Raw genomic sequence first — 144,179 nt, 5'->3', positions numbered from 1 at the left:
CTTGAAGCCCTTTCACGTGACTTTAGAAACGGACTCCCGTGGGAGTTGTTGTATGCTGATGATTTGGTGTTGATTGCAGAGAATGAAAGGGAGGCGGAGGAAAGGTTTAGGAAGTGGAGAGATGGTATGGGGCAAAAGGGTTTAAGGGTAAATGCAGATAAAACAAAAGTGATGATATCTAGGGTTGGTGGCGGTACTGTCAAAGACGAGGGAGAGTGCCCATGTGCAGTTTGCCACAAGGGCGTGGGAAGTAATTCCATCTTGTGCGGTGTGTGTGATAAATGGGTGCATAAGAGATGTAGTGGTATCAGAGGTAGACTGCGAGATAATGCTGATTTTATGTGTACGGCGTGCCGGGGTGAGCAGGTGGAGATCGTCAGACGTGAAAGAATTGAACTTGCTGGTGAATCTCTTGAGTGTGTGGAAGAGTTTTGTTATTTAGGAGACATGTTGTGTGCTGGAGGTGGGGCTGGAGGTAGCTCTGTGGCTAGGGTGAGAAGTGGTTGGAAGAAGTTCAGGGAGCTCTTGCCTCTCCTGACATTGAGGGGGCTCTCCCTACGTGCTAAGGGGTCTTTGTATGCAGCGTGTGTTAGGAGTGTAATGCTGTATGGCAGTGAGACCTGGGCAGTGAAGGAGGAAGACATTCGCCGGCTCAGACGTACAGAAATGACAATGATTAGGTGGATGTGCAGTGTGTCCCTGCGTCCAAGGCCTGGAGGGGCTGGGTTTACAATGGAAGAGTTGAGAGGTAGGATGGGACTGGAGTGTATTGGTGTTGTGATGAGGAGAGGTAGATTGAGGTGGTTTGGACATGTGGAGAGGATGGGGGATGATAGTTGGGTGAGGAAGGTGAGAAGTGTTAATATTGGGGGTGGGGTTATGAGGGGTAGACCGAGAAAGACATGGGATGAGGTCATTAAGTGTGACCTTAGGGTTAAGGGACTGAACAGGGAGGCTGCAATGGATCGTGCAGCATGGAGAGCCGCCATTAGGTGACCAAGGCCGACACATGCAAGCATGTTGGAGCCTTTAAAAACGAAAACGAAAACGAAAACGAAAACGAATAAGAAAATGTTTTGGAAGGAGGTGAAAAGGGTGCGAAAGGGAGAGTCTGGGAAGGAAGAACGAGTAAAAGCAGAGGATGGAAGGATGTTAATTGAGATGGATGCAGTAAGGAAGAGATGGGCAGAGTATTTTGAAAGATTATTAAATGTAGAGGAGGAAAGGGTGGCTGAGATTGTGGCGGATGGAAGGGTGAAAGGAATAAATGTGTTGGGAGAGTTGAATGATTCTTTGATCACGAAGGAGGAAGTGGAGAAGGCAGTAAAGGAGATGAAAACAGGGAAAGCTGCAGGTATGGATGGGTGTGCTGTGGAATGCCTGAAGGGTGGTGGAGTGACTATTGTTGACTGGTTAGTAAGATTGTTGAATGTGTGCTTTGAGAAAGGTATGGTGCCAATTGACTGGGGAAGTGCTTGCGTGGTCCCGTTGTATAAAGGCAAGGGTGATAAGTATGAATGTACTAGCTTTAGGGGTATAAGTCTGTTGAGTGTTGTAGGTAAGGTGTATGGTAGAGTGTTAATTATGAGAGTTAGAGAGGGTACAGAGGGAGTGATTAGTGATGAGCAGTGTGGCTTTAGGAGAGGGAGGGGATGCGTTGATCAGGTGTTTGCTGTGAGACAAGTGTGTGAAAAGTATTTAGCGAAAGGCAAGGATGTGTTTTGGGCATTTATGGATTTAGAGAAAGCTTATGATAGAATTGATAGGGAGGCTTTGTGGACTGTTTTAAGATTGTATGGACTTGATGGTAGGTTACTAAAAGGGGTGAAAAGTTTTTATGTAAATAGTAGAGCATGTGTAAGAGTGGGAAATGCTGTGAGTGATTGGTTTCCCGTGAGAGTGGGGCTGCGACAGGGATGTGTGATGTCGCCTTGGTTGTTTAATATTTACATGGATGGTGTTGTAAGGGAGGTGAATGCAAGAGTTTTAGGTGGTCTGAGTCTGGTAAATGTTGATGGTGGAGATTGGAATCTGAAGCAGCTGCTGTTTGCAGATGATACTGCACTGATGACTGATTCAGAGGAGAGATTGAGACAGTTGGTAGAGGAGTTTGGAAGGGTCTGTGAAAGGAGGAATTTGAAAGTAAATGAGAATAAGAGTAAAGTGATGAAGTGTACGAGGTTGATAGATGGTAGGGGGATGAATATAGTTTTGAATGGTGAGTTGCTTGAGGAGGTAGATTGTTTTAAATATCTAGGGTCACATGTTGCTGTGGATGGAAGAATAGATGCAGAAGTGAAGTTTAGAATAAATGAAGTAGGAAAGGTGCTGGGAGGAATGAAAAAAGTGTTTAAATGTCGTTCGCTTAGAATGGATGTAAAGAGAAGGCTGTATGAGGGAGTTGTGGTACCGACTGCATTATATGGGGCTGAAACATGGAATATGGGTGTAGCAGAGAGGAAAAGTTTGAATGTAATGGAGATGAGGTGTCTGAGGAGTATGTGTGGAGTGACGCGTATGGATCGGGTGCGAAATGATGAAGTGCGAAGGAGAACTGGAGTTGTTCAGGAGATGGCTGGTAGAGTTGAGCAGAGGGTGTTGCGATGGTTTGGGCATATGGAGAGAATGGATAATGAGCGATTGGTGAAAAAGATAACTAGATCTGATGTGAGAGGTGTAAGACTGAGAGGAAGACCACGAATAGGATGGATGGACAGTGTGAAGAGAGCGCTGGATGCGAGAGGGATGTCTGTTGAGCAAGGAAGAGTGGCTGTGCGTGACAGAAATAAATGGAGAGAAATTGTGAATAAATAAGTGATGACGCAGCCCTGAGGGGATATTCTCCCGCATTTGGTCTGATCAGCTAGTCAGGTCAGGTTTGGGTAAGGGGATGGGTATGTTATGATGTGGCAGGGGTAAACCAGTTCTGCTGTCGGGCCCTGCTGCGGATGTCACTGATTGCATTGCGCAGTTGACCCTTGTGCGGTGTGGTGCGGTGAGGATCTGTCCGTTCTCCCCTTTGGGGCTAAGATGTGAATGAATGTGTTTGAATGGATGAGTAAATGGAGAGTGTGTCGTCCTGTCTCGGCTACCTCCCTTTCCTTGGGGGAAGCAGCCTAGGTATATATATATATATATATATATATATATATATATATATATATATATATATATATATATATACATAAAGTTTGTTTTATACCATTTAATATCCTTTCGTACCATTTAATATCCTTTCGTATGTCTCTGAGGCAAACTATACAGATTCTAGAACATCATAAATAGCATAGGTAGCATAGGCAGCAAGACAGAGCTAAAGTGTCATGTACAATATTAATCACTTAGACTACGTGGTACGAAATCACCTTTGAAAAAGTCCTACATTTATCCCTTTATGGTACACCGCCGAGGTGGCCGAGTGATTGGTGTTGCTAGTTATGAAGCTAGGATCCGAGAGGCCAGGGATCTAATACTGCTGCAGGCAGCTGGCATTACTTGACTCGGGTGTCCATCCACCTTTTGCTGGTTGACAGGTAAAATGCGTTGTGACCTGGATGATGCAGTGGCTTTTTATCGCAGGACAGAGGATGAATTACCCACCACAAGCATAAAGACTTAAATTACGGAGAAGAGCAACACAGTTATGTGACTCATGGCGTCTGCCCTCAGCTTTACCTTTATTTTCAACCTTTCCAGAACGGAGCCAATCTTTGCTGGTTACATTCTATTTGTATGACTATCTGGCAGGTGTATGTGAAACGTATTTATAAAAAAATACAAAATATTTTGTGTGGATGGTAAGTTTTTTTTTTTTTTTTTTCCTAAGGTATCAGGGTGCTTGAACAATATATATAAGTGAAAATCTGATCCATTTATTGGACATGCTGTTGATAGTTCTCCCAGTTTCGTATTGTCTCTGTCCTTGTTTTCTGAATCATACCTCATCCCATCCATAGGTGGGAAAAAAATCAGAATAATGATGATGATGATGATGATGATGATGTAAAAATATCCTGAAAAAAAGTATAGGCCTACGCTATAAGGCACCACAACAGTGTCACATGGTCACACTTTGCTAGATATTGAGCATAAGAATATTAAGACCGTTAGATTTCTTTTTTATTTCTTCTTCTTCTTCTTCATCTTTTTTTTTTTTTTTTTCTCTCTGTTCATAATTTTTACACTTCTTTAGCTTGACTGTAATAATTTGGTGGAACAGATTCCAACTACACCTGAACAAAAATGAAAACCATAAAGCCGCATAATTAAAACTGGCCGTGCACAGGTATGGACAAGCCTCTAGATTTTGCGATCAGTTTCTGAAACATGTGATGAATGTACAAGCAGGTAGGCGACGATGGCCAGCTCTAAGCGGACCAGCTTTGTCAGCGACAGGAAGTGAGTTTCGACACTAAAAGTCATTTCTATATAGAGGTATTCCAGTGCAGCATTCCATCCAAGAATCATGGCCCTGGCTTAATAGTCTTTGGAGCCTTAGCATTTCGCGCGAGCAAGGTCGTAAGTTTAGTGCTTTTCATATTTTCTGCACTTGATGACCTTTGACAGGTTACCTGCCGGATATAGGTCATGTACATACACAGCACACTTGTAGTATTCATTAACGCCTATAAGCATGCAAAGTTTCATTTGATTCCATCCACCCACTGTGGAGCTAGGGAACTTGAAATTCACAGAATGGCCCACCAGAGTACAACTTCTAAGTGGCGCTGCCAGTGACTGGATGTGACTTGCGACACTAAATGTCCTTTATGTATGGAGGTACTCCAGTGCAACATTCCACGGTTTCCACCCACATCATGGTCCTGGCTTAATAATTTTCAGAGCCTTAGCATTTCGCACAACCATTATCTTGATTTTAGCTATTTTCACCGCGTTCGCATTTGATAACCTTTGACTCCTGACCTGGCCAATGTAGCACATTGGTGTGCCGTAGAAAGTTGTTGTACTAGTCAATGTCTATAAGTATGCACACTTTCATTCAGTTCCATCCAGCTGCTGGGGAACTAGGGGGACATTTTTGAAAACTGGTACTGGTTGCTAGAGACGCTGAGGTCAATCTTCGCAGGGTTGCCACTCGAAAACTAGAGAGAGGGGAAAATGGATGGTACACTTCTGATAGGGAATGACCTCCAGATTACGCCTAAAGAAGTCACAGCTGTTTACGCCCATCCGTAATGCACGTACAGTTCATAACATGAAAAGGACGAAAAAAGTGGGTTTTCGGCCGTTGCTAGGCAAAGAGTACTTGCCTAACAACCAAAACCTTGCTGACACATCTAGGTCATAGATTGGTCATTGTGTCCAAGTTTGGTCGGAATCGTTTACTTCTGAAGAGTAGAAGTGCCTGCCACAATTAAACGAGAAAAAGAATGAATACAAGAAAGAAAACACGATTAACGGGCAGTATGGTGCAAGTAAATAATATATTTGACCTTTGTGCATCGTTACAGACTACGTTGTGTAAAGTGGGATGCAACTCATTATATCTGACAGTTAAAGGTGGTTCATAATGATGTTCAAATGTTAATGGTTTGCTTGCACCTTTAAACTCTCAGTATTAATAATGCAGATATGTCATTTCATATAAGAAAAAGTCAGTGCACATAATCTTGTTAGTAATAATTATTTTATATATAGCTATCATGAAACGAAGGCATTCGGGGGTCGAATGTTAATCTCCCCCCAAATTATGTTGTTGGATGAGTTACAAACTAAATTTGAAGAAAATTTGCAAAACTCTACAGAATTCAATCACCTCGTTTCGCAAAAAGCCAATCCATAATAAAAAATGTAAATAATTATTTTAGCAGGGGGGAAAATCACACACGCCGGTACTTTCTCGAAAATTAAAATACTGATAGTTTGCCCTAGAAAATGAGGAAAGACTCAGGGAAAGTCAACACTGGTAAGCCGAGGAAATGCGAGTAAGCTAAAGTGTGCAATTAATCAAGGGAATGGGTAAAAAGTGGTGGGAGAGAGACGGGTGATTACGGTGCGGGATGAAGACATGACGAGAATAAATGGTCGGGGAGGAACTTGGTGAAACTCTGGCAGTGACGAGGAGAAGCGAAAGAAGAGGACGATGGAATTATTTATTATATATTACAATAGAAAAACAGGCGGACAGACAGATAGATACATGGTGAGAAAGAGATGGATCGATAGATAGTTAGACAGAGAAATAGGATGGATAGATGGACAGACGGAAAAAGATTGACTGATTGACTGACTGATTGACACATTGACCGATTGACAGATAGCTACAAAAGGCTTGACAGAGAATGGTAACTACTGACATTGCCACTTACAGAAGCATGACCGGAAATCCTCTTTCTTGATGCTGTTCAAGACGCACCGTGGTTACTCGTTTCGGACTGGGTGTCTTCAGTCGTGTCAAAAATATTTCAGTGCATCATGAGCTTTAACTGGAAGAACAAGAAGCTTTAACTGGGGGAACAACAAGAAGTCAGGTCAGTAATGTGGATAAAGACTTATGGAATTTCTCTCTTGTCCAAATGTTGGTGTTAGCAAGTGCTGCATGGCTGCGTGCGTTCTTGTGAAGCAGCCACCTTCCAGTCCACTTCTTATGTCGTTTTGGTTCCGCTGAATCATGCCAGCAGTTCAGAACTCCCAGACAGAAAACGACATCGGCAGTCATAGATTTGAGATGCAGTTCCTCGTGCACAGTTCCTTCCATGTCAAAAAATGCGAACAGCATGACCTTCACTTCCAATCTTTACTGAGGAATTCTTTTGTCTCAATGACGTTCATGCCATGCACCGGGTTTTCTGTTGTTTACCCTGGGCCATATCTGTAAGACCCATTTAATCACGGATAAAAAAGCTGGGTCTAGAACATATTGGTCAATCAGGCTAGAGACAGAAATAACACTATACTCCGTTTAATCGTCTGTGAGGCTAAGACATCATCCCGACCACTGCACGAACTGACACGTTGTATTTTGTTAGATGGTGCAGTCAAAGAAACAACCATCTTCCCGGTTCCGTCTGAAGAAAATTTACAAATGGCGAAATGCATTGAAAACCATGTCTCTGCTATTGTGTGTTTCGAAGGGTCCATTTTTTTCTGCTATGTATTCGTCACACTTTGGGAAGATACTTGTGTCTTTACGTACATAATATTTAGTTGAGTAGCTGATGTATGACAAGCAACGGAGCGAGGCAATGGCCACATATTGATGAGACCAGCATCAGAACATTCCCATACCTCGTATATTTGGATTTGTTTGTGTGTGTGTGTGTGTGTGTGTGTGTGTGTGTGTGTGTGTGTGTGTGTGTGTGTGTGTGTGTGTGTGTGTGTGTGTGTGTGTGTGTGTGTGTGTGTGTGTGTGTGAAACTGCAAAATAAAAGATGGCTTGGTTGCTGAAATGCAGCATCAGCAAAGTGAAACACTGGTACGTGGGAAGCTGGAGAAGTGGGAACCTTGGACCTTGAAAATCATTAAATTTTTGCCATAGATTTATCATTAATGGAGAACTGGGAAGCAAGAGCTGGCCTGGATACTTAGATACGGCATCCACAATATTTTGCTGTGTCATGAGGACTGGCTGGTATAAGCTGGAGGAAAGGGGTGTAGGACCTAGAACACTGAAAATCACTAGACTTTGTCATAACTATACAACTGTCCTTTGTGTCAACTTGAGTAAATGACTGGGGCTTGGTTACCGGGATGTGGTGCTCACGAACTGTGATGCATTGGAAGGCCTGGTAGAGGGGAGAAAGCTCGAAACCTAAAAACTGATAGGCTTCACTCCTGTCACTGACCTGCTTTGTGCATAAGCTCGCACAAAAAGTAACCTGGTCACTAAGCTACTGCATCTTCATACTTGGTGCATCATTTGCATTGGCAAAGGAGTGGGCAGGAGATCTAGAATTTTTACAAGTAATGGGCTTTGCCTTTAGCACAGATTCTTTTATATGAACAAATTTCAAGCAAGAAGTGACCCAGTTACTGAAATGCAACATCCACAAACCCTCGTAGGGAATGAATAAGACCAGGAAATGAAGTGGCCGAGAACTTTGAAATTTGATAGACTTTGTCTGCTACCGTATGCCTCATGCTACATATCTACATGGGCCTGGTTATTATGATATACATTGTTCACAAGCAGCGATGCTTTGGGGTATTTTTTTCACATAAGATGAACAGAGGAAGGGAAAACACATTTAATATAGAAAAGAAAATCCGTGCACCATAGTACAAGTGTCCTCCATTCATAAAAAATTCGTGACCGTTTGACTTGAACTGCTGTGGGTTGAAGTTTTGGTGGAACTAATCTGAGGAAGCGATTTCCAAAGAGAAGCCGTTCAACGAATTACGGGGTTTTGAAAGGCAGAAGATCTGCAATATGACAGTGTGACGACCAAGTCATGGACGCTACCAGATGCCCGTAAAGGGCAGGGGAAGGCATCTAGAGGTGGCACAGTGGATGCAACCATCTGAACATCTGCCGTAAAAGTATGTCTATAACTAGAGGGGTAGTCACTGGAGCGCATCACTCCGACAAGGGCAACGTAGTATCCAAACCGCTCTTCATACTGGGTTAGATTTTCTCACCACTGATTAGGGTTTTGCAAAAAGAGTTTTCCGGATCCAGAATCTGTAATAAGATCCGGATCAGTCCCAAAAGTTAAACATTTGTTCCCTGGGACATGGGCTATATACCCACCAAATTTGGTCAAAAGCTCTCTTTTAGTTTTTGAGCAATGCTGCTAATAGTCAAACAAACATATAAACAAACAGGGGTGAAAACACACCTTATTGGAGAGAATAATGTAAGTAGACAACATTCATTTTCAATTGTATGGAAGGTAGTTCATGGTAAGTGCTGGGTTATTAATTATTCTTATTCTCTCCGACAAGGAGAGTATGTTTTCACCCCTGTTTGTTTGTTTATTTGTTAGCAGGATTACTCAAAAACTAAAAGAGAGATTTGGGCCAAGTTTGGTGGGTAGATAGCCCATGTCCAAGGGAACGATCAGTTAACTTTTGGGACCGATCCGGATCGTATTACAGATTTTGGATCCGGAAAACAATTGAAGTGAAACCCTAATCAGTGATAAGAATACCTAACCCATTATGAAGAGTGGGTTGGAAATTACTATGCCCTTGTCGGAGAGCTGCACTCCACTGAGTATCTTTCTAGTAGCTTTGTTCTGAAATTTGTCCAGTTGTTTTAGTGCAACTCCTCACATCCACTCCACAAGACTAGGCAATATTGAAGCTGAGAGTGCACATGATGGATGTAGGACCTCACACATTATGGATGTAAGACCTTGAAAATTGATAAATTTTTTCATACCATTTGCTTACTGTGTGTGCAAAGTTGCACAAACAAAAGTGATCTGGTCGTGGCCACTGGGCTGCAGCGTCCATAGACTTTGATGAAGAGTAATGGAACCTGTGTTATGCATCCATAACTGGACTTTTTTTTTTTTTTTTTTTTTTTAGCGTAAGTGGGCCACTCCCACAATATGAATAGAGATTCTCAGTTGCATGAAATTTGATGAGCCTTAATTATGAAAATGAGTCTGTTTGGCTGAAGAGAAATGTGAGGTAGAACCAAGACTCTTTGGTTACTAATAAAAACGATCAACCAATCTTGCTGCACCTGACCATCAACTCAGCTGAAAGGGGTTAGAAATCTTCGTCAGGTTACAGCGTTCTGTAAACCATGATATCCCTCTGTGCACTGGTCGATACAATAACAATAATTTAACTGCTGCACAGAGTTCCTCACGATCTTCGCTGTCTTTCGCCTTCCAATTTTCCTCTTTATTTTTTCCTATTTGTTTTTTCTTTCCTCCTCCTGAGCGGGTCGAGGTTGTAAAGAAACCGAAGAGGCCAGAAACGCCGAGTTCTCCAGTAGCTCACGTCGCGCCGAATTCTCCCAACAGCCCCGGAACCGAAAAAAATCCTGTGAATCTTGAAGTCTCGCTGCAACATTTTTAAACAGAGCAACAAACCCGCTTCTTGCCCGCTACATTTTTTTTGTCTGTTTTGTTTTTCTTTCTTCCAGTGCCTACCTTTCTATTCTTTTCTTTCTTTTTCTGTCTATCTCGCTTTCCTTTCTCCATTCCGCCATTTTTCATTTTTTTTCTCTCTTTTCTTCCATTTTTCTTTCGTCCATCCCTTCCTCGCCGGCATTAAAATTAATATCATTTTCTTCTTCTTCTCCTTCTTCTTCTTCTTCTCCTCTTTCTTCTTTACTACACCTCCTCTCTTCTTTATCTTCTGCTTCTTGTTCTTCTTCTTCTTCTTCTCATCATAATCATAATCATCATCACCATCCTTCTATTTCTCCTCCTTCTCTCCACTTCTTCTTTTTCTTCATCCTCCTCCTCTCCCTCTACATTTTCCTGACCTTCATTTCTTTCCTTTCTTGTCCTTTCCTTTCCTTCTCTTGCTAGTCTTTCTCCCAGTCTTTTCTCCTCTCATCTTTTTTCTCGACCCTCTTCTCATATCGTCCTTGTCTTCTTTCAGTTTGTTCATTGTTTTCCATCTTTTTTCCTTCAGTCATCTTCCTCCTACTATTAAATTTATTTCCATTTCCTCCTTTTTCCTCCCTCAGTTTTGTCCCTATCTTTCTCTCTGTTTTCCCGTCTTCTTATTGCTTCCCTTCTCTCTTATCCTTTATTTCTTCCTCTTTCTATATATTCTTTCTCCTCCCCTGTCCCTCCTTTCTTGTTTCACACCCCTTCTACAACTGCCTTCTTTTCTTCTTTTTTCTCCCTCATGGTTATCCTATTCCCCCTGTTTTTCTTCACTCCACCCTTCCTCATTCCTCCCTCCCTCTTCCTCATTTCTTATGCATTCGTCATATATATTTCGACTCTCTCACTTCCTACGCTGTCTCCCTCCTTACCTCTTGTTCTCTGTGTCTTGCTAGAGTTGAGCTGACTGTGGAAAGGGTAATGGTGGCAATTTGAACACTCAGGCTTCTATGACTCCCTCTCGCCTGAATAAACTCATTTGATGTTAGCTGAAAGAGAACGTTGGACTAACTACGGCCACGAAAGAGTTAATGGTGACAATATTAACTTTCTCAGGCTCCTGTTACTCTCTCTTAGCTGAATAACGTCGTTTGGTGATTGCTGAATTAGAATACTAGAGTTGTCCCGACCATGAGAGAGTTTAATGGAAGATTTATACCCAAATATTGAAAATGTGTTTCCTAGGTATATAAGCATTACTATTTGGTCTGTGTTCTCTCTGGGCAAAAAGAATCCCTAGTGCCTCCTCGTAGCCGATTTATTTATCTCCTCTTGTATGACGTTTATATATTTTTAATGCTGACGTAGATAGCATGAATAACATACAAGCACAAATGAATGTGCCGTATGAGAAAATAAAATGGGTAAGAAAGAGGTGCTGTGAATCATCGTAAACTAACGAAGATACAGGTTTTCTTCCCGTCGGCCTTTGATCCACCGTAAATACCGGTCTAGGAAATCTCAAAGTGTATTTACCCTCAGCGAAAGACGTCAAGCACGGGTGGTAGAAAGCCGTCTACACCCCACGAGAACCTGGCCTTTGGAGTCGTGTTATGGTTAGCTTAGGAGGTTTTCTAGCACCCCGTCCTTGCCAGTTTCTTTCTCTGCGTCGTAATACAGGTTGCCTTTGCAGATTTCGTAACGCCTTTCCCTGGGCAATTTAGTCTCTATATTACACCTCAGTATCCTCTTGCGTGTTATTGATGTAGTCTGTGTCGATAAAGTGATACAGACAGTAGTAGAGAAAATGCTGATGAGTTATATGAAAAAAAAAAAAAAAAAATCGCTAAGAAGAGAAAGCTACGAAGCCTACAACGTAACTTTTAATACAGCTCTACACCTGATGCTTTAATGTTGTTTTGTGTGTTATTTATGCAGTCTGTGTCGATGTGAAGGTGATAACATACACGAGGGTAATGAACTGTTCTATGCAAAATAAATCACTAAAGAAAATCTGTTAGCCAGCCACCCACACCCACGAAACTACACAAAACCTTGCATTCGTATTCTCAGGTTCATATCCTCGACGGTAAAGGAAAGTCCCTAACACCACTTCTTTACCGATTAATTTTTTGATATGGCTGGTTAAATCCGTTTGTACGTTATTTAGGCAGAGTAAGTCGGTATTAAACGATTAAAGTAAAATATAAAAGGACGGCAAGGTGTAAAAATCAAAATAAATCGCTTAAGAAGAGGTGTTAGGGAGCTTCCGTAACCGACGAGAATACAGGCCCTAGATATTAACCAGGCTCCCCAGCACCTTTTTCGTAGCGACTGATTTTGAATGTTACACCTCAGTATTCTATTTTGTGCTACCTATATTGTGAGTGTCGACATAAACAGCACAAGTAATACACACACACACACACACACAAGAAAACTAACGCGCAAAAAATAAACTGGTAAGGAAGAGGTGTTACAGATTCCTACGAAAATGCTGCCTCTTGATTGCTTTCCTTAATACCACATTGCCGTGCTTAACACCTTCACTTCAGCGATTTGTTTTTAGTTTATCGTTGCTATTTCCGGACTGTTTTATTCAGCCTGGGAGAAACTTTTACAACTTTTGTGCTAATTGGCGTTCCTAAATGAAGAAAGTCATATAATAAGCATTTTAAATAAACTACAATACTACGTCTTTGTAATGTAAGTATGAACACCTTCACGAAGATTAGGTGTTTTTTCGGATTATTTTTTGTTGTCTTGAGGTGTTTTTTGAGTACCGTTAATGGAGACACATCAGATTAGAGGCGTTATTATCTCCCTCTCTAATTCCCTCACTGTTACAGGTCCTGTTTAACTTAACTTTTGACTTCGCTTTTATTGAAGTTAACCTATTTTTAACTTCCCTTTTATTTAACTTCACTTTTATTTAACTAAACCTTTTGTTAACTACACTTTCATTTAAATTAACCTTTTTTAACTTAACCTTTATTTAACTTTACTTTTTTTAACTTAACCTTTATTTACCTTAACTTTTATTTAACTTCACTTCTGTTTAACTTCACTTTTAACTTCGCTTTTATTTAACTTAACTTTTATTTAACAACCTTTTCTTAACTTAGCCTTTATTTAACTTAACCATTATTTAACTTAACCATTAATCAACTTTATTTTTATTTAACTTAACCTTTACCTAACCTTTATTAACTTAACCTTTACCTAACCTTTATTTAACTTAACCTTTACTTACCCTTTATTTAACCTAACTTTAACTTAACCTTTACTTACCCTTTATCTAACTTAACTTTTATTTACAAGATCTTTTGTTGGTCACTCAATTAACCCTTCCAATGTGCTGACGAATTTTCTGTGTTATTTTGCTGTGTCCAAATGAAATTATTTTGTACAGGGAACATTTTTCGAACAAGAGGGGATGCATAAAGGTTTCATTTACCCCATCACTACAAGAGGCCTCCCCAAACCTGAATAAAGCAGACCAGACGAGGACCAAATAAAAAATATATTATTACAGGGAAGATGCTGAAAAGAAAACTATGCCATCGTCCTGAAGGGATTACTTGCCATTGTGGGGTTGAAGAGGCTTTGTTGCTGATTGGGTTGTATTCTATATGGCTTTGCAGATTTCGTAACAGCTTTCCCTTTGTGACTTATTTTGAGCTTTGCATCTTTTACCTTCGTGGATGTTATTGATGCAAAGTGTGTTTATATGAAAGCGATTTAAATAATATGCCAGAGAATACTGTCATGTAGAAATAGATTGTTATGGAAGAGATGCAATGAAGCCTCCTTTAGCATTTAGAATTCGGCTTATACTGTAGACTCACTGTAAATATCAGTCGCACACACACACACACACACACACACACACACACACGGACAGTAGCATTCTTGTCGGGTAAGGAAGTTCCATAACATCCTTACTGTTTTATTTCTGTGTCAAGTTACATTACTACACAGTATTTTCCTTAATTACTCTTGCAAGCTGTTTAGTTATAATTAATGTGTAAATAATGTAAAATAATACCAGAAGACTTTATTTCAGTTGTAGTGGAGATCGCTTGAAGATGAGAGATTAATGAAGGATTTATCTGACCCGTTTACAAGCATCTGTCCTGTGATGAGGAGAATTGTCTGGAGATAGTAAAATAATAATAATAATAATAATAATAATAATAATAATAATAATAATAATAATAACAATAATAATAATAATAATCCATCCATCTATCAATCATCTAATAATAATAATAATAATAATAATAATAATAATAACACACGTCAGTAAATTCAAGAGATTAAGTAGTGGTAAAGGATAAAAGCAAGGTAAGAGAGAGGCGAATAAGATGGAAGTAAAGGAATTAAGGAGGGGAGGAACGATAAGAGGAAGGAGACTGAAAAGAAACTGGAAAATGTGCACAGGAAAAGGAGGAGATGCATAAAAATTACAAAATCACAAAGAGAAAGACGATGATAGTGTGAGGGGAGAGTGAATTTATGAAGGAGATATAAAAATGCAATGAGAACGAAGGAAATTTAATTACAACAGTTAGGGAGATGAAAGCAAATTAAGTAATATGAGAGAGAGAGAGAGAGAGAGAGAGAGAGAGAGAGAGAGAGAGAGAGCAAATGACAGAAAAAGAGCAGTGAGAGAAAGGAAGAAGGGACGGGAGGTAGGAACCTGAGAAATTGTGTGTGTGTGTGTGTGTGTGTGTGTGTGTGTGTGTGTGTGTGTGTGTGTGTGTGTGTGAAGGGGTAAGACACATGCCAGAAAGAAAGGAAAAGATTAAGGAAGGAAGGAAATGGAGAGAGGAAGAAAAATACGAGAGGAAGAGAGGAGAGTCGGGACAGGTGACTCGGTAATGAACTCTCGACAAAGGACGCCAGTTTATTGGTTCCCTGCCAGCCATTCACACACACACACACACACACACACACACACACACACACACACACACACACACACACACACAGGCATGCACATGCATACACAGATACACTCATTTGCATACAGAGCATCCACACACATTTACACAATCACTAACACGTATAGAAATGCAAACACAAATAAATACACGCCTGTGCGCTTTTTTTCATAATTAAAAAAAGAGCAAAAAACTGACAGCCAGAAAAGGCTTTGTTGCCTTATATATATATATATATATATATATATATATATATATATATATATATATATATATATATATATATATATATATATATATATATATATAGTGTGGGCAAACCCTCTCTCCAGCCAGTATCTGAACGTAACACCTGGTGAATGGGGTTGGGGGAGGGGATGCTGAAGGAAATTGGCCTTTATTCCAAATTTTGTAAGGCTTCAGATGCCTAAAAATTCGTAGCCGAATAGACAGACAGACAGGCAGATGACAATGTGCCCCTGTACTGTCTGCAACAGAAGTCTTGCCTCTTCTGCTTTTCTCTCGAAGGGCCTCGAAAAGTACTCATGTGAATCCGAAACAGGCGACACCAGTGACACTGATCTGTGGTGAGATAATGTCATCAGTGTCGGCTGCTGCAGATGGATGAGGCTGAATGTCGAAGTTCATGAAAATAGCTAGCGGGGAAGGCGACAGGACCTTGAGCTCGACTGCACGTGCAAATTTTACTCGTTGAGGACTGGAAAGGGTCGCTTGTGTTCCCAGTTGACTTATTACTGCACGATGCTTTCATGCATGAATACATACATACGCACATACGTACATACATACGCACGTACTTACGTACAAACATACCAACTGAGATCTTGGTTCATGAAGACAGTTTTATAATGCGGAATCCTTTTTTTTTTTTTTTTTTTTTTTTTAACTAAAGAGAATGAACCTTACAGTACAATATGCATATTTTATCTGTCTTGATATTACAGAGCCGCGACTTGTTCAGATGGATGGATTATACCAATAGACTGAATCTTAATTAACTGCGAAAACATAAATGTTTTGTTCAGCCTTTTCCGGATGTAATTTTTCAGTATTATTTTGATGTAACACATGTAATAATAAGAGCTCATAGTTAATAATTTTTGATAAGGAGTCAGGTTTCGATGATGCATTATGTTAGTTGAGTAAAGAGAGCATTGGTTGGTAAACATTCGTATGTATGCGATTTTTATTCCCACTGTTACTCACCTTTACCCTCTTATCCTCCATTTTGTCTCCGTATTCCTACCATGCCACACCATCTCCGTCATCGCCCACTCTTTCTGAGCTTTCTTCTAAATCTTTTCCTTTTTTCTGTGATTTACTTCACTTAGTCTTTTAAGTTACGATTTTTCTGTTTCATTTGTCTTGCCCTTGTCTGTTCATTCATTTCACGCAGCGTGTCTCTCCTTGTTCACCAGGCTTCATTTGCCATCGCACTTTTGCTGTATCTTTGAGTCTTGCTCTTCGGTTATCTGTACATATTGTTTTCATGTGTCCGACTTCGGGCATAGACATGATTGTCAGTTCTCTGAAGCACAGCAGTTTTCTTAAGTGATATACACCTTTTTATGTCGGCAGTTAGGCATTAATACCCACCTTCTATAATGAATACATGCTAGGGCTGTCTTAATCAGGAATGGTGCAGTGGTATAACTGGGATGTATTTCATGAAATATCTCCGAATCTTGTGTAAGATCAATGAAGTCCGTAAAAAAAAAAAAAAAAAAAAAAAAAATCAGACTGTTCACTGTCCCCCAGACTGCGATCGAACTCAGATCTTTGTAGACAGGCTATCACTTACTACTTGATAACTACCTACCCCAGTTATTCCTTCTTCCTTTACCCTCCCTTATGGTTTTGGCTCCCTTCCTTCCTCAGTGCTTTTTATTCCCTTTCTTTGTGATCTAGTGGTAGAAAATTTAAGCAGCCGGTAACAGCCCTGCCATGAGTGTAATGGTTTCAATCACCAGGAGGTGAATGGAAGGGTTTCTGTCATGTAAATATGCTGCCATAGGGGTAGGTCGCTGTACTACCCTAAATGATGTGGATTACTGTAACCTAGCCTCAGGGTTCTATGTTTTGAAGGGATTAGAAAGGATTTATTATTGCTAATTTCTTCCTTATATTCATTTTAGTTCCAGCTGTGCACATCCTATTTTCTTTTCTTTGTGTTTTCCTCTTCTTTTATTCCAAACAAGTGGTGCCAGGCACAACAAACCTTGCCCAACAGCAGTTGTTTTATTGTTGATAAATACTGAATCAATACTGCCATTTGGTGTCAGTACGGTACACAATTAAAGTACAAGGTAATGGCTCAAATGTTTTAAAGTTACGCCCACTGAAAATCCGTGATCTTGCTTTTGACCTTTCAAGGTCACTCGAGGTCAAAGGTCATAATGCCAATTAAAAACCCATATGAGACTTCGTATATCTTGATAACAGCAACTATCTATCTTCAACGAGTTTCGAGTTATAGCCCCCTGAATATCCATGACCTTGAGTTTGACTTTTCAAGGTCACTTATGGTCAAAGGTCATGATACCCATAAAAACCTTTTATGGGACTTCCTATATGTTGATAATAATAAATATCTCTCTATCTTCAACCAGTTTCGAATTATAGCCCCTTGAATATCCGTAACCTTGAGTTTGACCTTTCAAAGTCACTCAAGGTCAAACATTTTGGTGCCAAATGAAATGCCATATTAAGAGTTCCTGTATGTTCGTAGTAGTAAATATCTCTATTTTCAACCAGTTTAAAATTATAGCCCTCTGAAAATCTGTGACCTTGATTTTGTCATTTACCTCCAAAATTTAATCACTTTCTTTTGGGACCAATGCCCACATATCCTGAAAGTTTTATGCAGTTTTATTCAGCCGATTTTCCGTAATGTGGCTAACAAAGAAACAAAAAAAAAAAAAAAAAACGACCAAGAACAATACCTCGCGGACTCCATTCGGGCGAGGTAATTATCTCCCCTTCTCTCTTTCTTTTGCCTGAACTTTCTTTTTTATTTAATCTCCTATCCTTCCTCAGCTTGATTTATTGTTGGTTAATCCTTTTTCTGGCACTGCAGTAGGACGGTGATATGCATACTCATCTTGATGCATAAGGCCCATGTCTAGAATTCAAACCCAGGCCACGGCGGACATTTAAAGTGCGTGTTGATATATTGTCCTTTCATAATTATGACTGTATGTAGTAGCACCCTCTTGGTTTTGTTTTTACTAGCCGCGATAGTGAAGCTGGTATTGTTTTCTGTTTGGTTGTGTGTGTGTGTGTGTGTGTGTGTGTGTGTGTGTGTGTGTGTGTGTGTGTGTGTGCGTTAGCACGATAGCTTCGCAACGGCTCAAGATATCATCACGATATTTTACAGGTGTGTAGTAGGGAAAAAAAACCATCACGAGTTCCAAATCGGTGAAAGTAGGTCAAGGAATGTTTGTCTGTTACCACGATAACTTCGCAATTGCTCAAGATATCATCACAAAATTTTACAGATATGTACTGGGATTGAAAATCTCCTACGAGTATTGTTTTCAGTTTGTCTGTCTGTCTGTCTGTCTGTCTGTCTGTCTGTTACCAGGATAACTTCGCAACCGCTCAAGATATCATCAAAAAATTTTACAGGTGTGTAGTAGGGATGAAAATCTACGAGTTCGAGATTGGTGAAAATATGTCAGGTTCTGTGTGTATGTTATAACTATAACTTCACAATTGATCAAAATATCATCACAAAATTTTACAGGTGTGTAGTAGGGATGAAAATCTCTTTCGAGCTGGAAATTGATGATGGTAGGTCAAGTCAATGTCATATTTCGAGCCAGGCTAGATATGTATCGGCTTGTGGCTGGTGTGATTCCCCTCCTGGGGGGCCTCTATTTTTTTTTTTTTTTTTCAATGACAGAAATAGGCTTTGATATAAATAAGCATATCTAATACAGCACTTCCAGTGGCATCACTCTTCCTAGAAACACCCCTTCACTATTCTTATTTTAATTCGCCAGCACTGGGAAAAGTTTAATTCTGGCTATCACTCCCCCTCCGAGGAGAAGATCGCATTCTCAGTAGAGCTTATATTCACTAATACATATATAGATGCTGACACAGTCCTCTACCTATCCATTCTAAGAAAGGTAAGCTTTCCCCGTTATTCCGATATCTTTCTGTATTCTTTTATCTTCAAAATGTTTTATCCACCTTATGGAGAGATATCAGGTTGTGAAGAAGTGAACAGAGGTTTTCCAGCTTCATCACTACAAGTGGTTCCTCCAAAATTAACAAATAAATAAAAGTATAGAGGTAGCAGGAATAGTACGCCATCAGAGTGAATACCTCAAATCACGAAGAGGAAGGCAAGTCTTTAAAAAAAAAAAAAAAAAAAAGTATAGAGGCACGTGACGAGGGAAGAGTGTTTTTGGATTCAGTACGTTTTTGTTGGCTGTTCTTGCCACTGGGATGCAGGTTAACCAAGTCTTATAGCCGTAGTCATCCTAAAAATCCCTTTCAATATAACCGGAGGCTCGCTTCCCCTGTCACACTACACAACAGTGACATGTTTCGCCTGTGTTCTTTTTACTACTAGACAGAGTTAATCAACTTATCAGCGACTTTTCGAACAATAGCATTTGATAATCTCTGAACTACCAACCGTCCTTTTGCCAGTTGGGCAAAACATTATAATGGTAACATAAATATGTCAACAAAATATGTCATCCAATTCTATGAGTTAGCCACTTCATACTTACTGTATATTTTATTGTTGCCGCTTCCAAATGATCTTAATTAACCTTTAGAAAATCTCTTAGATGAAGGGATTAGAGGCAGTTTCCATGAAACTTCTCCTGTACAGAAGAGCTCCCAAAGCTTGATAAAGTAATCAGGTGACAGGAAAAAAAAAAATACGTTTCCTCTGTGCAAGATCTCCCTACATCTAAATGAAATAGATGGTAGATAGAATATAAAAAAGACATTTTAGTGGAGGGGAGGTCCTTACCTCCTTTCACGTCCTCCCTCTCTCTGCCACCGCCTCTTGTCTCCGTCATCCAAAAATCCCAGTTTCTCTCCCATCGCTCACACCTCTATGTTTATCTCTCGACTCTCCCATTCCTGCCCTTACTGGCCTCACCTGTATGCATGATGTGGGGAAAGGACACAGTGATGACGCTAATTGTAAGTCAAGTGAGTAACGCTAGATTAAGACTATTGTGCTGTTTATGTGGTCCAACTGAATTATAAACCACACTTGCATTCATGACATAGGTTGCTGCTGAAACCCCCCTGCTTTCAGATTTATACTTACTTTGACTGTACTCAGCGATGGTATTTGCATGAAGTTTAGTAACTGAAACATAAGAAACATATTTCATAAACATGTTTCCATAAACACCTTTGATCTTTTGATGTTCCACTATATATTTTTTTCTGTCATTCCTTATATGGCCAGCTGCAGGACAAGACCTCTTCCACAATGGCACTGGTAGTCAGAATTAACCTTTCCCCATGCTGACCAAGCACAAATCGAGAAGTGTCTATGGAAAGTGGTGCATGTGACACTGTAGAGTACGTGTTGGATTGGCTGTGTGTGTGTGTGTGTGTGTGTGTGTGTGTGTGTGTGTGTGTGAATCGAGGTGGTGCCATCATATGATAGCGTATGAACGAACGTACTACCACCACGTATTTAAATGAACCCCTTCAACAACATGACGTACCGTATTTTGTGATTCACTCTTGCTCTCTCAATAACTGTTTGGTTCATTCTGGGATATGACCTTAATCACTGCTAGAGATGTTTCCTGTGTTAAATAAAACTGTATGGAGGTAGCCAGAGTTAACTAGATGTCTGGGCTTCAATCAAAGGAGTGCATTATAGGTAGTACAGAAGAATTCGTAGCATCTCTTCCTTAGTGATTTATTTTCCGTAATAAACGCAAACATTACCTTGTATGACATTAATATCGCTTTAATATCGTTATAGTTTTCATCCATAATATATCTGAGAGTACTGAGGTGTAATGTGGGGAAGAAACTGAGAAAGAAAATGTGTGACAAAATTTCCAAAGCCACTCCTAACACGGCCCAAGGTGTACTAGAAAAGACGACGCTTTCGTTACCCCTGACACACCTTGGCTCTTCTTTAATTAGTTCGTAAATTAAAGACATTAAAGTCGGAAGTAATTGCCTTTCCTCGAGCATTGGGAAAGAAACAAAAATGATAACAACTCTTTCGTCCTTTAATGGTCCCTGCCTCATATCATGCCCTCGTCTCTCCCTTTTCCCATATTTCTGTCCATACCTCCCTCTCTCTGCCCGTCTCTTTCCCGCTTCCTCCTCTCGTTTCCCTTCTCCCCCTCTCCCTCTTCTTCTCCTTCTCCTCCATGCTTTCACTCTTCTTCATTCCCCTCCTCTCTCTCTCTCTCTCTCTCTCTCTCTCTCTCTCTCTCTCTCTCTCTCTCTCCTCTCACTCCCTCAACTTTTCCTCCTTTTCTCTCTACTTCTTCTTCTCTCACCAACCCGTTTTACAAAGCTGGAAATACCTTGAAGCACAAATTACCAATAGCAGTAAATCAAAACCAGAGGAAGGTTATATCTCAAGATATTTACACCAACAAGAGGCCCACTAATATTAGCAACCTGAGTGCGTACTAACGATGAGGCCGAGGTGGCTAAAAATCTTTCTTTGCGTCGGTATTTACAGTAAAAAAAAAAAAAATCATGGATAGCTTCTTCTTTCATAGTGTGTGTGTGTGTGTGTGTGTGTGTGTGTGTGTGTGTGTTTGAAGGCGGCATAATTCGTAACATCAAGATTTGTGCAACAGACATGCTACGTGTGATCAATTAACATCAGATCAACAAACATCTGGGCCCGATGAAATGTACTAGTGAGTAGGAGTCTTAAACACACCAAAGATCAAACCACATAACTACATTTTTACTCCTTCAGCCCTAACACGCACTGTTAATATCTTATCTGCTGACCATTTTTACTTGGGATCAACTTTTTAAACTGGATGGATTAGACAAAGCCATTATTAACCCCTTTATGACATGAAATCCTCCCAAATTGACAAATTCGTCTGAATATAGCAAGTATCAGCTACAAAAAAGTGTCACCACATTCAAGGAGTCAGCATATCACTAAGGAATGGCCCTATATATCATGATTAGTAACTAGCAAATGCATCTCCAGTATTCAAAATTGTACTAAAAGTCACTCAAACAAAGATTGAAAATCCACAGAGATTTGGACTCAGACTTAGGAGATGGAATAAATACTGACACATACAAATTAGAGGTATATATTATCAAAGTGCATAATAATATGGTAACTGATAATTACTTCATAATAACCCGGTCAAGGTGTAATGGTGGTAACTGTTGCAAAATTATTGGAAAATGTTTCCAGACAAATGAAGCAACACATTTCTCGTCAGCGGGGTAAACACAGAGAACAAACTATTTGAGAATGTCAAAATCGCGATGATAATAACGCTTGAAAGTCGCTTAGATAACTAAGTGGCTTCTAATCGCATTTCAGCATTTTTAAAAATCTGACTAACTATTTTCCCCTCACCTATATCGCAGAGAAAAAAAAAAAACGAACACAACGTCGTAATGGACACATATACTGTATATACATATATTTATATATAAAATATATATATTTATTCATTTATATATATGATATAGGTTTTCATTAATCCCTACCAATGAAATTTCCGTAATTTTTTTTTAATGATGCATGGTGGTTCTTCTCAAATTTCCTGCCGACTAAGGGGACTTATGGTTGGTAGACCTTCTTACTTCACTGCTGTTACCATCGTCTCACACAAAAGAAGTCGTAGTCTGTAACAAACAACCTCCTTAAGAGCATTAGCTCTTTTGCTGTTTGCTTTCTTGGGATTCCTTGGTATGCTCCTATGTACTCCCTGTTCTTCTCATCCCTCTCCCTCCCTCCCTCCCTCCTTCCCTCCCTCTGCTTCCTCACCCTCTCCCTCTCAGCGCCCCGGCCCCAGCCAAGTCAGCACGGGACTCCTGCAGAAGGCAATAACAATAACAGTATCGCTAATGATCCGGGTAGGGAAGGAGAGGTGGAGGAGGAAGGAAGAAAGGAAGAGGAGAGAAGGGATGAGCCAAGGAATCGGAGTGAGGAAGAAGGAAATGGAGAGAAGAGGGATGGGGATGAAAGATGAGGAACAGGGGTTGAGGGAAGGTAGATGTGAAGGAACGACAGAGAGGAGGGGTGTGAGGAAATGAAGTGGAGGAGGAAGGAAGAATGAATGGGTAGAGAAGGGATGAAGGAAGGAAGAGGAGGGTAGAGATGAGGAAGGAAAAGGAAAGGAAGGAGGTGGAAGAAAAAGAAAGTAAGAAAGGTTAGATGGCAGTAAACGTGTGTGTGTATGTGTGTGTGTGTGTGTGTGTGTGTGTGTGTGTGTGTGTGTGTGTGTGTGTGTGTGAGAGAGAGAGAGAGAGAGAGAGAGAGAGAGAGAGAGAGAGAGAGAGAGAGAGAGAGAGATTAGCTAGAAAAAAACAGAGAAAAAGATTAGAATAACTTGAAGAAAGAAGCAAGGCAGGAAGGTAACGGAGGTGCAAAGAGGCAAAGGGGGTGGGCGTGGGGGGATCAGGAGGAGGAATGGGGGCTTAGTAGTGTAATATCGTGTACTCTCTCGTTACGGCTCGTACATAAAGTACACTTCCTTGGCTCATGCTCCCAGGGCCAGGGGAAGACGGGAGGGGGGGTCAGCAGTAAAGGTTAATTGATGCAGGGTTGGAGATGTTTGGTTATGATACCTTTGAGGGATTACGTTATTGATTATGCTTGTGTGTGTGTGTGTGTGTGTGTGTGTGTGTGTGTGTGTGTGTGTGTGTGTGTGTGTGTGTGTGTGTTAACAAAATGGAAAAGTTTTCATCTGATTTTAACCAGTTTTGGTGAAAGGACTGAGGGTTAATCAATGACCAGGGCTGTTGTTTTTACGAGCGAGGGCTAAGTCCGCGCGAGTCTCTCGCCAAGTAGTGGCATTTTCTCACATATGAGCGGCCCGTCCCAGCCCGACCGTAACGCTTTTAAGAAGCTTACGTCTCAGCAACCACAGGGCAGATCACTGCGTGGTTTGCACCATATGATAGCCAAATTCTTTAAGATTTGTTTTTGACAGGTTTCATCACACCCAGGCGGTGTACGTGGCACGTGACACGCGCCAAGTGCAGTATATCGAAATTCTTCAAAAGAGGGCCACAGGCCAGACAGTTTGTCGTAAAGGCATGAAACTTAGTAGGTAGATAGCCACCAATATACTGTAGGCATCCCCGGGGTGTAAGGAGATATTTCAGTGCATTCAGATTTTAATCTGATCTGGATTAAATTTAGTCCATTAGTTGGGGATCACCCAAATGGATGACTTTTTTTTGTGTGTAAGAAATCAAAGGTCAAGGTCACATGGCAAAGTCAGCTGAAATTTTTATCCTAAGTAGACTAATCTTTTGTGAAAGAGTACCATACAGAATTAAAAAAAAAAAAAAAGTTAAAGGTTGGGCATGAATTAATTAAATCGGTTTTTGGAGTTATCTCGTTTGTCAAGGTCACAGAGCAATATCAGATATTCGGCTGTTAAAATATACCCTGATTGACCTATGCAGCTGAGATGTATGGGGCGAGTAGGGTGTGTTTGATTCGAAGCTGCTGAATGGCCGCCGATGACGTAAATCGAAAGCTCTTCTTATTTTAACACATATATATTTATATTTTAAACCTGCCTGCAATATAAGCAACCAGTTTAAATATGGATTAATTTCCGAAGGAAAAGAGGTCAAAATTTGCTTAAAAAGTTTACTGTTGTCAAAGAAAATTAAAGTTGATTATAAAGTAATATAACACGATTAATGACGTTTGAAGTTAATTATCCACACACGGTGTACACCTACGTCCGCAAGTTGCACTGCATCTACCCACAGAGTACTGTACACCTACGTCCGTATCTTGCATTGTAATATGGCCCACGGTGTACATCTACGTCCAGATGTTGCACTACAATACATGCCCGCATTTACTTCAATGACATCATCGGCGGCCAATCAGCAGCCGCGAATCAAACACACCCTATTTGCCCCATACATCTAAGGTGCACAGGTCAATCAAATAAACATTTTTTTTTTCTTTTTTTTTTTTTTTTTAGTGGCCAAGGCCTGTGATCTCGTCGACATTAGTTTTCTAACACCTCTTCTTTAGCAGTTTATTTTGCGTACATCTTACTATCCTTGTGATGTTTGTGCCTTTTTAACGTCGACACATTATAGGTAACTGCATAAATAACTTATCGATAAATATTGACGTAACATTCAGAAATAAACTAATAAGGAATAATGGTGAGGTAAACTCCTTAATCTCCGCAGATCATGAGGTTTTTATGCACTTTTTCCTTACAGTTTAGCTCTGCATGTGTCACGCTACTACTCACTTCTGCACCATTTATCCAGTCTGTGTACATATCAAAATGATATAAAATAGTATCATAAACTAGCTCATTAGCAGGTAGCTTACAATATATATGGTTAAGGATGAAATGCTTCAAAGCCTCCTGTGTTGATAAGAGTATAAACCCAAGCGCCAGGGATCGTACTTGGCTTGGCGATTTACACCTCAGTATTTTCTGTTATACTATTAATGTCTTTTAAATACAGACATAGACTGTGTAAATAACCTACCAGTAGATAATAACATTTCACGTCCCGAAAGAAGATGGAGCACTGACAGAGCGCAACACCCACGCCGACCAACTAAAATAGTAACCAAGAGGACTCGTATCTACCTCGTAACAGACTGGTTGAACTTCAAGTAAAAGGTAAAGGTAGGGCCAGACTCCGTGAGGAGCTTGGCTGCAGTACTCATCTTCATAACTTAGGCCTTTGAGCTCTGGTGGATAATCAAGACACTATCCTGGAATATAAGGCTACTGTATCTTCCAGGAATATTACTTCCCTTTGGTATTACACTGGGTACTACTTTCACCTACAAACCCACAAGAGGGGGATGGACACTTTGAGCCAGTTCTATGCTCCAAGATTCCAACCCTGGTGGGAGACTTTCATGCAACCATAACTAAATATTCAAGATGTGGAAGTGGTTTTGTCCCGTCAGGTAAAAACACAATGACTGAAGTGGGGATGTTTCTATAGTGTGTCGTTGAGACTAGAGGGAGGGGCATTGAACACGGTGAAGTCCTAAATTTATGTTAAGACTACATGTAAGTATAGCCATGAGCAAAATTTCTCCGACACTCACCTACCGACTGTGGCCATGGAATGCGTTACCTAGACTATTTCTGTGTGCTAACAATATGAAATGAGTGATTAAAAGGTGAGAAACGGAAGGATACTCTTTGTCATTTGGAAAGGAATGAGAAATATGGAAGGCAGGGCATAATACTGACAGAAAAAAATCGGAGAAGTTTTGCATATGGTTGTACTTTGTTCTCACACATGTAGCCACCACCAAGCACTTCCCAACCACACCGGAATGAATATTAAAGTGACAAAATACCTCAGCAAAGCATTCTCTAACAATAGTAAACATTTATGGACACTTTTATTTTTTTGGTTATGATCCTTTATATACACTTCCCCAAGTCCCTTTTCCTCTCATATTCAGAAAGATATTATATAGCCGTATTTTCTATTATAAAAAACGCCAGTAATTAAGAGCGCTGATTAATGAGATAATGGGTTGACTGGGACACACGGGTGATTAGCACAGCGGGTAGGCCATTAGCTTAATGAGAATATATAAATCTGCGGCATCAGTTTATTGACATTACCCGGATAATTAGCAGAGCCGCCGCATAAATTTACTGAGACCTACTGGGTTGTCAATGGCAGTGTCTCTCAGGCAACACATATGTATTTACTCAGGCGAATACAGCTTCCCCACACACGTAAGTAGTACACACTTTGTCATCACTATACAGTTTTCTACGTAATCTTACATCCCGTTTTGTAGAGAATCATACCTAATAAATTAATTATGTATATTCTAGCCCTATAAGCCTGTCCTTAGCCCTGGATTTGAATTATAAGTTACCCAGCAACCCACCCACCCACCCACCTACCAGTCGACCTGCCCAGCAACCCACCCACCCACCCACCTACCAGTCGACCTGCCCAGCAACCCACCCACCCACCCACCTACCAGTCGACCTGCCCAACAAGTTGCACCAACCCACCAATTCACCCATCCACCCACCCACTCACCCAGTACAGTGTGATTGGCAGAGAAGCGCTAAGGTAAATTAGTCTTTCAGGGACGATAGAAAGGTACTGTCCATGGGAAGTAACTAGTCAGCATAAACCTTTGCGTCACCCTGTGTATGGCATAAAATCACCGAGTTGGATTGTCTTTCAGCAAAGGAAGGAATGTACTGAGCGTGGAGGTCAGGTACTCAGCACAAACTTGTTGCATTTCCAGCAGCAGGTTGATATGCATAGTCTCTTTGCACTAAGCTCTTACCCAGTGGGAGGCGCCAAAACTAGTAACGTCATTCCCCTTGGCTCTCTCTTTTCCCCCAATTCCCACACGCAAACAGCCACAGCATTTATATATATATATATATATATATATATATATATATATATATATATATATATATATATATATATATATATATATATATATATATATTTATATATATATATATTTTTATTTATATACTATATATATATATATATATATATATATATATATATATGGGTCAAGGATTGTGTGGGTAAAGTTGAAAGTTGAAATACAAATGTGGGCGATTGTGTGTGTGTATGCGCCAACGCAAGATCGTGCTAGCAGAGTGAGAGAAGAGTTCTGGACAAATGTGGAAGTGTGCATGGAAAAATTTGGAGGGAATGAGAGAGCGTTTTTGATCGGTGATATGAATGGTAAAGTAGGAAATGTGAAGGTGGATGGAATAGTTGGTGAGTGGGGTGTGCCTGCTGCGATAGATGAGAATGGCAGTGCGTTAGTGGACATTTGTGCTGGGAGTGGGTTGGTGATAGCCAATACCCTCTTCAGGCATAAAATGATCCACAGGTATACATGGCGAGTGATGAGAAGGGTGGGTGGTGAACTGAAGGAAAGGAAGGCAATGATTGATTATGTGTGTGTGGATGAAAGGATACGAAGATGTGTAATGGATGCAAGAGCTTATAGAGGCTGGGGGAGTGGACTTTCTGACCACTACTTGGTGGTGGCCAGAATTAGGATGCAAGTAAGATGGAGGAATAGAAGAAGGGAAAGACGAGAGGAAGGAGTAGTTGCAAGGAGAGTGGAAAGGTTAAAAGAGGATGAGAAAAAGGCTGAGTATAAGATGGAAGTGGAGGAACGATTGGGCAAATATGAATTGGAGCAGATGAGGGACGTGGAAGGTGTGTGCAGGATATTTACAGAAGAAATAAGTGCAGCATGTGATGTTGTGTGTGGGAGGAAGAGAAGACGGAGGGGGGTGCAAGGAATAGCATGGTGGACTGAAAAGGTGAGACAGGCTGTGGCACAAAAGAAGAAAGCATACAATGAATGGATGAGAAGTAGGGGCGTGGAAGAAGTTGAGAGGCGGAAGAGAGAGTTATATGTAGAAAGAAAGAGAGAGGTGAAAAGATTAGTAAGAGAGAGTAAGAAGAGAGTAGATGAGGAATTTGGAAGGAATTTGATTGTAAAGTGGAGGGACTGTAAGAAGATGTTCTGGAAAGAGGTGAATAGAGTAAGACAGGGTGGAAGTGAGGTTAGCAGGGGAGTGAAAGATAAAAATGGTAGATTACTAGAGGAGAAGGGAGGAAAAGTGAGCAGAGGGAGAGAACACTTTAAGGAATTGTTGAACATAGAGGATGGAAGTAATGCGAGTATAAGTGGCTGAGGAATGGCTGGGAGAAGGAGGGAGGTGAGAAGACAGGAAGAAATCAGCAGGATAAAAGTTGTGGAAGCAATGAAGAAAGTCAAAATGGGGAAAGCCCCAGGAATTGATGGAGTGTGTGGTGAAATGCTGAAGCATGGGGGAGAGATAGAATGGATGTGGAAGATGTGCAGATTGGCCTGGGAGGAAGGTAGAGTCCCGGAGGATTGGAAGTCAGGTATAATTATTCCCTTGTACAAAGGAAAAGGGGAAAAAGAAGTGTGTGGTAATCATAGGGGAATTTGTCTTCTTAGTATAATAGGAAAAGTGTATGGTAGGATACTTATTGACAGAGTTAGAGAAAGAACAGAGAAATTAGTTGGAGAAGAACAGGGAGGCTTTAGGAAGGGAAGAGGTTGTGTAGATCAGATATTCATTCTTAGATCTTTAGTGGAAAAGTTTCTAGAAAAAGGAAAGAAGTTGTATGCGGTTTTCATGGATTTGGAGAAAGCATATGACAGGGTGAATAGACAAGGATTGTGGAAAGTATTAAGAATATATGGAGTAGATGGAAAGTTGTTGAATGCTGTGAAGAGTATGTATGATGGTGCTAAGGCTGCAGTGCGTGTGGATGGTGAACTAAGTGAATTTTTCTCTTTGGAGGTTGGGTTGAAACAGGGATGTGTCATGTCTCCATGGTTGTTCAATCTGTTCATGGATGGGGTAATAAAAGAGGTACAAGGTAGGGTAGTGGATGTTGGAGTGGCCCTGGTGAGAAAGGATAGTGTTTGGAAACTCCCTGTACTGTTGTTTGCAGATGATACTGTGTTGTTGAGTGAAGACGAAGGGGAGCTGCAAGGCTTGGTGGATGAGTTTGGGAGAGTGTGCAAGAAACGGAATCTAAAGGTGAATGTAGGGTAGAGTAAAGTGATGGTCTTTGAGAGAGGTGAAGTCAGTGAATGTACAGCGAGGTTGGATGGTGAAGAATTGGAAAATGTGAGTACGTTTAAGTACTTGGGTAGTGTGATGAGTAAGGATGGAGGTTTGGAGGGTGAAGTGCTTGAAAGGGTACAGCAGAGACGAAAAGTTGCTGGTTCTTTGAAAGCAGTGATAAGAAACAGGGAAGTGAGCATGGAAGTGAAAAAGTTACTACATGACAGTATTGTGATACCAACTCTAACGTATGGAAGTGAAGCTTGGACATTGTTGGAAGGACACAAGTCAAGAGTGAGAGCAGTGGAAATGAGTTATTTAAGAGGAGCCTGTGGAGTCACATGGAGAGACAGGCTGACGAATGAGGATATAAAGGAGCGTTGTGGTGTGGATGTGGATGTGATAGGAAGTGTTATGAGGAACACACTGAGGTGGTTTGGCCATGTGGAGAGGATGGAGGGTGAAAGACTGACGAAGAGAGTGTATGTGAGTGAGGTGGAGGGGGAAGCGGCCGGGCGAGGCCGAGGATGAGATGAAGGGAGGGGGTGGAGAGGTATATGAGAGAGGGGTGTGTGAAGGGGGCGCAGGGCAGTGAAATGGCGGGGGACAGGACGACGTGGAGGCGATTTGTTTGTGGCCACCCCAAACGGGATTGAAGCGTCTGGCAATAGATAGATAGAATATATATATATATATATATATATATATATATATATATATATATATATATATATATATATATATATATATATATATACTGTGTGTGTGTGTGTGCTGTATATATATATATATATATATATATATATATATATATATAGATAGATAGATAGATAGATAGATAGATATATATATATTTATATATATATATATATATATATATTGTGTGTGTATATATATATATATATATATATATATATATATATATATATATATATATATATATATATATATATATATATATATATATATATATATATAACTCGTTCGTCATTTATATCCAAGAACAGTATATAATAGTCAGTACAAAATATTCTCTCTGTAAAACATTTAGTCTCAGAAACACTACACTCGTACAATCAGACAGTTGAAGTCATCTATTATTCTGAATGTTCGAGCTCTTTCTTTCAGCAAATCTTTTATTTTTTCTGAATAGTAAAGTAGAAATATTTCCACCCGAACAAAACAAGAAATTACGTCGTCCCCAATATTGCGCGAAATTAGAACTAGTCAACAAAAAGTGCGCGCTCATAAGACGGGATTGGAACCTGACAGAGGATACGAAGACACGATATTAAATGGTCGAGTCGCCCTCCCCCTGCAGGTTCTCGTAATTCAGGGGAGGGCGTTTACGAGATGCAGTGGCGTGGGGAAGTACTTTGGCTGTTGGTGACGTGGTACGATAGATGTACAGTACCTGGCTGTATGTGGTGCAGGTGCAGTACAGTTCCTGGAAAAGATGCTCAGTTGAAGTTACAAATCCGTGATACAGATGTGCAATATTCCTTCTAATACTTCACCGCTTTTGCTTATCACACTTCTCTGTTGATTGATATTCCTAAACAGGAAGAGGCTTAATTTGTTTCTCTGCCTGTAAATGATGCTTCTGTATATGGTTCGTCAAGGAGGAAAGTGATGGACACGCCGTAAGTGTGAAATAGATGCACTGGAATGCTCGTAGTTGGCGATGTTTTATCCCAGACCGTACACTGGATAGCGCATTGTGTAGGACATGACAGCAATTATGAGCTTCTGTAAGTTATTGTTTATTAAGCTGGCCTGAGACAACCTCTTAACAATGGTCAGACTATAGCGTTACTTTAAGCATTCCATCTTTATCTATAAAGACGAATAGTTTAAGAGTCTGTACCAGGAAGTTCTGACTCCAACTGCACCTTGATTCCATCCCTGTTAGCATGATGGTGTATCCTTATTATATTCTAGCTGCCTTGAGACCATTGTAAAATTTAAGATTTTTTTTTTCAGGGTTCAAGAAAATAATGAAAGTTACACCTAACCTCCCTAGTCCGAAAACTGTATCCTGATCTAAATAAAATCGTCTAAACATTTCAAGAGTAAGCCAGTAAAATCAATCATGTTCTGCGCGTTAAGTGGATGTATAAGCCTTTGTGGTGCATGTGTGGGAAAATGGATTAGGTGACGTCCTAAGGGATGCCAAGACTGATGCTACCTCGGTCTTGCGCCAACATGGAATAAATAGGCCCTGGTTCTGGACATTCATGAGATAGATAGACCCAGCCTCGGCACCCTCGCAAGACAGGTAGCTGCAAGGTAGATCTCTCGTGTTCACAATAGAGATAGATGTAGTGGAACCTCGAGTGCCCGTCCTCACAAAATGGATATGTGTAAGAAGTTATACCTCTCGCACTAACACGGTGAACAGATAAAAACTAGACTTCCCATATTTACGAGATTGATAGATGTAAGCTAGATCTCTTACGTTCACAAGATAGATAGACTTAACCCAAATTCATCTATCTACGTTCACAGTACTGCAAAATACCTAGATGTAAACCAGATTCCCTCACAGTGATTGGATAGATGTATGCCAGGCCTCTTAAGTTCACAAGATAAATAGTCAGCCCATCCTCAACTTCCTGTGTTCACAAGATTGATAGATATGACCTAGAATCTCTAATTTTCTCAAGACAGAAATAACCCTGACTTCCTAACACTCATAAATTGGTAAATATTATGTATGCCTCTCACGTTCAAAGTATACATAAAGTCTAGTCTCCCTCTTGCTCATAACTGGATAAGCAGACGCAAAGCAGACTCCCTCGCGTGCAGAGAATGAATAGATGTATCGATAGAAAAGATAGAGAAAATGGCCACGTTAATGAAATGACAGGTGTAAAGTCGACCTCTCACGTTTTCAGGACTGATAAATGTAAGCTAGATTCACGTTTGCAAGATTGATAGATGTAAGACAGATTTCCTCATTCACAAGACAGATAGATTTGAGATGTTAAGAATGAAATCTAAAAAAAAAAAAAAAAAAAGATCCCATGGTCACACGAGTGATAATTACAACTATTTCATGGTTTAACAATGCAAATAGATATAATCCCCACTTACATGCTCAGAGTCGTTATACGAATAGAGAGACAGGTAAATATAACCTGGAACTGCTGCATTGTCCAGGTGGGAAGATGTAGCACATAATGGTCACACGATGGAGAGAAATAACTTAGGTTTCCAGGGTTTGCAAGGTAGACAGATATATAACCATTAATAAGATGGAGAGAGGCAAATGTGCTGTCAGTTTACAAACCAAAACTCCACATTCCTCCCTACACCTGGCATTGGCAAGGCTCTGTCTGCCGTAAGGGAACATCGATTCACTACACGGGCAGGCCCTGCAAGGGTGCTTGCTTGATGGGTCTGTACGCCAAGACAGACAGGGCTTGCTCAACAGCACTCACACCCCAGAGTGTGCACAAGATATATAAATAGGCTGAGAGAGAGAGAGAGAGAGAGAGAGAGAGAGAGAGAGACCAATTTATACATACATACATTTATATATGCACCATAGTTAAGTAGAGAGAGAGAGAGAGAGAGAGAGAGAGAGAGAAATCTAACTCAGCTTATCCATGTACAAAAGGAAAAGAGACAGACTTGCTGCTTTCGCTAGAGCAACGTTTCTTAACCTGGGGCGCTAGCACCCCAGGGGGTGCTGAAGTAAATTTTAGGGGGTGCTAGAAAATGCAACATATACGAGCATACCCAGGTCTGACGATGTAATTGGTTAGGTAAAACCCCATCATTAAGCGGGGTGTCGTATATCGGGGTACTTTTAACATGTAAAGTAATGGGAAGCGTTTACCAGCCTTGGGTTTCCCCCCCAGTCAAGTCCAAAATTTACCAAATAAGCCCAAAAAGAAGTTTAAAGCCAATCTAAATGGTCTAACAGCTGTAAAAAAAGCTAACCTAAGCCTAACACCTGTAAATAACTCACTGAAACCAACAAATAAAGTATGAAAATCGTCAAATATAATCTGGAAAAAATCAAGTTTAGTAAAATGTACCCCAAAATGACAATGTTCATCCCACCTATGGCTAAAACATAGTAATGTTAGTCTAAAAACTGTTTATAACTTAACCTAAACACACAATTTTAATCTAAAATATCATCAAAATCGGTAAAAAAAAAAAAAAAAAAAAACTTCATTAAACCAGGGTTTGGTCATCTTTAGGCAGGGTATGGTGGTATTTCTATTCCCATCGTCAAGCCGGGGTATCGCATCTAGGGGTATCATATATCAAGATATTACTGTGTTGGTTTTGCTTAGCATTGGCATCATTGATATTTTATTTTTGGAGAATGTATAAATTAAACTGTCAAGGAGTACTTCACTTTACTTTACTTTATCCTTGTAGTAGTAATGTAGTAAGAGTAGCAGTGTAGCAACTGTAGTCCCAGTAACCAGATGTAAGGGGGTGCTGGACTGTACTGTACAACCATACCGCAGGGGGTACTGAGGTCGGAAAAGGTTTAGAAACGCTGCTCTAGAGAGATAGAGAGATATGGATGAAGTTAGTCAAACAGATAGTCAGATACATAGATTGACGGATATATTGACAGATACCAATAGGCTGACAGACCAGTAAAATATTTGACTGATTGGTTGATAGAAAATAAATTTAAATATATACAGTAGATATAGAAATACAGATAAATATATAGATAGAAAGTCAGATAGACAGATAGACAGATAGCCAGATAGACAGATAGAAAGATGGATGGATGGATGGATATGTTAGACAGAGAGAGAGATGGATGGGTTTATGGATGTATGTTAGAAGGATAGATAGATAGATAGATAGAAAACAGACAGATAAATAGAGAGAAAGATGGAGACAGACAGACAGACAGATAAACTGATAGATAACCAGTCCCCGGACTTCTCAGTTTCACAAGACATATAAAACCTTACAACATTCAAAAGCTGGGTAGATTAAAACAAACCTTCACATAGAAAAACGAATATAGATAAGTATGTAGATAAATAAAGAGACTGAAATATATAGGTAGATGGATAACGTGAGAGAGATTGAGAGTTATCTTCAGCCTGAGCAGTCACAATATATTCGAATATACTGTATAAGCGTTTTTTTTCTCTCTCTCTCTCTCTCTCTCTCTCTCTCTCTCTCTCTCTCTCTCTCTCTCAGTCTACAGTATAAATATATATATATATATATATTTGGATAACATGATCACGAGGGGAGCGGTATGCAGCAGTGACTTTTAAGCTCTATTCTTATGTTCCGTCCACACTAAGGGTCATGGCCCGTGCTTTGTTTCACTTGAAGTTGCTCATCTTGGGTTTTCGTGCGAATGGAGGGTTTGTGCCGTGCACTTCTTAGTCAAGCGGTTTTAGGCAAGTTATATAAGGCAACCCGGGGTACTTATTGGTACTTATCTTTATCTCTAGGTCAAATTTTCGGCATGATGCAGTACCTTATGCATTGAAAGTTGAAAAAAATATTTTGGATTAAAAAGCAATAAAAAACACTACGAAAGACAAAGAGACACTTCGGTAACTGAGTGTTACGATACCCTACTTGACTGACCTGTGCAGCTGAGACGTATGGAGTGAGTAGGGTGTGTTTGTTTCGCAGCTCCTGATTGGCCGCCGATGATGTAAATCTACAGCTTTTCTTATTTTAACACATATATATTTATGTTTCTAAACTGTCTGCAATATAAGCAGCCAGTTTAACCCACGGCGTCCCGTCGACGTGAATTAACGTCCACACGTTTTGTCACTGCCAATCCTGTCGACGTACATAAACGCAAATCAATTGCAAGGTCCCTAATTTGCACAATTTTCAATTTTTGCGAGTGATTTTTGGTACGTATACAAGGGACACCTTCCTCTACAAGATGCCAGGCAGGGACAATGCCTTACCTAGCATGACCTCCTCCCTCCCCTGCACACCATTGTCTCAGCAATTCACCTGTTATCAGTAACCTGGCCAGTAAAGCCACGTCAAGCCACGGTACGAAATTCAGGGCTGGAGCGGTTCCTCAATCAATGAAAATGTGGAGGACAAACTTTACATAGCTTTAGAGGAAGAAACAATCGGAAATGATGATCAGGTAATGTGGCAAAAAATGGTCAGGTATGGTGATGAGTTAGTGAGTGAAACAATGCTTATAATGCCTATATTACTGTTTGAAAACCAATATACTCTTGTACTACATATAAATTCGTACCAAGTAAATAAATAAATAAATACCGTTAATGCGTGGTGTGAAATAGTTACCCTCCCGTAGAACTCGTTTCCTTTGTTGCCAACCTGTTAGAAAACCCAGGCAGGTAAGGAGGTACTGTTACCTGGATCGAGTATTTTAAACCTCAGGTGAGCGATTTCTCTATGAATTTTCGATGTTTCTCGCCAAAAGCGGAGGTTTGAGCAAAACAAAATTTTCTCCAAAAATGGTCAGGAATGGGGGGAGTCAGTGGTGGAAAAGTGGTCAGCATGGGGCGGGTTAAATATGGAATAATTTCCGAAGCTAAAGAGGTCAAAATTAACTTAAAAAGTCTACTGTTATCAAAGAAAATTTAAAATGATTATAAAGTTTTATATAATGATGTGACGTTTGAAAAAAATTATCCACCCAGGGTGCAGTAGTGTACACCCACATCCACATGTTGCATTGCATCCACCCACTGTGTATACCAACGTCCGCATGTCGCACTGTAATATCCACCCACGGTGTATGCCTGCATTCTCATGTTGCACTGTAATACTTGCCTGCATTACATCAATGACATCATCGGCGGCCAATCAGCTGCCACAAATCATACACACCCTACTTGCCCCATACATCTTAGGTGTACATTTCAATCAAATAGACTATAGTCGCACGGGCGACTCTGAGGCTGTTATTATCGTGCCCTGGCAACCTACCTCTAAACAGTGTGTATGATTTCGTGTATACTATGAGACACATGTGATTCGTGTATAATATATTCGTGTATAATAATATTCGTGTATAATATATACGTACATAATAACATGATTTGTGTATAATATGATACGAAATCGGACTCACTTTTGAATGGTAGGTTGCCAGGGTACGATAATAACAACCTCAGAGTTGTGCCCCGCGATTATAGTCGCGTACAAGGACTGAATAGGGGTATGGGCCAGCACAGTTATTAAACAATAATAATGTTAATTTGTGTGTGAAGAACTCAAACCCTACAGTAATTATCCATTTGTAACATACAGATTAACATGAATAGAGTACATCAGTTGTTAATAGTTTTTTTTTTTTCCTGTTCACAGGCTTGGAAAATGGCAGAAGATTGTTTGTTCTGTGGTGAAAGTTTGAAGCAGGGTTCCACCCGTGCCCTTTCTAGAGGACTTCAACCCATTACTGAGAAAAGTTTAGAATGTGGAGATGGGCTACATAGTTAGCTCACAGACTGTTCCTCAATTGTTGTGCATACAGACTGTTGGAAGGACTATACCCATTCAGGATCGAAATAAAAACCTTCCAGCACAAAGAAACCAACATCAGAAACACCTAGTCTCCGTTCTGCCATGCGAGAATTTGATTTCAAGACTGGCTATGTCTTCTGCGTGGAGGGAGCCAGCACAAGGATTGGAAAGAACAAAGTTATGGAGAGAAATTTATGAAGCTAGAACCATTGAAATGAGAGACAAAATGATTACCCGAGCTCTTCAAAGAAAGGATGAGTGGAGTGAGGTTGTTCTAGCCTTGGCAATAAGTGTCACTGATTTTGTAGCAGCTGAAGCAATGTACCACAACAAATGCTACTCATGATACTTTTCTGACAAGATCTCTGATAAAAGTCAAGGGCGTCCAGAGGATGAAGAAAAGCAGTATTCGTTCAATGTGTATGAGAATAATGAATATCAATTTTCTATTGCCGGCTTGAAGAAAGAATGAATGAAGAAGGCAACGAGGCATACAGCAGGAAACAATTGATAGAAAAACTACTGGCAGTCTCTGGAGACAATGTCACCATTAATGAGTTACCAGGGAAGAGTGGAATGGCGAGTTTCAGAGACACTGCTCAGAAGATCCTTTATAACAAGTGGTACACAGATAAAGTGTCTGACACAAGGACAGCAAGAAAACGGTTATAGTTGAGACAGCAGCCGCAATTGTCCGAGAGGATGTCAGGTCATACATCTTCATTGGTGATACCTATCCAGCAGCGAATTCTTCGGAAGAAAGCTGGTAAGATGGTCTCAGAAATGCTGAAATGCGTCATTGATGATGTCACTCAACCACGCAAGGGAAGAAACAAAAACTGAAACTGAAAGTCAGCAGCTATCCAGCATGCTATCATGGCAGCAAGCCACCCAAGATCCTTTGTGTCACCAATCCTGTTGAGTGTTGCAGTGTACATGCATCGTAAATATAGCCATAAGGATCTCATCAATATGCTGCATCATACTGGATTAGCAGAGCGCTGTGCTGAAGCACTCCAATACGAAAATTTCCTTCTCCTGACCATATCAACTCCTGACAACACATTGATAGAGGGATTCATGCAATTTGCATTCGACAGTGCTGATTTCAACACCAACACCCTTGATGGTCATCACACATTTCACGCAAAGAGGGGCATTAAGTGTGTCACCCTTACCATGAACATTGGAAGGAACACACCAAGGAAGGAACACTGGAAGGAACACTGGATGGGAAATGTACTTGCAGATGTCACTGTCACTTCTGGAGACGCACCCATCATGACATACAAAATGCCAGAAACACTTGGACTGCGATGAATCACAGTCAGAAGCCTGTCTCTGTGTCCTGAGGAAGCATCTTGATCCTTCATGAAGCCCATGAAGCTGGACTCTTTGTGGATGGCAGGCTGTGCCATGGAAATATTACCAAGGCCATCATGCTATGCATAATTCAGGACTGTATGCAGTAAGTTCTGTTGATGCACTTCCATTCATAAACCTTGACCCAACAAAACAAATGCCATCTATTGTATACAGCTCTGATGTTTGTTGCAGATGAGTGCAAGAATAACAAAGCCTGGGGTGTTGTGACATATTTTGATCAACCGTTGTATCAAACAGCTTCAGAAATCATCGCTGCAACATCAGAAGACCTCTGAAATGTCATAGTGAAGCTCGGCGGTTTCCATCTGTTGATGTCCTTCATGGATGCAGTTGGCAATATCATGGCTGAGAGTGGACTTTAGCAACTGTGGAGCACCGTGTACGCCCCTTCATCTGTATCACACATGGTAACAGGCTACGCATACTCTCGAGCACTCAGAGCGCACTTCTAACTCAAGAAGCATTAGCAACTACTCTTCTGAAGACCTCAAATATACTTGATGACACTTGCAATAAGAGTCTTCGTCAATTTTATGCAAGTCTTCTGGGAGGTTATGATCTTGAAGAAGCCTTCTCCTCAGAAGATATTGCAAAAGTGTTTCATCACATACAACAAATCTGCAATCAAATGAAGGATAGCAACCGGACAGGTAAGCTGTGGATTCAGTACTTCGAGCTTGTGCAGATCATGAGACTGTTTGTCCGTGCACAGCAAACAGGTGACTGGCATCTTCATCTCTACACCGTCAAACAGATGCTTCCCTACTTGCATGTTACAGGACATCTTGCCTATGCCAAACCTGCTCACCTGTACAGTCGTCAGCATAAATTCACTGCAAGTCTACTACTATAGTGTGATGCGAGTCCTTTTGTCTGGCAACAGTGTAAAGGGACGAGTTGCCACATAGACTTTTATTCACTTTAACCACGTGTTTTTCAAAAGTGGTACTAGAGACTGCCTAGAGTACAATTTTCTGTATACCATAATTGATTAGTGTAAAGAACTGCAAGAGTGGACAGTGTTATGGAACGACGTATGAGCGTAATACTCAGGTATTCATTATAATCGTGTCTAAGCTCCCTTCCCCTCTCTCCCCCTTACTCCTCCTGATATTCCCCCCACCCCTCCCTCTCCCTCCTGTCCCCCACTCACTTTCATGCTTCTCCACTCTCTCCTCTCCCCACCCTCTCTACCTTCATTCATTTATCCACGGCACTAACCTGATTGGCGCATCGCAATTCTCTCTTGACTGTTTTCTAAACCAAGTCTGCCATATTCCCAGTTGCTTGCAGTACTACCAACTATATCCAAGGTTTATTATCAGTATTCCTTCCTGTTCTAGTCCCATTCTTACCCTCCTCGTCTCCTTCCCACTCCTCTCCAGTTGTCTTTCTGTTCTCCACCCTTTGTCACTACCAACAGCCGGGAGATACAGGAACATTGAGGTCTCGTTCTTGTGATGTATTCCTTGCTAGTATTTGTTTGAGTGAGCCTGGAAGTCTGTGCCTATTATATCAGTAGGCGAAATTAAACCAACATTTGTGCCCACTCCTCCTACTTCTCGCCCTCTCTCTTCCCTAGGAAAATGTTCCCATTCTCCTCATACTGTTCACTGAATCACGAAGCAGTATCAGAAACACTAAAGTTTCGAACTGCTGCATCATGTTTGGAATAACGAGTGGGAGAAAGAGACTGTTGCATGGCATGAAACTCTCGAATATTGGGGAGCAAAAAGGTTACAGGAATAGACAAGAAATAGAGAAGAGTGCGGTTTACTACGCAGATTAGAGTTGTGGGTGATATAAGGTAGACAGAGCGGAGAGAGAGAGAGGAGTGGAGATGAAGGATAGCGGGAGAGGGAAGGAGGAGGGGAGGGTGGGGAGGGACAAGGGATGGATACGAGGAAGAGGACGGAAGTTTCACCATTCGACAGCATTCATCTGTCGTCTTTTGCACATTATTACACTAATCAGATATAAAGAATATTGTATTCTGGGTGATTTATAGTACTAATTTTTGCAAACACGTCCTTAAAGCGTATAAAAGGCTGTGTGGCAACTAGTTCCCATACACCGTTGCCAGACCAAACGATCCACATCACACGAGCAGGCTTGCAGCGAATTTGTGCTGACGACTGTACATGCAGCAGATGGAAGAGCTTAACCCATTGGTCCAACACTTGTTGGTGGAGTCTGACTATCTTATAATCCGCCGCTCAGACAAACACTGGGGTGGAATGTGGTCTGACACGACCATGGAACAGGTATTGATGAGGGCCATGAAAACATCTGGAAGGCTTACTGGAGGAAGAGGGACATCTGACAGCACCCATGCTTGGTGGATAAAAGCACTACCTTTGACAGTTGCACTGTGCAACAGCCTTGAAGACTTTGCAGGCGTTGTTCATGAAACATCAGAACATCACAAGGAGCTTCGACCCTCAAGACAAACCGAAGACAATGATGACATGGACTGCTTCATCCAATGGTTAACTTCTCATTCACCTTTTAAAGCCAGGTCTGCCAACATGCTGGTCAGTTTGTCTGCAGGGGTGATCGCTGATGATCCTGTCAACTACGACAATGCACTCAGAGTGATGACTGGTTCCCAAGAGGGCATGATCGGCAAAACCTTTGCTGAAGTGAAACTGCAACACAAAATCAGAGTCCAATCCCTTGCCTCCATGAAAAGCTCAGTGAAGTTTTGAGGGAAAGAAGTGGTTCTTCAAAGACAACAGATGCTGAATTATATCCTCTCAGTTCTGGACTTCTTCAAAGACAACAGATGCTGAATTATATCCTTTCAGTTCTGGACTCAGAATCAGATTTAGCAACATCCATGAAGCATGAGCTTGTGCCCTGGCCACCATCTCTGTTTGATGGCAATTCATTGAGATGACCATCAAAAGCTGTATTAGCATCATTTCTGTTGTCACTTCTTCCACCTGGGCCTCCTGACATGCCTCAAGATCCACTTTACGTCACTGATGGAGGTCACCTTCTTCAAAGTGCTGTATGGCCGTGCCAAGAGACGTGTGCAGAGATGTAAGACATACGTGAGACATGTTCTCACTCACTGTGGAACGGCCGCAACTGTGGTATTTTATGGTTATGCTGGCCTCCTCTCCACAAGGTCAGAGGAGCAGAGGAGATGATCAGAAAAACGCATGACTGCTGACACTGACGTAGCTGGTCATATCAAAGCTACTGTTTGCCAGGCTGATTTCCTTGGGAATCCATACAACAAGAAAGGACTCATAAAACTCTCAGTGCATGCCTTCAAGCTGCAGGCACTGATATGAAACAAGCAGTCAGCAGTGCAGATACTCTGTGTCCACAGGCCTCCATCACACGACAGAGGGTCGGCCAGTGGTAGTCATAGGAACTGACACTGACCTCGTGATGCTCGTGGCCAGAGCACCTTCTGACTGCAACATCTGTCAGGTCAATCCTGGGCACAGCAAAGCCCCACAGAAAGTATTCAGTGTGCCTGCCATCCAGCAAGCTCTTGGAAACGTGAAAGACAACTTACTGTTTCTTCATGCTGTAACCAGCAGCAACATGACATCAGCACTGTACCAGCAAGGAAAAACGAAAGGCTACAAAGTACTGAAATCAAATGACCACCTGGCACAGACTGTGACAAATCTTCAACATCCCAGAAGCAGATGCCCACTAACCTCTCACCTCTAATCCCAGTGAACCAGCAGCCCTGACACTTTTCATCACCCCTTCCTCCTCCTCACTTCCCACCCTGCTACAGCCCAGGGACTTTCATCCACCTGGGCAAGATACCGTGTAACATTGATGTGGTGTACCTGGTTATGTCTACCCTGTGTGTGCTTGGTTCAACTGATATGTTACCTGATAGAAGCTATAGGCACAGAGACGGTATTAATTATCTGGCTCGATACATAATATACACTCAATACTCATATTTTGGCTAAATCTGACATCTCGCCATACTGGATGGTTATTTGTAATGACACGTTAACACTAAAATATGATGCTAACGTTGAAGATGTGCCGTGAAAAGGATGTAGAACCATTGCACTATACTATTGGCACTGAGTCTTGTGAAATAAGCTTCAAAAGGAAGATACTGTGGGCCAAGTTATTGTGAAACAACTGTATTATCCCCAGTCCAACTAATTTCACCTCCCACCCCCTCTATCCCCATTCCCACTACCATCCGTTCCCCCACCCCCACACCCATTCCACCCTCTACCAACCTCATGGAAACCAGAGACACCTGGAGGATACCTAGATTCTTTTTGCTCTCAACTATCATTAATCTTCCCCTTTTTGCAGCTTATGTCACGTAGCTCAGTGGCAGAAAAAGACAATAATCCAGCTCAACATCCTTCCGTAGCACTTCCTAGTGACTAGCACCATCGCCTAGTGCCAGTCTAACACTAGCCACATCACGCCACGTCACTTAGTTATCGAGCCACACGAGCTTGAATGAACGTGTGTTTAGTGCACTTAACGATTTGTTGCAAGTTGAACAATGAAGTGTCTTGAAGAGCTACTTATTTGCGTGAAATTTTGCTCCAAATTGGGGAAAACTTTTACGAAGACTTTTCAGATGTTGCAACAGGCTTATGAAGAAGATATATGAGACTTACGCAATGTCACAAGTGGTTCCGCTGGTTTTAATTGGGAAGAACATTCACCGAAGGTGATCCCAAATCTGGACTGCCTTCCACTTCAAGAGATAACGATCACGTTGAGAAAGTGCGTGCTGTGATCCGTGAAAATCTTCACCTAACTGCCCGTGAAGTTTCTGAATAAGTAGGCATCCTTTGAAGTTCGTGTCACACTGTTTTAACCGAAAAACTGAAGATGCATCGTGTTGCCGCTTAATCTGTGCTGCGTCTGCTGACAGATGTGTAAAAAGAAAACCGTGTCGCAGTCAGTCAGGAGCTGCTTGATTGTTCGAATACTGATGCAGACTTTCTGAAAAATTTCATAACAGGCGATGAAATGAGGGTGTACGGCTACAATGTCGAACAAAAAGGCAGTCATTCCAGTGGGCTGGAAAATCTTCACCGCGACCAAATAATGCACGTCAGATTTGCTCAATTGTGAAGGTGATGTTGATCGTCTTTTTTATTGGCAGGGGATCGTTCATCGTGAGCTTGTTCCACGTGTCAGACAGACAATAAAGAGTTTTACTTGGACGTCCTGAAGCGTTTGAGTGAGTCAGCGCCAAGGAAGAGGCCTGAGGCCTGGACAAACAAAGTCTGGATGCTGTGCTATGACTCTGCACCTCCTCACTTGTCGCTTCTCATCCGTGACTTTTTGGCGAAGCACGAGACGACTGTCATCATCCAGCCGTCTTACTCTCCGGATTTAACACCTGCAGACTTTTTTTTTTTTTTTCTTCCCAGAGTTGAAATCCACCCTGAAAGTCACCGATGTCTGACGATAGAAGAGATAGAAGAAAATCTCTCCAAGGGCATTAAACACACGTTCACCCAAGAGCGTGTACCTCGATGACTAAGTGATGTGACGTAATGCGGCTAATGTTAGACTAAAGAGCAGAGTCGCCACTACACAGCGCTCCTGTCGCGATCATGCCAAGCCAGCTACTGGGTGCTCTATCTAAAAAGTTCTATTTCTTTTTAGACGCATTTACGATATATAAGCACAAACATAGCTAGATTATTAGATAGATAATAGTATGCGTGGATAGGGAGATAGGGAGATATAGCTAGAATTATTATTAAATTGACAGATGAAGACAAAAAAATGCTCACGATCAGAAACACTGGAAATGGATAGATATTTAGATATTACCCAGCTTCTGGTCGTACTGTCCATGGGTGCAGGGACTTTATATCACCCCTTCCTAAGCAATTTATTTTGCCTACTACACCTTAATATTTTTCTGTATGTTGTGAATAGCCTCTCATCCCTTACAAATTTGCATCATGCAATTGTAGACGGATAAAGATATACGTAAACCGACAGACAGACAAACAGACAGATAGATGAATAGATAGGTTGATAGATGAATAAATAGATAGATAGATAGATGGGTGGATAGATAGATAGGGAGATGCTTCCAACTTCTTCAGTTCACAAGACACCTCACCACTTCTGATGGTACCACCAACAGCAGCTCTCGAGCCAGACACCAAACAGACTCAACTCGCCGATTGCACAGCTGGTCATTCATCAAGTTGGTTATGAATTTACGAGGACAATCCCTAGGTGTGTGTGAGGAGGAAGAGGGGTATATGTGCGTGTGTGTGTGTGTGTGTGTGTGTGTGTGTGTGTGTGTGTGTGTGTGTGTGTGTGTGTGTGTGTGTGTGTGTGTGTGTGTGTGTGTGTTGGGGAGAGGATGGAGTGTGGGGCTCGTGGTGTGTGCCTGTGTGTGGGGGGGGTGGGGGGGTGGGAGGGTGGACGAGTGATGGGAGGGTGTATGGCGGGGAGGGGGTGGAGGGCTGCAGACGCAACTATCACCACGGTCTCTTCGTTGTCGTGCAGAGAGGATGAGAACAAAGTGGCCAAGTTGGTAGGAGTTGATATTGAGTGGCCTGCAGAGAGAGGGTGCGAGGAGTGTACTGGCGTAGTGGGAGGTGCGAGGCAGATATAGATATTAATACACGTTGCACCCGCACAGGCACCGCGGGGACTTGCAATATGTTGTGTTTACAGTTTGTTGGGATGCGTGTGTGGAGATTCTGTTGCTCCCATCCCATCCCCGCCACCTTCCTGCCCCCAATTAGTTAGAGTACCCTACCAAATTCATACACTTGCTGTTTACCGCTGAGGGTTCTATTCGTCACTCGTCTTCATTCGGGATGCCTCTTGTAGTCTCGGCTTTGTCTCAACAGCTCACATTTCACAATAAATCAACTTTGTTTTCCAGGTACTTTTGTCATATCTCGCCCTTTGTTGCCCATCACCTTTCTCCTGCCTCTCCCTTCCTGACTCACATCCTTCCTTCATTACAGTACTCTCTCTCCTGACCCACATTCTTTCATTTCTCACACCTTGAATTCTTCACATATTTCAGTCTGACTTCCTTTCGTCCTTACTCCCCTCATCCCGTACTACTTTTTTCACACAGATCATATCCTCTGCATTCATTCTTCCATCCTGATATCCTTTCGTCCTCGCACCTTCCTCACTTCACGTCTTTCCCTCGTCTCTTAGCTTTTGTATTCGCTCCTCACGTCCACACCTTACATCCTTCATTCTTTTAACTCGCCTTCTCAGATATCATCTGTGTTCACAGTCATCACTCCTGACATCTCTCCATCTTCACACACATCCCCTCTCACCCCCTCCTCACTTCATGTCCTTTTATCTCAGTTTTTGTCCGTCACATCCCTCACACATCACAACCCTGTCAGTACTCACATCCTTCTCATATACAATACAGTAATCATTCTATCCACGCACCTCCTCAGCCCTCACTTACCCATATGTTCAACCTTCAGTCCTCATACCCTTTTCCATTCACACACCCTCTCCCCTCTTACTTACTCACATTCTTGCATTCTCATATGCACACCCTTTCATCATTGCTCCCTTCTCACCCCATGCCAATTATACTCTCATCTTCCATCCAAACTCTTTACCAGTGCCTTCCATCAACGCACAGTCTCACCGCCCATACTTTCACCTTTTCACACTTGCATCCTTCTCACCTACACCATCTCACCTTCCACCTTCCCATACTCTCACCTTTTCATCCGAACACCCTTTTCTATCCACGAGTCTTGACACTTTCCACTTCTTCATATTCTCAGCCTTCGGTGTTCTCACACTTCCTTCCTCTTGCTCTTCTCACCTAAGCCACACACTCTTTTCACCTTAACCCTTACAGCCACGCACCCTTTACACCTCCCGCCCTGACAACCACACACTCCTTTCAATTCCCACCCTCATAGCCACCTACAAGGTTCTCCCATCCTTTACAGCCATGCACCATTGCACCCTTTTCAACTCCCACCCTTACGGCAACACACCCTTTTCACCTCCCAGCCTCCGCACCTCCCACACCCTCCCACATCACAGCCCAGACCACCCCTTACGGGACATCACCGGAGACTCTTGGAAAATAATTCACGCAAACACATTTTATTTTCTTTTTTTAACTCTGCCGACGTCGTACCGAGGAGCTTTGAGGAAGTTTCGGTCCCCATAACTTTTGCCCTGGATCGCTAACACCTCGGGCTGAGAGTTGCTAAAGTGCTACTAGACTCGCTAAATTGCCGCCAGACTCGCTAAAGTAACTGCTTGAGTGTTGCACTTTTAGCTGGTGGGGTGCAAGGGTGTGGGAGGGTGTTCGTTGTGTTAACAGGGCTGTATCAACACTTTCACTAGGAGGAAGTCCTTTATAGTTTATTTTTGCTATTCCGAAACTGTAATGCTCAAGAGCGATTTTTTAAAAACTGGAGAGGTTAGTTATAGCCCTGATTAACCCCTTACTAACCTCCGCCAGATCTTTCTGAAGTTGAATAAATTGTCTGAGGGTGAGAGAAAAAAAAAAAAGGGGGGCACTCAAGGAGCGTATATCTCCACCAAAGTAGAACTGACCCCCACTTTTTTCACCTTGACTTTTGATCTTTTTTTCTTCATATATTAAATTACCTGCATACCTGGTGTTCCTTCATCAATATAACAAATTTGGTGCAATTCCACCCAACAGTTTTCCCTAATGTTGCTGATAGAGGCAGACCGACAAACAAATAAACCTCAAAACATCCTCCTTGGTGGGTGCAATAAAGTAAACTGTCATGGTATTGCAGGAATTAATGCTTTGTAGTTTAGATAAGTATAATTTGTTTGCGTTCGGTTTACGGTACAAACACTTTGCTGGGTTTTATAGTGATCATTATCGTTATTTTCTCATGCTCACTTCTCTCTTCCTAATGACTTATTCAGATTTAGATGAGTTCATGACCATTATCTAAATATTAATGTCAAGCTGTGTATGTGAGTATCTGTCTGTGCATTTTTACGTTTCTTTCACGAGAACGGTAATAGAAATCGACCTAATCATTTCTGAATTATGTGGAGATAAGTCCAGGGAGTGTCAGAAAAATGCCAAACAAAAGTTTTGGCTATCGAGCGCGACGCGATGGCACGAAATTGTCCAATTTTGCGTCACACGAAAATATGAGAAAGTTATGTTTTCGATTTTTTGGTCAGAATTGGTCATCGTGGGCTCAAAAACAGTATGGAATCGAAGATAATGGTATTTGCAATTTTTTGTGATGGAAAGGCTATTAGTTAGTCCCGTAAATTTCTGTGGGTGAGCACTGGTATCTAATAAGCTAAGAATCGTTCTGGTTATCACTGGTGTAAAAATTTTTTCCTTACTAAACACCACAGTAGGTTTCCTGTAGCTCGTTTTTTTACTTCTTGCGATTTTCCTGCTTATCTTCTTACATTTTTCATGGGCTTCACTATTTTACTCTTCCTCCAAATTTGTTTCTTTCCACCTGAACCCTTTGAATCGACCTCTCCGTCTTAAGACGGTCTCGAGAGCTCGAGTGTTTCTCGGAAACTTATGAATGAGGGACGGACTGCTCCTTAGAGGACACTGCTACCACCAGGGCTACCACCACCACGACTATGAGCGCCACTACTACTACTACCACCACTAGAGTTGCAGTAAATGGATGACGGGCTTGGCTAAGTAGATTACTACCGCTACTTAACCCTTTTCAGGAACCACATTATATCTATAGATATTTTGCTTTAATAATGTCGTACCTCAGTGACACTACTGGTATGCTGCTGCCTAACAGCCACTGTTGTTAGATCAAGCAGGTCTATCCTAATGTTAGTACAGTCATTTTATGTATTCCTACATTTCTACTTTGACAACCAGACATACAACCAGTTGTTCTGCGGTGGCTGTGAATGCACGTGTGGGAAATTTTAAATAACATTAAAAATGGATGTATGTAATTAATGATTTTCAAGGGAAGTTGAACTGAGAGGGATGCCACCCAGATAAAAATAAATGGAGAAATATACGAGAAAAGTGAAAAAGAAATGCAAAGACACGGAGCAAGGAAGCAGACATAGGGAAGCGGGAAAACCGGGATGAAATAATTGTTGGGGAGGTGGAACGAATCTCACCAGAAATAAATAAGCTAAGGCAGTTAGTTAATTCAGTTGCTGCCACAGAGAGACGGGGATTTACACACATTTTATACTCACCTTCAGCCCTCCTTCATTTTAATATATCTTATTTTCATTATTTCAGTGCTTTTCTTCCAGGTCAGACGACAATAATATTCTCTCTCTCTCTCTCTCTCTCTCTCTCTCTCATCATCATCATCATCATACCCAACACTCCTCATCCTCCCACCTTTACGTAACGGTGTCGGTTCAGATCCCCAACTCTCCTTTAATGTTGTCTCTTATACATCCGGCTCCTCACATTAATAGACACACACACACACACACACACACACACACACACACACACACACACACACGCACACACACACTTTCCTCAGCCTCCTATCATACATAAATCCTTCAAACACACACACACACACACACGCACACTTTCCTCTGCCTCCCTTCATACAAAAATCCTTCACACACACACACACACACACACACACACACACACACACACACACACACACACACACACACACACACTTTCCTCTGCCTCCCTTCATACAAAAATCCTTCACACACACACACACACACACACACACCCTTCCCGTAATATATATAACGTTAACAGCAACCTAAACTGCTGCATTTCCTGTCATCCACGAGCCAGTCACAATTCCCTTACTCAGAATTGGCGACACCATCCTAGTATCAGTGTAGAAAATCCTCATTATATTATTTTAGTGATGTGTTTCAATATAAATGATACTGTAAACCTGGTAAACTTGAAATACTGCTTTATGAATATCAACTAAATTTTTGTTGGTGCATTTCTTTAATATATTTTTATTTTGACCTTTTAAGTAGTGAGAAAAGTCTAGTATTTTATTCCACCTAATTCCAAGGGATTTTATTCAGGTCTGTGTGAGTCATAGGAGCATAAGGATTAATAGCGGTTTACTATAATATACAATAGACATAATGGGAAAAATAACATCTATAATGACGACTTTAACGAGAATTGACTGTGCTAAGAATTTCTGCTAATCCCGGATGTGCGTGGGACGGTTGATAAAAACGAAACGTAAAAAAAAAAAATGTTACCCCATTCGATACGCAGAGGCCCGAAGCTAGAGCGCCATTTAAGGCTTTGTGACCAGCCTACTTCCCTTGATGGTAGTACATAGTCAGAGCTTGGCCACCACACGTACGAGTATGCAAGGCCGCCAGTCTAATATGGGCGTGGTTCAATAGTGTGAGTAGGCACAGAAAAAGAATGCTAGAAGTGGAGGAAGAAGTAGGCAATACTAAATCAAGTGAGTGAATGATGGTCGCCACCACCTGCCATTAAAAAGAATACTGATCTAGGTTTTTTTTTAGTGATGGGGCGGGGGCGATATGCATTGGTGGGCGAATGCTTTGGTTTTTGTTTTTTAATATTTCCTCTTGGTCTCCGGACGAATGTATGAAACTTAAGAATGATCTGTTGTAGTGAAGGAGTTAATAAGGCAATATCTATCTCCTCCAGCCTGAAAGTCTCCCGTAAGCTGAATAGAATTACCTGGGGATACCAAGAACAAACTCAAGATTTCATCACCTGCTTCAGAGAACTGTATGTCCGCCATGGATGGATATAAAGTGACTGTGATGTGATAAATGTGAATTAACCCTTCCTCTCTCTCTCTCTCTCTCTCTCTCTCTCTCTCTCTCTCTCTCTCTCTCTCTCTCACACACACACACACACAGCTGTCATGTGTCGCAGCGTGGAACATTACAATTAATCGGTCCCTCACACTTTATTACTTTATGACTGTAATTTTCGCCTTCCTCGACATGGCGTGACATCAAGACCTGTGTTCTGGCAAAGTTAGGAGGTTCGCGTATAACTTCTACCCATGGAGCCTTAACCCCATTTCAAGAATTATTATTTTTTATATGTAAGGGATTTTATTAACCTCTAAGACACTTTCCGAAATACTGACTTTGGATGTTCCCCTCATTAATCACATCAGTACGAGACCGTTTTCCTAACTGAATAAGATTCCTTAAAAGTATAAACAAAAAAAATTAACGAAAAAGATGACATCGTATTCGAGGGTTAATATGCTATTCTGTCTATAGTCAGACTCCTTAATCCCGTAACGGGTGGCCACGAACAAATCGCCTCCATGTCGCCCTGTCTCTGTCCCCTGCCATTTCGCTGCCCTTTCCCCAACTTACACCTCCCTCTCTCATATACCTCTATACTCCATTCCTCTATCTCATCCTCGGTCCCCCCTTTCCTTTCCCTTTCTCCATCTCACTCACATACACTCTCCTAGTTAGTTTCTCACTCTCCATCCTCTCCACATGGCTGAGGGCGCCTTAATCCACTCACTCAATGTACGGCTACTCCAGGGTGACTCTACACTGAGTGACAAGCCAAATCATTTAAGGCGCTGGCTGGTGACCATATAACTAACCGATGTGTGTTCCCTACATGTCAACAAGTGGGTTGGCGGAGGGTTAGTGCCTCTCCCCGTAAAACAACTAACTAACCAGCTAAACTAACTAACACATGATAATCGTTTGCATGTTGTTATTGTACACTATGTCTCTTTTAAACCCTCCAAACTGAGGACGTTTTTGTGCTACTTCTTGCTCCTTCCAGGCGACCTCACTCATCTTACGAGACTTTACGAACTGAAGGTGTTTGCAGTAGCTTCCATTCACCTTTTCACTACGATGGAGGTGTCCTAAGATGAAGTAAAAGCTAAGTCGTTAGGCTAAAAAAAAAAAAAATCGATACTTGACTGAAAGGGTTAGTGATTATTCATTTGTACATTATTAAGGCCGTGAATTAAGTGGCGTCATTTTTAGTCCATTGCCTTTACACCCAGACTTTTTTTTTTTTTTTTTGTCCGATATAACCTTTCGCACGGAAGGGGTTACTAAGGCTGCCCAGTCCCTCCAGTCCGCATATTACCATCTGGAGGCAACAAAAACAAAACAGTCTCTGAAAAAATGTTAACTGCTATTTAGATTTACGTTATCCCGCAAACCGCCTAACCCCTCTCATGGTCAGGACAACTCTTGTATTCCATCCAGCAAACACCAGACGATTTTACTCAGCTGAGAGTGAGTCATGGGAGCGTCAGAGTGTTCAGAGGCTTGATAAATATAGAAGCTACAGGAGTCCTTGTAAAACTGAAGCGAAAATACACGTTTCATCCTCCCACTCCCGCTGACGGGTGAGGTCCGGTATTGGAAACAGTTAATTAACACTCTTGGCTTCCATGTCTGTCTTCTAAATGAAATCGTTTGGCGTTAGCAGCAGAATACTAGACCTGTTCCGAACTTCAGGGTGTTAATGGTACCAGTTTTATCAGTCTCAGGCTTCTATGACTCACTCCCAGCTAATTTTTTTTTTTTTTTTTTATAAATAACAGAACGGAGGAAGGAAAAACAAATGGGTAAAAAAAAAAATAATCCATATACCAGATTACTGGTGTCCTCTGTTCATAAAATATCTGTAACAGTTAGACTTGAACAGTTGTGGGTTGAAATTTGGAGGAAAACAACTCTTGGGAAGCGAGTTCCAGAGAGATGCAGTTCGGGGAATGAAAGAATTCTGATAGGCAGAAGTTCTGCAATATGGTTGAGTGACATTCCAGTCATGAGCGCTACCAGATGCCCGTGTAGCACGAGGGAAGGCATGGAGAGGTGGTACCATGGACGCAACTTCGTCTGAGCATTTGCCAAAAAAATATCTGTAAAATAATGCAAGGGAGGCATCATTCCTTCTTACTTGCAGGGGAGGTAGTTTATATGTAATGGCAGGGTTGTTAATGATTCTAACAGCTTTATTCTGAATTTTGTCTGGTTGTCTTAATGCAACCTCTCCACAACCATTCTACAAGGGTGAGCAATATTCAAGCTGAGAGCGCACATGACTCCTATAAATTATAGCTAACTGCTCATCGTCGAAGAAGTTACGGACTCTGTACAATAATCAAAGTTTCTTTGAGGCGGTTTTAGCAAGTGATCTGACATGAGAGGTCCAGCTGAGGGCACTGTTAAGTGAGACACCAAGAATTTCAATACTTTTGGAGATGGGAATATTAGTAGCACTGAAGGTAATGTACGAATTTGGCAATATCTGTCTATTAGTAAACTGTATATATTTAGTTTTACTATCATTAAAAGAGACAAGGTTGTTTTGTCCCCATTCATTGATTGTAGATAGATCTTGATTTATGGAGATGGCTGTACTGAGTTGAGAGGTAGAGATATTAGACTTTGTGAATGGATATCTGAGTGTGAATGAACTATGTAGTGTTGAGTCATCTGCATATGAGTGAATGGGATTGTGAGTGACAGATAAGAGATCATTAATATGAACCAGAAATAGGGTTGGCGCCAGAACTGATCCCTGCGGCACGCTGGCGTTAATTGAGTGGAAATTCGAATATACATCATCTACTTTTACTCTTATTTTCCTGTCACTAAGATAAGAAGAAATCAAAGGAACAAAAGACGTTAGTCCATAGCAAGGGAGTTTGGACAGCAGGGAACGGTGCCATACTCTGTCGAAAGCTTTAGAGATATCAAGAGCTACTGCATGAGTTTCTCCAGAAAGATCAATTTATTGATGGATGGTATGAGTTAAGAGATTGAGTATGTCAATGGTGGATCTTTCGTGGCGAAAACCGTATTGTCTATCACTAATTAAGTTGTTGGATTCAAGATGTTTAACAATATGCTTATTAATTAAAGTTTCAAATACCTTACCAAGAGAAGATGTGACAGCTATTGGTCTGTAATTGGAGGGGTCAGACGAACTTCCTTTCTTCGGAACTGGGTGGATATTGGCTTCTTTCCATGAATTTGGGAATAAAGAAGTATGTATGCATAGTCTGAATAATTTAGCTAGGACAGAGGCAAGTTCAGGGGAACACTTTTTCAAAACAATTGGCGGAATTCCATCTGGGCCTGGAGCTTTGTTGGTAGGTAAATTGTCTAGGATGGATTTTACGTATCTTGTCTGTATTTTAAGTGGGGCAATTTCGGGAGAATCAAGTTCCAGTACTGAGACATTCTGGCTGGTATCATCTATGGTAGAGTTTCTGGCAAAGGTACTAGCAAAGATATCTGCTTTCCCACGTGGGTCATTTGTAATATTGCCATCTGAAGATTTTAGTGGGGGAATGGAAGATGACTTGTTAAAGTTATTATTGAAAGAATTAAGAGTTGACCAGAATATTGTATCGTCATTAGGGTTGTTAAGTAGTTTTGATGCTTGCTTTTGAAGAAAGTTTGATTTAGATAGATTTAATACAGCTTTTGCATGATTTCTAGCAATTTTAAATTGGGAGAGTGATTCAGATGTTTTTTTATTTTAAGTAAGAGTTACATGCTAATGACTTTTGGGCTGTTGCTCTGGCACAATTGCCATCAAACCATTTTGGAGAGTTTGATCTTTTAGTGAATTGTTGACTTGGTATGAATAAATCCATACCAGCTAGTATTAAGTCGCAAATGTGGGACTGGGTAGAATTGGGATCACTAGAGAAGAAAGACTGCCATGGAACATCAGCAAGATAATTTCTAAATCCATCCCAGTCTGCCCTGTCAAAGTGCCATCGGGTCACCCTGAGAGGTTCAGAGTGGGGAGGTGTAGGAGGGTTAACTAATGAGGCTTTGATGAGATTGTGGTCAGAGGATCCAAGTGGTTTGACATCAACTGTGAAAAAGAGTACTAGAGTTGCCCCACACTTGAGAGGGTTAGGTTGCTGCCGTATATCCCTCGTAAGATAAAGCTCTGCAACGGACCGAAACCAAGCGCTCTTAATTTTACGGAGTTTCTATTCTTTATCGTCTTTATCGTCACCATTGCCATCGTCATTCATCCTGCCATCATCGTCACGCCCTCATCACTAGTCACAACACCAGCAGCAGCATTCAGCATCATCACTATCATCACCAATCATCACCATTACCATCATCATTCACTATTCCTCCAACATGTTCACCATTCATCACCATCATCGTCATCACTCAGCACTGTCACATGGTCATTATCATCACCATTCATCACCAGCCTCACCATTCATTCATGCATGCATTCTCTATTGACACCATCATCATCATTCATCATTATCATCATTCTTCACCACAATCTTCATCACTATCACCATCATTAAGCACCATCACTATCATTAGTCATCACCATCACCATCATTCAACATCATCACCATCATCTAGGTCCACCAACATTCATCAACATCATCATTCATCTCTGTCATAATAACCATCACCTCCATAATCATCATCACCATCACTAGCTCATTATCATGTTCTCAGCCACCATCACCATTACCATCATCATTCATCATTCACCACCTCCATCATTCATTACATCCCCATCATGATCAACAACATTCATCACTATAGTTATATCCATTATTCATCATCATTACCATTAAAAACCCCTATCACCACTCCTCACCATCAATGTCTTCACTACCAGCATCATTATCACTGATCATTATTATCATCACCATATATACTCAATTTATCTCCATCACCATCATCAGTCAGCTCCACCACAAACGTCATCACCATCATTTATTAACATCACCATCATAATCAACATCACTATCATTATCACCGTCACCATCATTATCAACATCACCATCACTATCAACATCACCATCATTATCACCATCACCATCATTATCAACATCACCCTCATTATCACCATCAACATTACCATCACAGGCACAATCATCATTACCATCATCATCATCATTCATCACAGTCACTAACATCATCATCATCATCATCATCATCATCACCTAATATCTCACTGCAACAAATATCTGCAACTCTCCTTCCCCTTCACAATCCCAGATCTTCCCTTGTCCTTTCTCCCTGTCTCACGTCCGTTCACAAATTTTTCCCACCTCTCTCTCTCTCTCTCTCTCTCTCTCTCTCTCTCTCTCTCTCTCTCTCTCTCTCGCCGCAGCGTAAACACAGGAGCCGGCAGCAGCGCCTCATAAATCACAACAATAATGGCGGCGAGATCCTGCCCGCGCCGAGAAAACTAATTTTGCGAATTTAAGACGAAGGGCGTTTGATTGATTAAGTGTGGGGCCGTGCGGAGATAAAGTGCGGTGGTGGTGGTGGTGTGGAGGGAGTGTGGTAGGACGGTGTGTTTGTGGTGGTAGGGTAAGGTGGCTTGGAAAGAGGGGAGGGAAGAGTGTGGTAGCTGTGGTAGGATGTTGTGCTTTTGATGGTATTTATGCTAAGTTGAAGTGCTTGGAATGGTAGTAGTAGTAGTGGTAGTGTTTGGTTGAGAAGGGGGAGGTAAGGATGTGGTAGGATGGTGTTTTTGTTGTGGTAGTGATGGATGTGGTTAGTTGTTGTGGCTGGAAAAATAGTAGTGAATGGCGGAAGGCGTGAAGGTTGTGGAAGAATTGTGCTTGTGGCTGCAGTTGTGAAGCCTATGATGCGTTTACGGTGACAGTGGTTGTGGTTTGGAGAAAGGAAGATGAGGGAGAAATAGTGAGGTAGTTGCAATAGCTGTGGCTGTGATGGTAACTGTAGTAAGATGATCTGACGGTGACTAGAGATGTGAGGAGTGTAAGAGGAATGGTGTGGTAGCTACAAGGAGTGACAAGGATAAGTAGAAGTAGTACATCAAAGATGCTTATAGCGATACCGAGATGACATGAATAAAGTTATCCGGTACGTGTTACTGCTCTAACAGTGAGAGAAAAGTGAAGATGATGGCCCTCTCAAACCACCTCTTCCACCAGCAGTTCGGGCAAAAAGCCGAAAACATACCTAACGGGGGGGAAAACTAGACTATGAAATTTTACAGGCAGTTAGAAAACATTCAATATACCAATTAAGCCTCACAAAACTTTATCTGACCGTTTCGTGAACTGATCTATCATGGAACTGTTAGCTACCACTGCTGGTAACCGATTCCAGGTATTGCAGATTTTGTACGTGAACAAATCATCTATTGCAATGGTTCTCAACCAGGGGGCGCCCCTAGGAGCAGTTTCCAGGGGGGGGGGGTTCGAGGACGTAAAGGAAGGGTAATTATTGGCCTGAATAAGTCTATGTCTATCACGAAGAAGCTTTAATTCATATTCATTCCTTATTTTATCTCTGCCTCAATCTCTGAATCATGTTTGTGTTTATACCAATGTAAAATAGGTTTCTTTCTCCTCTGTCTGTCACCGGGCCACCTATCTTTTCCATTTCTTCTTTGCTCTAGCTGTTCCACTGCAAGATGAAGATTTCAAGAAGTCTGATACCAAAGGGCAGACCAGATACAAGTTTTTCAGTGTTATGAATATAAAAGTTGTCATCAGAGTTTGTTTCCCCCTCCCTTTCATTACTCAGGTCTAGTCCTCCGTTGTCTTTTATTTACTTAAATTTTCATAACTACAACAGCTTTAAGTGCCAGTCGCCGGCCACGTCAGCACATGACAAACCCGTTTCTCACGTTTACGCCTTTCTTTATTCAATTATGTTTAATTATATGAAGCAAATATTAAATGATGCTTCTGTATTTTTTTAAGTATTTGCTATTTGGTTCGTCTTTCGTAATGAGGAAGAAGTCTGTCAAATGTAAGGAGATTGCAGACAAGCATGTCTTGGTTTTGACTGATATTAATGGTTGTGGAATAAAATTTGTAGACACGGGATTGTACTTATCGCAGCTTCGTAGTGGTGGTGCTAATAAACATGAATGTGGTTGTGTTTTTGACCATGTGGTGTGGTGGTATGTATGAACATGTGATGTGATGGCGTTTTTTCCCTATGGTGTGGTGGACTATGTGGTGTGGTGATGTCTTCAACACTGTGTATAGTGATGGTTGTAACCACGAGTTGCGGTGGCTTTTTGACCATGTGATGTGTTGATGTTTATGACCATGTTGTGTGATGGTGCTTATGGCCATAATGATACTGGTGTTTCTGGCCATATGATATTGGTGTTTATGGCCATGTGGTGTAGTATTGATTATGACCACGTAGGACAGCTGGTATTTATGACTACGTGAAGTGATGATGTCTGTGACCCTGTGTTACTGTTTATTTTCATATAGTGGGGTGCTGATCGTGACAGTATAGTTTTAACGGTGTTTATGACCTCGATGAAAGCTGTTGGTTCCGCTGTTGTCTCCTGGCACTTCCAAGTGCTTGGTACTTCTCGCGGCTTCCATACAGTGAAAGAGGATCCTCTGCTGACCCGTATTTGGAAAAAAAAAAAAAAGCCAACGGCCATACCACGTTGAGTACACCACTTCCCGTCCGATTAGCGAAGTTAAGCAACGTTGGGTCTGGTTAGTACTTGGATGTGTGACCGCCTGGGAACACCAGATGCTGTTGGCATCCCTACGTCAAGTGGGGTTGGTGGAGGATTAGTGCCCCTCCCTGTAAAACAATTAACTCTAAGCCCTTGGCCACCCCGTTTGGGATACATGGCGTCTGGCAATGAATGAATGAATGAATGACAACGTAGTACCGTGTTGATGTCCATATGGTGTGTTGGTGCTCATGCTCATGTGGTGTGGTGGTTAAGACAATGTGGTGAAGTGGTATTTATGACGATGTGGTGTGGTGTGGTGATGTTTATGACCATAAGGTATGGTGGTGTGTAAAACTGTGTGGTACGATATGTATCTTATATCTATATCTATATCTGTCTATCGATCTATCGATCTATCTACTAGTATATACGGTAACCGAAGAAGTTAAAAAGGAATCAGATATAGAATGGAGGGAAGGGGGCGAGGGCATGAATATCAGCTAATGATGGGGGGTCGCGACCCTAAAAGGCTTGAAAACCACTGATCTAATGTATCCTGGTGGAAACGCTTCAAGTTGAGCTTTCATCCGTAGTTCCTCACCTAATTAGTATTTAAGCTCATTATGTGTTGGAAGTCTGTTTTAAAATCCATGAAAGATTCTGAAAGATTCAATTGGCAATCCGTGCAAACGCATTGTAGACTTTTCTGGAATCCCAAGTGCCTGATGGATAGGATCATTTTAGCAGCCTGAGCCTAGAGTCTCTCAAGCTTTGCGATATCCTTCTTCAGGTTGAGCGCTCAAAACTGCAAAGCATAATCTATATACAGCAGCACAAGAGTATTGTCTCCTTATATCTGTGCCTAAACTGCCTCTTTATATAATGTAACCTTGAAGCCTCTGTGCTGTTTTCTCTAATTCAGTGCACTGTTCTGAGGACTGGAGGTCCTACCGATTACCACACCTAGGACTTGCACCAAGTCAGTACTTGGGTTTCACATCTTAACAAAATGTAGTTGGTTCCTGCAGGAAAAATGTGCATTACCTTACACTTGTCCGGGTTCAATGCCATTTGACACCATTCAGATCACTCCCTGTTTTAACAAAGCCTCTGCGTTCTTCTGGTATCTTGAGTGATTAAATTTTATTTCCTAGCTTCGTGTCTCCTGAAAATTTTGCATTGAGTCTGGCGATACTCTTATCTACATCTCTGAATGATAAATAATATCGAAATAAAACTGAACTTTGAGGCACTCCGCTTGTCACCAATGCCCAGACAGAGGTTTTCTCATTGGTCACTGCTCTCTGGCGCCTGTTGGTCGGCTACTTCTGTGTTCATCAACTGGTTCATCGGCTACGATTTTGTCCATGAACCATCGATGAGGCAAAGTAATATGTTAACTTAGAAAATGATGTTAATTTGGTGGTAGTGGTGGTGTGGTCTTGAGAAGTCAAGTGAGCGTGAGGAAGGGAAGGTGTGATAGTTGTACGGTGTGATTGTGGTGGTAGTGGTTGTTGCTGACAGAGAAGGGAGGGGTAGTTGTGGGGATAACGGTTGAGACTGGAGGAGAGGGGTATGGTAGGATGATGTGATTGCGGTAGTAGCGGTGATGGTGAGCATTTTGTGATGTGATAGTCTCATTGATGAGATGGTGTTAACTGTTCGAGTATTTGTGATTTTCTGTAGGGAATGGAGAGATGAAGTAAAATGGAGGTGACTGGAACGTAGTTGGTTAGTCGTAATGATGGGAGGATGGTGATTGTGTCTGTTTATAATGCACAGTACATATTGGAAAAGATGAATAGAGCGAGAAGGACTGTGCTTGATGATAAAGTGGCAGCAGCTGAGAGGTGGGGAAGGTGGTTGACTGAGAATTTTCAACAGAATAAGAAAATGTTTTGGAAGGAGGTTAAAAAGGTGCAAACGGGAGCGTCTGAGAAGGAAGAGTGAGTAAAAGCAGAGGATGGAAGAATGTTAAGTGAGATGGATGCAGTAAGGAAGAGATTGGCAGAGTATTTTGAAAGATTGTTAAATGTAAAGGAGGAAAGGGAGGCTGTTTGCGGATGATACTGCACTGGTGGCTGATTCGGAGGAGAGATTGAGACAGTTGGTAGAGGAGTTTGGAAGGGTGTGTAAAAAGAGGAAATTGAGAGTAAATGAGACTAAGAGTGATGCGATGAAGTGTACGAGGTTGGTAGATGGTAGGTGGATGAATATAGTTTTGAATTGCGAGTTGCTTGAGGAGGTAGAGTATTTTTTTTGTATTTAGGGTCACATGTTGCTGTGGATGGAAGAAAGATGTAGAAATTAAGTTTTGAATGAATGAAGTAGGAAAGGTGCTGGGAGGAATGAAAAAAATTTTCAGATATCATTTGCTTAGAATGGATGTAAAGAGAAGGCTGTATGAGGGTATAGTGATACCAACTGCATTATATGGAGCTGAAACATGGAATATGGATGTAGCAAAGAGAAAAAGTTTGAATGTAATGGAGATGAGGTATCTGACGAGTATGTGTGGAGTGACGCATATAGATCGAGTGAGAAATGATGAAGTGAGAAGGAGAACTGGAGTTACGAGGGAGATGGTTGATCGAGTTGAGCAGAGAGTGTTGCGATGGTCTGAGCATATGGAGAGAATGGATGATGAGCGACTTGTGAAAAAGATAACTGGATCGGATGTGAGAGGTGTAAGGCTGAGAGGAAGACCACGAATAGAATGGATGGACAGTGTGAAGAGAGCATTGGATAGAAGAGGGATGTCTGTTGAGCAAGGAAGAGTGGCTTCACGTGGTAGGAATGACTGGAGAGAAATTGTGAATGAATAAATGGTGACACGTCCCCAAGGGAATTTTCTCTCGCATTTGGTCTGATCAGCTGATCAGGTCTGGTGCAGGTAAGGGGATGGATCCATTATGATGTGGCAGGGGTAAACCAGCCATGCTGTCGGGCCCTGCTGCGGATGTCGCCGATTGCATAGCGCAATTGACTTTCGTGCTGTGTGGTGCAGTAAGTATCTGTTTCTTCTCCCCTTGTGGCTAAGATACGAATAAATGTGTGTGTTTGGATGAGTTAATAGGAAGCGTGTCGTCCTGTTTCAGCTACCTCCCTTTCTTTGAGAAAAGCAGCCTAGGTATATAGATAAATAAATAGATATAGAAATATTGGATGGAGAAATAGAACGAAGTTTTTGGTGATTAAGATGTGGTGTCTTCAGTGATGGAGTGTGTGTGTGTGTTTGTGTGTGTGTGTGTGTGTGTGTGTGTTCCTGCTGGTGATAAAAGTCGCAGTGACAGCAAGCTGTTAACACTCAGGTTCCTATTGCTCACTCGTAGCTAAATGAAATCTTCTGACATCAACGTGAAAAAGTACTAGAGTTATCTCTACTATAATAAGATTAATGGTATCGGTATTAACACTCAGTTTTCTCAGTTTCCTAAGACTCACTATCCCCTGAATAAAATCGCTTGATGTTAGCTGGAATAAAATACTAAATTTATCCCGAACATGAGAAATCTAAAGAGTCAGAGTGATAACAGCAACATGGTAACAGTAGTAGTTTTGACACAAAATTTGTTATACTGCTCGGGGAAATTAGAACTTCACCGCCAGCAGCGGCAGATCCCTGTAATAGCGAAGAAATCCAAGCATGTGTCTCGCCCTTTTCTCTCCTAACAGCGGCAACTGCTCCACTTCAGTGTCAAGAGAACACGAACAACGTGCTGAGACTGAGACTTTTGAAGCTCTTAGCCGCAAACACTAAGGGAACGAAGGGAACGGCCCCTCGACGTTGTTAGATACACTCCACCATCCAGCGCCAGGAGAACTTATCACTCTACAACCGTAGGAACACATATAGCCTTATTCACCTAGAGCTGCTGGAAGAGCCACTCAACGCTCCAACGAGGTTCGTCCTTATACTCATCCTCGTTTTTCTTGCCCTCATCGACTTCCGCGTTCGTCATCCTAGTTTTCGTCATCATTCTCCTTCAAGGACCCATCTTTGTCGTCAGGAGAATCCTCATCGTCCAAGCCTCTGACCTCTTTACCTGATCTGTGTGATAAGAACGATTATCTCAGACTTTGATGTAGAAGTAGGGCCTCCCACCGTAGAGACAGACATAGTGTGTTCTACAAACCATAACTACCATTGAACAACCACTGCAGGGAAGAAACGATCTTAACGCTTTGACTGTGGTTATTTTCCTTTAGCTCCATAAAATTGTCACGAAAATGGTAATTAAAAAAAGAAAAAAGAGTTCGTTATTCTTGGCCGGAGCACGCATCATGATAGACTTGACAGTCAGAGTGTCACAGGTATCTCTTGAGCATAGTGAAATCATCTAGTAACCAAAATGAAATACTGAGGTGGTCATTCGCAGGCAAGGAGCTAAGCTACTCTAGAAAGAGCAGTCATCCTTTTAAGTACAGTATAGAATCAATATAGATGGTCTACATTATTATTCTCCGCTATGATTAAGTCTACGATTAAAGTAGATTCATGAATTTCATTATCCTTGCTTCAGTAGCTTGCGCACTGCCTTTCCATCGACCTAGTTGTAGTCCTAACATTTTACTTGCACTACAGTAAGTGATAGAAAAGAGGGTAGCGAAGAAAAGTCGGGTGTGAGGTGCTTGTGTTCAATTGGCTTCGAAATCTACTGTCAGTGGTGAAAGGAAAGATATTTTTGTCGTGTGTAGTCGTGTACTTTACCGATATGATCATCTGTGAGTGATTGTGACTGAGCGTTAGTGGCGATAAAATAGAGGTAAAGGTGCAGTTAGTGTTAGTAATGAAATCAGATGTAGCAGCTATCACACACACACACACACACACACACACACACACACACACACACACACACACAGGGGTCATTATAATAAGTGGGGATGTGAAGGCTGGAGAGAGTCTTAGTGCTCTTGACTGCTTTGCTAGAACTCTTCATATATGCAGCCCTGAGTGACCATGGGTAGACTCTGTTAGGACAGTCTGTCAGGATAAGGTTGAAAGGGTTTTGTTTTAGCCCATAAGATTTCACACATGCAAGATCACACACTCCCTCGTGCCATTGACCTTATCAGGACGAAATACAAACACCTAGGGTTTGCTGGAGTGGAAAACTGGAATTGTCCTGACCAATGGGAGATTATTGGTACCAGTATTTACATTCTCTAGCCTCTTCGACTTACTCCTAACTGAATAAAACTGCTCGGTGTTAGCTGGGTAGAATACTAAAGCTGTCCCTATCATTAGAGGGTTTATTCATGGTGTCTTTCATATTTACACGCACATATCTCACACTCTACCGCACGAGTGTATTAATTATGCACATACATATATACATAAAGATTCACTAAGACAAACACAAACACGCTTTGCCTCTCACTCACACCCACATGAGCCGACACTGGCTTTGAAGATTAATGATGGCAAGGAAGAGAGAGAGAGAGAGAGAGAGAGAGACGAATGTGGAAGGAGAGAGGAAGAGGAACATTAGGAGGAAGGAAAAGCACGATTTTTCCTTGGTCATTTTTACTTTCTCAGATTAACTCCGCTTGGTTTACATGTCTGAAGGAACGGAAGCTTGGAGGAGAGCCAGTCACTTTTACTCTGATACCGTTTAGTCTGATGCTGCAGTCTGTAAAGGGAAATCTGTCTTGGTATATACAGTCTTCTTGTAGTGGTTGCGAATCGTGGCAGTTCTTTTGAAATGATTAAGTGAATTTAGCACAGACTCATTCATAGCTTTGTTTGGCAGTAACCTTTCCCTGACCATCACACCAGTAGTTCACGGTTCCAGCTAACGCCGGATGATTTTTAGCCGAGAGTGGGTCATGTGAGCTTGAGCATTAATCTGCAATATATATATATATATATATATATATATATATATATATATATATATATATATATATATATATATATATATATATTGCAGTTAAAACCCGAAATTAGTCAGAACTGGTTTAAACAAGTAAGAACCAGAAGTTCACGATTGTTGTACTTAACAGCTAATATTACCTAGGCAGAACTAGTTGCACCAAAGGAGGCTGAGTAAAACAAGAAATGAAGGACTGGAGTGATTTTATACCTAGTTTTATCTAAACACTTCAGTCAAACTAGTTTCAACAACTGCTCTATCTGAGAGAACTAGGTGTTCTGGTATTTACCTGCCAGACACCTCAGTGAAAACTAGGTGCTATAAATTATGTTTATCTTATCCACATGACATTAGCGGTATCTTGATCGTATATTTAATCCACTTCGGTGTAGTGTGAAAAACGTGTCATGCCTATTAAGGTACTTGACCTACGTGTCATGTGGGGTTGGTGGAGGATTAGTGCCCCTCCCTGTAAAACAATTAACTCTAAGCCCTTGGCCACCCTGTCTGGGATACATGGCGTCTGGCAATGAATGAATGAATGAATGAAACGACCTGCATTCGGGTCATGTTTGGTTCATATGGTTTGGTCATATGGTTGGCCGACTCAGTCACTCAGTCACCGTGGTTGTTGTGTGAGGTGGCTTGTTCGCCGCCAGTTGGTTGATCTTGAGGTGTCAGGAGGATAACATTATGCTACTGACTCTAGTGCCGGGATACTCAACAATATGGCAACCTCCAGCTCATCTGACCACCCTGCTGAACCGGGAACAGAAACTGGATGGAAGAAGAAGTTTTTACAAACCATACTGAAGTGGGACAAAAGCAAAGCATCACACTACAACATACTTACTCAAGACAAGTATGCTTCACATCTCCAGGAGGTGAAAGACGTTAACACTGCTGAGAAGAAAACTACTCTACAGTACAGAAGACTAAAGCGGTTTGATGTTATTGAAATTGGTGGTGTTCAGAAACTGATTGCTCAAAGTAACAAAGATGAAGTTCGTTGCTACTTGCCTGCTCCTGAGATATTTGAGGTAATTAAAACATCTCATTTAACTATCGGTCAAGGTGGTCGAGACAGACTGAAATGTGAAATTGCTAGAAAATATGCAAATGTTACAGCTGATATGATTATGCTCTTCTTGTCCATGTGTAAAGTGTGCCAAAGAAAGAAAAAAAAGAAAAAAGGATTGGTTTCCAAACCTATCTTACATTCCGAGCTAAACAGTCAGTGTCAAGTGCACCTAATAGACATGCAGACACTACCAGATGGAAAGTATAAGTTCATAATGGTTGATTTGATTAATCTATTACGCCCGAAGCCGACAAACCTAGTACAGTGCCATGCGGCCATATGTGAGGTGAGTACAGGGGAATTCTTGCCACGCAGGACACGCTGTCGAGCTATAACAAATTAACACCCATCAAAGTGTGGATGACGCATGAGAATAACATCTAGGTTGTCATCTTCCAACAAATGTTTACAAGTGTCCACTAATGTGAGTCCGTGTGGTATTAAATCAGAGACAAGTGGACACTGCATGCAATAATGGTCAAGGGTGTTGGCACTGGGTGCGTCACACAGCTTGCAGGAGAAATGAGGTGCGTTGCCAGCCCCAGCCACCTGCCACACAGGTCGGTAGCCCAGTCTGAGGCGGGCACACACCACGTTATGTTGACGAACCATAAGACCACTGTGACAAAATCTATAGGGATGAGAGAGAAAGTGGTCATAATGTTGGATGGATGCACTGTGAGCCCTCTCAGCATTTCTACAGTGAAGAATAGGGGAGCAGGCTGCTCTGCGTATTATCTGCTTGTAGCAAATGAGAGAGGCATTAGTAGCATCCACAGCAGGCGGATCCAGTCCACAGGCAGTCCTTGCGAGGAAGTCAGCGGTGTTGTTGGCTGTGAGACCAATATGAGAGGGAATCCACAGAAAGTGCACCACCAGCGAACGATCGGGGGCAGTGGCCAATTGACGGAGTATCTGTGTAACGAGGTGTTGATATGCAGGCTTGGGAGAGGAGAGGGCATGGAGGGCCAGCTGTGAGTCACAGATGATCAAGCCGCTATTGTTCATCCATATTAATGAAGTAACTGCATCCAGGAGTCCATGTAGTTCCCAATACGTAGAGCTCAATGAGGTTGGCAGTCGACAGCCCAACCAGCCCCCTTGAGGTGGGTCCAGACTTGGGGAAAATAGAGCACAGCCAGCACTGCCATCCTCCTGCAGGGAGCCATCAGTGCAGATATGGTGGGCCGTAGGGAGGGAAGATGACAGGCTGGCGATGGCCTCCAAAGCTAGCTGTTTCTGAAGCTGAGGTAGGTCAGTCTTTGAGGCCGGAGTATATGAGATAGCAGGCACAGAGGTCTGCCAAGGTGGAACGCCAAAGTCCACCTCCTCAGCAAGCACTGGTACGTTGATGTTTAGCCGTTGGATGTTTGAACAAACAGTATTAACTAGTGTGCGGCCACCACTGCGAAGCAGAGGCCTTGGTGCAGTGGGATCAAGGGATGTCTGAATGATGTGAAAGTAGTGGGGAGAAAGGTGAGGATAATGCAGGCACTTGACGCTGAAGTATGTAACCATGGAGTATATTCTCTTAACAAATGGTGGAAGGTTGAGTTCCAGTTGCATGTTGACAATTCTGGTTGAGCCAGGGCAGCCCAGGATGAGTCTCATTAATGCGTTTTGGAACTTCTCAAGAGGTTGTAAGGCTGTTCTGGAAAGTTGATAAAGAGCAGGGGAGAGATAATCAACAACTGATCGAATGAACACTATGTATATGGTTTGTGCTACAGGAATAGACACCCCGGCAGCATAATTAGTGAGCCACTTGAGAGGTTTAGGCGCCACTGTAGCCAGGTCAGCAGATCCTGAACAATCGGATGCACGTGTTGTCTTGCAGGAATGGAGGGAGAAATTCATACAGGCGCCCCCAGATAAAGGTACTGTGTGCACAGAGGGATAACACAATCCCCGACAGAGAATATAGGCAGTGTTCTTGCTGGACGGGAAGTGAAGATTCTACTCTTTTCTGGAGATATAATGAGTCTGTATTTGGAAGCCGACTCGTGAAACAAGTGAAGGAAACGTTGTAGATCTGCAAGGGAATTTGAATGAATGCAGATGTCATCAGCGTAGCAAGTAATCGTGGTTCCAGGGATGTCAGGAAGGAGGGTGAGGAGACGATGTATGAGGTGTATGAGCATATTAAACAAAAAAGGACTAAGGGCACCACCTTGTGGAGTACCAAGCTCGAAATCCTTAGCAGTGTTGTATGCGCCCTTAAAAAGAACACAAGAGGACCTATTAGGAAGGTAACCACGTATCCATGACAGCAGGTTTCCCTTAACTCCAAAATCCACTAGCTGGTCAAGGATGATGTCTCTGTTGGCGACATCAAATGCACTCTTTAAATTAATGAAGGCCACTACACTGTTGGGGGATAGGAGGGTGTATAGCTCCATGAGGCAGTGATTTGTCCCTCACTGTGGTAAAAAGCCGTACAGTCGGGGCGGGAGCTTGTCCTGCAGCCTAAACAAGAGTCTTGTAAGATGGATGCGTTCCAGTACTTTAATGAAGCAGGTGAGGGAAACAGGTCGGAATTTATCAGTGCTAGGTTTAGGAATAGGCATGATTGTACTGTGGGTCCAGGCTTGTGGCACGTATCCCAGACGGATGCAAAGGTTGAACAGATAGAGAAGGGGATTACCAGGAACTTTCAGGAGGACACAGAGGACAGAAAAAGTGATGCCATCATCACCTGGCCCCGTTACCATACCCCTGGCTAGGGCCCGTCGCAATTCATCATCAGTTATAGCCACACCATCCTCATCGTCTGTCCTCAGTAAAGCGGCAGTGAGGTGGAGTGCACGAAAGTTTTTCTGGGTGGAGAGCAGGTCCTGTATGTGTGCAGAAAGGGCGCAAGCCCGTGACTGTGCAGACCAGGCATCTACAAGATCCTGTGCGTACTGTGGTGGAGGACACTAGGGGACTTCTTCTTGACAACCTTGTTGACAAGACGCCACATGGAACCAACAGTCGTTTGATGGTTGATGCTATCGGTAAGTTTATGCCACGAATAGGTATAAACGCAGTGCTGGAGAGCAACTAGATCATCCCTCGACAATCGATACTGATGGAGACTCTTGAGGGAAGGTTGTCTTTGAAAGGCAAAACCATCTTCCACCGTCTTCCTCTCTGCCTGAGCGATGTGATTACCCAGTGTCCAGGTGTAGGCATCATGATGGCGCGTAATGTGTGGCCTGCTGACATAATGGGTATAGAAGTCATGAGTGGAGCTGACAAGTGATGAATACAACTTTTCGGGACAATAAAGGTCGAACGTGGGAAGAAGGTTGGTCATATAGGAGTTGTATGTAGGGCAGTACTTTGGTGGGATTGCAATGCGAGTGCGTCTGTGTACAGAAGGTGTAGCAAGAAGGGAATAATGAAGCCTGTGAGCAATGTGATCAGAGAAGAGTGCAGGGATAGATGAACACCTGACCTGGTATGCCACGAGGCCGGATGTAAGGATGTGATCTAGTGTGCCTTCTCGAGAGTGTGTGGCCCCACCGGTGTCCCAGTGGGTGAGCTGATTACGATGAATATACTCAAGAAGTTTAGTCCCGTTACGGTTAACAGTGGCAGAAAGGTCCCCCAGAGTAGGGTGTCGGGCATTATAATCCCCCATGTATATCATGCCACGGATGGTGGGAGCTGGGAGAGCAGCTGTATTCAACCTGCCTGGCACAGAGTACACGTTGCACAACTGAATTATGCCGCTTCCAATGGTGACCTCAAGAAGCTGGAAGATTGTCTCGTCATCTACAGAGCTTTGGAGGAAACGGTGCTGGATGGAGGAGTGGACATACGTGACAAGTCCATTCCTAACTCGATGGACGTAAGAAACATAACCACTGATAGTGGGTGCCTCTACCCCGGGTAGCCCACGACCAACAAAGGATTCCTGAATGAAAATGATATCCGGGTGGTGACTGTATACATATCCTTTGAGTGCATTAAGTATAGACTGGTTAGTAACACCACAGGCGTTCCAAGAGATGACATGCAGTTGGGCCATGCTAACCAGGCCATCAGTGTGGGCTTCTGCTGCATCAAATCGTGCTGTAAGTGAGCTAATCCGAGTCCTGAGAGTGGCAACAGCATCGCGAAGTTCAGTGACTGCAGCTGAGTCCAAACCGACAGTGGAGGCAGGGGGAACGGCAGCAAGGAGTGGTGGTGGTGGTGACGCTAGTGGAGCCCCACCCTTAGCAACGGGGGCAGGGTTAGCCCAGAGCCAAGTGCAACCATGCTAAACGTTAACCCTTTCTTCATGACATCGGGGACATTTTCAGTGCAAGGTGTCTGGAGGTGGCGGGTTGGGTTGCATCGATACTGTATCAGAAGCAGGTGGAGGGGGTCAGTGAGGACAGGTCCGAGAGTTGTGTTGGCCAGAGCCCCATGCACACCGTTCTGGTGCAGAGCAATACCGGGAGATGTGACCAATGCCCCAGCATCGAAAGCACCACGGTTGCTCGTCCTTCATCTTGCGAAACTCACAAGATGGGAGGCAGGGAAGGAAGCTGAAGGTGACAATTGGTGGTGCCGGGTGAGGAAGGCTCCAGGTGACTACCAGCCGGTTGATAGAAGTGCCATTCCGGTGGAAACGTCGGGCTGAGTAGATACCTGGCAGCTCCTTGGCCAAGTTGGGATCAATGCAGACAGGATAACGTGTAAGGTGGTAAGTAGGAAACTTGCAGGGCCTCTCAGGTGAGTCTTGAATTTCCAAAGAAAGGGATAGGAACTCTCCTTTAGTTACATTATCTACAATGTCCCAAGTTCATAATGGTATACCAAGACCATTTAACAAAATTTGTAATACTTCATGCATTGCAGTGTCAACGGCCGAAGTTGCATATCACCTTGTTGACATCTTTTTAATGTTTGGAGCACCATGTATTTTGCACAGTGATAACGGGAGAGAATTTGTGAACACTGTCATAACGTCCTTAGCTTCTTTGTGGCCAGAGTTGAAAATTGTGCATGGAAAACCAAGACATAGTCAGAGTCAAGGGTCTGTGGAAAGGGCAAATCAAGATATTGAAAATAGAGTGGGTGGATGAAAAACAATATTATAATGAAGTGGTTCGAAGGCCTATGCTTTGTTCAATTTATGTAGAACAGAGCCAGGCATTCTGGTATAAATCAAAGCCCATACAAAGCAATGTTTGGTGTTGAAGCAAGGGTTGGCCTGGCAACAACATGTCTTCCATTAGAATTATCTAAAAACTTACATAGTGAGGAGGATCTAGAGATCATTGCAAACGTGCATAAGGAAACCGAAGTGGAACTATTGATGATTTGCAGAGTACAGGTGAATTTAACATAAACATAATATCTGAGAGTAAATCTGAAGTAATCTCGTGTTGTGTGTGTGAAAGAAACAAGTGGAGTTCATTCCTGTGCAAAATGTGGGTCTAATATCCATGTAGTATGTGGGACAAATCGAGAGTGGCGAGGAGGGCTTCGGTTCAGAAGTAATGCGTCCTGCCTGTAATACTGAAGCACGAATATCCCATGTTCGGCAAGTAGCATGCAGTAGTTTGGAGAAGCAGGCAAAAAGAATGAAAACAGTATCTGATGCCTCTCACCCTCCATCAGGTATTGGGCAAAATATAACAGTACCAGTTCCAGAAGCTGACAGGGGAAAAGGAAATCTTCAAAATATTATTGCAGTTGTTATAAGTAGAAGTGAGGATGGAATGTATAAATTAGGAACTAAAGACGGTGCTCTCATGAAATTGTACAGTCGGTCTGAATTTGATACCTGTAAGCAGTCATTCTTGACCTTGACTGATGTCCCTGAAGGCAAAGAAATATCGTTAAGAAATGCTGCTGCTTTGTCAAGCGTGGGAACAGGTCAAGGTTTCTTTAGATGTCATTGTACAAAACATTGTGCAACCAGCATATGCCAGTGCAAGAAATGTAAATTATTAATTCAGAATTATCACAACAGTATGCCATGCAAAAATAAATAATGCAGTTTCTTTATTTTTTCCCAATATTTTTTAACTACATAATATTTTTACTTAGCATGAATCATTGCAGTGGAACTTTAAGGTATTAGTATAGTGAAGGTGTAATTATCGGCTTTAATAAAGTAAAGAATCCTGGCAGTGTATATTATTTTTACGTATGTTATTAAAGGTTTGCAAAATATAAATATCTTTGTCTATTTTTACCTCTATTCACTGTGGTGTTTTGTTACATCTAGTTTCGTCATACAAAGCTGTTGCTGAAACTAGTTTTGATTAAAACGTTCATTTAAAACTAGCTTTAACCTTTTCAATCTTGACATTTCGGGTTTTCCCCAACATCCTTAGGTGCAACTACTTGTACACTAGTAAATTGGTTTTGACTAGTTTAAACCATTTCTGACTAATTTCGGGTTTTAATTACATTACAGTATATATATATATATCTATCTATCTATATATCTATATCTATCTATCTATCTATATAGGGTGTCCCGGGAGGTAAGTCAAAAACAATGGGAAATGATAGAGGAGCGAATTCTAAGGAAAAAATGTTATATGAACATGTGTCCAAATCTCAACCGTTACGGAGCTACAGTTACTGATGACCCTCATCTGTCATTTCTCAAAGTTTTTTACTTACCTCCCGGGACACCCTGTATATATATTGTTACATAGCCTATGATTTCATCATCCTTTGTGTAATTCTAACGTACACTATGCTGCATGTTTGATCACGAGCGTGTTCTACCTCACTCCCCCCTTCTACCCTTATAGTAGAGTAAGTCGTTCTTTCTGTTGTTCAGAGCAGGATTGTCAACTCTTTGTCCCCTATGGCTTCATTTGCGCGTCCTTCTTACAAGTTGTATCAAGCTCTGCCGGCCCCTATATAATGAGCTCAGTCTCTGCATTAATTGCCACTTAGATCTACTCCTCATTTTGCTCACGTCTCTGTCCTCCCCTGTACAGTTATTATTGTGAGTGCTCAGGAAGTCTCCAGCCATCTAGCAGCTGTGTAATTTGAGTATAAGTGTTATTACATTTTTTCCTTGTACTGTTTAGCATGAGGTGTTGATTCGTAGGCCTAGTGAGGTTTTTGTGATTCATGTGTTTTTATGTCAGTCATTTTTGATAATATTTTGTATCTGTAATAATATATCTTGCATCAACTGAGCATTATCTGGTTTTCTCATTTTATCAGGGCTGACTTAGATAAATTTACACTTGCTAATTTCGTGTTAATAGAGGCTGTTGCAGTTACCCATATATTTAACCTGTTTTTTGCCATTACATTATCTTTATGAGTCCTGAATGTTTAGTTGTTAGTTTAAGCATTAAACTTTAACTTATAATTTTACTTAACTCTTTTGTTTTGAACCTGGAACTTTGCGGGACAGTTTTCTCTGTTCCGTAACATAAATTTGGCGACCTCTTATCAGGATATTCAGGATATTATCATAAGGATATTGCTTGATATTTTGTGACTGTGATTTATTCATGATGTCTACTATTACTACGCTTGATGAAGCCAAAGATTTTTTGTCAAATGTGCAAACAGTGTGTGATGTAGAAAACAGAACAAAGAATGAACTTAAGCTTTTTGCTCAACAACTGGGAATTGTTGTTCGCTCTCAACATTCTAAAGATCAAATTGTCGACATGATTAATGAAAGCTTGTTTAATGTAACTCCTCCAAATGAGCAAATGCAGATTGAATTAGCTAAGTTACAGCTAGCCCTGCAGGAGGCTCGGGCTAAGGAGGCTGAATTTCAGGCAAATGCTCGTATTCAGGAGACACAGGTTCAGGCACAAATTGAACTTGCTAGGATTCAGGCAGACCATGAGTATCGCATGAAACAAGGTGGAACTGGATCATCTAGCTCTGATGATTTTGATGTGGCTAAAAATGTTAAACTTGTCCCTCCTTTTAATGAGTCTGATTTAACAAAGTATTTTCAGTTGTTTGAGAGGGTAGCTACAGGTTTTAATTGGCCCAAAAAGTATTGGCCAGTACTCCTTCAAACTGTTCTCACCGGTAAAGCTCAAGTAACTTATGCATCTTTGCCTCAGGATCAATCTGATAATTATGATGTAGTTAAGAGCTTGATTCTTAAGGCCTATGAGCTTGTTCCTGAAGCCTATAGAGTAAAATTTAGGACAACTTACAAGCAAGATAAGCAATCCCATGTTGAGTATGCAAAAATCAAAGAAGATCTGTTAGAGCAGTGGTTAAATTCTAAGAATGTGGATTCTGATTTTGGTAAATTTAAGCAGATGATTTTGCTGGAGGACTTCAAAAGGTGTATTAATAATGATGTAAGCCTATATCTCGATGAGAGAAGAATAGATAATTTGTCTGATGCTGCAGTTTTAGCTGATGAATATGTTCTCACTCACAAGAGATATTCTAAAGAAAAAAGGAAAGCTGAGAGTAAGTACGTTGCCTCTACTCAGAGTACAGGTAACAGGAAAGAGAATAAAGATGATGTTTCTCAGGAAGTAAATACCAGCTTCACCTCTAGATTTCAGAAAAGTAAATGTACTTATTGTAGTAAGCTTGGTCATACTACGGAGAAAAGTTTCAGGAGACAGCGTGATGTGAACAAAAAGGAGTCTTTAAATATTCAGTCAATTGGTCTAGTGTCCACCCTTGAGAGTTCCCAGAATTCTTTAACTGAGTTAACTGAACCTGCTTTGAGGGGTAAATTAAATTCTCATGATGAAGCTCCTCTTTTGAGCAGTAACGTGGGTGACACTCTCAAGAGTTCATGTGCTAATTTCCTGTCTGATGGTTTTGTTAGTCCTCTGGACAGTAATGACAGGAAATCAGTTAAAATATATCGTGATACAGGTGCTTGCCAATCCCTTATGCTGACCAGTGTTCTAGGCTCTAATGTTAATTCCTCTGATGAAACTGTAATCTTACAAGGTGTAGGGAATAATTACTTCTCTGTCCCTCTGTGCAGAGTGAATTTAGAGTCTGGTTTTGTTAATGGTTCCGTTATGGTTGGGTTGGTTGAGACACTCCCAATGTCAAGTGTAACTTTCTTACTTGGAAATGATATTGGTGGAAGTCAAGTGTGTCCAGCTCCTCAGTTGTCTAGTGAGCCACTGGCTGCGACCCAGGATTGTGATGTCCCTGATGTGTTCTCTGCATGTGCTGTCACTAGGGCTAAGTCTAAAGTTACTGGTGACTTTGAGGATAATGATGATGATGATGTTATCCTAGCTGACACTTTTCTTGCTAATTTGGACCACTCACCAGATGAGGCAGTACCCCGTAGTGTTGATAATTTGTCTCGTCAAGAGTTGGTTGAGTTGCAGGTTGCTGACCCTGAGTTGAAAGGTCTAGCTAACTCTGCTTGCAGTGAGGAAGAGTCAGCCGGTGCTTCTACTTATTATATAAAGTCAGGAGTACTTATGAGGAAGTGGAGGCCCCCAACAGCATCAGCCGACTGTGAATGGGAGGTTGTACATCAAGTTGTCATCCCTCGTGTTTGTAGGCAGGATATCATTAGAGTGGCTCATGATTCCAGTTTGGCAGGACACCTTGGAGTGAGGAAGACTGTGGCCCACATTTTGAAACACTTCTACTGGCCAGGTATCTTCAGGGATGTTTCCTGGTATTGTAAGTCTTGTCACACCTGTCAAGTTGTGGGGAAGAGTAATCAGACAGAAAAGGTTGCACCTCTAGTTCCCATTTCTTCTTTTGAGGTGCCATTCACCCGTGTGTTGGTGGATACTGTGGGCCCTCTTCCTAAGACTTCTTCAGGATTTTCTTATGTGTTGACCCTGATTGATATGGCTACTCGTTATCCTGAAGTCATTCCACTTAGAATATCTCGGCAAAGAACGTGGTTAAGGAAATGCTAGGGTTCTTCACCAAGTTTCGTCTGCCCAAGGAGGTACAGTCAGACCGGGGAAGTAATTTCATGTCAAATGTTTTCAAGCAGTCTCTGAAAGAGTTGGGCATCACCCAGATCACGTCTTCAGCTTACCATCCCCAGGCCTAAGGAGCATTGGAGAGATATCATCAAACACTCAAATCGATGCTCAAGAAATACTGTTTGGAACATCAGAAAGACTGGAATAAAGGTCTTCCATTCGTTGTATTTGTCGCAAGAGAATCTCCAAATGAATCACTGGGCTTGTCACCCTTTGAACTACTTTTTGGCCATTAAGTAAGAGGACCCCTTAAGCTACTCAAGGAATGCTGGCTGTCGAAGGAAGATGGCGTCAACCTGCTGGAGTATGTGATGAAGTTCAAAGAACGGCTGTCCACTGCTTTACAGCTGGCGAGAGAGAATTTAGGAGCTGCTCAGGAGAAGATGAAGACTTGCTATGATAAGAAGTCCGGGTTACGCCACTTTCAGCCAGGAAGATCAGGTTTTGATTCTGCTACCAGTGCATGGGCAACCTCTTCAAGCCAAGTTTAGTGGTCCTTATTTCGTGGAGAAGAAACTCAGTGATGTCAACTATGTCATCGCCACACCAGATCGTAGAAAGAACAAGCAACTTTGTCACATCAACATGCTAAAGTTATATCACAGGCGGGACGAAAATAACCCAGTCTGCACTGTAGCTGTTCCACCCGAGTCTGCAAGTGAAGTTCTCCCATGCAGCATGAGCCTGAGTGGTAGTTTGGGGAAGAATCCTCATATCATGAATGATCTCCAGACTAAGCTTTCTCATCTAGCTCCCGAGGAAAGGCAGGAGTTTTCGGCATTACTGCAGGAGTACCCGCAAGTGTTCCGTGCTACTCCAGGAAAAACCACTGTGTTGATGCATGATGTCGATGTTGGAGACGCAAAGCCAATTAAACTGCCTCCTTACCGTGTGAACCCAGTGAAAGTTCCCTTCATCCAGAAGGAGCTTGACTACCTGTTGGACCACAAGATGATTGAGCCCTGTCAGAGCGAGTGGAGTTCTCCTGTCACTCTAGTCCCTAAGCCGGGTGGGTCACAGCGGCTTTGCATCGACTTCAGACGTGTTAATCAGATAACCAAAACAGACACTTACCCTCTCCCTCGCGTGGAAGATTGCATAGACAAGATCGGAAAGGCTAGGTACATAAATAAGTTTGATTTGTTAAAGGGATACTGGCAAGTACCTATGACTGAACGTGCTAGGGAGATCTCATGTTTTGTAACACTAGGAAAGACTTTTGCATGTTCTGTAATGCCATATGGTATGAAGAATGCAGCAGCCACGTTTCAGAAGCTCATGAATGTTGTAACAGAGGGTTTGGCAGGGTGTGTTGTTCATATTGATGATGTATTAATCATCAGTGACAACTGGAAAGATCACCTATGCCATGTCAGTAAATTCCTTGAGCGTTTGGTTCAGGCTAATCTCGTAGCTAATTTATCAAAGTGTGAGTTTGGTCAAGCTAAAGTTCAGTACCTTGGGTACGTAATTGGTGATGGACATGTTGCACCACCAGGAGCTAAGATTCAGGTTATAAGTGATCTTCCCAGAACTAAAAGTAGGAAAGAGCTACAAAGATTTTTGGGAATGGTATGTTATTACAGAAGATTTGTTCTTAACTTTTCAATTCTTGTATCACCACTTACAGACCTACTGAAAAAGGGAGTTAAATTTGTCTGGACCGATAACTGTGAATCCTCTTTCAGCAAACTTAAAGCTATCCTATTAAGTCAGCCAGTGCTCGCTACTCCAAATTTTGCTAAGCCTCTTAAGATGGCTGTTGACGCAAGTGATACAGGAGCTGGGGCTGTTTTGCTGCAAGAGGATGATCAGGGTATTAAACACCCTGTATCTTATTACAGTAAGAAGTTCACTCCACCTCAAAAGAACTACTCAACTATTGAGAAAGAGCTTTTGGGCTTGATTTTGGGTTTACAGCATTTTTCATTATATCTGTGTTCTGGTTTTGACCCGATAGTCATTTATACCGATCATAACCCACTGAAATTCCTTAGTAAGTTTAAAGATAAAAATCAGAGATTGACAAGATGGAGTCTACTTTTTCAGGAGTATTCTATAGACGTACAACATGTCAAGGGGAAAGAAAATGTTATTGCAGGTTACTTATCTAGACTTTAGACAGATTGTTTTAGAGTAATAAGAAAGTTCCTTTGTAAATTTCTTTTTTCTTTGTGGGGAGGTGTTACATAGCCTATGATCTCATCATCCTTTGTGTAATTCTAACGTACAGTATGCTGCATGTTTGATCACGAGCGTGTTCTACCTCACTCCCCCCTTCTACCCTTATAGTAGAGTAAGTCGTTCTTTCTGTTGTTCAGAGCAGGATTGTCAACTCTTTGTCCCGAATGGTTTCATTCGCGCGTCCTTCTTACAAGTTGTATCAAACTCTGCCTGCCCCAATATAATAAGCTCAGTCTCTCCATTAATTGCCACTTAGATCTACTCCTCATTTTGCTCACATCTCTGTCCTCCCCTGTACAGTTGTTATTATTGTGAGTGCTCAGAAAGTCTCCAGCCATCTAGCAGCTATGTAATTTGAGTATAAGTGTTATTACATTTTTTCCTTGTACTGTTTAGCATGAGGTGTTGATTCGTAGGCCTAGTGAGGTTTTTGTGATTCAGGTGTTTTTATGTCAGTCATTTTTTATAATATTTTGTATCTGTAATAATATATTTTGCATTAACTGAGCATTATCTGGTTTTCTCATTTTATCAGGGCTGACTTAGATAAATTTACACTTGCTAATTTCGTGTTAATAGAGGCTATTGCAGTTACCCATCTATTTAACCTGTTTTTTGCCATTACATTATCTTTATGAGTCCTGAATGTTTAGTTGTTAGTTTGAGCATTAAACTTTAACTTATAATTTTACCTAACTCTTTTGTTTTGAACCTGGATCTTTGTGGGACAGTTTTCTCTGTTTCGTAACAATATATATATATATATATATATATATATATATATATATATATATATATATATATATATATATATATATATATATATATATATATCTGTCCGTTCTCCCCTTTCGGGCTAAGATGCGAATGAATGTGTTTGAATGAATGAGTAAATGGAGAGTGAGTCGTCCTGTCTCGGCTACCTCCCTTTCCTTGGGGGAAGCAGCCTAGGTATATATATATATATATATATATATATATATATATATATATATATATATATATATATATATATATATATTTTGTTACATAGCCTATGATTTCATCATCCTTTGTATAATTCTAACGTACAGTATCCTGCATGTTTGATCACGATTCGCCTCGTGGCTTCCATAGTGACCCAGCTTCCGTGTTCTACCTCACTCCCCCTTCTCCTCCCTTATAGTAGAGTAAGTCGTTCTTTCTATTGTTCAGAGCAGGAGTGTCAACTCTTTGTCCCCTATGGCTTCATTTGCGCGTTCTTCTTACAAGTTGTATCAAGCTCTGCCAGCTCCTATGTAATGAGCTCATTCTCTGCATTAATTGCCACTTAGATCTTCTCCTCATTTTGTTCACATCTCTGTCCTCCCCTGTACAGTTGTTATTATTTTGTGAGTGCTCAGGAAGTCTCCAACCATCTGGCTGCTGCGTAATTTGAGTGTGTGTGTTGTTGCCTTTTTTTTCTTGTACTGTATAGCATAAGGTGTTGATTCGTGGGCCTGGTGAGGATTTTGTGATTCATGTGGAGTTTTTGATGTCAGCCATTGTTAATAATATTTTGTATCTGTAATAATATATCTTGCATTAACTGAGCATTATCCGGTTTTCTCATTTTATTAGGGCTGACTTAGATAAATTTACTCTTGCTAATTTCGTGTTAATACAGGCTACTGCAGTTAACCATATATTTAACCTGTTTTTTGCCATTACATTATCCTTATGAGTCCTGAATGTTTAGTTGTTAGTTTGAGCATTAAACTTTAACTTGTAATTTTACCTAACTCTTTTGTTTTGAACCTGGAACTTTGCAGGACAGTAATGATTTTAGTATTCTCACATGAAGTGTTCATTATCTTCTCTCTGTTCCATAACATAAATTTGACGACCTCTTATCAGGATATTCAGGATATTATCATAAGGATATTGCTTGATATTTTGTGACTGTGATTTATTCATGATGTCTACTATTACTACGCTTGATGAAGCCAAAGATTTTTTGTCAAATGTGCAAACAGTGTGTGATGTAGAAAGCAGAACAAAGTTTGAACTTAAGCTTGTTGCTCAACAATTGGGAATTGCTGTTCACTCTCATCATTCTAAAGATCAAATTGTTGACATGATTAATAAAAGCTTGTTTAATGTAACTCCTCCAGATGAGCAAACGCAGATTGAAATGGCTAAGTTACAGCTAGCCCTGCAGGAGGCTCGTGCTAAGGAGGCTGAGTTTCAGGCTCGTGCTAAGGAGGCTGAGTTTCAGGCAAATGCTAAGGAGGCTGAGTCTCAGGCTCGTATTCAGGAGGCACAGGCATAGACTCAGGCACAAAATGAACTAGCTAGGATTCAGGCAGACCATGAGTATCGCATGAAACAAGGTGGAACTGGATCATCTAGCTCTGATGATTTTGATGTGGCTAAAAATGTTAAACTTGTCCCTCCTTTTAATGAATCTGATTTAACAAAGTATTTTCAGTTGTTTGAGAGGGTAGCTACAGGTTTTAATTGGCCCAGAAAGTATTGGCCAGTACCCCTTCAAACTGTTCTCACCGGTAAAGCTCAAGTAACTTATGCATCTTTGCTTCAGGATCAATCTGATAATTATGATGTAGTTAAGAGCTTGATTCTTAAGGCCTATGAGCTTGTTCCTGAAGCCTATAGAGTAAAATTTAGGACAACTTATAAGCAAGATAAGCAATCCCATGTTGAGTATGCAAAAACAAAGAAGATCTGTTAGAGCAGTGGTTAAATTCTGAGAAAGTAAATTCTGATATTGATAAATTTAAGCAGATGATCTTGCTGGAGGACTTCAAAAGGTGTATTAATAAAGATGTAAGCCTATATCTTGATGAGAAAAGAATAGATAATTTGCCTGATGCTGCAGTTTTAGCTGATGAATATGTTCTCACTCACAAGAGATATTCTAAAGAAAAAAGGAAAGCTGAGAGTAAGTACGTTGCCTCTACTCAGAGTACAGGTAACAGGAAAGAGAATAAAGATGATGTTTTTCAGGAAGTAAATACCAGCTTCACCTCTAGACCTCAGAAAAGTAAATGTACTTATTGTAGTAAGCTTGGTCATACTACAGAGAAATGTTTCAGGAGACAGCATGATGTGAACAAAAAGGAGTCTTTAAATATTCAGTCAATTGGTCTAGTGTCCACCCTTGAGAGTTCCCAGAATTCTTTAACCGAGTTAACTGAACCTGCTTTGAGGGGTAAATTAAATTCTCATGATGGAGCTCCTCTTTTGAGCAGTAACATGGGTGACACTCTCAAGAGTTCATGTGCTAATTTCCTGTCTGATGGTTTTGTCAGTCCTCCGGACAGTAATGACAGGAAATCAGTTAAAATATATCGTGATACAGGTGCTTGCCAATCCCTTATGCTGACCAGTGTTCTAGGCTCTAATGTTAATTCCTCTGATGAAACTGTAATCTTACAAGGTGTAGGGAATAATTACTTCTCTGTCCCTCTGTGCAGAGTGAATTTAGAGTCTGGTTTTGTTAATGGTTCCGTTATGGTTGGGTTGGTTGAGACACTCCCAATGTCAGGTGTAACTTTCTTACTTGGAAATGATATTGGTGGAAGTCAGGTGTGTCCAGATCCTCAGTTGTCTAGTGAACCAGTGACTGCGACCCAGGATTGTGATATCCCTGATGTGTTCTCTGTGTGTGCTGTCACTAGGGCTAAGTCTAAAGTTACTGGTGACTTAGAGGATAATGATGATGATGATGTTATCCTAGCTGACACTTTTCTTGCTAATTTGGACCACTCACCAGATGAGGCAGTACCCCGTAGTGTTGATAATTTGTCTCGTCAAGAGTTGGTTGAGTTGCAGGTTGCTGACCCTGAGTTGAAAGGTCTAGCTAACTCTGCTTGCAGTGAGGAAGAGTCAGCCGGTGCTTCTACTTGTTATTTTTTAAAGTCAGGAGTTCTTATGAGGAAGTGGAGGCCCCCAACAGCATCAGCCGACTGTGAATGGGAGGTTGTACATCAAGTTGTCATCCCTCGTGTTTGTAGGCAGGATATCATTAGAGTCGCTCATGATTCCAGTTTGGCAGAACACCTTGGAGTGAGGAAGACTGTGGCCCACATTTTGAAACACTTCTACTGGCCAGGTATCTTCAGGGATGTTTCCTGGTATTGTAAGTCTTGTCACAACTGTCAAGTTGTGGCGAAGAGTAATCAGACAGAAAAGGTTGCACCTCTAGTTCCCATTCCTTCTTTTGAGGCGCCATTCACCCTTGTGTTGGTGGATATTGTGGGCCCTCTTCCTAAGACTTCTTCAGGATTTTCTTATGTGTTCACCCTGATTGATATGGCTACTCGTTATCCTGAAGCCATTCCACTTAGAAATATCTCGGCAAAGAACGTGGTTAAGGAAATGCTAGGGTTCTTCACCAAGTTTCGTCTGCCCAAGGAGGTACAGTCAGACCGGGGAAGTAATTTCATGTCAAATGTTTTCAAGCAGTCTCTGAAAGAGTTGGGCATCACCCAGATCACGTCTTCAGCTTACCATCCCCAGACCTAAGGAGCATTGGAGAGATATCATCAAACACTCAAATCGATGCTCAAGAAATACTGTTTGGAACATCAGAAAGACTGGGATAAAGGTCTTCCATTCGTTGTATTTGCCGCAAGAGAATCTCCAAATGAATCACTGGGCTTCTCACCCTTTGAACTACTTTTTGGCCATTAAGTAAGAGGACCCCTTAAGCTACTCAAGGAATACTGGCTGTCGAAGGAAGATGGCGTCAACCTGCTGGAGTATGTGATGAAGTTCAAAGAACGGCTGTCCACTGCTTTACAGCTGGCGAGAGAGAATTTAGGAGCTGCTCAGGAGAAGATGAAGACTTGCTATGATAAGAAGTCCGGGTTACGCCACTTTCAGCCAGGAAGATCAGGTTTTGATTCTGCTACCAGTGCATGGGCAACCTCTTCAAGCCAAGTTTAGTGGTCCTTATTTCGTGGAGAAGAAACTCAGTGATGTCAACTATGTCATCGCCACACCAGATCGTAGAAAGAACAAGCAACTTTGTCACATCAACATGCTAAAGTTATATCACAGGCGGGACGAAAAAAAACCTAGTCTGCACTGTAGCTGTTCCACCCGAGTCTGCAAGTGAAGTTCTCCCATGCAGCATGAGCCTGAGTGGTAGTTTGGGGAAGAATCCTCATATCATGAATGATCTCCAGACTAAGCTTTCTCATCTAGCTCCCGAGGAAAGGCGGGAGTTTTCGGCATTACTGCAGGAGTACCCGCAAGTGTTCCGTGCTACTCCAGGAAAAACCACTGTGTTGATGCATGATGTCGATGTTGGAGACGCAAAGCCAATTAAACTGCCTCCTTACCGTGTGAACCCAGTGAAAGTTCCCTTCATCCAGAAGGAGCTTGACTACCTGTTGGACCACAAGATGATTGAGCCCTGTCAGAGCGAGTGGAGTTCTCCTGTCACTCTAGTCCCTAAGCCGGGTGGGTCACAGCGGCTTTGCATCGACTTCAGACGTGTTAATCAGATAACCAAAACAGACACTTACCCTCTCCCTCGCGTGGAAGATTGCATAGACAAGATCGGAAAGGCTAGGTACATAAATAAGTTTGATTTGTTAAAGGGATACTGGCAAGTACCTATGACTGAACGTGCTAGGGAGATCTCATGTTTTGTAACACTAGGAAAGACTTTTGCATGTTCTGTAATGCCATATGGTATGAAGAATGCACCAGCCACATTTCAGAAGCTCATGAATGTTGTAACAGAGGGTTTGGCAGGGTGTGTTGTTCATATTGATGATGTATTAATCATCAGTGACAACTGGAAAGATCACCTATGCCATGTCAGTAAATTCCTTGAGCGTTTGGTTCAGGCTAATCTCGTAGCTAATTTATCAAAGTGTGAGTTTGGTCAAGCTAAAGTTCAGTACCTTGGGTACGTAATTGGTGATGGACATGTTGCACCACCAGGAGCTAAGATTCAGGTTATAAGTGATCTTCCCAGAACTAAAAGTAGGAAAGAGCTACAAAGATTTTTGGGAATGGTATGTTATTACAGAAGATTTGTTCTTAACTTTTCAATTCTTGTATCACCACTTACAGACCTACTGAAAAAGGGAGTTAAATTTGTCTGGACCGATAACTGTGAATCCTCTTTCAGCAAACTTAAAGCTATCCTATTAAGTCAGCCAGTGCTCGCTACTCCAAATTTTGCTAAGCCTCTTAAGATGGCTGTTGATGCAAGTGATACAGGAGCTGGGGCTGTTTTGCTGCAAGAGGATGATCAGGGTATTGAACACCCTGAATCTTATTACAGTAAGAAGTTCATTCCACCTCAAAAGAACTACTCAACTATTGAGAAAGAGCTTTTGGGCTTGATTTTGGGTTTACAGCATTTTTCATTATATTTGTGTTCTGGTTTTGACCCCATAGTCATTTATACCGATCATAACCCACTGAAATTCTTTAGTAAGTTTAAAGATAAAAATCAGAGATTGACAAGATGGAGTCTACTTTTTCAGGAGTATTCAATAGACGTACAACATGTCAAGGGGAAAGAAAATGTTATTGCAGGTTACTTATCTAGACTTTAGACAGATTGTTTTAGAGTAATAAGAAAGTGCCTTTGTAAATTTCTTTTTTCTTTGTGGGGAGGTGTTACATAGCCTATGATTTCATCATCCTTTGTGTAATTCTAACGTACAGTATGCTGCATGTTTGATCACGAGCGTGTTCTACCTCACTCCCCCCTTCTACCCTTATAGTAGAGTAAGTCGTTCTTTCTGTTGTTCAGAGCAGGATTGTCAACTCTTTGTCCCGTATGGTTTCATTTGCGCGTCCTTCTTACAAGTTGTATCAAACTCTGCCTGCCCCAATATAATATGCTCAGTCTCTCCATTAATTGCCACTTAGATCTACTCCTCATTTTGCTCACATCTCTGTCCTCCCCTGTACAGTTGTTATTATTGTGAGTGCTCAGAAAGTCTCCAGCCATCTAGCAGCTATGTAATTTGAGTATAAGTGTTATTACATTTTTTCCTTGTACTGTTTAGCATGAGGTGTTGATTCGTAGGCCTAGTGAAGTTTTTGTGATTCAGGTGTTTTTATGTCAGTCATTTTTTATAATATTTTGTATCTGTAATAATATATCTTGCATTAACTGAGCATTATCTGGTTTTCTCATTTTATCAGGGCTGACTTAGATAAATTTACACTTGCTAATTTCGTGTTAATAGAGGCTATTGCAGTTACCCAGCTATTTAACCTGTTTTTTGCCATTACATTATCTTTATGAGTCCTGAATGTTTAGTTGTTAGTTTCAGCATTAAACTTTAACTTATAATTTTACCTAACCCTTTTGTTTTGATCCTGGAACTTTGTGGGACAGTTTTCTCTGTTTCGTCACAATATATATATATATATATATATATATATATATATATATATATATATATATATATATATATATATATATATATATATATATTGTTACATAGCCTATGATTTCATCATCCTTTGTATAATTCTAACGTACAGTATCCTGCATGTTTGATCACGATTCGCCTCGTGGCTTCCATAGTGACCCAGCTTCCGTGTTCTACCTCACTCCCCCTTCTCCTCCCTTATAGTAGAGTAAGTCGTTCTTTCTGTTGTTCAGAGCAGGAGTGTCAACTCTTTGTCCCCTATGGCTTCATTTGCGCGTTCTTCTTACAAGTTGTATCAAGCTCTGCCAGCTCCTATGTAATGAGCTCAGTCTCTGCATTAATTGACACTTAGATCTACTCCTCATTTTGTTCACATCTCTGTCCTCCCCTGTACAGTTGTTATTATTTTTGTGAGTGCTCAGGAAGTCTCCAACCATCTGGCTGCTGCGTAATTTGAGTGTGTGCGTTGTTGCCTTTTTTTTCTTGTACTGTATAGCGTAAGGTGTTGATTCGTGGGCCTGGTGAGGTTTTTGTGATTCATGTGGAGTTTTTGATGTCAGCCATTGTTAATAATATTTTGTATCTGTAATAATATATCTTGCATTAACTGAGCATTATCCGGTTTTCTCATTTTATTAGGGCTGACTTAGATAAATTTACTCTTGCTAATTTCGTGTTAATACAGGCTACTGCAGTTAACCATATATTTAACCTGTTTTTTGCCATTACATTATCCTTATGAGTCCTGAATGTTTAGTTGTTAGTTTGAGCATTAAACTTTAACTTGTAATTTTACCTAACTCTTTTGTTTTGAACCTGGAACTTTGCGGGACAGTAATGATTTTAGTATTCTCACATGAAGTGTTCATTATCTTCTCTCTGTTCCGTAACATAAATTTGACGACCTCTTATCAGGATATTCAGGATATTATCATAAGGATATTGCTTGATATTTTGTGACTGTGATTTATTCATGATGTCTACTATTACTACGCTTGATGAAGCCAAAGATTTTTTGTCAAATGTGCAAACAGTGTGTGATGTAGAAAGCAGAACAAAGATTGAACTTAAGCTTGTTGCTTAACAATTGGGAATTGCTGTTCACTCTCATCATTCTAAAGATCAAATTGTTGACATGATTAATAAAAGCTTGTTTAATGTAACTCCTCCAGATGAGCAAACGCAGATTGAAATGGCTAAGTTACAGCTAGCCCTGCAGGAGGCTCGTGCTAAGGAGGCAGAGTTTCAGGCTCGTGCTAAGGAGGCTGAGTTTCAGGCTCGTGCTAAGGAGGCTGAGTTTCAGGCAAATGCTAAGGAGGCTGAGTCTCAGGCTCGTATTCAGGAGGCACAGGCATAGACTCAGGCACAAATTGAACTAGCTAGGATTCAGGCAGACCATGAGTATCGCATGAAACAAGGTGGAACTGGATCATCTAGCTCTGATGATTTTGATGTGGCTAAAAATGTTAAACTTGTCCCTCCTTTTAATGAATCTGATTTAACAAAGTATTTTCAGTTGTTTGAGAGGGTAGCTACAGGTTTTAATTGGCCCAGAAAGTATTGGCCAGCACTCCTTCAAACTGTTCTCACCGGTAAAGCTCAAGTAACTTATGCATCTTTGCCTCAGGATCAATCTGATAATTATGATGTAGTTAAGAGCTTGATTCTTAAGGCCTATGAGCTTGTTCCTGAAGCCTATAGAGTAAAATTTAGGACAACTTATAAGCAAGATAAGCAATCCCATGTTGAGTATGCAAAAACAAAGAAGATCTGTTAGAGCAGTGGTTAAATTCTGAGAAAGTAAATTCTGATTTTGATAAATTTAAGCAGATGATATTGCTGGAGGACTTCAAAAGGTGTATTAATAAAGATGTAAGCCTATATCTTGATGAGAAAAGAATAGATAATTTGCCTGATGCTGCAGTTTTAGCTGATGAATATGTTCTCACTCACAAGAGATATTCTAAAGAAAAAATGAAAGCTGAGAGTAAGTACGTTGCCTCTACTCAGAGTACAGGTAACAGGAAAGAGAATAAAGATGATGTTTTTCAGGAAGTAAATACCAGCTTCACCTCTAGACTTCAGAAAAGTAAATGTACTTATTGTAGTAAGCTTGGTCATACTACGGAGAAATGTTTCAGGAGACAGCGTGATGTGAACAAAAAGGAGTCTTTAAATATTCAGTCAATTGGTCTAGTGTCCACCCTTGAGAGTTCCCAGAATTCTTTAACCGAGTTAACTGAACCTGCTTTGAGGGGTAAATTAAATTCTCATGAAGAAGCTCCTCTTTTGAGCAGTAACGTGGGTGACACTCTCAAGAGTTCATGTGCTAATTTCCTGTCTGATGGTTTTGTCAGTCCTCCGGACAGTAATGACAGGAAATCAGTTAAAAATATCGTGATACAGGTGCTTGCCAATCCATTATGCTGACCAGTGTTCTAGGCTCTAAAGTTAATTCCTCTGATGAAACTGTAATCTTACAAGGTGTAGGGAATAATTACTTCTCTGTCCCTCTGTGCAGAGTGAATTTAGAGTCTGGTTTTGTTAATGGTTCCGTTATGGTTGGGTTGGTTGAGACACTCCCAATGTCAGGTGTAACTTTCTTACTTGGAAATGATATTGGTGGAAGTCAGGTGTGTCCAGGTCCTCAGTTGTCTAGTGAACCAGTGACTGCGACCCAGGATTGTGATATCCCTGATGTGTTCTCTGTGTGTGCTGTCACTAGGGCTAAGTCTAAAGTTACTGGTGACTTAGAGGATAATGATGATGATAATGTTATCCTAGCTGACACTTTTCTTGCTAATTTGGACCACTCACCAGATGCGGCAGTACCCCGTAGTGTTGATAATTTGTCTCGTCAAGAGTTGGTTGAGTTGCAGGTTGCTGACCCTGAGTTGAAAGGTCTAGCTAACTCTGCTTGCAGTGAGGAAGAGTCAGCTGGTGCTTCTACTTGTTATTATATAAAGTCAGGAGTACTTATGAGGAAGTGGAGACCCCCAACAGTATCAGCCGACTGTGAATGGGAGGTTGTACATCAAGTTGTCATCCCTCGTGTTTGTAGGCAGGATATCATTAGAGTGGCTCATGATTCCAGTTTGGCAGGACACCTTGGAGTGAGGAAGACTGTGGCACGCATTTTGAAACACTTCTACTGGCCAGGTATCTTCAGAGATGTTTCCTGGTATTGTAAGTCTTGTCACACCTGTCAAGTTGTGGGGAAGTGTAATCAGACCAAAAAGGTTGCACCTCTAGTTCCCATTCCTCCTTTTGAGACGCCATTCACCCGTGTGTTGGTGGATATTGTGGGCCCTCTTCCTAAGACTTCTTCAGGATTTTCTTATGTGTTGACCCTGATTAATATGGCTACTCGTTATCCTGAAGCCATTCCACTTAGAAACATCTCAGCAAAGAACGTTGTTATGGAAATGCTAGGGTTCTTCACAAAGTTTGGTCTGCCCAAGGAGGTACAGTCAGACCGGGGAAGTAATTTCATGTCAAATGTTTTCAAGCAGTCTCTGAAAGAGTTGGGCATCACCCAGATCACGTCTTCAGCTTACCATCCCCAGACCCAAGGAGCGTTGGAGAGATATCATCAAACACTCAAATCGATGCTCAAGAAATACTGTTTGGAACATCAGAAAGACTGGGATAAAGGTCTTCCATTCGTTGTATTTGCCGCAAGAGAATCTCCAAATGAATCACTGGGCTTCTCACCCTTTGAACTACTGTTTGGCCATGAAGTAAGAGGACCCCTTAAGCTACTCAAGGAATGCTGGCTGTGGGAGGAAGATGACGTCAACCTGTTGGAGTATGTGATGAAGTTCAAAGAACGGCTGTCCACTGCTTTACAGCTGGCGAGAGAGAATTTAGGAGCTGCTCAGGAGAAGATGAAGACTTGGTATGATAAGAAGTCCAGGTTACGCCACTTTCAGCCAGGAGATCAGGTTTTGATTCTGCTACCGGTGCATGGGCAACCTCTTCAAGCCAAGTTTAGTGGTCCTTATTTCGTGAAGAAGAAACTCAGTGATGTCAACTATGTCATCGCCACACCAGATCGTAGAAAGAACAAGCAACTTTGTCACATCAACATGCTAAAGTTATATCACAGGCGGGACGAAAATAACCCAGTCTGCACTGTAGCTGTTCCACCCGAGTCTGCAAGTGAAGTTCTCCCATGCAGTATGAGCCTGAGTGATAGTTTGGGGAAGAATCCTCATATCATGAATGATCTCCAGACTAAGTTTTCTCGTCTAGCTCCCGAGGAAAGGCGGGAGTTTTCGGCATTACTGCAGGAGTACCCGCAAGTGTTTCGTGCCACTCCAGGAAGAACCACTGTGTTGATGCATGATGTCGATGTTGGAGACGCAAAGCCAATTAAACTGCCTCCTTACCGTGTGAACCCAGTGAAAGTTCCTCTCATCCAGAAGGAGCTCTGCTACCTGTTGGACCATAAGATGATTGAGCCCTGTCAGAGCGAGTGGAGTTCTCCTGTCACTCTAGTCCCTAAGCCAGGTGGGTCACAGCGGCTTTGCATCGACTACAGACGTGTTAATCAGATAACTAAAACAGACACTTACCCTCTCCCTCGCGTGGAAGATTGCATAGACAAGATAGAAAAGGCTAGGTACATAAGTAAGTTTGATTTGTTAAAGGGATACTGGCAAGTACCTATGACTGAACGTGCTAGGGAGATTTCATGTTTTGTAACACTAGGAAAGACTTTTGCATGTTCTGTAATGCCATATGGTATGAAGAATGCAGCAGCCACATTTCAGAAGCTCATGAATGTTGTAACAGAGGGTTTGGCAGGGTGTGTTGTTTATATTGATGATGTATTAATCTTCACTGACAACTGGAAAGATCACCTATGCCATGTCAGTAAATTTCTTGAGCGTTTGGTTCAGGCTAATCTTGTAGCTAATTTATCAAAGTGTGAGTTTGGTCAAGCTAAAGTTCAGTACCTTGGGTACGTAATTGGTGATGGACATGTTGCACCACCAGCAGCTAAGGTTCAGGTTATAAGTGATCTTCCCAGACCTAAAAGTAGGAAAGAGCTACAAAGGTTTTTGGGAATGGTAGGTTATTACAGGAGATTTGTTCTTAACTTTTCAATTCTTGTATCACCACTTACAGACCTACTGAATAAGGGAGTTAAATTTGTCTGGACCGATAACTGTGAATCCTCTTTCAGCAAACTTAAAGCTATCCTATTAAGTCAGCCAGTGCTCGCCACTCCAAATTTTGCTAAGCCTTTTAAGATGGCTGTTGACGCAAGTGATACAGGAGCTGGGGCTGTTTTGCTGCAAGAGGATGATCAGGGTATTGAACACCCTGTATCTTATTACAGTAAGAAGTTCACTCCACCTCAAAAGAACTACTCAACTATTGAGAAAGAGCTTTTGGCCTTGATTTTAGGTTTACAGCATTTTTCATTTTATTTGTGTCCTGGTTTTGACCCCATAGTCATTTATACCTATCATAACCCACTGAAATTCCTTAGTAAGTTTAAAGATAAAAATCAGAGATTGACAAGATGGAGTCTACTTTTTCAGGAGTATTCATTAGACATAGAACATGTCAAGGGGAAAGAAAATGTTATTGCAGATTGCTTATCTAGACTTTAGACAGATTGTTTTAAAGTAATAAGAAATTTCCTTTGTATATATATATATTTTTTTTTGTGGGGAGGTGTTACATAGCCTATGATTTCATCATCTTTTGTATAATTCTAACGTACAGTATGCTGCATGTTTGATCACGATTCGCCTCGTGGCTTCCATTGTGACCAAGCTTCCGTGTTCTACCTCACTCCCCCTTCTCCTCCCTTATAGTAGAGTAAGTAGTTCTTTCTGTTGTTCAGAGCAGGAGTGTCAACTCTTTGTCCCCTATGGCTTCATTTGCACGTCCTTCTTCCAAGTTGTATCAAGCTCTGCCGGCCCCTATATAATGAGCTCAGTCTCTGCATTAATTGCCACTTAGATCTACTCCTCATTTTGTTCACATCTCTGTCCTCCCCTGTACAGTTGTTATTATTTTTGTGAGTGCTCAGGAAGTCTCCAAATTTCTGGCTGCTGTGTAATTTGAGTGTGGGTGTTGTTGCCTTTTTTTTCTTGTACTGTATAGCATAAGGTGTTGATTCGTGGGCCTGGTGAGGTTTTTGTGATTCATGTGGAGTTTTTGATGTCAGCCATTGTTAATAATATTTTGTATCTGTTATAATATATCTGGCATTAACTGAGCATTATCCGGTTTTCTCATTTTATCAGGGCTGACTTAGATAAATTTACTCTTGCTAATTTCGTGTTAATAGAGGCTATTGCACTTAACCATATATTCAACCTGTTTTTTGCCATTACATTATCCTTATGAGTCCTGAATGTTTAGTTGTTAGTTTGAGCATTAAACTTTAACTTGTAATTTTACCTAACTCTTTTGTTTTGAACCTGGAACTTTGCGGGACAGTAGTGATTTTAGTATTCTCACTTGAAGTGTTCATTATCTCTCTCTGTTCCGTAACAATATATATATATATATATATATATATATATATATATATATATATATATATATATATATATATATATATATTGCCAGACGCCTTAATCCCCTAAGGGGTGGCCACAAACAAATAGCCTCCATGTCGCCCTGTCACCCGCCATTAAACTGCCCTGCTCCCAGCTCACACCCCCCTCTCTCATATACCTAACTCTCCACTCCATCCCTCCATCTCATCCTTGGCCTCCCCCTCTCTCTCCCCCTCTCCACCTCGCTCACATACACCCTCCTCGTTAGTCTCTTATTCTCCATCCTCTCCACATTGCCAAACCACCTCAGCGTGTTTCTCCTCACGTTCGTATCACATCCACATCCACACCACAACGATCCTTCACTTCCTCATTTGTCAGTCTGTCTCTCCATGTGACTCCACATGCTCCTCTTAAATAACTCATTTCCACAGCTCCCACTCTTGGCTTCTGTCCCTCCAACAAGGTCCAAGCTTCACTTCGACACGTTAGAGTTGGTTTCACAATACTGTTATGTAGTAAATTTTTCACTTCCATGCACACTTCCCTGTTTCTTATAACTGCTTTCAAGGACCCAGCAACCTTTTTTCCTTGTTGTACCCTTTCAAGCACTTCACCCTCTAAATTTCCATTCTTACTCATCACACTACCCAAGTACTTAAATGCACTAACATTTTCCATTTCCTCCTCATCCACCCTCAATGTACATTCACTGACTTCACCTCTTTCGAAGATCATACCTTTACTCTTCACTACATTCACCTTTAGATTCCGTTTCTTACATACTCTCCCGAACTCATCCACCAAGCCTTGCAGCTCCCCCTCGTCTTCACCTAACAACACAGTATCATCTGCTAACAACAGTACAGGGAGTTTCCAAACATTGCCCTCTCTCATTAGGGCCGCTTCAACATCCACTGCCCTACCGTGGTTCCGTTTTATAACCTCATCCATATACAGACTGAACAACCATGGAGACATGACACATCCCTTTTTTAATCCAATCTTTAAATAGAAAAGTTCACTCAATTCACTATCCACATGCACTGCAGCCTTAGCACCCTCATACATACTCCTCATGGCATTCACCAACTTCCCATCTACTCCGTATATTCTTAATACTTTCCCCAATCCTTGTCTATCCACCCTGTCATGTGCTTTCTCCAAATCCATGAAGGCCGCATACAACTTCTTTCCCTTCTCTAGAAACTTTTCCACTAAAGATCTGAGAACGAATATCTGATTTACACAACCTCTTCCCCTCCTAAAATCTCCCTGTTCTTCTCCAACTAATTCCTCTGTTATTTCCCTCAGTCAATAAGTAGCCTATCCTACCGTATACTTTTCCTATTACACTAAGAAGACAAATGCCCCTATGATTATCACACACACACACACACACACACACACACACATATATATATATATATATATATATATATATATATATATATATATATATATTATGTGTGTGTGTGTTTGTGGCGGCCAGCTTCTGCACGCGTGGTAGGCTGGCAGGTTTACTACACACGGTCGAGCCATGTTTTGTGGTCTGAAGGAAACATTTCCTCAGAGCAGAGGAAATCATTATCTTTCTCTAGAGAAGTGACCAGCACCGACCCAGTGCTTAACGCACGGGTATTAGTGTGTAAGATTTTTGAAGAGAAGAATGAGAAATGCGTGTGAAAATTGTGTTTCTGGCCATGAAATTAGCCTGTTATTGCAGACCTACGGGCCGTAAAAACAGAGAACGTAGGTGGAGACAAACCAAAAAATTTTGGACGATTATATCTAAAGCACGTAATGATGATGGAACATGTCTGACCCACTGTATATGTATCGCTGCTTTTTATTCACTGTAATGTTAGATTCAGGTTGATCCCATCGAGCTACTACAGGTTTTCTCTAAATGACCATTAATATACAGTGGCTTGTTAACACCTTTATGAACTCAGCTGTAGTAATACATATTTAACATTGTCCGCGTTATTTCTTGCTAATTTTTTCTTTGCTGAAGTTTCTGTTATCATTATTAGATGCGTTTGTATAGCTGCGAACAACCATTTCGCTCCCTTTATTAATTCATTTCTTTATATATTCATTATTAGTCGAAGAATTATGAAACTAGCACAATATGTTATGAAAAACTGCGTTGGGCTCTATAAATTGTATCACTGAACATCGAACGCCATTGCTCATTGTCCCGTTACTTACAGTTATGAAGTGTATCCATATCAGTGTCCGCAGCTGTACTTCTCACGACTTTCACCAACCCTTTGGTTGCTATACCAACTCTTTATTTTACTCCGGGCAACGAAATACGATTCCACTGAGCTCTGACAAATACACTCCCCCAAGATGGTAAACCTCTATCTCCATTAACCTGTTCTGACTGGAAATTAAAACACTACTTTATTCCATATCAGGCAGTACAGTTAATATCAGCTCAGAGGAACCCATCATCCCCCTCCCCATAAAAAAAAAGACAAAAGTTATCCACTTTAAATTAATTCATTTAACCTCATAGTCTCATACTCTCTTCTGTTTTATTCCAGTTAACGTCAATAGATTTTATTCAGCCAAGAATGAGTCATAGGAATCTAAATGCTGGTACCCGTAGCATGCTGTAGGTCGGTATAAATTTTCTGATCCAGCTGACACTAAATGATTTTACTCAGCTATGAATGGGTGTATGAGCCTAAGGGTGATAATACTTTATTCCAGCTCACTCCACTTAATATGTTAAGCTCCAAGGAACTGACTAAACCAAAGAGCTACCTAGTCTCCGCATAAATCCAATTAAAGCTTTGTTCTAATTGACGTCAGTAGGCTTTATTTTGCTCAGAGAACCCAGCGCAATTTCAGAGTGAACCCCTTCAACACGTAAGCGTCTTCTTCACATCATGTTCTTATTTCCAACTACTTTATTGACCTTATAAGATCATCCTGGGATTTATAAAAGATAACAAGACTAAAACAAATAAGTATGTCACCGTAGTGAAGGGGTTTAGACGGCCTCTGATTTTTTTTTTCTTGTTATTAGTTTAAGAAGCCTACCCACCCCCTTTCCTCAGCCCTGCATCCTGGCTAGTGCCTGAGGGGGATCGCACGCCCCCCCCCCCATAAATTTCCATCAGATTAATCCCGGGTTTAGCGTTTAGTCTGGCAAGATTGATTAGGCAGGCCCGTTGCAGTGCTGTTTCCGCCACATTCTCGTCGGTTAAGGATGCTCCCTAACACCTTTTCCTAAGCGATTTATTTTGCTTATTACACCTTACTGTCCTATTTTATGTTATATAAATCCTTCCAATGTCGCCATTCCGTGCAAAAATAACGTACAGAAGAATATTAACCAGCCATATCCAAAAATAAATCGCTAAGGATGAGGTGCTATTGAGCCTCCTTACTCGACGGGAAGACGGACCTAACACTCGTATTCTCGTCAGCTTAAGAGGCTTTCAAACACCTCTAACTTGGCAATTTATCTTGAATATTTGTTGCCATTTATCTCTTTAGTATTGATATCGAGTGCGTAATTATCATACAAGACACAATTATCGTGCAATGTGCTGATACAAACTGATAAGGAAGATATGCTGGGGTGTCTCCATAACCAACAGAAATAAGGTTCAAAAAGGAGTATTTTAGGCTATTTTCTTATGAATATTACACCTTGATATTCTCTTTTCTCTTCATTCTTCAATTTTAGTGTCGGTGTAATTTGGTCCATAAACGTTATTTGCAAGCTAAATCGCCAAGGAAGTGATGCCGTGTTGTTTCCCATGCCATATTCAATTACGTTATCAAACTGAGGTCAAACTAGGGCGTGTTAGGATGCAGGCGAAGATAAAACTTGAAAGAATAACACTCGATTCCATAAGGCCACTCTCAGGGCATCTGTTTCTCACTGTCACTTTCATTATTTATGGCATCAAGAAAAGGAAGGCATAGAACGTAGCCCAGTGAACCGAAATGCTTAAACTCTAATTTTTATCCCAGCCTACACGACCGGATGGTATGCGTCAGAGTATGTCCAGTTCCAGCCTCACTGTGACAGGGGCCTAATAAAGGAGAGGGAAGAAACAAAATAGGAAAATACCACAACTAAAAGTGTAAACAGGAGGATGAGAAGACTAACTGTGAAAATGAAGAGGAGAAGAAAAAGACAAACATAACTGGAATTAAGGAAAGGAGAAAAGGGACTAACAGGCTTGGAATAAAGAGCAAAAGTTAGAAGATGAGACTAATAAAAGATGAAAGACCAAGAAAATAGAGGGAAAATTTTAACAAAGTGAACTAAAGAGGAAAAGTAAGAAAACACGAATATAAAGAGAGATAACAAGAAAAACTGAAAAAAAAGTGAAATTGTTGTTGTGATAATCGAGTGTCCCCGGACTCTCTGGCCGAGCAGACTCATCAACCACAGCAAGCAATCGTTTCTGCAGGGCCGTCCCGTGCAGTGAAAAGATGTTCCCTTGCAGTCGACAGCGCCTCGCCACAGCAAGGTGCCAGGAAGGATGTGGAGGTTTGGTTCCTGGACTGACCCGACATTTACGCCTCTCCATCCAGTTAAGAGGGGCGCCATAGCAAGCTTCACATCACTCCATTATTTAGTTATATGGTTACCAGCCAACACTGTAGATAGCTTCCTAGGTTACAGGAAGCCATTAGGCTTGTCTGTCAGTGTAGCACCTGAAGTGGAAAAAAGGGTAATAAAAGTGACAGGAAGGGTGGGAGAAATAGGAAGAGATGAGGGCAGACACAGGAAAATAGTGATAAATATTAAGGAAAGATTAGGCAGCATTACATCAAGTGAGTGGATGATGAGCAAGGATTGGCGACCATATCTACCACTGGCAAGAAATAAAGGACTGTAATGGGAGTGGAAAGAGGAAAAGTAAGAAGAGAACTACAGAAGTAAAGAGAAGACCAGTAAAACACCCTAATAGTCCAAAGGCAGAGCAGTAAGACGAAGAAATTTATAAAAGTGGAAAGGCGAATGGCGAGAAAGCATAGCAGAGGTGAAATATGAAAAACTAAAATAAGGATAAAAATCGAAAGAGGAAAAATAGAACCAAATATATTGCTAGACTCAGTTAGTCATTTGTCATGTGTTACCCCTTCACTACCAGTGATCCCCCAAAGCTGAATATAATCATCTGGCTTAGAAAAAATAAAGAAGAAAGAGCAGCATCACTGGTAGATATTTTTTTTTTTACACGTTTGGACCGAAAATTTTATTTTTATAATATTCTTGCTACCCACAAACGTTTATGCTCAGTTTAGGGAAAAAAAAAATCTTACCCAAAAGGATAAATGAAGGTCATATCTAATCATAATCCTCCAGTCGAAATCTCCTCTGCGCCAAATATCATCGCTGGAGATAAGACGAAAAAAAAAAAAATGCATCGCGTGAATTTGTTAAAATAGTTTATTATTGTGACTGACTCTTGGTGAAAAGTTTGCTTTAATTCGTCAACCTTAAGTCCGCAGAGATTTTCGTTAGTTCATAGTTTATTTCCCACACTCAGTGGTATAGTAAGACAACACTAAGGCTCTGTATCCTCTCTGTAACACTTCTTCGTGATTAACACCATATTCCAGTGTCAATCTCGTATTACTACTCAGCACTGAAAAGTAAGGGCTGGCAATTTTAGACCAAGTGGAAGAGAACAGAAGGATAAATTGTGAAAATTAAGGGATGACAATTTTAGGTCAAGTGGACAGAGAACAGAAGGATAAATTTGTGAATGCTCTGAGCTAGGAAAATAATGAATCTATAGATTTGTCCCTATTATTACGAGGTCTGCCTCCTTTAAAATGAATAAAGGTATTTGGTGGTAGAAGAAATATATAAGGAAATCATCATTATAAAATGCTTGATGAAGCATGCTGTTTGTACAGTACGTTATTCTCTGTTCCTGGACTAAATCATGTTTTGTGCGTGTGTGTGTGTGTGTGTGTGTGTGTGTGTGTGTGTGTGTGTGTGTGTGTGTGCTCTGGGTTTCTGCAGAGCATGTTACAGCCGTCTAACACCAGCAGAAATAAAATGCAAAGCACGTAATTTGCAGCTAAATTATAAACAGGCTGGTGGTGGAGAGCGGAGGCCTTCCATCACTGCCACCCGGACACTCCATCTGTTAGGCCAGACAAAAATGGCAACATGAAAACTCAGAATATAACTCGAGATTCCGTGTCCCCGCTTAACACTGTGAGCCCTGGAAATTTACTGCTGGCCCCAGCTAGGCAAGGAGAGTCCCACCCCTTCCCCTCACCCGTCTCCCCCCTCATTGCCTCCATGATTCTTGCCCACCATGACCCTTTCTCTTGCCCTTTCTCTGACCTTTCCGTGCCTTTTGCCTATGCTCTGAAAATCTGCTCTTTCATTTTTTTATTCTCCTTTTCTTTCCTTTCTGTCCCCTCACCTTCCTTTCATTTCGCTTTTTTGCTTCAAGTCTTGTCCACCATGACGAAACCCCCTACTCATGATCTTCCCCTGAACCCTTCTTCCCCCCACCTCCCTCCTTACCTGCCCTGTGTCTTGTCCATCTTATCATAACCTCTTGCCAATACCTTACTTTTGTTCCCTTGCTCTTTATTTGTCTTCTGAACTTCCCCTTGTACCCTCCTCACTTTCCTTTCAGTCTTCTTCCTTGCTTCCATACTTCCTTCCCACCCTGACTTCTTCTCTTGTGCTTTCCCTGACACTTTCCCAATCCCATACCTGACCACTCAGCTTTCCTTTGCTTGTTCACCCCGTCACTTCCACTAGCTTACCCACTCACATTCTCTTGTTTACTTTCTCGCTTTTTATCTCTCTTTCCTAACCGTTCCTTCTTTGTCTCTGCTTCTTGCCCAACTTGACCCCTTAACTCGCCCCGACCCTTCATTTGTCCACTAAACTTTCACTCTTATTCTCTTTCACCTTCCCCGCCCTCCTCTCCACTCACCGTCACTTTCGTCTTGCCCCTCACCTTCCCCCGACTATCCCTCCCCATGCCTAATTTCCTGTTTAATCTCACCCCTTCTCACGGTCATTCCTTTAACCTTTCCCTGCCCATTACCTAACTTCTGAATTCTTCCTTTTCACGTTTACTTCTCCTCCTTCCATTACCATTCACTTTCGCTTCACTGTTCCTGTTCATCATCAGTCTCTCTCTCTCTCTCTCTCTCTCTCTCTCCCTCTCTCTCTCTCCAATATATATATATATATATATATATATATATATATATATATATATATATATATATATATATATATATATATGTATATATATATTCAAGCAAGTCTCTTGCCTTGCTCTTCTGCAATTCCACTCATTACTAATAACCTACAACTTCATCAGTTTTGATGAAGTCAACTCGGGCAGTTCCTCAGAAAATGAAAGGGTAATGACGATTGTGCCTCATCACTCCAGCTCAGAAAGCCTCTTCTAATGTGAATAAAGACATCATGGAACTGAAGGGGTTAAGTACCATCAGTAACATTTCTTTCTCCTCTCCCGTCTCGCTCAACCGCCCCTTTATAAAACAGGTTTTGAAGCATGAAAAGCCCATTTTTTATATATGTATATATATGGACGTGCTAGCGCGAGGGATGTTACGGCTAAACTTCCAATATTACCTTGCAGTCCTCACTGGGCCATATCACAACAGAAAAGATTTTTCTGGGCTGTCCCTGCCCCTGTGTTGGATACAGACATCTGGCAGAAATGTATGGTGATCTCCCTTGGGAGATGAGGAGGACAACACTTTGTCCGGTTCGTGCTTGTTACCTCCGCCAACGAGGATGGAGGAGGTTATGTTTTCACATATTTGTGTCTATTTGTTTGTCCACACGATATTTTCAAAAATTCCCAATGAATTTCAATGAAATTTTGTGGAGGTGGCCATGGGCCAAGAAAGAACTGATTAAATTTGGGGGCGGATCTGGATCCGGTGTATCCCACATACTATCTCCAAAAATTCTCAATGAATTTCAATACAATTTTGTAGAAGAATGACCCATGAGTCAAGGAATAACTGTTTAAATTTCGAGGCGGATCCTGATCCTACAGTATGTATTTCACACTATCTCCACGGATCCGGATCCTTTTTAATAGCAATAGCGGAGGTATGAGCCCTCAGAATGCTTTCTGATTCATTCTGTACACTCCCTCCGTTGAGACAAGAGCATCGCTCTTTTCTCCTAACAAGTATTCTTATCGCCTGTAACCTGCACAATCATGTGCTTCGTCTGCCATTGCTGGTGCAGCGTCAGCTCCTAAGGTCAGCTCTCCTGGAGCCTCCTTCCGCATCTCCTGTTTGTACCTAGTGTTCTCATCTGCAGCTGTGTGCATGTGTGTTTTTAGTGCTGTTGTTTCTCTTTCGGGAGTGCAGAGCTCCTTTCCTCCCTAGTGATTGTTTTCTCCTGCCAGCTGCTATTAAATCCAGTTTTCTTCCTTACTTCCCTGTGCGGGACATTGGGCGGCATCTCACTATGCCAGGTTAGTATTACAGGCAGGCTTTCTCCTCCCTGTTTCCTCCCCCTCCGTCTTCCATTTCCCTCGTGTCTCAAGGCAGAGGGAGTTCTTCCTCACTATGTCTCTGGCTGAAGGAGACTTGTGGAGTGGGGAGAGATCTCCTACAACTCCTTCCTGTATCTCCTCTCGCCTGCTTGCCCTTCTCTTCCTCCTCCCGTCCCCTCCCTTACAGGAGGGTTGGGGGGGGGTTCCAAACTTACCTGACTATAAGCGTTCTATTTTATGAAGGCAGTTTGGGTGGGACCGCCTAAGACCTCACACCACTAGCTCTGTTGCCACATGACCGCCGCCGCACACGTGTAATTACGCCTGCTTACCTCTCTCTCCCTCTCTCTTTCTCTCCTATTTTAAGTTAGTAACTACTTATAAATGAATTTTAAATACTCTGTATAGATGTAATTTTAAATGAACCTATAGTCTAGTATAAATTCCTTAAGACTTGTCAGCGTTGCTTTTGCATCGTTGTCAAGTGGAGTGATGAGAGATAGCCTTGTGTGTGCAGTTCATACTCGGTCAGTCTCCCGGCTTGGAAGCTTGCCCATCAAAATTCAAAACAAGAGAAAAAAATAAAGAATATAAAATTAGAAGTAGTTAATATAAATATGAGAGAGAGAGAGAAAGAGAGAATGGGGGGAGAGAAGCACGTGTGTGGCGGCGATGTGGCACAGAACTAGCGGTGTGAGGTCTTAGGAGGCCCCACTTAAACTGCCTTCATAAAATAGAAAGCCTATAGCACTCATGATGCCCAGATCACGTCCTGTTCTCACACCCCACCTCCAATCTTCCACTGCATGCCTTCACCCAGACGGCTCACCTGTGCGTTCTCAAACAGCAGGCATACCCTACGCCTAACCCTGAAGTTCATGATGTGCGATCTCTGGTCTCCACCATTCTCTTTTTATGGTTTAGAAATATTTAAAAATATCGATTTAGTTACTGAAAGAGGCCAGTGGGCATCCACGGCCAGCTTCATAGACAGCTGCTTAAATCTCTGCGTGGATAGTATCCCTTTTGTGGCTATGACAGCTCTCCCACGATCCTGTAATGACTCACACTCGAATGAAACAGGTGAGTCACCCCCTTACACCTCCACAGGCCTTTGTCCATCCACTCTGCCGCAAAACTCGCTCTTCCACCCCATCCCCCTCCGAGCCAAGCAAAGGGGCAGACTAGACAGATTGACTACCCTTAACAAAAGTGTTAGGTTCAGGCTCCCCACACTCCTGCCATTTAACTCTTTGGGGTAAAGTGGGACTGAGTGGGCCTTAACTTTCAGGATCTCACTTCTCCTCATATCCTCCCCCCCCCCTTCTTCGGCGAGGATTAGGACAGTGTGATCAGTTATATCATGTACTTATGTCAAATGTACCATTGGTCATGTCTCATGTATAAGATGCCCCAGGGGTCTAATAAAGTGTACCGCCCCCCGGGTGACCTCTTACCTGGCTTGTGCTCAGCCATATGTTGTAGTGTGAATAAAAGAAAAAGGATTGATGCGCAATATTCATGAAACATTAAAACACCACAGAACAAAGGCCACTGAAATATTGATGTTTGATCTACTACACATTGGTACCCCTGGTGTCAGGAGGTGCCATTTAACACCAACTACCGGTTCTCCTGTCAAACATACAATATATCAGATCTTAGATGTTTATGTGAAGATAATTAATTCAAACACAATGAGACGTTGGTAATTTACCATGGGTGACATATATAGCCCAGTGGGTAACATGGTTCACTTTGGTGATTGTGTATACTGGCCTGTCTGTGTGCGCTGATAATGCTAGCATGCGATCAACAGCTTGTCGTGCTAATTACTGCCACACACTTCATCAACTCTTATTATGCAACAATGCACCAAACACCAAAGTGTCAGGTTAATACACATCACCTGTGAAATGCAATGTTCAATCATTCATCATGGTTGATGATCTGGTCACTGAATGACGATAATTAAAGCATCATTTAGGTTTAATAACATACTCAGCTATGCAATGGCATATAATACTATATTTGCATTATATTGAGCTATATGTTCAGGGAAACAAAAGTAAAGCATGCTTCACATTTTCATTAATATATCAATTGCAAGTATATCCTCCACCTGCTCTTAAGACAGTATTCAGCCTTCTAGGCACTGATGCCATTAATGCACTTGTGAGGGCTTGTCCGAGATGACGTTGGAGGTGCTTCTACGCCTGTAAAGCACCGCTGAAAAGAGCAGCATGGCTCCGTGGTCGTTCCTAGTCAGGCATATGTCGCCACATGGCTGCCCAAACTTGGTCTGTACGGTCAAGGTTTGGGGATCTGGCTGGATGTGTCAAATATGTGAGGTGAAGATGTTGGCTAAACCACTCCCTAACAGCTCAGCATGTGTGGATTGGGCTGGTATCCTAAATTAGGTAGAAAGGATCAACTTTAGGAGAAAGCAACATCTGGACCGAAGGCAGTAGAACCTACTCCAGGATTTCAGTATCCAGTTTTTTAGGTTGGTAAACCATCCCGGGCCAACATCAGACAGCTCGCCGGAACCACTGTGTGCATCCAGCAAAACAAACTGACGCACCCACTCCTTCTTGTGCCCACCATTTGTTGTGCCTCATATCTGAAACACAAAGCCCATAATGGAATATTCTATCTATTCATCTATCTGTCTGTCTATCTATCTATTGCCAGACGCCTTAATCCCATAAGGGGTGGCCACAAACAAATCGCCTCCATGTCGCCCTGTCCCCCCCTATTTCACTGTCATCCCCCCAGCTCACACCCCCTCTCTCATACACCTTTTCATTCCGTCCCTCCATCTCATTTTCGGTCTTCTCCTCCCTCTCTCCTCCTCAACTTCACTCACACACACTCTCCTCATTAGTCTGTCGTTCTCCATACTTTCCTAACTCTTCTGTCATTTCTCTAACTCTGTCAATAAGTATCCCACCATATACGTTGACAATTACAGTAAAAAGACAAATGCCCTGATGATTACCACACACTTCTTTTTCCCCTTTTCCTCTGTACAGGGTAACAGTTGTTTCTGACTTCCAGTCCTCCGGGACTCAACCTTCTTCCCAGGCCAACTTGCACATCTTCCATATCCATTCTACTATTATCTCTCCCCCATGCTTCAGCATTTCACCAAACATTCCATCAATTGTTGGGGCTTTCCCCATTTTGACTTTCTTCATTGCTTCCATTCCTTCCATCCTACTGATCTCCTCTTGCCTTCTCACCACTCTCCTTCTCCTAGCCATTCCCCAGCCACTTATACTCGCAATACTTTCATTCTCTGTGTTTAACAGATCCTTAAAGTGTCCTCTCCATCTACACACTTTTTCTCCCTTCTCCATTATCAATCTACCATTTTTATTTTTCCCTCCCCTACCAACTTTCTTATCACCCTGTCTAACTCTACCTCCTTCCAGAACATTTTCATACATTTCATCCATTTGCATTCAAATTCCTTCCAAATTCCTCATCCACTTTCCTCTTGCTCTCTTAATTTTTTCACCTCTCTCTTCATCTCTACATGGAACTCTCTCTTCTGTCTCCTAACTTCATGCCTCTGCTTCATATCCACTCACTATATGTTTTCATCTTATGTGCCGCAACTTGCCTCACTTCTTCATTCCACCATGCTGTTCCTTGCACCCCTTTTGTCTTCTCTTCACCCCACACACCACCTCACATGGTGCACAGAGTTCTGTGAATATTTTGCTCACACCTTCCACGTCCCCCATCTGCTCCAAATCATATTTGCCCAATTGCTTCTCTATTTCTCTTTTATTCTGCCTTTTTTCCATCCCCTTGCAACCTTTCTACCATCCTTCTATGAACTGCTTCCTCTTTTTCTTCCCTCCTTCTATTCCTCCATTTCACTTGAACCTTGACTTTCGCCACCATCAAGTGGCTGTCAGAAAGTCCACTCCCCCAACCCCTGTATGCTCTTACATCCATTACATACCTTCTCATTCTGTCATCCACACACACATAATCAATCATTGCCTTCCGTTCATTCAGTTCACCACTCACCTTTCTCATCACTCGTTATGTATACTTGTGGATCATTTTGTGCCTAAGGTGGGTATTAGCTATCACCAGCCCCTTCCCCTCACAAATGTCCACTAGAGCACTGCCATTCTCATCTACTTTTGCGGGTGCATCCCACTCACTGACTACTCTATCCACCTTCACATTCCCTACTTTTCCATTCATATCTCCAGCTAAAAACACTTTCTCATTCCTCTCAAACTTTTCCGTATATGCATTCATAATTGCCCACAACTCTTCCTTCACTGTGCTTTACACGATCTTGCATTGGCTCATACACAAACACAATCACCCATGTTTGTATTCCCACTTTCAATCTTACCTACATAATCCTTGAACCAACTGATCCATACTCTCTTATAATCTCCCTCCATCTCTTGCACACAACAATACATACACCTTCTTTTGCCCTGTCATTAACACCTACACCCATGCATATACCCCACCCATAAAACCACTCTCTCACACTGTCACCTCTTCATTTAGTCTCAGTTAATCAACATATGTCCACTTTTCCATCCTCAAGCACCTGGACAATATCTCTCTCTTTTTCCTCATCATTCACACCCCTTAAATTCCATGTTGCAGTCCCTACCATGTCCTTTGTCCTTGGTCAACACCCATTGATCCGTCCTGATCTGATGCTTCTTCTCTTCCTTTTTAGTTAGTTGTTTTCCAAGGAGGGGCACTAACCCACCAACTAGCCAGTCTGAGTCAGAAGCAACTCAGAAATGGGGGTGAAGAATACAGTAATGTGGCGGGAACACAGTTCCATTTAGAGGCCAGTGTGGAGTAATAATCCACCTCCACTATTCATACATACCACACACCTATCCCTGCACTATGGTATGCATCACGCATGTATCCCTGCATCATATTACATTCACCACGCGGCCAGCAGTATACACATGGTCAGGGATGCCACATTGCCGCCCGCCTGTAGTTGACGCGGGAAGGTCACAGGTGCTCGGCCAATCACGCACCAGGTGGTACCGCGTCCCACTATGACTAAGCTGCTGCTTTGATCTATGAAGTAGCAGTCCCTGACCTCGTGACCCCACCTGACCAATGAGCTGCCGGATGCCTCACCTTAGCCAATCATCGGGCCTTCTGGGGATGTTAACACCGGCCGTGCCCTGCTGCAGCCTGTCATAAAAGTGGCCTGCCCCGAGTCCCTCCTTCTTCTCTCTAGCTCCTGATTCCAACACACACACACACCTGCATCCTGTAGAGCTGACACATCACATTCAAGCACTCACACATTCACACACGGTCACGCTAACTCACACTCCCTCGCTCACACACTTGCACCTCACATATTAGTGTTTCACTCCCACTGCAGTATGGAAATAATAACAAGTTTGTCTCTGTATTATCACTGAACTGTTATCATTGTACAATTTAACTAGTAATATAATTCCCCTCTGCCTCTCATCCGACTTTAATATTCCTCCTACCGTCATAAGTTAAGCAGCTAAGAGATCACACTACACTGGTGACCCCTGGAGTGAGCTTACAATGGAATACATAATCCAGCAACATCTCCCCACATTTTCTTACAACATAAACACGTGGTTTACACATATTGATGCCACATGGCCCAAAGACACTGCCGACAACACAAAATACACTAGTTGTTAGAGCACTACCTACTCAAGTGGCAGCTCTCATGCAGGATGTGCTATTGTCACCCCCAACCACAGGGAAATGCACAGGCCTGAGAAACAGTCTCCTGAGGGCACTGGGGAAATCAAAATAGGCCCTGCTTATGGGGTATGGACAACATTCAGCCAACAGACCAGTGCCCCTCAGCACTGTGCACCCAGATCCAAGCCACACTAACAGCTGCAGGGACAACACTATCTGATGATCTCCTGCGGCACCGCCTTCTGCAGCTTATGCCAACACCTGGTTCCTCTTGGCGCTGATGCTACCCTTCAAGACTTCCTCATAAAAGCAGACACACTTTATGAAATGCAACAACATTACTTCAGTACCAAAGTAAGTGCAATTCCTGTAAACAATCCCATGCCCAACAATCTAGCGATCAACTCTAGTACAACCCCCAGTGTTAATAATGTGTCTAACAGAGACAAGCAATTCTCGGATATGTGTGCTCTGCTCAGTAAATTAACAGATAAAGTTAGCCAGATAGAGCAATCCATACTTGTCCTGAATAACAACTCCCCCAGTGCATCAGACCCTCCACCAGTGTGTTCACCCAATAACAACTCCCCCAGTACATCAACCCCTCCACCAGTGTGTCCACCCAATAACAATCTTCCCAGTGCGCCATCAACAGAGTTCCCCAGTGATTCCCTTTTCCCCCCCGCACAATCTCACCAGTGCCTCCGTATTGTCATATACCAAACCGAACACCGTACAACCTATGCAACAGGAATACACCCTCTGTATGTATCATAAATGGTTCGGTCAGGCAGCCTGTCATTGCACTACCCCTTGTATCTTTTCAGGAAACGCCGCCGGCGGGCGACCAAGGCAGCAACATCTCCCGCCAAAGTGAATCACGAACAGGCCAACCATGCTCCACATTCCCCCCACAAACTGCCAGGCACTTGGGATTTGCTGTGGGTTGAAGATGCCACCACCGCCACAAGTTACCTAGCAGACACAGGGGCTGCATTTAGTATCATTCCCCCAAGCCCCCATCACACATGCCACCATCAACCTGCCTTTGACCTTGTGGCGGCCAATGGTTCACCTATTGCCATGTATGGCACTGGGCCCCGGCAGGTGATTTTCCCCCACACCCTCTCATTCACATGGCTCTTTGTGATAGCAAACGTTGAGCAACCCATCCTCGGAGTCGACTTCCTGGAGGCATGCGATTTGGTGGTGGACACCAAACACCACCAGCTGTATCACAGGCCATCTAACTCTTTTATTCAAGCCTCGAAGTGTGCAGCCAGCCCTGTCCTTATCACCCACCTCCAAAGTGATTCTTCCTATGACACCATTCTGTGGCAGTTTCCCCTCCTAACCTCACCGACTCCTCTGTGGGCGGACTGACCACGGTGTGCAGCACTGTATAGTTACCTCAGGACCACCATGTTTCACCCGCCCGCGCCGCTTGCCTCCTGAAAAACAACAGGCAGCAGAGCAGGAGTTTCAGACCATGCTGCAGGAGGGCATAATAAGGCCATCATCCAGTTCCAGGGCCTCACCACTGCACATGGTTCCGAAGGCACAGGAGGGTGAATGGAGAGCATGTGGGGATTACAGGGCCCTTAATGTAGTGACCACCCCTGATTGCTACCCCATTCCCCACATCCAGGACTCCCACTACAAACTGCTCGGGATGACTGTCTTCTCCAAAATAGATCTGGTACGGGCCTTTCACCACATGCCAGTTGCCCCCCAGGACATCCCTAAAATGGCTGTCACCACCCCGTTTGGACTGTTTGAATATACCAAAATGAACTTCGGGTTATGGAATGCAGCACAAACATTCCAAAGGTAAATGGACCAGGTGGTTAGGGGCCTAGACAGCATCCTCATCTACATCGATGACATCCTCATCGCCTCCCCGTCACACAGTGAGCATGAACGTCATCTTCCAGACCTGTTCGGCCACCTGCAGGATCACGGCCTTTGCATCAATCCGGCGAAATGCATCCTAGGTGCAGAGCAACTGGACTTTCTCAGGCATAGAGTCTCAGCCACTGGCGTCATGCCCTTTCCCCAGAAAGTGCAGGCCATCTGGGATTTCCCACGTCCAGCAACACCACGCAAACTCTGGGAATTCCTTGGGATGGTCAACTATTGCCACTGCTTCCTCCACCAAGCGGCCTCCACCTTAGCTTCACTCAATGATCTCCTGAAGGGCACAAAGAGAAACTCATCTAAACCACTCGATTGGACTCCACAGGCGATCCAAGCCTTCACCACCCTGAAAGACAACACCGCTAGCGCCCGGTGCCTCGCCTACCCTGCCCCCAATGCTCCCATGTCCCTTGTCACAGACGCCTCCTGAGACGCGGTGGGTGCTGTTCTCCAGCAGGAGGCTGAGGGAGTTACTACACCCATCATGTTCTTCAGCCAGCATCTCGCTCCAGTGCAGTGCAAATACAGCTCATTTAACCCATACCATCCCAGGCATTTTTGCAAGTTTATACCCACCCAATCCTGGACCAAAAACGGAAAAAATTTTTATTGCATAAAATAATCCAAAAGATATATAAATCAAGGAAAAGCAAAAGAAAGTACTCTTTATAGGAGAAATAAGAGGAGGATGGCCGTCCGTCGTGTTTTTAGCCCAGTTTCCCAAGCCGTGAGCAACGTTTTCCCACCCAGCTGGTTGGGATGAGAGAGAACCGGGGAGGAGATTGGGGGATTCCCCTTTCTCAGTGTCCTCCACTGGCTCATATTCCTCCCCAGAATAGTCATCCAGGTCTTTCTTTTCTGAATAATCACTAAATGAAGGGACAGAAGGGTCCATGTGACAATTTCAACAGCCTCCTCCAGCCCAATGAGGCGGAAAAATGGCGTGATTTCGTGACATCCTGACACAATGACGGACAGTGGCACACTGATATTACCCACCCACACAGAACCAAACTCAGTACTACAACTGCTTGAACACAGTGTTGCCAATACATTAACCCCTTAACCGCGGGGCGTCACTTTCGTGACGCTTGGGAGCAAGGGATCATACCGCGGGGCATCGCTTTTGTGATTCTGTGTTATTTTGAATTTACCTGGGCTTCCAAGTGGTGGCTTGTATCATCTATCAGTAATGCCAATGTCCAACACTAGTCAGCACTCCTAATCTCATCTGTACTCCCATCCATTGTTGACAATTTAGCCATTTCTCCCCGTTCGTGACTTCCCTCCCTACCCCCCCTCCATTACCCTATCCTCTCGCCTGCCCGGCCGTGCTACGCTAAGTAAATCTTCCCTGGAATTTTTCACTGATTTCATCCATTGAGATAAGCCCTATGCTCTATTCTTATACCAAATAATATATTTACAAGAAAGAAATAAGGTAAGTGAGAGTGCCATACACCTGGAATTGGCTAATTATCACCTGAGAACACCTCACGTGCACTCGTTCGCTGATTTTCGCTGTTTATTTCCCCTTGAAATATGCCGTATAATCTATTTTCATAATAAATATACATATAAGGAGGGAAGGGAGAAGCCTAAGTGATATTTACATTCACCTGGAACTACCTAATTTATAATGTATTGTCTAGATTTCCTGCCAATCATTTCACTGCTATATATTAGCTGCTGTCAAGAGGCTAACATTGGCAGTAATGCATTTCCCTAGGTAGGCCACCACCCTGGCCCACCCTTATCAGTTCACTCTCATCTTCCAATGTGGAGGTACGTCTGTTTGCTCTTGCTAACTTCAGGGACTTTTCACCCCCATGCAAAGGGCCCTGTGACCTTCACCCCTACTAAACCTCATGTGGAAAGAGGTAAAGGGCTGACAATTGATAAAAGAGTGACTACGATCTTTTTATTGAGTAAAACAGTGCAAGTGGAACTGTAAATAATGTGCAAATAATGTGTAAACAGCAAGTGAAAGTAATGAATGTAAATATACGTGAACAGTGGAAAATAGTTTTATAAATTACTTCAAGTGACAGTGCATAACACAGTGTAAATAAAATAGAAATGTAAATGAGTAGTATTATAAGAATACGAGTATATACCCTATGAGTAATGAAAGTGAAAGTTTCACTCTAGCATGTCTGAATACTATGAGTTATGAGAGTGAAGGTGAAAGTGACATTCACTCTCAATGCTAGTATACAGGACGAGAAAGTGAATGCTACGTATTTTACTGAAAGAAATTGAATCCCTACAGTGACAATAAACCAATACTACTGAAGGAAACTTATGGATAAAGACTGTAGATATATATAAATGTTATATAGTAATAGAAATATAAACTGTGAGTGTTTTTATGAATAATAAATGACAGAACATGAGCGGCGAACGATCGCAAGTGGGAAGGTCATATGCACTCGTAATTTTCATTGCTTTCACAGTGGTTTTTATTTGGAGTATGGATCCTAAACTACTTGATAATCATAGAGTAGTGTTTATAGTGTTAATATCTGGCTGTGGTAATCATATTACGGGTTGTCGGGAAGTGTAAAGTGGAGACTTCGTTACCCAACTTCAGAGGTCTCCACAAGTCCTACGGTAATCGACGAAGGCTCAACAAACATCCCAGGAGAAAGCTGAAGGTATGTGCCATAAGCATATGTAATTTTAGTATTCTAGGACTAATAACTGATTTTTGGCAAATATTTTTTGAGAGTCTGTCGGAGCCCGAATAACCCCGCTGGAGACACAAAACATTGGGAAACATGCCCGCGGTGTAAGGGTTAAGCAACTCCTTAGCAAAAAATTAGCTAGATTAAAGCAGTTTGAGAAGTGCTACAGTGCTCGAATTTTGCTGTCGGCACCATCACGTTGCTGGGATTAATTGAGACATTTTGTTCTGTCGGCACTATGCCAACGGCAGGATTGTACGGGTTAACAGGGAGCTACTGGCAATATATGAAGCAATCAGACATTTCAGGCACTTCCTGGAGGGCAGGGAATTCAGGGTCCTTCCTGATCTCAAACCACTTACATTCACCATGGCCCAGAGAGGTGAACACTAGTCCCCGCAGGTGGCAAGGCAGCTGGCTTTTATCTCTGAGTTCACCACAGACATACAACACATCAAAGGTGAACAGAACACGGTGGCTGACACTCTTTCCCAGGGAGTAGCGATGGTGGCCCCATCTCTCCCTCCACTCAGCCATGCCACCCTGGCCCTCACTCAAACGAGGGACCAGGAACTACCTACGCTACTTGGGGGTTCAACAGCACTACAGTTTCAGCAATTCGACGTTCCAGACTCCCCCCATAAGCTGTGGTGCGACATATCCTGCAGAGTAGCTTGCCCTTTCATACCCAATGCATGTCGGCATCAGATTTGCCGACATTACCATGACATGTCACATCCAGGCATACACGGCATGCATAGCCTCCTTAGCCACCGCGTGGTGTGGCTTGGCATGCGTAGAGACATGACGTAGTGGGTAAGGATGTGCGCACGCTGTCAATCTGCCAAGGTGCACCATCACATTAAGACCCCATTGGCGAGCTTATCCACTTCCACCACTCATTTCCACACAGTCCACCTTGACATCGCTGGCCCTCTCCCAGAGTCCAGGGGGAACAGGTTCATTCTCACCTGTATGGACAGGGCTACAAGGTGGCGGATGCGACACCGATGATGGATGTTATGGCTGAGAGGGTGGCGTACCACTTCCTGTCATCCTGGGTGGCTCATTTTGGCACCCTGCACACCATTATCACTGACCAAGACGTCCAGTTTGAGTCAAAGGCCTGGCAGGACCTGCTTTCCTTTCTAGGTACTACGCTAAACCGTACGTCAGCCTGCCACCTGCAGTCCAATGGGATGGTGGAATGGTTCCACTGCCGCTTAAAGGAGGCACTGCGAGCTCTTCTGCATCCTGTCAACTGGGTTCCCACTCTTCCCATAATCCTCCTCAACCTCAGAACCACAGAAAAGGGGAATATATGGAACTCTCCAGCTGAGCTGACTTATGGGGAGAACTTGCGGCTTCCGGGCCAGTTCGCCCCGCAGCAGGATGCAATGCCAGCACTAACATTCCTCCCAGCTTTTCACCAAGCTATGCGGGCATTTCAACCCACAACCCCACGCCCGCACCCCCAGCAGCCCACTCACGTGCCTCAGCAATGGCAAACTGCCGGGCATGTCCTCATCAAGTGAGGCCAGCACCAGTCACCCCTTCAAACACCTTATGAAGGCCCCTACCCAGTCACTGCCAGAACAGACAAATCAGTTACTGTAGACAGGGAGGGCAAACAGTACACTGTGTCGGCCGACAGAATCAAGCCAGCTAACATGCCCTCAACACCACACACTGCTACCAGCACACCCACTACAACATCCTCCTCCTCCACCACATCCCCACCACCCCACCCACCACAACTTGTCACCCACCCCAGATTCCCTTTGTTAATTGCTACCCCCCTTTACCACCATTACCCAGATCCTGTAGTCCACTGGCTTCCACCACCACTTCTTCCCCACCACCCTCCTCCCACCCCCCACCCTCCTCTTCCAACCTCATTCCCACAGCCACATGCACCTCAATCTTCCCTTCCAACATGACACCACCTACTTCCACGTCACAGACCTTACCAGTCACGGCTGCAACTGCAACATACCCACATTCCACTCAGACTAACACCACAACCTCCTACACTTACACTCGAGCTGGTCGACTCATCAGACCGCCCAAACATTTCCAATACCCAACATAGATCGCCCTCAGTTACACTGCCATATGATGTACTTCTATGCTGTATGTTTGTAAATAATTTATAAGCTGCCTATGTAAATACATACTCCCATTTTTGTAATAACTTGAAATACTGTACATGTTAGTATTAATTTTTTTTTCATTGTTTTATTGTTATTATTATTTTTATTTATTTTTATCTTTTGGAGGGAAGGGGGGAGTACTGTGGTGTAATAATCCACCTCCATTATTAATACATACCACACACCTATCTCTGCACTATGGTATGCATCATGCATGTATCATATTAAATGCACCATGTGGCCAGCAGTATACACTTGGTCAGGGATGCCACATTGTCGCCCGCATGTAGTCGACGTGGGAAGGTCACAGGTGCACAACCAATCACGCACCAGGTGGTACCACGTCCCGCTATGACTAAGCTGCTGCGCTGACCTATAAAGTAGCAGTCCCTGACCTCATGACCCCACCTGACCAATGAGCTGCTGCATGCCTCACCTTAGCCAATCATCGGGCCTTCTACAGACGCTAATACCGGCGTGCCCTGCTGCAGCCTGTCATAAAAGCGGCCTGCCCGAGTCCCTCCTTCTTCTCTCTAGCTCCAGACTCCGACACACACACACACCTGCATCCCGTAGAGCTGACACGTCACACTCAAGCACTCACACATTCATGCACGGTCACGCTAACTCAAACTCCCCTGCTGACACACTTGCACCTCACATATTAGTGTTTCACTCCCGCCACATTATGGAAATAATAACAAGTTTGTCCCTGTATCATCATTAAATTGTTTTCATTGTACAATTTAACTAGTAATATAATTCCCCTCTGCCTCACATCCGACTTTAATATTCCTCCTACAATCGTAAGTTAAGCAAGTAAGAGATCACACTAAACCAGTCTCATCAGTTTCGTGTTGTAATGCTGAGTAGAATTTGGCTCGACTTCTCGTCCCAAATCAACTCAACACTGAGCGGGGTCCTCTTTCGAGACCAGAGCTAGTGCAATGAAGAGAGGCAGGACATAAAAACTTTCGGCAACACCATACACGTGTATTATTTCAGTTAGACACAAGACATTTCAGTAGACATTACATCACAATATAGAGCAATACAAAACCTTATCTAAAATATTGTGTATCTCGCAGGATACTAGCTTCCTAGATATTAATGACAATACAACAAATCTTAGTACTAAGAGTACAGTAAATACCCGTGCGCGCGGAGCGCGTGAGGGGAGGGGGGGGGTTTTGTGATCTACCAGGAAGGGGGGAGAGGTAGGGAGACACGGAGAGTGACTTAGAACGGCGAAGGGGAAGTTATGGTAATATTTAATGAGGCCCGATATTAACAAGGGAGTTTAGGTGTTTTCTGTTGGCAAGAATTCTTTGACAATTAACTCTGGTTCTTACTTGGACTTTAAGAGGGGGGGTGAGGAGTGGAGAGAGTTTTTAGGGATAGCGTACGGAACAGGGGAATATAGTTATTACTCGCTGTCCTCGTTGTTTTGGTGACACTAGATTTCTGTCGGCACAACTTATATATTACACATCTCCCCAGTAGGTTATATAGACTTGCACTTCCCAACGCGTAACAAAGTCGGAACCCTCGTAAATTCTATTCCACTATATTACTCAGAGCTTAGCCAATAGCACTCCAATAATGTGTTATTCTTTCTTTGGGCTCTAGAGAGAAGTCCTTAGTAAACTCGGGATGGCACTCGCACGTATCTTCACTTGAGGACTCTACCCATATTCTCGCCCGTTAATGTAGCATTATGTCCTGGGTTACCCCAATGGAAATTACATGAAATCACTGCACTAGTCTTATTCTAAGAGAAAAGGAGTCACACTTAACCTACTTCACAATTACAGGATCACTCGTATCTCTCGTGGAGAGAAACACGGTTACCTCAGTGATGATCCGGTCGGACTGAGGGCATCGTCAGGGTAGGGCGAGCCGGGAGGGCACGGGGCGACTCACTAGGGCGTCCTCTCACGTCCGGGGGTTTCCGGACTGGGCTCCAGACTGGGGCCGAAGAGGGCTAGGAACCTCTGGGTCAGGTCCCGGCGTCGCGGGGGCGTGGTGAGGTCTCGCCCGGGTGTCCTGGGGCGGGCCGGAAGAGGCGACGGACTGCGGTCTCCTATGGGCAGGGGCGCCGGCAGGGAAGGACTGCGGCAGCGGCTGTCACGGGGGCCCGACAGGTGGGTCTTCTCAAGGGCCTCGCGCAGGGAACAGAGGCCGGGGGAGACAGGGAGGTCTTTCCTTCTCACTATACCCTGGGACCGACCATCGATCGTCTCCACCGGGGTGCCGAGGGAGCGACCGTGGATCGTCTCTACCTGAGCTTTCAGGGAGCGACCATTGATCGTCTCTTCCTGATTTTTATGTGAGCGACCATAGATCATCTCTATCTTTTTTTTTATGGGAGCGACCATTGATCGTCTCTACCAGTGTGCTGAGGGAGCGATCGTTGATCGTCTCTACCGGAGCTTTCAGGGAGCGACCATTGATCGTCTCTTCCTGATTTTTATGTGAGCGACCATAGATCGTCTCTATCTTTTTTTTACGGGAGCGACCATTGATTGTCTCTACCTGGTTTTGAAGGGAGCGACCGTTGATCGTCTCTACCTTGTCACTATTAGAGCGACCATAGATCGTCTCTACCTTAGGGGCGCTGTCTGGAGTACAGTTTCTGACTCCACCCCTAGCTAACTCGGTGATTCCGCCACACGAAGGTAGTGTCTTTTGCCTACGGTGGCGGCGGTGTGGTGGTTGAGTGTCACCAGGGCGCACGGCCCGGGCTGACGTACGCTGCTGTTGCCCGGAGTGGTGGTGGCTGGCGGCGGCTACCCCGGGGGGTCCGAGTTGGGGTGTCGGCATTCTTGAGGGCAGACTCCACTGCTCCTGGTCCGCCTTGATGTCGGGGAGACTGCGGTATTCTCCGGAATATTCCGGAGAATCGATGCGGTTAAAACCACGCATTTCACCACCGTGTTCTTGAAAAAAGTCACGTCCCTGTGGCTGGAGGTGGAACGCTAGAGTGTTGGAGGTGGTGGAGATGGGCTGGAGGTGTCGGAGTGTGTGCTGCCAGGCGGCAGTATAAGAATTTTCCTCTTGTGTTTGGTCATAGGTGAGGAAGAGGGCGGAGGGGGTGGTGGTGTGCTTGAGGATATTTAACAGGTGGTGGGGTCCGCGGAGCCCGTGGTTCTTGGCAAAGGAAGGGGCCCATACAGCTCACTTAATCCTCATGTTGTTTGGTGTGGTTGTCGGCGTGGTTGGAGGTGGAATGCCGGACAGAGTGGGCGAAGGCCGGGTTTTGGGTGGTAGTAATGCGGCGTTGAGTCTCTGGGGAGTACAGGTAGGAGGGATTTGGGCCCGATGTAGCTGGACAGTGTGAAGTCGCGGGGAGGTGGGGGGTGTAGGGGTGTGGGAATATCGGGCGGGTGGGCGTGAGAGGCGGCCCGAGCAGGTAGTGGTGGTGGTGAGGGTAGGGGTGGGGGGGAGGGGGGCGTTGGGGGTGGGCGGGTTGTCTTTCGTGCCGCGGGTGTGGTAGCACGTGGTATTGGTGGAGTGGGCGTACGGGTGGTGGGCAGGGGAGGGGGGGAAGAAGGGGGTGTTGGTGAAGGGGTGGCGGTGGTGCGGGCCGGGGTGGAGGGGGAGGGGGGCGTTAGGTGTGGGCGTGTTGTCTCTCGTGCCGTGGGTGTGGTAGGACGTGGTATTGGTGGAGTGGGCGTCCGGGTGGTGGGCAGGGGGAGGGGAGTGGAAGAGGGTTGTGGTGAAGGGGTGGTGGTGTGGGCGGAAGGGGTGGTGGTGGTGGTGTGGGGGAGACGTCAGGTGAGGTGCCTGGGGCGGGAGAGGTGGAGGTGGTAGGGGGGGGAGAGGGGGAAGGGGAGGAGGAAATGTAACACTCAAATGTGGTTGTAGAGGGTGGAGCGGGAGCCGTGGGGGGTTGGGGGGCGGGGTCGTGGCGGGGGGGATGGGCGTTCGGAATGGGCGTATGTGTCGGTTTCGGAGGGTACGGGAAGTGCCGTGGTAGTCCACGACCACCTGGTAAGTGTTGGGGATCTTGGTGATGGTGTGTGGGCCCGTGAAACGGGGGGCAAGTTTGTGGGGGGTGGGGAGTTGGGCGATGACTACGGTGTCACCCTGCTTGTAGGGGTTGGCGGCTGTGTCGGGTCCAAGATCTAAGTTTCGCTGTAGGTGGTATACCCGCCTTTTTAGCAAGTGTAGCGGGTCTGTCGCAGGGGCGGAGGTGGGCGGCTGCAAGTGATGGCGTAAAGGTAGTAGGAGGGGAGTTTCGCCAAAGACCCTCTCGTGGGGGGAAACCCCGTCCTCTCGGGGGCAGGAATTCATGCCCCACTGGACGATTTTGACGTGTGCTGGCCAATCGTTGTCTTTGGTAGCCTCGATTCTGGTCCGTAGCTGATTTGCCAAGGTACGATGGCTGCGTTCACACACCGCGTTCCCTTGAGGCCAATATGGTGAGGAGTGGGAGATTTTGTATCCAAAAATCCTGGCCAGCTCTTCCCAGACTTTCCCGGAGAATTCGGGGGCATTGTCGGAATGGATGGCCTGGGGAATGCCAAAGTAGGGAAAAACGTGTCGGAGTAAGGCATCGGCGACCGCGACGGCGTGATGTTCTTTAGCGGGGCAGGCTATTACGAACTTGGAGTACGTGTCAACAAACGTGATCACGTACTTATATCCCGATTTAGGAGGGAGAGGTCCTACCACGTCGACTGCTAGGAGCTGCCAGGGTTTGTGGGCGGTGATATGGCCAGAAGGCCCGGCGGTCCGGGTAATGTCTTTCCCGAGCGCACAGGCGCGGCAAGCTTGAATAATTTCCTTGCCGAGGGTGGAGGGGTTCGGGGCCCAGTAGATGTCATTAAACACCTGTAGCAATTTTTTGGTGCCCAAATGGATGCCGTTGTGGGCGTGTAACTGGCGCAGGGTGTCACGTGCCGCATCGGGGGCCAAGAGGATGTGTCCAGACGGGGTTAAAAGGTGGTCGCCCTGTCGGCACAATTTGGGAAACAGGTAGGCTGGAATCCAGGGGGGGGCGTTCTTTGTGGTGCCAGAGTTCTAGCAGGTCCTGATCTGGTTGGACAGCGTGGATGGGAAGGCGGGAGAGGGCATCTGCGTTAGTGTGGAGCTTCCCGGGTCTGTACGAGATTTCGTATTGAAATTCCTCTAGGGTGTCACGCCATCGGACGGTTTGGGCGTTCTGGGAATCCGATTGTCGCAGCCACTGGAGTGATTGGTGGTCGGTTATTATAGTGACTTGGGTCCCAGAAAGGTAAGCTCTAAAATATTGGAGGGACCAGATTATGCCGAGGCATTCTCGCTTGGTGGCGGCATAATTTTTCTCTGCCGGGTTCAGTGTGCGGCTGGCACAAGCAATAATGTGTTCCCGACCGGCCTGTACCTGGGCTAGAACAGCGCCAATGGCGTCCAGGGAGACGTCCGTGTAGAGGCGAAATGGGAGGGCATAGTCGGGAAAGGCCACGATGGGGGCCGAGATAAGTTTGTCTTTCAGCTGTTGGAAAGCGGTTCGTCGGTCCTCTGTCCAGAGGAAAGGTTCCCCTTTCCTCGTCAGCTCGTGAAGAGGTTTAGCAATCTGTGCAAACCCCTTCACGAAGCGGCGGTAGTAGGATGCGAGCCCCAAAAAGGCACGAATGCCATGAACATCTTGCGGAGGTGGTATGTCCGCTATGGCGCGCAGCTTATCGGGGTCTGGGGAAATTCCTGCTTGGGAAATGGTATGGCCTAGAAACGCGACGGTTTTTGCGGCCAGGACACATTTGGCTGGATGTAACTTGAGGCCTGCCTGGCGAATTCGGGTGAAAACTCGGCGGAGGCGCTGCAAATGATCGGCCCAGGTTTGGCTAAAAACGATGATATCATCAAGATAGGCCAAACAGATCTCCCAAGTGAGGCCGCTTAAAACAGATTCCATCAGCCTGGAAAACGTGGCAGGGGCATTGCAGAGGCCGAATGGCAGGACATTAAACTCATAATGGCGACCATTACTGGTAGAGAAGGCAGTTTTGCCTCGATGATCCGGGTGGACTGGGACCTGCCAATATCCAGACTGGAGGTCAAGGGTAGAAAACCAAGACGCCCCGTATAGGGAGTCTAGGGAATCGTCGATGCGGGGAAGGGGAGTGGCATCCTTAATTGTGACGTCGTTCACGCGGCGGTAATCGATGCAAAACCGCATCGTGCCGTCTTTTTTTTTCACTAGAACGACGGGGGAGGACCACGGGCTGGTGGAGGGGGAAATAACACCTGCCTCTTCCATTTCGCGCACTTGGCGGTCTTCCTCTTCTCTCTGTCGGGGGTTCTTCCGTCGGGAAGGCTGTCGTATCGGGGGGCCTGTCGTATGGATCTCGTGAGACAGGCATGTAGTGTGTCCTATATCTGCGGGCCCTGTCGCAAACAAATCCTGGAACTCCAGGAGGAGGCGGCGTAAGGCGTCTGACTGTTGGTCGGAGAGATGGTCAGGGATGGGGGGGAGGGGGGCGGGGCATTGGGGGGGGGACGGGATGCAGGGCTCGGCTTCTTCCATCTCTCCGACGATAAGCCCTTTGGGAAGGGTGAGAGGGGATGGTGCGAGATTGGCAATGCGAATGGCAGCGCGGTGGGGGGGGAGAAAGGTAGGGGAAACGAGGCAGGCGGAGAGGGGTCCGGCAGGGAGGAGGGGGGAGAACAAAACGGATGGGCCTGAGGGCCTGTTCAGGGGCACCCAGGCCTCGTGGTGTGAGGGGATGGTAACGGCGGCGGAAACGGTGGCAGGGAAGGAGGGGGCAAGAGTGGGGTGGGGTGGCGCGGGGGAAGGGGGAGGCGAAGTAGGGGAAAAGAAGGAGTGCGAGGGGGATTTTTTTCGTGTGTCCTCTGGCCGGGGTTGCGGCGTGCAGGTACAAACGGCTGGGGCGGAGCGGGGTAGGGGGTGGAACTGGAGTTGTCGGTTGCGACAGTCGATAGTGGCTCCGAGTTTTTGAAGTAAGTCCAGCCCTAAATAGCTGTCGTAGCTCCGGCAGGAGGAATAAAAAATGATGAAGGGGTGCTGGGTGGATACTGGTTGGTGGGTGTCGACCCGTAGGGCCCGAGTTTCCCCACGGATGGGCAGGGGGCCATCCCCTGCATCTCTAAGGTGGGTGGTAGTGGGGCGGAGCGGGCCAAACCGTGATTTGTAGCGGGAGAAATAATGGCTGTAAAGACAGGATCTGGCTGCTCCCGTATCGACTAGTAGTCTGGCCTTCACGCCATTGATTTTCATTTTGTGGTATACTGGGGGGCGATACTTAGGGGTGATGGCCCCCGCCACCGTGGGTTGGTGCGGGGGCGGGCCTAAAAATCCAGCTGGTTAGGGCTCTCGTGTTCCTGTTCCTGCTCTAAGTCTCCTGGTGGGGGATCGTCCGCTGGCGCCAGCTCGTCCCCTGGGGCTTCGCCTTCTAGGGCGGAGACCTTATGCGAACCCGGGGTTGTGTTTTTGCGGCGAGCAGCTTTCAGCTGGTCCCGTACGTCATGAAGGGGGCAACGGGAGTTGCAGGCTGTGAATTCCCACGGGTTGATGAGAATTAAGTTTGGGTTTTCTCGCGGGGCGGGGCGCCGACGAGAGGGGTACGCCCTGGGTGGGCTAGGCGTCGGGGTCGGGCTGGTGTGGGGCAGGGGCGGACGTGGTGCGGCTGGGGGAGCCGGGGGCCGAGTGGGGAATTTCTTGACAACATTGATTTGTTGTGGAGGAGGGCAGGCGGTCAGGAGGCGTCGTATCAGCTGTATATCCCTATCCATGTCTCCTGTCGGATCGTGGATAGTAAAGTGTTGTTTCACAACACTTGGGAGTACTCGGAGCAGGGTATTGAAGGTGTGCTGGTCCCGGGTTTCTTCGTCTGATTCCGGGTAGGCAGCAGTAATCAGGCTTCTTGCCTGCAACAGGGTATTATCTAAATCCCCGTTATAAGTAAAGCTATCCAACTTGGATAGAGCCACCACTTTCCCTAATGATGGGGTGATGGCTTGGACTGCGAACTTGGTGAAGTTCTGCCAGGTGAGTTCTGGGACAATTTTTGGCGCAATGTTAGCTGCGGCTTTACCCAGTAGTGGAAGTGTGACTGCAATTTTTTTGTTGGTCATTATCGAAGCCAATATCCAATAAGGGTTTAACAATTGCAAGATATGTTTGTATGTCATACTGGTCAGGGTCAAACTTGGATAACTGGACGTGCGGTTTAGTTGCCATTTTTCCAAATATTTCCTATTTACCTCTCTTCTACGCTCGGATCTAGAACCACCGCTGGCCACCAGTGTAATGCTGAGTAGAATTTGGCTCGACTTCTCGTCCCAAATCAACTCAACACTGAGCGGGGTCCTCTTTCGAGACCGGAGCTAGTGCAATGAAGAGAGGCAGGACATAAAAACTTTCGGCAACACCATACACGTGTATTATTTCAGTTAGACACAAGACATTTCAGTAGACATTACATCACAATATAGAGCAATACAAAACCTTATCTAAAATATTGTGTATCTCGCAGGATACTAGCTTCCTAGATATTAATGACAATACAACAAATCTTAGTACTAAGAGTACAGTAAATACCCGTGCGCGCGGAGCTGGTGAGGGAAGGGGGGTTTTTGTGATCTACCAGGAAGGGGGAGAGGTAGGGAGACATGGAGAGTGACTTAGAACGGTGAGGGGGAAGTTATGGTAATATTTAATGAGGCCCGATATTAACAAGGGAGTTTAGGTGTTTTCTGTTGGCAAGAATTCTTTGACAATTAACTCTGGTTCTTACTTGGACTTTAAGAGGGGGGGTGAGGAGTGGAGAGAGTTTTTAGGGATAGCGTACGGAACAGGGGAATATAGTTATTACTCGCTGTCCTCGTTGTTTTGGTGACACTAGATTTCTGTCGGCACAACTTATATATTACACATCTCCCCAGTAGGTTATATAGACTTGCACTTCCCAACGCGTAACAAAGTCGGAACCCTCGTAAATTCTATTCCACTATATTACTCAGAGCTTAGCCAATAGCACTCCAATAATGTGTTATTCTTTCTTTGGGCTCTAGAGAGAAGTCCTTAGTAAACTCGGGATGGCACTCGCACGTTATCTTCACTTGAGGTCTCTACCCATATTCTCGCCCGTTAATGTAGCATTATGTCCTGGGTTACCCCAATGGAAATTACATGAAATCACTGCACTAGTCTTATTCTAAGAGAAAAGGAGTCACACTTAACCTACTTCACAATTACAGGATCACTCGTATCTCTCGTGGAGAGAAACACGGTTACCTCAGTGATGATCCGGTCGGACTGAGGGCGTCGTCAGGGTAGGGCGAGCCAGGAGGGCACGGGGCGACTCACTAGGGCGTCCTCTCACGTCCGGGGGTTTCCGGACTGGGCTCCGGACTGGGGCCGAAGAGGGCTAGGAACCTCTGGGTCAGGTCCCGGCGTCGCGGGGGCGTGGTGAGGTCTCGCCCGGGTGTCCTGGGGCGGGCCGGAAGAGGCGACGGACTGCGGTCTCCTATGGGCAGGGGCGCCAGCAGGGAAGGACTGCGGCAGCGGCTGTCACGGGGGCCCGACAGGTGGGTCTTCTCAAGGGCCTCGCGCAGGGAACAGAGGCCGGGGGAGACAGGGAGGTCTTTCCTTCTCACTATACCCTGGGACCGCCCATCGATCGTCTCCACCGGGGTGCCGAGGGAGCGACCGTGGATCGTCTCTACCTGAGCTTTCAGGGAGCGACCATTGATCGTCTCTTCCTGATTTTTATGTGAGCGACCATAGATCGTCTCTATCTTTTTTTTATGTGAGCGACCATTGATCGTCTCTACTGGTGTGCTGAGGGAGCGACCGTTGATCGTCTCTACCGGAGCTTTCAGGGAGCGACCATTGATCGTCTCTTCCTGATTTTTATGTGAGCGACCATAGATCGTCTCTATCTTTTTTATGGGAGGCGACCATTGATCATCTCTACCAGTGTGCTGAGGGAGCGACCGTTGATCGTCTCTACCGAGCTTTCAGGAGCGACCATTGATCGTCTCTTCCTGATTTTTATGTGAGCGACCATAGATCGTCTCTATCTTTTTTTTATGGGAGCGACCATTGATCGTCTCTACCTGGTTTTGAAGGGAGCGACCGTTGATCGTCTCTACCTTGTCACTATTAGAGCGACCATAGATCGTCTCTACCTTAGGGGCGCTGTCTGGAGTACAGTTTCTGACTCCACCCCTAGCTAACTTGGTGATTCCGCCACACGAAGGTAGTGTCTTTTGCCTACGGTGGCGGCGGCGTGGTGGTTGAGTGTCACCAGGGCGCACGGCCCGGGCTGACGTACGCCGCTGTTGCCCGGAGTGGTGGTGGTTGGCGGCGGCTACCCCGGGGGGTCCGAGTGGGGGTGTCGGCATTCTTGAGGGCAGACTCCACTGCTCCTGGTCCGCCTTGATGTCGGGGAGACTGCGGTATTCTCCGGAATATTCCGGAGAATCGATGCGGTTAAAACCACGCATTTCAGGTGTATTGAAAAATTTGCTTTAAGAATCTCTTGGAACAAGCATAAGTGTGTGAGGGTGAGACAGAAAACAGAAATGAGGAGCAGTAAAGACCGCAATCCCTTTCCAGAGAAAGATCGAAAACGGGTAAGGTATGCACCTACCTTGCTCTCCAAGAGAGATGGGAAAAACTTCCCATTAGCACTTGCTCAAGTCTATCTGGAAATCATCAGAGGCTGAGCCTATAAGGCAAATGAGGTTGCACCCAGAGCCCGGGAGGGGGGGGGGGCACTGGGTTGTGAACAACTTCCCAGCTAAGACGGATGGGGAGGAAAAAAGATCATGAGGGAGAATCAGATAGGAAAGAGGCAGGTGGCAATCAATCACAAACTCTTCTGTTTAATAAGTTGGGATAGGGAGCAACTGCAGTAAGGAACTATCTACTTGAGAGCTATGCAAGGGCGACATGTGTGGCAGGAGAGGGAAACTTGAAGTATGGTGACCAAACTTGTTTAATACTTGTATCTGGGAACGACATATGGCTGAGTACTACTGATCATGATTATTAAAAAAAAAAACGGAGACTGTACATGAATATGTCCTCTCACTGAGGCAGAGACTGGGGAACTCTTCAGAATGTCATGAGAGAGGAATGGCAGCGCAATGCGGGAAAAAAAATGGCACTCAGTGGCAGCTCCCACCTATCCAGTGTCTTAGGAAAGTCGCTACAAGGATTCCTCAGTCGAGCACATGTGTGAGAAGGCTGAAGTTGAAGAGGAACCTTGATACTTGTAGGCTTGCCCCAAGGAGTGGAGCGTGGGAACTGTTTATAAGTATCATGTTCTCTGAGGTGACATGAAGAGCAGAAATGGTTTGTCAATGAGACATGAGGGCTGAGTCGCTGGGAGACAGAGAAAAGAACCCGAAAGTGCCTGTCCTAGGCCACTTGAGGCCACCTAAGTGTGGAGTCCACGAGGCAGAGGAAAGTACTCTCTGGAGTTGAGGGGGGTAACCTAAGTGGCGTACAAATCCCCAGTCCAAATGGATGGGGAAGACAGAAGTCATGAGGTGTAGAAATGTGTTGAGAGAGATGTGAGTGGTGGTCACGATTCTCTCCACTCGACTCAACTGATGAGGCAGCCTCTCAGAAACGGCCTACCTGTGAGTACCATGTCAGGGAGGCATAAATGTTGAACGAAAGAAACGTGAGATAAGCAAGGACAAGCCGTTTTTATACGTAACTCTAGGTAGAGTATATTACTTTTTTCCCCTGACCTTTTCTCTTACTCCCTGTACCCTCCTCTATCCCTCCCCTTCCTCCTCCCTCACCCCTTTCCTCTTACCTTCTTTTCCTAACCTCTTTTCTCCCCCCCCCCTCTCTCCTCCCTCACCCTTTTCTTTCCCCTCCCTCACGCTTTTTTCATACTTCTCCACATCTCTCCCCTAAATCCTTTCTTCCCCCTCTTTCTCCTCCCTTAGCCATTTCCTATTACTCTGTTCCCTACCTCGCCCCATTCCATCTCACACTCTCCCATTACCCCTTTCGTCCCTCCCTTCTCCCTCACCTCTTTCCTCTCTCTCTCTCTCTCTCTCTCTCTCCCCCGCTTGCTTCCATTATTTCCTCCTCCTCCTCCGTATCTTAGCTGCTCCATGACACTGATATTCTCCACATCTGCAGCCTCCCACCCCATTCTGTCTTCACTTCCAAACTCCCATCTGTACTGCGTCGCTCTCAGACTCTTTCCTCCTCTTTCCCTCCTCCCAGAGTCCCTCAGTTACTTCCTCCTCCTTCTCCTCCTCCGCACTGACCCCTCTCTTTCCTTCCTCTTTCTTCCTTTCCCTCCTCATTTCCATTATTTCGTTTTTCGTCCTCCCAGTTCCTCTATCCTACCTCCCCTTCTTACCCCTTTTTCTTTCTTCTCATTTCCTTCCTTCCTCACCTCCTTACCTGCTCTCCCTTTCCTATCCTACTCCTTCTTTCCTCTCGTCTCCTCTTGTCCTCTGCTTCACATACCTTCTTGCATTTTCTCTATCTTTTATTTTATCCTATTATTTCCTTCTCGTTTCCTTTTAGAGTTACCCCTCATCATTTGGCATCTTTCTATCTATCCTTACCCTTTCAGATCATTTATCCATTTCCTAATTTCTTCCTTTTTCCCTTTCTTCTCTCACTTTCCCCCCCTCTCTCTTAGACCCACCCCACCTCTTCCCAACCTCTTCACTTCCTTGCATCTTAAGTCACCCCTCTTCGCTAAGCACCCTGCCTCTTTTCCTGTCCACTGCCCCAGCTATTCCTTCCTTCTGTCGGTTTCCCTCCTTCTCTCTCCAACTTCCCTCTTCATTTCCTAGTCTCTTCCACCCTGATTTCCTTCTCCAGTCATCCCTCTTAACATCTTCCCTTCTCTCCTTTCCCATTTGAACCAGTCCTTTTTTTTAGCCTCGCCTCTTTCTCTCTCAGACTTCCTCCTCCTCTTCCTTATTTCTTTTCTTGCTTCTTTAGTATCCCTTCTTCCCTTAACATCTTTCCTTCTCTGCTCCTATCTTCCTTACCACGAGCCATTTCTCCTTTTTCATCCTCCTTTCTCTCCTTTCGTATATCCTCCCTTCCTTCGCCCTTCCTCTCCTCTTGCTCTTTCTTATACCTCTTCTTCCCCTTCCTCCCTCCATTGCTCTAGAGTTACTCCTCTCTCCTTACCTTTGCAGATAGCTTCCCTTCCTCTTCCTCCCTTCTTTTTCCCCTCTCATATGTCCACCTCTCCTCTCCCTCCCCTGCCTCCCACCTACCCGCAGCCTGGTCGTAAAAAGGTGGATATTGGTACAGCGAGAAATAATTTAGAGTGTTCATTACGATAACGGTGGTATTTGTGGTCGCAGTTCCCGAGATCACGACCTGCTCTAATGGGAGGTGGCACGAGGAAGTTGGCGACGGAAAAAATAAGAGGGAGGAAAGGCAGAAGAGAGAAGGAAAAGAGGAGAGATAGTGATAGGGGCGCAGGTACTGAGCTTGAACGTACGAAAAAATAAAAAGGAAGGAAGAAAGTAGGAAGAAGAAATATTGCTATGGAGACAAAGAGTGGAGTAGAAATTAGGAAAGAAAAAATGGAAAAATGAAGACGAAAGAATCATGGAAGAAGAGAAAAGATAGCTAAACATTACGATAAACAAGACAAAGGACGCCATGAACAGGAACACCCACCCATGCAATATTCTAAAGGGAAAAAGAAAGAAGCAGGCTATTTACGGAGGAGGGGGGAACCCCTAGGGTCCCACCCTTCCTAATTTGTGGTCGGGGGTAAGATCTACTACTGTGCAAAATTTCATGCCTCTAGGTTAAAGACTATGGTGTTGTCCTCCCTAGGGGCCACCCCCTCGTGTGGGGGGCGACCCTCGGTATTTCCCTCTTGCTTATAATGTGGTCGGAATGAAAGTCGACCGATGCGAGAAATTCCATGTTCATGGACTAAAGATTATGGCCGGGACTCCCAGGGCCAACACCCTCCTTGAAAGTTAGCCATTGAGGGTTTCACCTTGCCTAAAACCTGTTCCAAATAATGGTCTAGCAGTGTGCAACATTTCATCTTCCAAGGTTAAAAACTATGGCTGTGCATAACAGCTTTAGCCAGATCCCCTGCTCCCTCCTCCCACTCCTAATGGGAAGCGCCTCGCGGAGGTCTCACCCTCTCTAAAACGTAACCCAATTAATGATTTACCATAATTCAAAATTTCATGTTCCTAAGTAAAAAGTTGTGGTCGTCCATAACAGCGTTGGTCTCAACCTCTGAGGTCACTCTCTCACTCTCCTAGAGAACGGCCCTCGGGGATTCCACTCTTCCTAAATTGTGTTCGTGGTGAACGTCTGCCAATATGTAAAATTTCGCATTCCCAAGTTATATTCTATGGCCCCTCTCCCAACGTGAGGAGCAGCTCTCGGGGATCCCATCCCATTCGTAACCTTACTTAAATGAAGGTTTACCACTGTGCAAATGTTCGTGTCCCTAGCTTAAAAACTATGGTCGTACCTAAAGGTTTTGTCTCCCCGTGAGAGGCGGCTTTCAGAGGTCCCACTCTACCTGAAACCCGGTGCGGCTAGAGGTCTATCGTTGTTCAAAATTTCGTTTTCCTTCCCGTAGCGCCTGGAAACTGGTCTTCAAAATAGTAACCCAGTGAGGAAATGAGTGACACAGTTAGAGACTAACAGTATATTTGGCGTCCCTGTGGGTGCGTCAAAAGGTAGGAAAGAAAAATAAAGAAACTTTAACTTAGGAATAAAGGAAATAAGGAGGAATGTGATGAAGGAAATTGGGAGGAGAAGAGAAAAGGCGAGATTGTGAAGCGCATGCAGAACTGAATTTGGGTTTGGGGCAAAATAAAGTAAAAAGAAACGAAACTTAACAAGAGAGAAAGTAGAACTTGGACTTAGGAAACAGGTAGAAAGGGGGGAGGAGGAGGAGGAAAGGAAAGATAATGATAGGGGCCCAGAGGCTGAGCTTGGAGTGGGGAAAAAAAAAAGGAAGGAAGAATAGAATTGTGATTAAGAGGCTGAGTTGATGTTAGGAAGAAAAAAATTGGAAGAAAATTGAAACGAAGAAGGAAGAAGAAAAGAAGAGATGATGATGGTTGTGCAGAGACTGAGTTTGGGCTGAAGATAAATAAGGAATTAAAGAAGAGAGGAACTTAAACTTATGAAAAAAGGAGGAAGGAAGATGATACCAAGTGGAGAGGATAGATAGTGATGGGGGCTGCAGAGACAAGAGCTTGGACTTGAGAAATAAAGAAAGGAAGAAAGAATAGAGAACATTGGACTTAAGAAGAAAGAATGGAAAGAAGAAAGGAAAGAGCATACAAGGATGAAAGAAAACTAGCGATGCGGGCTGCAGGGACTGATCTTTTACATTGGAACGAAAGAAAAAAAAAAGATGAAAGAAGGAATAATGGAAGGAACATTCGATAAGGAGTGAGAAAATTGTGCAAGCAGGGAGGTAGGGAAAGAAGGAAAAACGAAGAGGAAGAAGACTGAAAGTAAGGAGAACGAGACGAGAAATATGTTAGTGATCTGGTAGTTAGGGGGAAAAAGGAGGAAAGAAAATAGGGAGAAGGAAAGAAGAGGAGGAAGTATAGTAATGGTACGAGGAGAAAGAGTGAGCTGGGAAAAAGAAGAAGGATTGGAAGAAATGTGAGATAGAGAGGGTAAGGAATGAGCTGGAAGTAAGGAAGTAAAAAAGGGTGAAGAAGAAGTGAAGGAAAGAAAGAGAAGGAGACGAAAAGTGGTAATTGCAGAGTGAACTGGAAACCGAGAAGAAAAAAATGAGAAAGAAAGGAAGGAAGGAGAGAGAAGGAAAGGAAGAGGGGAAAAGTAATGATGGTAAGAGGAGAGGGAATGAGAGGGGAGTTGAGGAAAAATTAGGAGGAAGCAAGATGCGAGACGGAAGAAGGGAAAGAGAGCTATGGGATGATTAAGAGGGCAGAGTGTGACCTGGAAGTCAGAAAAAAAAAATAGAAAAAGAGGAACAAGAAAGGATTACCTGGAGGAGGAAATGACAAGCGTTAGGCTACCAGACGAGTTAGAAATTCACAATTCCTTTCAGTACTGTGACATTTTATAAGTTGTCCACTCCAAGCGATTATAAAATTTTTAGGGGACCCCTGGTAAAGAAGAGGTTAGAAAATATCCACAAGCCTGTTTAGTACAATGACGTCATGTATGTATTTTGCTCTTACCAAGAACAGGTGATTTTTTTTCGGGTTTATTCTTACCACCGACAGACGATTTTTGTTCAAGAAAGCGAAGACAGCGGGAATATTATACTTCAGCCGGAATCTGGTATGTAAAATTCATGCCACACATGACTCTTGAAAATTTCTTTATTTGAGGTGCGCCCAAAACTTTTTTCCTCCCAGCTATTGACCCAGTCGTCTCATATCATACCATTTTGAAATTGTCATGAAAATTGCCTTCTAGTGTTATCAGACTTTTCTGCCCCCCTCAAAAAAAAAAAAAAAATAGCCGAAAAAAGCAAAACAAAAATCCACTTGCCAAGAAGAGAGTACCAAGACTTTTTTTTTTTTTTTTCAGTTATTACGCCAATCATGGTTTGTCCTACATTTTATAAACTATCGTGAAAAATTGCCTTCCAATGGTACTAGTCATTGAAAAAAAGTCAAATGTAGCAGCCGAATAAGGTGAATAAAATACGACTTTACTCGCTCGGACACGTTCCACACTTGTGGGGTGGACGCATCTTTCGTGAACTTCGAATTTGGAAAGATCTCCCGACGGTCGGAACAACTCTACTTTTCTCTTCCAACTAACGCCAGACATTTTTATTTATCTGAAAGTGAGTCTTAGGAGAATACGAATGTTAAGGTAAAAATCTACACCACTATGGTAGCCACCGACCTATCAATAATCTCACAGACCCATTATGTATTTTATCTTTAAGCGACTGCATTATACTTTAGGAAAAACTGTTGCAGTTGTATCTATATTAGTTTTCGTTTTAACAAGACAATTTTATTCAACTTGCAAAAACCTCTTGTATGGAAGGGGTTAATGAAGGTTGTGTCTAAGCCTCCAGTTCGAAAAGTTCCTTTTGCAGAGAATAAAATTGTCTGGAGGTTTCAAGAATACAAATAAATAACACAATGTACTAAAAGTGTAAAATCTGTTGTTATGAAATGACACTCTCCTGCTCGTCTGCTCACTCTCAGCTGAATAAAATCACCTGACATTAGCTACAACAAGATACTACAGCTATCCAGACCATGATGAAAGGGTCAGTAGTGACACCATGTTCCTGCAACTGACTCTTACATGAATTAAATCGTCTGGCTTTGCTGGAATAACATTACTGTTACAACCGTAGGGCTCGTAGAGACGTCGAGAACAATGCTTAGACAAGCCAGACGGTATCAACAGGCTGCTGAACATTTCAGAGTTGTATTCTTTCAAGGCACAACTGATGTACTGTACACTAGCAAAACACTGGCATTTCTTTCTCACACTACCTCCGTCCTCACTTACCACTACTCGCTTACTGTCCATTCACTGGCTAACTGACTCACTTACTGACTGTGACTGACTACTCCATCCTTCACTGATTAGCTCTCACTGTGTGACTCGCTAACTCTGTCACTGACTCTATCGCTGTCCATATGTCACTGACTCACTGTTCACTGACTGTCCGAACTTACTCCAACACTCACTGTCCGAGTGGTTCTCGCACACACTCCGACTCTCACTGACTGGTTCTCGCACACACTCCGACTCACACTGTCTGACTGGTTCTCGCACACACTCCGACTCTTACTGTCTGACTGGTTCTCGCACAGAAACTCACAGTCCACTACTCACTGGCTCACAGACTAAACTATCTAGGTGGCAGGACGGTCTCTTTAAATCCTTTCACCACCCTTCAACTCCATCTACCAGTACAGCCCAGAATATTCAAGAGTCTAGGAGAGAACTCATTTTCTCACACAATAATGCACTTAAATAAGCAATACACAATAACAACAATGACAAGAAGTAATTCCTAATGTAAGATAGAAAATAAAATATCTCCATAATGTTCCTTACATCTCCAGGTACAAACATTAACCTAATTCTACAGCACAGCACTTAATTTCTAGACTATTCCTCACATTTCCAGATATAAAACACTTCCCTAATCCTACTGGCATAACAATATCAAAGACGCGACTTTGAGTGGCATAACTAGGACAAAATAGTTCATAAGTCGCTCTTGCAACCTTCAGACGACTTAATTCCGCCTAGGGAAATATCCGTTGTAGCGAAAGAGGTTAGAATTATCTCAGTTACCCCTCTCAAAATGATGACTTTTTTTCAGTTAACCCCTTTAGTACCATGACGCCATACACTTTATTCTTTCTATTGTGTATTTTATTTTAACATGTATTGTACGTATTCCACTGTATGTACTGTACAGCGTTTTATATACTGAATGCACTGTACGTAGCGTGAACATCGTACTGAAGATATGTTACCGTAATGTATGTACTGCATTTTATTTTTGCCACTGCCAAATTGTATATTCCTTACTATGACTGCCAGTGACTCATCCATGTTCTCTACTAGATTTTGTTACACACCTGGGTAGTAGGACTGAAGACAGGCGCGGATCTGAGAGAGAGAGAGAGAGAGAGAGAGAGAGAGGGAGAGGGAGAGGGAGAGGGAGGAGGGGGGGAACCAGATGACTTGAAACGTGCATGGAAAACTGTTTTTTTTTTTTTTTTTTCCACGATGAACGACCCAGATTTGTGTTTGTACTTCTTCCATTTGAACTTGGTCTAAAACTGCCACATCTCCATCTTAAATGGAAACTCATAACTTGAGTTTGCTTATAGTGAAGAAGGAGTGCTATGGAAAAGAGGCTGCAACAGCAAGCCGATAGGCAGAGGATGGTACAAAAGGACCCTTCCAGCCAAATCCCACAAGCAGCAACTGTAGACAGTAATGGATTACGGTTGAGGAACTGAACGAGTAATAGCACAAGTTGTCACTTTTCGTTATTTTAAGGCAGTGACTAGAAGCCTACATGTGGTGGCTCTGTGCACCCTGGGAAGAGTAGTTGCAATGCCCATCTTGGAACCAGACCTCCTCATATTCCCCTGTACCTCGCCGTGGGAAGGACTCTGATCTGACCCTGGAGAAGCATTGTCTCCCGCAAAAGAGCAGGAAATCCTTACACTGTGCATAGACTGGGCTCTACCTGTAGAAAGGACGCACAGAAGCAGTTGCTCACCAGTGGTGGATGTGTCTGTTCGATCAGACAGACCGGGTTAATCAACATCAAAATTAACAACAACCGGAATTATTATTATAGAGTGAGGGTGTGAGAGAATGGGAGTATGGATGGGGTATATTCGCGGCAGTAGGTGAGAATCAGAGGGCAAAAGAAGGAGTGTGTGTTGTTGTGAGTAACAGATGGAAGGAGAATATAAAATATGGATCAGTTGGCTCAAGGATTGTGTGGGTATGATTGCAAGTGGGAACACAAATGCGGGCAATTGTGTGTGTGTACCGGTATGAGCCAACGAAACATCGTGCAAGCAGAGTGAGAGAAGAGTTCTGGACAAATGTGGAAGCGTGCATGGAAAAGTTTGAAAGGAATGAGAAAGTGTTTTGGATTGGAGATATGAATAGAAAAGTAGGAAATGTGAAGGTGGATGGAGTAGTTGGTGAGTGGGTTGCGCCTGCAGAGATGGATGAGAATAGAAGTGCACTGGTGGACATTTGTGCCGGGAGGGGGTTGGTGGTAGCCAATACCCCCTTCAGACACAAAATGATCCACAGGTATACGTGGCGAGTGATGAGAAGGGTGGGTGGTGAACTGAATGAAGGGAAGTCAATGACTGATTATGTGTGTGTGGATGATAGGATGAGAAGGTGTGTAATGGATGCAAGAGCATATACAGTAGAGGCCGGGGGAGTGGACTTTCTGACCACCACTTGGTGGTGGTGAGAATCAAGGTCCAAATAAAATAGAGAAATAGAAGAAGAGAAGGACAGGAGGAAGTAATTCATACAAGGAGGGTGGAAAGGTTACAAGAGGATGGAGAAAAGGCAGAATATAAGAGACGTGGAGGAGCGACTGGGAAAATATTATTTGGAGCAGATAGGGAACGTGGAAGGTGTGTGCAAGATATTCAAGGAAGAAATCTGTGCAGCATGTGAGGTGGTGTGTGGGGTGAAGAGAAGATGAAAGGGGGTGCAGGGAACAGCATTTTGGAATGAAGAGGTGAGACAGGCTGTGACACAAAAGAAGAAAGCATATAGTGAGTGGATGAGAAATAGCGGCATCGAAGAAGTTGAGAGACAGAAGAGAGAGTTATATGTAGAGAGGAAGAGAGAGGTGAAAAGATTAGTCAGAGAGAGTAAGAAGAGAGTGGATGAGGAATTTGGAAGGAATTTGAGTGTAAAGTGGAGGCAATGTAAGAAAATGTTCTGGAAAGAGGTAAAATGAGTTAGACATGGTGTTAAAGAAGTAAGTCGGGGAGTGAAGGATGAAAATGGTAGATTACTAGTGGGGAAGGGAGAAAAAGTGAGCAGATGGAGAAAACATTTTAAAGAATTGTTGAACATAGAGAACGAAAGTAATGCGAGTATAAGTGGCTGGGGAATGGCTGAGAGAAGGAGGGATGTGAGAAGAGAGGGAGGGATCAGTAGGATGGAAGTTGTGCAATCAATGAAGAAAGTCAAAATGGGGAAAGCCCCAGGAACTGATGGAGTGTGTAGGGAAATGCTGAAACATGGGGGAGAGATTGTAGTAGAATGGATGTAGAAGATGTGCAGATTGGCCTGGGAGGATGGTAGAGTCCCGGAGGATTACAAGTCAGGTATGATTATTCCCATATACAAAGGAAAAGAGGAAAAAGAAGTGTGTGGTAATCATAGGGGCATTTGTCTTCTTAGTGTAATAGGAAAAGTATGTGGTAGGATACTTATTGACAGAGTTAGGAAAATAACAGAGGAATTAGTTGGAGAAGAACAGGGAGATTTTAGGAAGGGAAAAGGTTATGTAGATCAGATATTCATTCTTAGATCTTTAATGGAAAAGATTCTAGAGAAGGGAAAGAAAATGTATACGGCCTTCATGGATTTGGAGAAAGCACATGGCAGGGTGGATAGAAAAGGATTCTGGAAAGTATGAAGAATATATGGAGTAGATGGGAAGTTGTTGAATGCTGTGAAATGTATGTATGAGTGTGCTAAGGCTTAAGTGTGTGTCGATAGTGAACTGAGTGAATTTCTCTGCTTGAAGGTTGGGTTGAAATCGGATATGTCATGTGTGCATAGTTGTTTAGTCTGTATATGGATGGGTTATAAAAGAGATCCACGGTAGGGCAGTGGATGTTGCAGCGACCCTAATGAGAGTGGGTAGTGTTTGGAAACTCCCTGTACTGTTATTAGCAGATGATTCTGTATTGTTAAGCGAACACAAAGGGGAGCTGCAAGGCTTGGTGGATGAGTCTGGGAGAGTGTGTAAGAAACGGAATCTAAAGGTGGATGTAGGGAAGGGTAATGTTATGGTCTTCGAGAGAAATGAAGTCAGTGAATGTACAGTGAGGGTGGATGAGGAGGAAATGGAAAATGTGCGTGCATTTTCTGTAAGTAACTGGGAAGTGTAATGAGTAAGGATAGAAGTTTAGAGGGTGAAGTGCTTGAAAGGGTACAACAAGGAAGAAAGGTTGCTGGTTCCTTGAAAGCAGTGATAAAAAACAGGGAAGTGAGCATGGACGTGAAAAAGTTATTGCATGACAGTATTCTGATACCAACTCTAACGTATGGAAATGAAGCTATTTGTTTGTGGCCACCCCTTACTGGATAAAGGCATCTGGCAATAGAGAGACAGTGATTATTACAGAATTTATTTCAGGGCAGCTCAAGTGGTATCATGACCTCGAATGCCTCCCAGAGGGGAAATAACTGCTCGCTAGAAGGATACGTATATTTATTCTAGTGGCTTTGGCCGTTGACCCACGACTTCCTTTTTCTTGTTTTTTTCCAACTTGACCTATATGTGTCCAGTGTACAAATTAAAAAAAAAAAAAATAAAAAATAAAGGATTGTTAGATCATGGCTCTAAGAAATTAGAGCCAAAACATAGACAGGCAGACATATAAACAAGCCAACAAACAAACAAGAAAACAGAGAAACAAATAGGCAGACAGAGAGGCAGACACACAAAAGGGTTGACAGAAAGACACGATAAAAATCATTACATATCCGCAGCGATGGCAGAAACTATAATAACAGCAGTGGGTATAAATTGGTGATATTAGTCCGGTCCAGTCACCTACACACGACGAAACTATGAACAAAAAGGAACTCTAGAATAGCCTGGGTGGCAGAGAGAGAGAGAGAGAGAGAGAGAGAGAATAGCAAGTTAGATAAGGGCAAGTCAAACAGAGAGAGAGAGAGTCAGGCAACCAGTCCTCAGTGGCCAGAAAACAACACAGAGATAAGAGTGAGAGAGTCTCCTGGGGGCCATAGCTTGCCAGGGGTGGGGGTGGTATTAGCTGCGCCAGCCCTAATTATTTCCACTCCATGGTTTTTATTGGAACTTTTGCTGCTTCATTGTGTGTGTGTGTGTGTGTGTGTGTGTGTGTGTGTGTGTGTGTGTGTGTGTGTGTGTGTGTGTGTGTGTGTGTTGATTTATGTGGTTTTATTACACTCTGACTTTGTAGTAGTACTGCCTCTTTCTCCTCTTTATTATGCTGCTCATTCTCATTTTTCTTCTCTTTTTCCTTCTGCACTCTCCTTCTCCATATTTCCTCCTCCTCCTTCTCCTATTTTTTTCTTCCGTCTCCTCCTCCTTCGAGCCTGAAGATCTGTGCTGTTGGTTCCGGACACTTCATCAAAAGCTTTTTCACTGGCTCCTCTCGCGTCTGCAGAGGTCCAAACTCCACTGGCACCATTAGGAGAAACTGATTGAGGAATAGACTCTTTGCAGTAGTTCGCTGCAAAGAAAGTCAGACAAACTGTGAAGGGGAGCAGCACTGTTTGGCGACAGTTCTGTTGCCCCTCGTCCTCCTCCCACATCAACTAAACCTCCTGTTGTTGAACAGAATGAGCTTTAGCCAGTGTGAAACTGAGCAAAGGCAGTGAGGATGAGAAGCATTATTCCTGTAACTACATATAATGTATTTCAAAACCCTTGCAGTTGCAGAAGAGATCCCCGCAAGGCACAAGTGGTAGGATATTCCATCCTCCATGGTCAGCTGGTGGAGTTTTGTGGCAGGACTCCTATTAAAAGAAAGCGTTTTTTGCATCCCAGGTGACAGATTGAATGACGTGATCATGGATGTTGTTAGTGATGGCACAACTAACAAAACCTTCTTATCATTCATGCAGGAACCAATGACGTGCTACGTACCCAGACATGGGTGCTGCAGGAGAAGTATAAGACGGCTGCTGCCAGTGTCAATTTGTCCCCTCTTGAGCATAAGACCTGAGGCTAGGCTACTGTAGTCTAGAACATCTAAGGATGACAGACCAACCTCTTCCCCCTGTTGCATTATACATGACAGAAGAACCTCCAGTCACCTGTAGGACTCAAACCGCAGTGGATAAGCCACAACCCCTACAACCCATGAGCTCTATCTCCAAACTATCTGGCCTTTGTTTAAATAATTGGGCTAAATCATTTTGCCTGCAGAAGGACTTTGAGTCTGTTGACAAGATGGTCCAGATTTACGAACAACATCATAATTATCTGAAGGCGGCCTCTTTACTTAAATTCAGTTGGTTTTGCTTGTCTTGCCAGGAATTCTACCTTAGGGGATGTCAAACAAAACGTTCGTGTACCAGAACTTGACTCTTCCGAAATTGCTTCACAAAAGGCACAACATAGACATGTAGAATCAATCTTCGATAATTTACCAACCTACAAAGCTCCAGGTCCAGCTAAAATTCCTCCCAGAATTTTGAAAAAAGTGTTCCCCAGAACTTTCTCCTGTTCTGACTAAATTACTCAGACTATGCATATATATGTTTTCTTTCTCTAATTCTTGATAAGAATCCAATTTCCACCCAGTTCCAAAGAAAGCAAGCTCTTCTGATCGCTCTTATTACAGACCCATAGCTAGCACATCATCTTTTAGTAAATTCTATAAGACTGTCATTAATAATGTTAAACATTTTGAATGCGACAACTTATTTAGTGATTGTCGATACGGTTTTTGCCATGAAATATCCACTGTTGACATACTCAGTCTTATAACTCATAGACCCCATCAGTCAGCTGACCAACATGGAAAAACCCATGCAGTACAGTAGCTCTTGATATTTCAAAAGCTTTCGACAGAGTATGGCACTATTCCCTGGTATCTGAACTCCATTTCTACAGCCTACCATCTTTTGTTCTACTGATATCACATGTAAGCAATAGAATGATAAGAGTAAGGCAGGTGATAAATATACATTCAAATTTCCATGCAATCAGTGCCAGTGTGCCACATGGATCAGTCCTGGCTCCAGCACTGTTCCTCATCCACGTGAATGATCTCTTGTCAGCCACCCATAATCCCATTCATATGTCGATGACTCAGCGTTTCAGTTCCTTTACTTAACCACCCATTCACAAAGTTTGATATCTTTAGCTCCCAACTCAACACAGCAGCCCCCTTAAATCAAGCATATCTAAGATTACTGAATGGGAACAAAATAATATTGTCCCATTTAATGGTAGGGAAATCAAATATATCTAGTTTACTAAGAGACAGATATTGCTTGATTCCTACATTTCCTTCAATCTGGCCAAAATTCCTAACCCTAACAGAATTCAGATTCTTTGTTTCACTTAACAGTACCTTCAGCTGGAACACTCACGTTAGAACATTTGCTAAAACCACCTCAAAGAATCTTGAATTATTGTACAAAGTCTGTAACTTCTTCAGTGACGAACAGTTCGCTATTATTTATAATTCATGTACGCCCTCAACTCAACCCTGTGAAGTGGATGTGGGGAGTTTGCACTAAAACTCTGATAAAATTACATACACTGTGTCACGTCTCCTCGCCTTCCCCAGTGCTACACGAGCATCTGGTAGTGTCATAAAGACTTTGTAGCATAAAGCAGCGACTTTGTATTTGCTTGTAGAGGCGTATATTTTAGACTTGTGGTCGAGCGGCTTTTATATCTTGTAGTAGTTTCCCCACCAGATGTCATGTAGTGACGGGAGAGGTAAAGAATAGTATGGGACTATTTTTATTTGTCTTGGAAATATTAAACAGGTATAATAGTATAAGTCCTGGGTAGCTACCTCCCTGTCTCGCTATCTCTCTCTCTCTCTCTGTTCTAAGGCTAATCTCCGTCTCGACCTCTCTCTAGGGTCGCTTGTCTCCTTCTGTCTAGCCTGTTCGGTGGCTAATCTCCGTCTGAGCTCTCTTTCCTAAATTCTGGTGTATCAGGGGTGTGTCACGTGTGTTCCTCGTGGGTGGACTAGATCTTTCTCACGAGAGGACTGCTGACAGCTAACTGCATCATCTCCTTACTGGCCGCTGTCGTCAGCTTTCCTCCGTGTAAGCATTTAGCGCTGCTCGATTCTCGCAGACACAACACCTTCTCATCATTTGACTTCCTGCTTCTATCTGTCTCTCTGTCTATCTATTTATCTATCTATCTATTATGATTTGCAATTATAATATGGAGACCTACCACATTGCTCGGCCGCGCAAAAATGGCGTACCATCGACATTTAATAGTTATAATATATTAATACATACTACATACACATTATAATGAACTTATAAGCTAATTAAGTGAAATACATAATATTGTAAAGTAACATAATTGTATGAATATTGTATACATATATTATTCATAGTAAATACTGATTATTCAGTAATATTACATTTAAACAAGTTGTATACATATTTGAATAAATGCAATATAATTGTGCAATGGTAATACTGCTAAGTTATACATTACATATTTGAGTTATCACTTTAGTAATGTCTAATATTTCATCTAACTTGTATGATGATACTGGTAATATAGAATTGTGCTATAATTGTATGACGTATAATATTGTACTAACATTGTGGTAATACATAATTGTAATATTTTATTAATTGTTACACAATACTGTGTTAATGCATAATTGTGTTGGCCTTATAATTGTGGTTACATTTTGTTAATGCAACTATTACATAATTGTCTTGGCCTTATATTTGCAGTTAAAGTTACATAAAAGTTGCATCTTGTTAATGTAACTGTTACATAATGGTACATATTGTTTGTAGTTACATAATTGTAGTTAAAGTTACATAAAAGTTACATCTTGTTAATGTAACTGTTACATAATGGTACATATTGTTTGTAGTTACATAATTGTAGTTAAAGTTACATAAAAGTTACATCTTGTTAATGCAACTGTTACATAATGGTACATATTGTTTGTAGTTACATAATTGTACTTAAAGTTACATAAAAGTTACATCTTGTTAATGCAACTGTTATATAATTATAGTATGGAGTTACATAATTGTAATAACTGCAGTCCTAACATATGCTGCGGTCGATGATAGTGATGATGTGTCATGCCACTTGTTTGTGGAGACACAATTTGCTTTTTGTTTGTAGTTTATGTGGTATTTTGGCATATATAGTAACATTTACACTTATTTTCATTTGTTTGTTATGTGATCTTACTTTATTTCTCTTTTTTCCTTCTTACTTTTCTTTCTTTCTTTCTTTTCCTTTTCTTTTTTTTCTTTTTTTTTTTGTATGTATTGATTTTCCATAGTTTGTTTCTCTTTGCTTGTGTACGCTTTTTTCCATGTTGTTCATGGTTACATAATTACTGGCTAATTTACTTGGGATACTTTTTTAAAGTTTAGTTTATATTGCACAGATACTACTGAAAATGATATTATATAGTCCCATATTTTGTTATTTTATATAAAAAATATATACACTATATACAGTATTAACTATACACACTGAATTGTTGTTCACCTGTACCTATCGTGGGCAATATGTGTGTCAGCACTGTGTGGAAATCATTGTCTTCACGATTGTGTTGAAGATGTTCACTCTTGCTAACGGCATTTGTGTTGGCCATTTTTTTTTTTTCTTTTTTTTTTTCTAGAGTACCTTGTAACTTAATTTATATGTTTCCACTAGGTAGCTTTAATTAATAAATGTTTAATACAGTTCTTTTAATCGCTCACTGAGTAACTGTGATGGTGTATTTTCTTTATTACTTTGTAGATATAATATGTATAGTTGTATGTATGAAACACGTATTTTACGTAGGTATAAATGGTAACACTCGTTGGTAGTAAATAAATGTTATAATAAATGAATGAATATATACAGTGTAGAATATTTATTGTTGGTGATTATTTAGTATTTGAGTTATGCAGATAATTGAAGTAAGTATGTTTATTTAAACTGTAACTATACAGCACGTTTTATATGTTTGTGCAGAAGCTTATTGTCTATCACTGTGTATTGTATAAATGAAGTAACTATGTAACTCACTAATTTTTACCGTGGTGAGAATGGTGTGAGTGGTGGTGCAGGTGGTGTGTTGACTGACGTGGCGTCTGTTCAGCAAGCACGCATGATGACCTCAACTTCCCACACTGGTAGCTGTGGTGAGTGAATGAGTAGCGATGAGTAACTTGAGTGAAGACGGGTGAGTAAGACGAGTTGTGAATATGGACTTGATGTTTTGCTGTCTTGACCTCTTCACACCTGCGTAAGCGGTGGGGGTTGGGTGGATGTAGCAGAGAGAGGAGGGTGAGGTCTGGTGGTTATGAGTTGTGAGTCGTCTCTCACTCTTCGTTTGTTTGTTTGTATGTTTTCTTTCTTTCTTGATGTATTCTTGGTCCTTTTTTCTTGTGATTTACTCGTTGTGGGATGAAGACTATTTGCACTGTAGGCTGTAGTTGATTGTAGATGGCTGTAGACTTTGTAGACTGAAGCTAATCTTGTAGTCTCGGTTGCTTTTGTAGAAATTTGCTTTTAATTCGGAGACGATGTCCGCAGATTTGCTGGTTTGTCGTTAAGCTACGTGCAAGGCGTCGAGTGATCTCTTGACCTCTGCATCAGCGTAATGATCTGGGAGACGGAGGGGGCATGATGGAGAGAATACTGTCAGGATCTTATATTTTTAGTTCTTTTCAATCTTGATATTTTGTAGGAGTTTAATGTTGATTCGTAGACGAGGTTCGTATACGTTCGCTGCTACCAAATGTCATAAAGACTTTGTATCATAAAGCAGCGACTTTGTATTTGCTTGTAGAGGCGTATATTTTAGACTTGTGGTCGAGCGGCTTTTATATCTTGTAGTAGTTTCCCCACCAGATGTCATGTAGTGACGGGAGAGGTAAAGAATAGTATGGGACTATTTTTATTTGTCTTGGAAATATTAAACAGGTATAATAGTATAAGTCCTGGGTAGCTACCTCCCTGTCTCGCTATCTCTCTCTCTCTCTCTGTTCTAAGGCTAATCTCCGTCTCGACCTCTCTCTAGGGTCGCTTGTCTCCTTCTGTCTAGCCTGTTCGGTGGCTAATCTCCGTCTGAGCTCTCTTTCCTAAATTCTGGTGTATCAGGGGTGTGTCACGTGTGTTCCTCGTGGGTGGACTAGATCTTTCTCACGAGAGGACTGCTGACAGCTAACTGCATCATCTCCTTACTGGCCGCTGTCGTCAGCTTTCCTCCGTGTAAGCATTTAGCGCTGCTCGATTCTCGCAGACACAACACCTTCTCATCATTTGACTTCCTGCTTCTATCTGTCTCTCTGTCTATCTATTTATCTATCTATCTATTATGATTTGCAATTATAATATGGAGACCTACCACAGTAGCACTCATGACTTGACTGCCACACTGCCAGATTGCACGACTTCTGCCTATCAGAGTTCTTTTATACCCAGAACTGTTTCTCTCTGGAACTCACTGCTCCAAACCAGTTTTCCCCAAAACTTCAACCCATAGCATTTCAAGTCCAACTGTTACAATTTTTTTTTATGAATGGAAGACACCTGTAGGCTTGTGTACGGAGTTTTTTTTTTTTTTTTGTCTGTACAGTACTTAATTGTCTTTCTTTCCTCTACTTAAGTTCTGTAAAAAAATGATCCAGAACACCATCATCATCAGACTGATCCAAAATATCCTCCTCCTCATCATCATCATCATCTCCTTTCCATCCAAGGATGGGGTGCAGTGGAGTAAAAGAACAAGAAAAGGCACGAGAGAACTATTCAACAGTATACAAAAAAAAAAAAAAAAATGAGTTACACTCTTATTCACTCAAAATTCAGCCCCAAACTCCTGCCTCCACCTCACAAGATAACCACTCACTCTTATATGCTTCACATGCCCTATCAGCTGGAATCATTCTGATGACCATTACATCATCAGGTAAATACGCTTCTCTTACACACTTCTGAACACAGTTTTCCTACCAACTTCGCCCCTTGTCGGTTTCCAAGCCTCATCGTCATACCTCACTTTTGCACACTCTCATTTACTTTGTCCACTCACCTTCTTTTCCAACGCTGTCTCGTCCAGCCTTCAAACTCACTCGTATTCACCCATTTCGTCACTTTACCTGTACCCATTCTCGCCATATTATTATACTGCCTAACCACACTCGCATCAGCTCTAGTGCCCATGACTTGCTTGCATCATATCTCTCGTGAATCGTATTATTCCTCATCCTATCCACTCTCCACATTCCACACATATGCCTCGAAAGTCCCGTTTCCACTTCTGTTGCTACTGACGTTTTATTTTCATCCACATGTTAATGTGGGCACCGAAACTCCATGCAATCCTCTTGCAGTACCATTCTTACCTCTGTTTTGTATCAAGGTCTTCATAGCACCAGATACTTTCCCTGCCTGTAATACTCTACTTTCCACTTCCCTTTCCAAATTCACCTCTCTTTTCTGTCACTGTACCTGAGTGCTGTGACAGAGCAGTTTTACTGTAGTATATACACTCTCTACACAAGATGAACAGGCAGGTCAACAATACAGCATAGACATCATAAACTGTAGTCAAAATAACACAAGGACTTAAAGCTCAAAAAGATACTGCAAAAACATCAATGCTTTTCTAGTACTCGTAAAGCAAAAATAAAATGCTCTGAATTAGGGGCTCATGTTCTTCTCGAAGACTGCTTTGTAAATGGCAAATGAAACTATGGCTGAATATCAAAAGAAGATATTATCAAGCAAAGTTCAATCTATCAGATTATTATATGTTAAGTAGTAGCAAAACGACTGAGTGGGGGAGCAATGTAATGTCATACATTGAAGTAGGACTTCATCTGCTCATATTTTCAAACCCAGCTGTTGATAATATTGACAACAGTTACCTCCAGCTTTAAAAAGTAATTATGTAGGAAAATGATCCATGAATTTATTTATTACCTGCCAACAAAGTCATGTGAAGCTGGCAGGAAAATTTTGTCATATTTCTAAAATCTTTTGTACCCATAATACTTTAATCTCTCACAATTTTAATTTACCAGTTACCAAATTAGGAGGAGGCCTATCCTCACACAGGTAATTAGACCTGTATTCAAAAGTGCAGGAAGTTTCATTGCATTATCTCATGGACTGTTCAAAATATAGAGGAAATATCTCACAGCCGATCTTGCTCTGGACATATAAGAAAATTTAGGTACTAAGGTTAGAGTAGGAGAAGAAATGAATGGTAATGGTCATCATATAGTTATCTTTTATAGTAAATTTATTTAATACAAAGAAGAAGGAACCAAAGGCCAGAATCCAGCCAGATTGTTCCCACCAAGAAAAAATAAAACAAGATAACAGAGTGAAATTCAAGATCCAATCATTTCGAGATGCCTGGACACACTGCATTTGAAAGACTGGAGGTCATAGGCAGTAAGAAATACAAACAGAGGAAGACAGTTCCAGAGTTAGCCTGTTGCATACATGATGGACTGGGAGTAATAGTCAACTCTTGCATTAAAGAGTTGGACAGAAAAGGGATGAGATGAGAGATTGTTGCAAGACAGGTGCTACAAGCCTGCCGTGGTGGTGGAGGGATGCAAGCAGACAGTTCAGAGGAGCAGTGACCACTGAATAAACATTAGAAAAGAGAAGATGCAAGAGTGAGGTGAAGAGACAGGTTCAAGGGACCCAGTAATAGGAGGAGAATTAATGCCTAATACTCCACCTTGTTGAGAAGAGCTGTATGTGGGAGGCCTCTGCACACGTGAGAGTTGTACTCCACACAGGAGCGAATAAAACCCACGTATAAAATCAACAATTGTGCAGGAGCAAAGAAGGCATGGAGTCGGCTTAGCGCACCAAATCTCTTGGAAGCAGATTTTACAAGAGAGGTACTGATCATTCCAAGATAAGTCCCGAGAGAATAAAACCCCAAGTATGTTTAAAGATGATGCATGCTTGAGTTGGATATTGTTAAAAATTAGAGGATACTCCTTCAGAAGATTCTGACGGGTTGAAAGATGTAAGAATTGAATTACTGATGCAGTAAAAACAAGATTACTTTTACTGCAATCAGAGATATGAGCCAAGTCAGACACTAGGCGTGCCATAGCCTCATCACTGGTTTGTTGAGATAATTGCTGAAATAGACACTGATAATGTCAATGTTAAGGTCAATTTCAAGAAAGTGCTGAACAATAAGAAAGGTAATTTTTATAAACTGAAGGCAATAGGAGTTGCCAGTGATTGAAAGAAACCAATGTCAAAGTGACTGAGATAAACCAGTGCTCATGCATCAGATATTATTGATGCAACGGAATTATGTAAAGAAATTCTTAACAGCAATGCCAGTTTATAGTTCCAGTGTTTAACAGACAGCCTAGTAGAATCCAGTGACAGATTCATAAGCAACTCTGGAAATTATTAGTTCCTTCAAGTTTTTTTGTCTGATGTGTAATTCTCAGAGGTCATAGATATCAGAACCATGTACTTCGCCATATTTGAGTACAGTAACTAGTAATTTCTATAAATCCAGGATGCCTGATATTAGAAGTAAGTGATATAGGAAACTGGCCATGACTGTTGATAGGAAAGTGCTATAAAGATGCCTGTGTGTCTACATGAATGTATTTAGGAGTAACGTATCCACTGGAGCTCTAAGAAACTGCTTCCACAGGTGCAGTAAGAGAAAACCGGTATGACTACAGCCAATTCGAAGTAAAAAAAAAAAATAGCAATTATTTTTGAATACCATTTAGACCGGAAAGAAAATACATGCAGAGTACCACAGGGTTCAGTGCTGTATCCAGTTCTGATTGTAATGTGCACACAAG

At 42.8% G+C, this 144,179-nt stretch overlaps 1 non-coding gene across 1 annotated transcript; it reads left to right on the top strand.

Moving 5' to 3' along the window:
* The first annotated feature begins 57,967 nt into the window (after positions 1 to 57,967).
* LOC145393099 (5S ribosomal RNA) lies at positions 57,968 to 58,086 on the top strand. Its single transcript, XR_013896117.1, has one exon. It is a non-coding gene; the product is annotated as a 5S ribosomal RNA (ribosomal RNA).
* Positions 58,087 to 144,179: the final 86,093 nt, after the last annotated feature.

This window comes from Coenobita brevimanus, chromosome 23, assembly GCF_032717465.1.
Source record: "Coenobita brevimanus isolate Jiangsu-jjx chromosome 23, ASM3271746v2, whole genome shotgun sequence".
NCBI classification, from domain to species: Eukaryota; Metazoa; Arthropoda; class Malacostraca; order Decapoda; family Coenobitidae; genus Coenobita; species Coenobita brevimanus.
The sequence above is the reverse complement of the archived record's forward strand: the minus strand, read 5'-3'. Positions and strand labels throughout refer to the sequence as shown.